This window comes from Diuraphis noxia, unplaced genomic scaffold, assembly GCF_037042655.1.
Source record: "Diuraphis noxia isolate RWA-SAM2 unplaced genomic scaffold, SU_Dnox_SAM2 contig0001, whole genome shotgun sequence".
In the NCBI taxonomy this organism is placed as follows: Eukaryota; Metazoa; Arthropoda; class Insecta; order Hemiptera; family Aphididae; genus Diuraphis; species Diuraphis noxia.
The window spans coordinates 89,529,234-89,656,279 of NW_028301711.1; the positions used below are offsets into that span (position 1 = coordinate 89,529,234).

General features: G+C 28.8%; 3 protein-coding genes across 3 annotated transcripts; 2 read left to right on the plus strand and 1 right to left on the minus strand.

Moving 5' to 3' along the window:
* Window positions 1–21,726: 21,726 nt before the first annotated feature.
* Window positions 21,727–25,922, plus strand: LOC149062377 (uncharacterized). The gene is made up of 3 exons (XM_089216254.1): window positions 21,727–22,205; window positions 24,368–24,515; window positions 24,955–25,922. The coding sequence occupies exons 1-3, from the start codon at window positions 22,031–22,033 to the stop codon at window positions 25,577–25,579; spliced, it is 948 nt and encodes a 315-aa protein (XP_089072380.1). The 5' UTR covers window positions 21,727–22,030; the 3' UTR covers window positions 25,580–25,922.
* Window positions 25,923–29,605: 3,683 nt separating this feature from the next.
* On the plus strand, window positions 29,606–31,876 carry LOC149062378 (uncharacterized). Its single transcript, XM_089215305.1, has 4 exons — window positions 29,606–30,107; window positions 30,186–30,551; window positions 30,765–31,126; window positions 31,565–31,876. The coding sequence occupies exons 1-4, from the start codon at window positions 29,606–29,608 to the stop codon at window positions 31,874–31,876; spliced, it is 1,542 nt and encodes a 513-aa protein (XP_089071431.1).
* Window positions 31,877–47,614: 15,738 nt separating this feature from the next.
* Window positions 47,615–117,499, minus strand: wb (wing blister). Its single transcript, XM_015518971.2, has 50 exons — window positions 116,990–117,499; window positions 92,093–92,385; window positions 66,952–67,200; window positions 66,622–66,867; window positions 66,117–66,341; window positions 65,632–65,781; window positions 65,382–65,540; window positions 65,169–65,312; window positions 64,792–65,058; window positions 64,397–64,632; window positions 64,093–64,318; window positions 63,778–63,992; window positions 63,529–63,716; window positions 62,811–62,920; window positions 62,558–62,735; window positions 62,340–62,446; window positions 62,086–62,266; window positions 61,871–62,010; window positions 61,579–61,806; window positions 61,262–61,513; window positions 60,966–61,142; window positions 60,737–60,909; window positions 59,055–59,189; window positions 58,734–58,992; window positions 58,477–58,673; window positions 58,226–58,419; window positions 57,867–58,120; window positions 57,665–57,776; window positions 57,129–57,273; window positions 56,895–57,042; window positions 56,667–56,831; window positions 56,447–56,601; window positions 56,230–56,368; window positions 55,346–55,577; window positions 55,106–55,279; window positions 54,870–55,036; window positions 54,644–54,811; window positions 54,138–54,586; window positions 53,913–54,081; window positions 53,684–53,849; window positions 53,287–53,528; window positions 53,080–53,223; window positions 52,937–52,996; window positions 52,530–52,873; window positions 52,150–52,450; window positions 51,954–52,085; window positions 51,729–51,878; window positions 51,505–51,661; window positions 49,205–49,567; window positions 47,615–49,047 (listed from the first exon to the last, which is right to left on the minus strand). Exons 1-50 carry the CDS (start codon window positions 117,105–117,107, stop codon window positions 48,899–48,901), a joined length of 9,732 nt encoding a protein of 3,243 aa, XP_015374457.2. The 5' UTR covers window positions 117,108–117,499; the 3' UTR covers window positions 47,615–48,898.
* Between the last annotated feature and the right edge of the window lie 9,547 nt (window positions 117,500–127,046).

A 127,046-nucleotide genomic window follows, 5' to 3' on the forward strand; every position in this document is an offset into this window, starting at 1 on the left:
ACAGTTTTAATTGTAATGAGTCTACAGACTGTTGAATCTTGACCACTAAATGGGTAAGTAAGAAGTCTGAAATTAAAAACATTTATATATAAATTCAGCTTAATGTTTAAGTTTTTAGTACCTATTTATGTAACGGAAAGAAAAGTCTTATTACGAATTTCATGTAATTTTAAACTTATATATTTGTATTTTATTTATTGTTGGCAAGACATCAAAACTACAGCCAAAGCTATATCAATGACCACTAAAGGAGTTCATTTTAATGCTTAATGTGATTTTAATACTTTTATCATTATTTTAAACTCCTAGCTAGAGTTTTCATTTGAATTCTACAATCAATAAGAGAAACAATTCCAAGTAAAAGGATCAACATATTATACATCTTTTGATGGTATTATTATTATTCTTAGACTAGAATTCATCATGATTAATCAATCGTTTAGATATAATTTGTTTTAAACTGTATAATTTGACTTCTGTTTTTCTATGAAAAACATAAAATTTGAATTTATCGAGTTGTGTAAAAAACAATAGTTTATTTACTCAGTTGATGCATACTGAATACTAATTCAAACAATTTTTGTTTTCAGTTATTTATCAATTGTCAATCCAAAACTTTTATGCAAATTGCTAAAGCATCATATTCGAGAATTCAGTTTGATAAAATGTATTATTAAATGGACTATGAACAATCGGAATATTTGGTATGCACTCATATTGTATTTATAATGATTTTCTCCAAACTGTGTAATTTAGTTTTATGCCAATATAAGCATGTAAATTGTTATAATTGACCTGTATTTATAAATTTAGGCTTAGAATTATTCCCATAGTGATCGAGAAGTTGTAATTTTTAAATTTGACAAGACACCATAACAACAATCAATACAACTTAAATGTTCACTGTATGAGATCATAACATTGAATAAAGCGATTATACAATTTTTATTCTTTGTTTGGTCTCATACAGTTTTAATTGTAATGAGTCTACAGACTGTTGAATCTTGACCACTAAATGGGTAAGTAAGAAGTCTGAATTTAAAAACATTTATATATAAATTCAGCTTAATGTTTAAGTTTTTAGTACCTATTTATGTAACGGAAAGAAAAGTCTTATTACGAATTTCATGTAATTTTAAACTTATATATTTGTATTTTATTTATTGTTGGCAAGACATCAAAACTACAGCCAAAGCTATATCAATGACCACTAAAGGAGTTCATTTTAATGCTTAATGTGATTTTAATACTTTTATCATTATTTTAAACTCCTAGCTAGAGTTTTCATTTGAATTCTACAATCAATAAGAGAAACAATTCCAAGTAAAAGGATCAACATATTATACATCTTTTGATGGTATTATTATTATTCTTAGACTAGAATTCATCATGATTAATCAATCGTTTAGATATAATTTGTTTTAAACTGTATAATTTGACTTCTGTTTTTCTATGAAAAACATAAAATTTGAATTTATCGAGTTCTGTATAAAACAATAGTTTATTTACTCAGTTGATGCATACTGAATACTAATTCAAACAATTTTTGTTTTCAGTTATTTATCAATCGTCAATCCAAAACTTTTATGCAAATTGCTAAAGCATCATATTCGAGAATTCAGTTTGATAAAATGTATTATTAAATGGACTATGAACAATCGGAATATTTGGTATGCACTCATATTGTATTTATAATGATTTTCTCCAAACTGTGTAATTTAGTTTTATGCCAATATAAGCATGTAAATTGTTATAATTGACCTGTATTTATAAATTTAGCCTTAGACTTATTCCCATAGTGATCGAGAAGTTGTAATTTTTAAATTTGACAAGACACCATAACAACAATCAATACAACTTAAATGTCCACTGTATGAGATCATAACATTGAATAAAGCGATTATACAATTTTTATTCTTTGTTTGGTCCCATACAGTTTTCATTGTAATGAGTCTACAGGCTGTTGAATCTTGACCACTAAATGGGTATGTAAGAAGTCTGAAATTAAAAACATTTATATATAAATTCAGCTTAATGTTTAAGTTTTTAGTACCTATTTATGTAACGGAAAGAAAAGTCTTATTACGAATTTCATGTAATTTTAAACTTATATATTTGTATTTTATTTATTGTTGGCAAGACATCAAAACTACAGCCAAAGCTATATCAATGACCACTAAAGGAGTTCATTTTAATGCTTAAAGTGATTTTAATACTTTTATCATTATTTTAAACTCCTAGAGTTTTCATTTGAATTCTACAATCAATAAGAGAAACAATTCCAAGTAAAAGGATCAACATATTATACATCTATTGATGGTATTATTATTATTCTTAAACTAGAATTCATCATGATTAATCAATCGTTTAGATATAATTTGTTTTAAACTGTATAATTTGACTTCTGTTTTTCTATGAAAAACATAAAATTTGAATTTATCGAGTTGTGTAAAAAACAATAGTTTATTTACTCAGTTGATGCATACTGAATACTAATTCAAACAATTTTTGTTTTCAGTTATTTATCAATTGTCAATCCAAAACTTTTATGCAAATTGCTAAAGCATCATATTCGAGAATTCAGTTTGATAAAATGTATTATTAAATGGACTATGAACAATCGGAATATTTGGTATGCACTCATATTGTATTTATAATGATTTTCTCCAGACTGTGTAATTTAGTTTTATGCCAATATAGGCATGTAAATTGTTATAATTGACCTGTATTTATAAATTTAGGCTTAGAATTATTCCCATAGTGATCGAGAAGTTGTAATTTTTAAATTTGACAAGACACCATAACAACAATCAATACAACTTAAATGTTCACTGTATGAGATCATAACATTGAATAAAGCGATTATACAATTTTTATTCTTTGTTTGGTCTCATACAGTTTTAATTGTAATGAGTCTACAGACTGTTGAATCTTGACCACTAAATGGGTAAGTAAGAAGTCTGAAATTAAAAACATTTATATATAAATTCAGCTTAATGTTTAAGTTTTTAGTACCTATTTATGTAACGGAAAGAAAAGTCTTATTACGAATTTCATGTAATTTTAAACTTATATATTTGTATTTTATTTATTGTTGGCAAGACATCAAAACTACAGCCAAAGCTATATCAATGACCACTAAAGGAGTTCATTTTAATGCTTAAAGTGATTTTAATACTTTTATCATTATTTTAAACTCCTAGAGTTTTCATTTGAATTCTACAATCAATAAGAGAAACAATTCCAAGTAAAAGGATCAACATATTATACATCTATTGATGGTATTATTATTATTCTTAAACTAGAATTCATCATGATTAATCAATCGTTTAGATATAATTTGTTTTAAACTGTATAATTTGACTTCTGTTTTTCTATGAAAAACATAAAATTTGAATTTATCGAGTTGTGTAAAAAACAATAGTTTATTTACTCAGTTGATGCATACTGAATACTAATTCAAACAATTTTTGTTTTCAGTTATTTATCAATTGTCAAACCAAAACTTTTATGCAAATTGCTAAAGCATCATATTCGAGAATTCAGTTTGATAAAATGTATTATTAAATGGACTATGAACAATCGGAATATTTGGTATGCACTCATATTGTATTTATAATGATTTTCTCCAGACTGTGTAATTTAGTTTTATGCCAATATAGGCATGTAAATTGTTATAATTGACCTGTATTTATAAATTTAGGCTTAGAATTATTCCCATAGTGATCGAGAAGTTGTAATTTTTAAAATTGACAAGACACCATAACAACAATCAATACAACTTAAATGTTCACTGTATGAGATCATAACATTGAATAAAGCGATTATACAATTTTTATTCTTTGTTTGGTCTCATACAGTTTTAATTGTAATGAGTCTACAGACTGTTGAATCTTGACCACTAAATGGGTAAGTAAGAAGTCTGAAATTAAAAACATTTATATATAAATTCAGCTTAATGTTTAAGTTTTTAGTACCTATTTATGTAACGGAAAGAAAAGTCTTATTACGAATTTCATGTAATTTTAAACTTATATATTTGTATTTTATTTATTGTTGGCAAGACATCAAAACTACAGCCAAAGCTATATCAATAACCACTAAAGGAGTTCATTTTAATGCTTAATGTGATTTTAATACTTTTATCATTATTTTAAACTCCTAGCTAGAGTTTTCATTTGAATTCTACAATCAATAAGAGAAACAATTCCAAGTAAAAGGATCAACATATTATACATCTTTTGATGGTATTATTATTATTCTTAGACTAGAATTCATCATGATTAATCAATCGTTTAGATATAATTTGTTTTAAACTGTATAATTTGACTTCTGTTTTTCTATGAAAAACATAAAATTTGAATTTATCGAGTTGTGTAAAAAACAATAGTTTATTTACTCAGTTGATGCATACTGAATACTAATTCAAACAATTTTTGTTTTCAGTTATTTATCAATTGTCAATCCAAAACTTTTATGCAAATTGCTAAAGCATCATATTCGAGAATTCAGTTTGATAAAATGTATTATTAAATGGACTATGAACAATCGGAATATTTGGTATGCACTCATATTGTATTTATAATGATTTTCTCCAAACTGTGTAATTTAGTTTTATGCCAATATAAGCATGTAAATTGTTATAATTGACCTGTATTTATAAATTTAGGCTTAGAATTATTCCCATAGTGATCGAGAAGTTGTAATTTTTAAATTTGACAAGACACCATAACAACAATCAATACAACTTAAATGTTCACTGTATGAGATCATAACATTGAATAAAGCGATTATACAATTTTTATTCTTTGTTTGGTCTCATACAGTTTTAATTGTAATGAGTCTAAAGACTGTTGAATCTTGACCACTAAATGGGTAAGTAAGAAGTCTGAAATTAAAAACATTTATATATAAATTCAGCTTAATGTTTAAGTTTTTAGTACCTATTTATGTAACGGAAAGAAAAGTCTTATTACGAATTTCATGTAATTTTAAACTTATATATTTGTATTTTATTTATTGTTGGCAAGACATCAAAACTACAGCCAAAGCTATATCAATGACCACTAAAGGAGTTCATTTTAATGCTTAATGTGATTTTAATACTTTTATCATTATTTTAAACTCCTAGCTAGAGTTTTCATTTGAATTCTACAATCAATAAGAGAAACAATTCCAAGTAAAAGGATCAACATATTATACATCTTTTGATGGTATTATTATTATTCTTAGACTAGAATTCATCATGATTAATCAATCGTTTAGATATAATTTGTTTTAAACTGTATAATTTGACTTCTGTTTTTCTATGAAAAACATAAAATTTGAATTTATCGAGTTATGTATAAAACAATAGTTTATTTACTCAGTTGATGCATACTGAATACTAATTCAAACAATTTTTGTTTTCAGTTATTTATCAATCGTCAATCCAAAACTTTTATGCAAATTGCTAAAGCATCATATTCGAGAATTCAGTTTGATAAAATGTATTATTAAATGGACTATGAACAATCGGAATATTTGGTATGCACTCATATTGTATTTATAATGATTTTCTCCAAACTGTGTAATTTAGTTTTATGCCAATATAAGCATGTAAATTGTTATAATTGACCTGTATTTATAAATTTAGCCTTAGACTTATTCCCATAGTGATCGAGAAGTTGTAATTTTTAAATTTGACAAGACACCATAACAACAATCAATACAACTTAAATGTTCACTGTATGAGATCATAACATTGAATAAAGCGATTATACAATTTTTATTCTTTGTTTGGTCTCATACAGTTTTAATTGTAATGAGTCTACAGACTGTTGAATCTTGACCACTAAATGGGTAAGTAAGAAGTCTGAAATTAAAAACATTTATATATAAATTCAGCTTAATGTTTAAGTTTTTAGTACCTATTTATGTAACGGAAAGAAAAGTCTTATTACGAATTTCATGTAATTTTAAACTTATATATTTGTATTTTATTTATTGTTGGCAAGACATCAAAACTACAGCCAAAGCTATATCAATGACCACTAAAGGAGTTCATTTTAATGCTTAATGTGATTTTAATACTTTTATCATTATTTTAAACTCCTAGCTAGAGTTTTCATTTGAATTCTACAATCAATAAGAGAAACAATTCCAAGTAAAAGGATCAACATATTATACATCTTTTGATGGTATTATTATTATTCTTAGACTAGAATTCATCATGATTAATCAATCGTTTAGATATAATTTGTTTTAAACTGTATAATTTGACTTCTGTTTTTCTATGAAAAACATAAAATTTGAATTTATCGAGTTGTGTAAAAAACAATAGTTTATTTACTCAGTTGATGCATACTGAATACTAATTCAAACAATTTTTGTTTTCAGTTATTTATCAATCGTCAATCCAAAACTTTTATGCAAATTGCTAAAGCATCATATTCGAGAATTCAGTTTGATAAAATGTATTATTAAATGGACTATGAACAATCGGAATATTTGGTATGCACTCATATTGTATTTATAATGATTTTCTCCAAACTGTGTAATTTAGTTTTATGCCAATATAAGCATGTAAATTGTTATAATTGACCTGTATTTATAAATTTAGCCTTAGACTTATTCCCATAGTGATCGAGAAGTTGTAATTTTTAAATTTGACAAGACACCATAACAACAATCAATACAACTTAAATGTCCACTGTATGAGATCATAACATTGAATAAAGCGATTATACAATTTTTATTCTTTGTTTGGTCCCATACAGTTTTCATTGTAATGAGTCTACAGGCTGTTGAATCTTGACCACTAAATGGGTATGTAAGAAGTCTGAAATTAAAAACATTTATATATAAATTCAGCTTAATGTTTAAGTTTTTAGTACCTATTTATGTAACGGAAAGAAAAGTCTTATTACGAATTTCATGTAATTTTAAACTTATATATTTGTATTTTATTTATTGTTGGCAAGACATCAAAACTACAGCCAAAGCTATATCAATGACCACTAAAGGAGTTCATTTTAATGCTTAAAGTGATTTTAATACTTTTATCATTATTTTAAACTCCTAGAGTTTTCATTTGAATTCTACAATCAATAAGAGAAACAATTCCAAGTAAAAGGATCAACATATTATACATCTTTTGATGGTATTATTATTATTCTTAAACTAGAATTCATCATGATTAATCAATCGTTTAGATATAATTTGTTTTAAACTGTATAATTTGACTTCTGTTTTTCTATGAAAAACATAAAATTTGAATTTATCGAGTTGTGTAAAAAACAATAGTTTATTTACTCAGTTGATGCATACTGAATACTAATTCAAACAATTTTTGTTTTCAGTTATTTATCAATTGTCAATCCAAAACTTTTATGCAAATTGCTAAAGCATCATATTCGAGAATTCAGTTTGATAAAATGTATTATTAAATGGACTATGAACAATCGGAATATTTGGTATGCACTCATATTGTATTTATAATGATTTTCTCCAAACTGTGTAATTTAGTTTTATGCCAATATAGGCATGTAAATTGTTATAATTGACCTGTATTTATAAATTTAGGCTTAGAATTATTCCCATAGTGATCGAGAAGTTGTAATTTTTAAATTTGACAAGACACCATAACAACAATCAATACAACTTAAATGTTCACTGTATGAGATCATAACATTGAATAAAGCGATTATACAATTTTTATTCTTTGTTTGGTCTCATACAGTTTTAATTGTAATGAGTCTACAGACTGTTGAATCTTGACCACTAAATGGGTAAGTAAGAAGTCTGAATTTAAAAACATTTATATATAAATTCAGCTTAATGTTTAAGTTTTTAGTACCTATTTATGTAACGGAAAGAAAAGTCTTATTACGAATTTCATGTAATTTTAAACTTATATATTTGTATTTTATTTATTGTTGGCAAGACATCAAAACTACAGCCAAAGCTATATCAATGACCACTAAAGGAGTTCATTTTAATGCTTAATGTGATTTTAATACTTTTATCATTATTTTAAACTCCTAGCTAGAGTTTTCATTTGAATTCTACAATCAATAAGAGAAACAATTCCAAGTAAAAGGATCAACATATTATACATCTTTTGATGGTATTATTATTATTCTTAGACTAGAATTCATCATGATTAATCAATCGTTTAGATATAATTTGTTTTAAACTGTATAATTTGACTTCTGTTTTTCTATGAAAAACATAAAATTTGAATTTATCGAGTTCTGTATAAAACAATAGTTTATTTACTCAGTTGATGCATACTGAATACTAATTCAAACAATTTTTGTTTTCAGTTATTTATCAATCGTCAATCCAAAACTTTTATGCAAATTGCTAAAGCATCATATTCGAGAATTCAGTTTGATAAAATGTATTATTAAATGGACTATGAACAATCGGAATATTTGGTATGCACTCATATTGTATTTATAATGATTTTCTCCAAACTGTGTAATTTAGTTTTATGCCAATATAAGCATGTAAATTGTTATAATTGACCTGTATTTATAAATTTAGCCTTAGACTTATTCCCATAGTGATCGAGAAGTTGTAATTTTTAAATTTGACAAGACACCATAACAACAATCAATACAACTTAAATGTCCACTGTATGAGATCATAACATTGAATAAAGCGATTATACAATTTTTATTCTTTGTTTGGTCCCATACAGTTTTCATTGTAATGAGTCTACAGGCTGTTGAATCTTGACCACTAAATGGGTATGTAAGAAGTCTGAAATTAAAAACATTTATATATAAATTCAGCTTAATGTTTAAGTTTTTAGTACCTATTTATGTAACGGAAAGAAAAGTCTTATTACGAATTTCATGTAATTTTAAACTTATATATTTGTATTTTATTTATTGTTGGCAAGACATCAAAACTACAGCCAAAGCTATATCAATGACCACTAAAGGAGTTCATTTTAATGCTTAAAGTGATTTTAATACTTTTATCATTATTTTAAACTCCTAGAGTTTTCATTTGAATTCTACAATCAATAAGAGAAACAATTCCAAGTAAAAGGATCAACATATTATACATCTATTGATGGTATTATTATTATTCTTAAACTAGAATTCATCATGATTAATCAATCGTTTAGATATAATTTGTTTTAAACTGTATAATTTGACTTCTGTTTTTCTATGAAAAACATAAAATTTGAATTTATCGAGTTGTGTAAAAAACAATAGTTTATTTACTCAGTTGATGCATACTGAATACTAATTCAAACAATTTTTGTTTTCAGTTATTTATCAATTGTCAATCCAAAACTTTTATGCAAATTGCTAAAGCATCATATTCGAGAATTCAGTTTGATAAAATGTATTATTAAATGGACTATGAACAATCGGAATATTTGGTATGCACTCATATTGTATTTATAATGATTTTCTCCAGACTGTGTAATTTAGTTTTATGCCAATATAGGCATGTAAATTGTTATAATTGACCTGTATTTATAAATTTAGGCTTAGAATTATTCCCATAGTGATCGAGAAGTTGTAATTTTTAAATTTGACAAGACACCATAACAACAATCAATACAACTTAAATGTTCACTGTATGAGATCATAACATTGAATAAAGCGATTATACAATTTTTATTCTTTGTTTGGTCTCATACAGTTTTAATTGTAATGAGTCTACAGACTGTTGAATCTTGACCACTAAATGGGTAAGTAAGAAGTCTGAAATTAAAAACATTTATATATAAATTCAGCTTAATGTTTAAGTTTTTAGTACCTATTTATGTAACGGAAAGAAAAGTCTTATTACGAATTTCATGTAATTTTAAACTTATATATTTGTATTTTATTTATTGTTGGCAAGACATCAAAACTACAGCCAAAGCTATATCAATAACCACTAAAGGAGTTCATTTTAATGCTTAATGTGATTTTAATACTTTTATCATTATTTTAAACTCCTAGCTAGAGTTTTCATTTGAATTCTACAATCAATAAGAGAAACAATTCCAAGTAAAAGGATCAACATATTATACATCTTTTGATGGTATTATTATTATTCTTAGACTAGAATTCATCATGATTAATCAATCGTTTAGATATAATTTGTTTTAAACTGTATAATTTGACTTCTGTTTTTCTATGAAAAACATAAAATTTGAATTTATCGAGTTGTGTAAAAAACAATAGTTTATTTACTCAGTTGATGCATACTGAATACTAATTCAAACAATTTTTGTTTTCAGTTATTTATCAATTGTCAATCCAAAACTTTTATGCAAATTGCTAAAGCATCATATTCGAGAATTCAGTTTGATAAAATGTATTATTAAATGGACTATGAACAATCGGAATATTTGGTATGCACTCATATTGTATTTATAATGATTTTCTCCAAACTGTGTAATTTAGTTTTATGCCAATATAAGCATGTAAATTGTTATAATTGACCTGTATTTATAAATTTAGGCTTAGAATTATTCCCATAGTGATCGAGAAGTTGTAATTTTTAAATTTGACAAGACACCATAACAACAATCAATACAACTTAAATGTTCACTGTATGAGATCATAACATTGAATAAAGCGATTATACAATTTTTATTCTTTGTTTGGTCTCATACAGTTTTAATTGTAATGAGTCTAAAGACTGTTGAATCTTGACCACTAAATGGGTAAGTAAGAAGTCTGAAATTAAAAACATTTATATATAAATTCAGCTTAATGTTTAAGTTTTTAGTACCTATTTATGTAACGGAAAGAAAAGTCTTATTACGAATTTCATGTAATTTTAAACTTATATATTTGTATTTTATTTATTGTTGGCAAGACATCAAAACTACAGCCAAAGCTATATCAATGACCACTAAAGGAGTTCATTTTAATGCTTAATGTGATTTTAATACTTTTATCATTATTTTAAACTCCTAGCTAGAGTTTTCATTTGAATTCTACAATCAATAAGAGAAACAATTCCAAGTAAAAGGATCAACATATTATACATCTTTTGATGGTATTATTATTATTCTTAGACTAGAATTCATCATGATTAATCAATCGTTTAGATATAATTTGTTTTAAACTGTATAATTTGACTTCTGTTTTTCTATGAAAAACATAAAATTTGAATTTATCGAGTTATGTATAAAACAATAGTTTATTTACTCAGTTGATGCATACTGAATACTAATTCAAACAATTTTTGTTTTCAGTTATTTATCAATCGTCAATCCAAAACTTTTATGCAAATTGCTAAAGCATCATATTCGAGAATTCAGTTTGATAAAATGTATTATTAAATGGACTATGAACAATCGGAATATTTGGTATGCACTCATATTGTATTTATAATGATTTTCTCCAAACTGTGTAATTTAGTTTTATGCCAATATAAGCATGTAAATTGTTATAATTGACCTGTATTTATAAATTTAGCCTTAGACTTATTCCCATAGTGATCGAGAAGTTGTAATTTTTAAATTTGACAAGACACCATAACAACAATCAATACAACTTAAATGTTCACTGTATGAGATCATAACATTGAATAAAGCGATTATACAATTTTTATTCTTTGTTTGGTCTCATACAGTTTTCATTGTAATGAGTCTACAAACTTTTGAATCTTGACCACTAAATGGGTAAATAAGAAGTCTGAAATTAAAAACATTTATACATAAATTCAGCTTAATGTTTAACTTTTTAGTACCTATTTATGTAACGGAAAGAAAAGTCTTATTACGAATTTCATGTAATTTTAAACTTATATATTTGTATTTTATTTATTGTTGGCAAGACATCAAATCTACAGCCAAAGCTATATCAATGACCACTAAAGGAGTTCATTTTAATGCTTAAAGTGATTTTAATACTTTTATCATTATTTTAAACTCCTCCAGTTTTCATTTGAATTCTACAATCAATAAGAGAAACAATTCCAAGTAAAAGGATCAACATATTATACATCTTTTGATGGTATTATTATTATTCTTAAACTAGAATTCATCATGATTAATCAATCTTTTAGATATAATTTGTTTTAAACTGTATATTTTGACTTCTGTTTTTATATAAAAAACATAAAATTTGAATTCATCGAGTTATGTAAAAAACAATAGTTTATTTACTCAGTTGATGCATACTGAATAATAATTCAAACAATTTTTGTTTTCAGTTATTTATCAATCGTCAATCCAAAACTTTTATGCAAATTGCTAAAGCATCATATTCGAGAATTCAGTTTGATGAAATGTATTATTAAATGGACTATGAACAATCGGAATATTTGGTATGCACTCATATTGTATTTATAATGATTTTCTCCAACTGTGTAATTTAGTTTTATGTCAATATAAGCATGTAAGTTGTTATAATTGACCTGTATTTATAAATTTAGCTTCAGACTTATTCCCATAGTGATCGAGAAGTTGTAATTTTTAAATTTGACAAGACACCATAACAACAATCAATACAACTTAAATGTTCACTGTATGAGATCATAACATTGAATAAAGCGATTATACAATTTTTATTCTTTGTTTGGTCTCATACAGTTTTAATTGTAATGAGTCTACAGACTGTTGAATCTTGACCACTAAATGGGTAAGTAAGAAGTCTGAAATTAAAAACATTTATATATAAATTCAGCTTAATGTTTAAGTTTTTAGTACCTATTTATGTAACGGAAAGAAAAGTCTTATTACGAATTTCTTGTAATTTTAAACTTATATATTTGTATTTTATTTATTGTTGGCAAGACATCAAAACTACAGCCAAAGCTATATCAATGACCACTAAAGGAGTTCATTTTAATGCTTAAAGTGATTTTAATACTTTTATCATTATTTTAAACTCCTCCAGTTTTCATTTGAATTCTACAATCAATAAGAGAAACAATTTCAAGTAAAAGGATCAACATTTTATACATCTTTTGATGGTATTATTATTATTCTTAAACTAGAATTCATCATGATAAATCAATCGTTTAGATATAATTTGTTTTAAACTGTATATTTTGACTTCTGTTTTTCTATAAAAAACATAAAATTTGAATTTATCGAGAAATGTAAAAAACATTAGTTTATTTACTCAGTTGATGCATACTGAATAATAATTCAAACAATTTTTGTTTTCAGTTATTTATCAATAGTCAATCCAAAACTTTTATGCAAATTGCTAATGCATCATATTCGAGAATTCATTTTGATGAAATGTATTATTTAATGGACTATGAACAATCAGAATATTTGGTATGCACTCATATTGTATTTGTAATGATTTTCTCCAAACTGTGTAATTTATTTTTATGTCAATATAAGCATGTAAGTTGTTATAATTGATCTGTATTTATAAATTTAGCTTCAGACTTATTCCCATAGTGATCGAGAAGTTGTAATTTTTAAATTTGACAAGACTCCATAACAACAATCAATACAACTTAAATGTTCACTGTATGAGATCATAACATTGAATAAAGCGATTGTACAATTTTTATTCTTTGTTTGGTCTCATACAGTTTTCATTGTAATGAGTCTACAGACTGTTGAATCTTGACCACTAAATGGGTAAATAAGGAGTCTGAAATTTAAAACATTTATATATAAGTTTAGCTTAATGTTTAACTTTTTAGTACCTATTTATGTAACGGAAAGAAAAGTCATATTACGAATTTCATGTAATTTTAAACTTATATATTTGTATTTTATTTATTGTTGGCAAGACATCAAAACTACAGCCAAAGCTATATCAATGACCACTAAAGGAGTTCATTTTAATGCTTAAAGTGATTTTAATACTTTTATCATTATTTTAAACTCCTCCAGTTTTCATTTGAATTCTACAATCAATAAGAGAAACAATTCCAAGTAAAAGGATCAACATATTATACATCTTATGATGGTATTATTATTATTCTTAAACTAGAATTCATCATGATTAATCAATCGTTTAGATATAATTTGTTTTAAACTGTATAATTTGACTTCTGTTTTTCTATGAAAAACATAAAATTTGAATTTATCGAGTTATGTAAAAAACAATAGTTTATTTACTCAGTTGATGCATACTGAATACTAATTCAAACAATTTTTGTTTTCAGTTATTTATCAATCGTCAATCCAAAACTTTTATGCAAATTGCTAATGCATCATATTCGAGAATTCAGTTTGATGAAATGTATTATTTAATGGACTATGAACAATCAGAATATTTGGTATGCACTCATATTGTATTTGTAATGATTTTCTCCAAACTGTGTAATTTATTTTTATGTCAATATAAGCATGTAAGTTGTTATAATTGATCTGTATTTATAAATTTAGCTTCAGACTTATTCCCATAGTGATCGAGAAGTTGTAATTTTTAAATTTGACAAGACTCCATAACAACAATCAATACAACTTAAATGTTCACTGTATGAGATCATAACATTGAATAAAGCGATTGTACAATTTTTATTCTTTGTTTGGTCTCATACAGTTTTCATTGTAATGAGTCTACAGACTGTTGAATCTTGACCACTAAATGGGTAAATAAGGAGTCTGAAATTTAAAACATTTATATATAAGTTTAGCTTAATGTTTAACTTTTTAGTACCTATTTATGTAACGGAAAGAAAAGTCATATTACGAATTTCATGTAATTTTAAACTTATATATTTGTATTTTATTTATTGTTGGCAAGACATCAAAACTACAGCCAAAGCTATATCAATGACCACTAAAGGAGTTCATTTTAATGCTTAAAGTGATTTTAATACTTTTATCATTATTTTAAACTCCTCCAGTTTTCATTTGAATTCTACAATCAATAAGAGAAACAATTTCAAGTAAAAGGATCAACATTTTATACATCTTTTGATGGTATTATTATTATTCTTAAACTAGAATTCATCATGATAAATCAATCGTTTAGATATAATTTGTTTTAAACTGTATATTTTGACTTCTGTTTTTCTATAAAAAACATAAAATTTGAATTTATCGAGAAATGTAAAAAACATTAGTTTATTTACTCAGTTGATGCATACTGAATAATAATTCAAACAATTTTTGTTTTCAGTTATTTATCAATAGTCAATCCAAAACTTTTATGCAAATTGCTAATGCATCATATTCGAGAATTCAGTTTGATGAAATGTATTATTAAATGGACTATGAACAATCAGAATATTTGGTATGCACTCATATTGTATTTATATTGATTTTCTCCAAACTGTGTAATTTATTTTTATGTCAATATAAGCATGTAAATTGTTATAATTGACCTGTATTTATAAATTTAGCTTCAGACTTATTCCCATAGTGATCGAAAAGTTGTAATTTTTAAATTTGACAAGACACCAAACAACAATCAATACAACTTCAATGTTCACTGTATGAGATCATAACATTGATTAAAGCGATTATTCAATTTTTATTCTTTGTTTGGGTCTCATACAGTTTTAATTGTAATGAGTCTACAGACTGTTGAATCTTGACCACTAAATGGGTAAATAAGGAGTCTGAAATTAAAAACATTTATATATAAATTCAGCTTAATGTTTAACTTTTTAGTACCTATTTATGTAACGGAAAGAAAAGTCATATTACGAATTTCATGTAATTTTAAACTTATATATTTGTATTTTATTTATTGTTGGCAAGACATCAAAACTACAGCCAAAGCTATATCAATGACCACTAAAGGAGTTCATTTTAATGCTTAAAGTGATTTTAATACTTTTATCATTATTTTAAACTCCTCCAGTTTTCATTTGAATTCTACAATCAATAAGAGAAACAATTCCAAGTAAAAGGATCAACATTTTATACATCTTTTGATGGTATTATTATTATTCTTAAACTAGAATTCATCATGATAAATCAATCGTTTAGATATAATTTGTTTTAAACTGTATATTTTGACTTCTGTTTTTCTATAAAAAACATAAAATTTGAATTTATCGAGAAATGTAAAAAACATTAGTTTATTTACTCAGTTGATGCATACTGAATAATAATTCAAACAATTTTTGTTTTCAGTTATTTATCAATAGTCAATCCAAAACTTTTATGCAAATTTCTAATGCATCATATTCGAGAATTCAGTTTGATGAAATGTATTATTAAATGGACTATGAACAATCAGAATATTTGGTATGCACTCATATTGTATTTATATTGATTTTCTCCAAACTGTGTAATTTATTTTTATGTCAATATAAGCATGTAAATTGTTATAATTGACCTGTATTTATAAATTTAGCTTCAGACTTATTCCCATAGTGATCGAAAAGTTGTAATTTTTAAATTTGACAAGACACCAAACAACAATCAATACAACTTCAATGTTCACTGTATGAGATCATAACATTGATTAAAGCGATTATTCAATTTTTATTCTTTGTTTGGGTCTCATACAGTTTTAATTGTAATGAGTCTACAGACTGTTGAATCTTGACCACTAAATGGGTAAATAAGGAGTCTGAAATTAAAAACATTTATATATAAATTCAGCTTAATGTTTAACTTTTTAGTACCTATTTATATAACGGAAAGAAAAGTCTTATTACGAATTTCATGTCATAATTTACCTATAGATTTGCATTATGTTTATTGTTTTCAAGAGATCAATAAAAAATCGGACAAGTGCCAAGTGATTTTACTTAGTGTATAATGATACCGATCCCAAAGAAAACAATGGCAAAAACATGTGAACAACACTGAACGATAAGTTTAAAAGCGCATGCGTCAAAAATCATCTCACGAATTGCGTTAAAAAGTGTAGGATGGGGATGATTAATAAGAAAAGAAAAAGAATTAAACTGAATGTTCTAACGTATTTTTATATAATTAATAAAAAAACACTGTTCGGTTATAACGTTAAGTAATGCTGTCACTTATTGGTACAGTACGTACCCTATATAGTACACTATGTAGCTCACACGTACTGTATGAACACTACTATTACTCTAGTGTCTAGTTGACAAAAGACAGAAGGCTGAAGCTGACTATAAGTATAAGGCACGAGTAAAACCCAACCATATACCGATAGCATAGCCTACAGTTGTACACCTTATCTTACCTTATTTATGTATATTACAACAACTCGGCTGTCCTAACCAAGAAGTGGTCTCCACTTCTCTCACAAAATGAAAAATAATTATACATTTTATATGAATATAAAAAAAATGGTAATAAATAACATTCAAATTAATAAAATAAAATAACAAGTGGTAATAGTACAGGTAGTACTTATAATAATAATAATATTTATTATTATAATAATACAGAATCAAAAAAAATATAACACATTTGTAATTAAATTTTGATCCAGGGTTTCATACTCCTAGCTTCATATACAGAGTTAAATGGAGTCTGGGTTACCTGAAAATCTGGGATGTCTTGAATAACATACGTTTGATTTCATACGGCCCTTTAAATGTTGGGATATGTTTTTGTTTACTCCAGGTGTTTTATCTACATTTTTAATTATTATATATTCCCCAATTACATACTTCTTAGGAGATTTGTGAGTTTTATCATAATATGTCTTGTTTTTTAATTGTGCAGGAAGAATATTTTCTTGAGCAAAATTCCTAATCTCACTTAAGTCCCTATCCTCATTTTCATGATATTGCTCAGCTTCTAAAATCAATCTGAGATAATCATTAGAGTCACCATGTTGATTTACACCAAAAAGGAGTTTACTGGGAGTGCTTTTAATTGAACGATTATAAGTATTATTGATACGAAATTGTACTTTTTCTAAAAAATCATTCCAATTTCTATCTCTCTCATGTAGTGATTTAGATAGCATGACTTTAATTGTCCTACTATATCTCTCAACCTGTCCATTAGCTTGTGGTGAGCCAGCAGCAATCAAAATATGTTGTATGTCATTGGAATTACAATATTCCTTAAACATTTCAGAGGTATAACATGTACCACGGTCGGATGTAATACGAAGAGGTCTACTATAATAAGAGAAATACTCATTAAGCTTTGAGAACACTTCTTTTGTTTTAACTGATCGTACACCATAAAGACTTATAAATTTGCTAAAGGCATCAACAATCACAAATATGTGCTTAAATCTCCCTTTTGTAGTGCTCAGAGGTCCGTAATGGTCTATATGGATTGTATTAAAGGGTTTATGTCCTTTCTCTATCAATTTGAGGAAGCCTTCTTTTTTTCCTTCACTAGGGGAAAAATAACTATACACTTAAGGCAATTCGAAATATTTTTTGACCCACTCTTTTAATTTTGGAAACCAAAATACTCTTTTAATTAACTCAACGGTACGCTCAACGCCTATATGACCCATATCATGATGACTTGCTCTAATGACATGATCTTGCATTTCCGAGGGGACATAAAATAAAAGTGTATTCTTACTTTTCCTGTTAATAAGGCCATTCCGTAGCTCATACAATGGGTGTTCACAGTTCTCTAAGTACTCATCAATCTTCTTTATTTCCACATCAGTTGTTTGTTTAATTGATAAGGTCTGGCTAAAAGTACACCCTTCTAATACTAATACGTGATTTCGACTTAGGGCATCTACATGTCGCATACAATTACCTATTCTATGTACAATTTCATGGTCGTAGCTCTGCAAGAATAATGCCCATCTCGCAATTCGGGGATTAATATCTTTTTTCTTTAGCGTTAACGTAATACTATTGCAATCATACTTAATGCCCTGCAAATATACACGGAACCTTTTATTAGAATTTATAGTTGAAAGCATTTCCAACTCATAACTATGATACTTTGATTCTACATTTGTAGTACGTTGACTGTAGTAGAAAATTGGGTGAAATTTATTATCTGATTGTTTCTGTAGTAAGATAGACCCAAATCCTAACCTGGAAGCGTCGCAGTGTAATTGAGTTTCAGCTTTAGGACCAAACAAACATAAGACAGAGCTATCTATAAGCTTATTCTTGATTTGTTCAAAGGCATTCAATTTATCTAAACCAAAATCAAATGGTATACCTTTCCGCAGTAAGTCAAATAATGGTTTAGTCAAAACAGAAAAATTATGTATGAAACGACGAAAATATGATGATTGACCAAGAAAACTATGAAAAGCTTTGGGATTAGTTGGAACTGGATAATCACGAATAACAGACACATTTCTTGGATTAAGTTGTATCTCTTCAACACTAACTTGGTATCCCAAATATATTATTTCAAGTTTAAGGAACTGACTTTTATCGAACCGTATTTGAAGTTGATGCACTCTCATAAGTTCCACCCGGCACTTTTGGGAATTTCCTCTTTTTCGACTGGCACTTTTGGGGATTTCCTCTTTTCCGCCCGGCACTTTGGGGATTTCCACTTTACCGCCCGCTGGACGGAAAAAGGATGCTTTCGGACGCTTCAACCGTGGTCGAAAACCAAACTTTCGGTGCAGGCGTGACAAAAAAATATATTTATATCTAGAAATATTGACATAAAAGTGAGTAAAAACTTACTTAGGGCTTATGTTTGGAGCGTAGCACTGTATGGAAGTGAGACATGGACCATAGGTAAAACAGAAGAAAAAAGACTCTTATCGTTCGAGACATGGTGTTACAGAAGACTACTTAGAATAAGCTGGACAGAACACATAACAAATGAAGAAGTTTATCGAAGAGCTGGAGAGCCAAGAAGTTTTCTGAAGACCTTAAAAACAAGAAGAGCAAAGTTAATTGGACACATACTGCGTTAAAACAGTCTACTTAGCAGGATAATAGAAGGTGCCATTGAAGGGAATAACAGCAGAGGACGACCGCCACTAGACTACATTAGTCAAATAGTAAGAGATATGGACTGCAGATCGTATTGCGAATTAAAAAGGAAAGCGGAGAAGCGTCAGGAGTGGAGAATTGCTGCCAACCAGCCCTTGGGCTGTTAACAAAAAAAAAAAAATTTTGACAACTAACTGTATAATAATGTTTAATTTTATTTCACGGTACCGCACGTACCTATGTAATGACAACAAAGTGAATTAATTATCCGTTAAATATTATTCATATAATATACTCTATATGAATAAAAAATTGCAAGTACTTACATACGTTATCATAAATTCATAAGATTATCTACCTTTATTGGCTATATTCAGCATTTGCTGATGTAATATTATTATTATACCTATTGCATATTTAGAAATCAGGCACGTTAAAATCATGCTCAATTTCATTTCTCGTGAAAGGTAATAAAGCCACTGTTTCAAGTAAGTCTACATAGAGTTGTCAGTTAGCACCTAGGTATATAAATATCGTATAATTTTAAAACCTAAACCTAAAAATAATTATATAATAATATAAAAAAAAGGACTATATAAGTCTATAACTACCTATTAGGCCCTATGCCCTATAGCGTAAAAATTACTTAACTATTGAGCTATGATAAAATGTGTAGTTGAGTAAAAATTGGTAATTATACCAGGCAGTTTTTACCCCAATGATAATAATTCATAGGTGGGTAAAATTTGTACGGGGTACAAATCGCTGGCGACACCGGGATTACGCGAAGCACGCGTATAATTCAATAAATTATTAATGCGGTGTCTATGTTGCACTTCCTTGTTACTCCACTACTTATATTATATAATGATACTCGTGATCAATAATTTGCTTTAAATGTGATAAATATAACTATTCACTTACTTTATGTGAATTAGAATGTATAATACGTATACCCTCACTGGACTGAGTACGTCTTTGATTGTATGGGTCGATGCACGTTATTTATACCTTTTGATTAGTTTACATTATCCTATCACAATTAAGTGTACATTTTCTTTATAATACACTGTTGATTCCTACTAATCGAGATTAAGTACCATCTATATTCGTATATCACATGGACAGGAAAAGATTTGATATTTAGCGGATTACTATGAGGTTAAACTGCATATGCATATATCTAGGTTTGCTTATATAATTGCAATAAAACCCCACATGAAGAAGGAGCCAGGTCAAGAAAATATCTTGTCCACTCCTTAGCTCGAGGAATATGATCAAAAATATATTTTGATAATTCAAGGTTTAATAAATAATGAAATATTAAGCTGCGCCTGGTTTATATTCTAATTATGTATCTATTCGATCTCGTTTATGTAGTTGTAGCTAAATTCCACATGATGAAGGATCCGGGACAAGAAAATATCCTGTCCGTTCCTTAGCTCGAAGAACATGACTACAAATATACTTTGATAATTCAAAGTTTAATAAACAATGAAATACCAAGCAGCGCCTAACTTATATTCTAAGCATGTGAAATAAAATACATATTCATTGGCTGGAATGGATCGTTAGATGAGCAATAGATTATAATTATTAGAATCATTATGGGATTGCATGGGTAACACAGTAAATAAAAGAATGACAGTTTTCCTGTGGTTAACAAATACAGATGAATGTACAAAAATAGACTCATACCTGGTGATAGAATGAATGCAATATTGAAAGTTAACTTCGCATAGAATAAAAACAGGTTATGATTTTAAAAAAGATTTCGGTGGCATATGGATCGTTGTCGGCGACGTGGACGTGGTGTAACGTAGACCTCCGTGATGCACTGTGTGTGTTCATTGTCTGTGCATAGCGCTTATATAGTGAATTGATTGTCTTATCTCCGCTCAATTGTTGTTACGTAATCTTAGAATGTATTGTTCATGTCTGCTGCGAGAAGCATGGTTGTGCGCTGTTATGTCGAGTTTTCGCACATTGTCGTTGGTTCTTTCGCAATATTTTTACTAAGGGCCTCGCCACACCATGCGTTTTGGCGGGTCCGGGTAAAACGCATCCGGTCGACCGGAACAACAACTTGCATTGTTTCTAATCATAGGTGCTATATTAGAGCGTTTTGTCGGGACCGGTCGATTCCTGCCGCGAACCGACCGCAACATGTTGCGGTCGGGCGGGAAACGAATCGGCAGGACAAGTCATCAAAACACATTATTTTAAATCGTGTATGCCACACTGTGCGTTTTATCCGCTGCGTTTTTTGAATATTTTACCTGGACATATTTTTTAAATATTTAAATAAATATTTATATTTTGAAAAATGGTTTTTGATACCGATAAATTTATATCATGTATCCAAAATAACCCTTCCATATGGGAAATTGGATCCAAAGATTATATGGATAAGCATATAAAACAAAAAAGTTGGAATACGATTGGTGAGTACATGTTTGAAGATTGGAGTGAGCTTGAAGAACATGCAAAAGAAAGTAAAGGTAAGGATTCTAAGTTATATTTATATTTATTAAATTGCAGTATACAATTATTATATTATGATGTCATGTAAATTACATTATTTAATACATTTATTAAAATATTTTTAAATTTAAAAATAATTTTATTCTAAAACTTATATTTTTATTTAAAAATCAAATCATGTCATATTGAAAATCTACTGCTCCTGGGCCCATAAAGTAGTTGGCAAAGTAATCCCTCACTTCAACACCATGCGAACGAGTCCCTGTTCCACGAGCTTCAATATCTTCTAAGTTGTGCGTTTCAGCATCTTCATAATTTATACCATCTCTTTTACGAACAAAGTTGTGCAGTATGCAACATGCTTTTATAATGTCATCCGTGAAATCTGGCTCCACCTGAATGGCCGTATGTAAAACACGCCATTTATTCGCGAGTATTCCAAATGCACATTCGACTGTGCGCCTTGCTCTGGATAATCGGTAGTTGAACACTCTTCGGGAATCAGTAAGGTTACGTCCAGGGTACGGTCTAAGTAAGTTTGTATGTAAAGCAAACGCTTCATCCCCAATAAACACATATGGTTGTGGGTTGGAACTTGTATTTGGTAAAGTAACTGGTTCTGGTATGTTCAATTTACCTTCATATAATTGTTTACCAAATGCACACTCCTTGAACACATTGGAGTCCCCTTCACGACCATATGAACCAACATCGATTACAACAAAATTCAAATTTGCATCAACTATTGCCATCAAAACGATAGAGAAATACTTCTTATAATTAAAGTAGAACGAACCGGAGTTGTTGGGATTTCTACACCTAATATGTTTGCCGTCTATTGCTCCTAGACAATTTGGAAAATTTGTTTTAGAATAAAATATATTTGATATTTCCACCCAATCTTCTTTGGTCGGTTTAGGCATCTCTTTAGAATTTAAAATTGACCATATCACCTTACAAGTGTCTTTTACGATCACTCCAATCGTACTTCTTCCCACACAAAAATCAAATTTTAATGCAGCGAAGCACGTACCAGTAGATAAATATCTAATAAACAAAAAATACATTATTAACAAATACATTTTGATGGGTCGCTTTTTTTAGTTTTTACATTCTAGCGTAGCAATGAATGCATTAATTTTACAATGTGTATGTTTTTTTTTATTATTTTTTTTTTTTTTGTGTCAGTGTACACGATAAGATTTCGAAATAATGATTCCATATTTTCAACTTAAGTATTTTAGATTATTAATATTTTTTTTTTTTAAATGTATGTCGATAAAAAACTTTAAAATGTGTAATACAATAGGTTCCTTGCAAGGTTTACAAGGTTTCTAAATTTTGTTAGCTAAAATTAAAAAGAAAGTTGAACGTAAATCCACAATAACGTATATGAGCGTCTGAAGTTATGATTTTGACAAAATACGTAAAAATTACGAATATTTAATTTTTTAGATTCTATAAGCCGGAGCGATGAATGTATTGATTTTAAATAATGTGTATTTTTTTATATACCTATATTATATTTTATACTTTTATTCTTTTTTGTGTCTGTCATCACTTTTTAGGATAGTAAAAGTGCTTAGATTTTCTTCAACAGTATTTTTTCTGATAAAAAAGTGAATCTAGTTAATACTTTAGGGGGTCAAAAGTAAACATTTTCCAGTAGTTTTTAAAAGCGCTGTGAAAAACAAAAGAAAAATTAAGGAATAACGGGAATTTTTACTCAAAATCGATTTTGGTTTTTGGTGTAACTCTGACTGAATGTTTATATTAGCATTTTCTATACAGCATAATATTTTTAAAACATTTTGACTTATTTTGAGCTGTTTACGGATATTTGTAGTTTTTTATTCTATAAATATCAATACAATTTTTTTATTTGTTGGGTAAAAATGCGTGAAAATATAATACTAAGCTCTGGATATATTGTTACAATAGCAATTGAAAAATATTAAAAATACATAGGCTCAATTTTTTTTTATAAGCATTTAAACTTAGAATTTTGACAAAATTTATGAAATTTAAAATTTAATAATTATTTTGTAGTTAAAAATTTATAAAATGTTCAACATTTTTATCTAAGGATGAAAAATTTTAAACAAGGCTCCACGTAAATATTCAATTTTATACTGATTTGATTAATTATTTATAATATTATAAATTAATATTATTATAGTGACCGATCTGAAAGCCAAATGGAGACATATTAGAGACCACTATTCAAAATTTATGAATCAGGGTAAAAGTGGCGATAGTGCTAAAAGAAAAAAATATGTATACGCAGAATCACTTACGTTCTTGCAGCACATAATTAAAAAAAGAAGGTAATGAATATATAAATCTAAATTATAATCTTAAGTATATTTAATATAATAAAGATATTTATTACAAACATATTTATAATGCAATCAAACTCAAAAATTTTAGATTTTTAAAAATACTTTGAAACACAAAAATAATTTTTGAGTTTTGAATTTGAATTCAAAAATAATCACAGTTTTTGTTAAAAATTACCAAAAAAATTATTCCCCTAGATCAGACCACTGCGCTGTGACACATTTTGTACCTACATAATTTTTTTTTATAAATATTTCCGGTTACGCCCCTGCAGAGTACCTAGTTAGTTTTATTTGATAAGAAATTATAAAATTTTCATAATTTTCTAATTTTTAAAAATGATCATAACACAAAATATTCATAAAAACGTACATCACTATTCACTAGTAATGACAACTAGATGAATTATTTTTTATTTGCTCATAGGACGACAGGTAATTTCGATGAAAGTGTACAAGAACAAGTGGAAAATACCGGTGGAGAAGATTCATCCTACGAGTTGGTTTTAGATAGTGAAATGATACCACCTCAATCTGACAGATATTCAACTCCAAAAAGTAAAAAACAAAATAGTTCCAAGGTACAAAAGATGACACCATTTCAAAAAGAGTTACTAAGCAATTTAGCTACTTCCGAAGAAGATGTAACTTCTGATCCTGATAAGGCATTTTTATATTCCTTATTACCCGATTATAAAAGACTAAACTATGATCAAAAAACAGATTTTCGTCTCATGGCTCTACAATATTTTAGGAACGTATCATTAGGATCTAATCAAGTACCATCAACTCCACCATATTTTAACATTAGTCAAAACACTAGTCAGAATGTCTCTATTCCAACTCAATATTCAAATATATGTCCTTCATTCAATCCCGGCATGGGGAACAATGAAAATCATAATCTTATGCCACAACCCTTGCCAATATATTCATCTAATTTCAATCCAAATGCTAAACATTCCACACCATATCCTAAAAGCTCATATACTTATATATCTGATCAATCCCAACAACCTACTACTAGTGGAGAATTGTTTGAAAAATTTTAACAGTATATGATTAATAAGTAAAATTTAAATTATACTTATTGCAATAAGGTGCGTCATTTCAGTTTTTAAATTCAAACATGACATTTTTATTTTTTTTTTATAAATATTAAAATAACAAGGTTTTATTATACAGTAAAATATTATATGTCGCTTATTATGTATTAATGACGTTAAAAAAGAATGTAATTTTTAATTTTTTAAGAACAAGAAATTGTTTCATTTTTTATATTTTATAATTAAATAACGAAGATTGTTATATTTTAATGTTATAATTTATACTATACTGTTAAATATTATTTGATCTTTGAATAAAAATAAAGTATTACATTTTTTTTTCTTATAATATATACTGTTTGTCTGTGTATTTTCATAACCTAATACAGAAATTATTTTAAAAAATAAAAATTATTATTTTTAATTTTTGATAACAAATGATTAGTGATAACTTATTAACTATTAATAATCATATACATATATCACGTTGAAAAACTTAACTTTTATACGTAATATAAAAAAAAAACTTACCTTAAAGTAATTGTTAGACGTTCCTCAGCAGATATCGGATTACGAAATTCTGTGGTATTTTTCGTTATATGTGGCCGTAGAGTTTTTAGCAACTCATCAAAACTTGAAATTGACATACGGTAATACTCATAGAATTTATCAGGATATTGTCTAATATTTTCAAAAAATGTCGTAAACTGGCCTATTTTCTCACGATCCATATTTAATGGGTGTACCCAATACCTTCGTTTTGCTTTCGGTGGATCTAATAAGCCTAATGCTTCGGCTACAGCAACAACTTTAATTTTTTGACGATTCATTTTATCTATATTTAAATGTATTTAATATAAACTAATTATATAACTACGATTGAACACATTTATAAAATACAAGTATAGTATACTTATTTATGGAGTGTTCAAAAAATAAATTAAAAATACAAAAATGTAATAATTTTGACACACTTTAATTAGGTAGGTACCTATTTAAATATTATACTCGTACCTATAACGTTATAACTGACAAGTAATATAATAAAATACTTCTGCATAAATTACGTAAGTAATCTAGGTCTACCTCAGAGAGCGTAGAGACGTTGAATGTAATGACAATTTTGGCCGTAGGTGATTGACGAATTTGGGGACTAGTGGTGGCGTTTGGAACTTGGAATGCAGTGGCGGGAACAAAAACGCATAGATGTGACATAGGCAAAATCATCCGGTCAAAACGCATCCGGTTTACCCGGACCCGCTGAAACGCATGGTGTGGCGGGACTCTAAGTGGTTGTTCTATTACGTCATGTGGTTATGCGGGTTATTGTCTTTTCTGTTTTGTATAATAATCTTAGTGCTTATGTCTTATGTGGCGTTATTTTGTCGAATGTGTGTTGTGCGCATGCATGTATAATATGCCGTATTTTGTACGTTGTCATTGGGTTTTTGCAAAAAGAAGTGTTCTGTTGGTGTTGGATCACGTGTTCATACGTGCTAATGTTATTTTTCGTTTGCATAATATTTTGCATTGATATCTGTTTGAGTGAATTTTGTACACTACGTATGCGTGCATTACTTCTCGTAGCTATGCACACTTATTGTTTTTCCGAATTTGCTATTTTAAAGTTATGATTTTGTAGGTTTCTTATAGTTTTTATATCTGGTCAGACCTGTAAAAAATACTTTTAAAAAGTATTTGAGTAAATACTCAAATACATTTTTTTTTAAGTATTTAAAATACTACTCAAATACTTCAGTTGTATAGTATTTCAAATACTACTCAAATACTTTTTTAAAGTATTTGGAATACTTTTCAAATACTTTTTGTTTTTAAATTAGATTTCTAATTAACGTAATATAAACACAAAGTAAGTTAATAATCAATTTAATTTTATTAATCAATTAAATAAATGTTTATTACATTTAAAAAACATTATGTATTCAAAATTTTGGTCCGTCATACTGCTTCTTTTTTTTGTCATGGTGTCAAAATGTATATTATTCCCGTAATCCCGCATAACTATTAAGGCAGGCATTGTATGAGATATTATCATTTATCAACAGTTACTCATCTAGTTAGTAGTTATCTAATAATGCAAAAGGAAATATTATTATTAAATATCTATTTTTAGAAACCTTTGGGTTTCGAGTTTTTCGACAAACACTGAAACACAGAGACAGAATATTAAATAAAACTATTATTCAATTATTGTAGTTGGCAATAATATTTTTTCAGCCAAATATTTCGAATAAAAATAAATTGTTCGGAAAAAAACCAAAGTATTCAATACAAATAAGTACTCAATACAAAAAAAAGTATTTAAAATACCATTCAAAATACTTTATGCTGAAAGTATTTAAAAAGTTATTCAATACTTAAAAAAGTATTTGAATACTTTTACTCAAATACTTTACAGGACTGTATCTGGTACATATATGTAATTGTTGTGTATCATTTTTGATGCTGTATTCTTCCGATTTGCGTCATGATGTTATATTGTTGCTTTTTGTCTTCCTTGCTGTATAATGCTGTCTGTGCAGTCGTACGTTGAGGTTGTGTTCTGATGTTCTACCTTTCTTATCTATAATTTTGTTTTTACCTTAGATACCTAGTACTCATTTTATTTAATACTCTATTAGTAAAATAACTTACTCCCTACATAATAATGTCTGTATCAATTAGTAATAATTGTAGTAAATGCGATACAATGTTTGCTGAACTTGATCCCCAAGTTAAATGCGATGGTTGCAATGCTGTTGTACACAATAAGTGTTCGGGCCTTACGGCAAGTGAGCTCAAATGCTTATCACTCAAAAATAGGAATTTAAAATATTTCTGTGACGCTTGCAGTAATGGTCTACGTGAAATCCCAGAACTGAAGCTGTTGATAAACAGTCTATTAGCCGAGGTTAGTGAACTTAAAAACTCGTCAGCCAAAAATCAATCTCGTACTGAGGAGTTCATAATACATGAAATCAACGAACGAAATATAAAGGCTTCTAATTTAATATTGTATAATGTTCTGGAATCTACATCAAGTGTTATCACTGATAAAATTACGCACGACTTTAATCAAGTTAATGACGTTATCAACTCTATTATGAGCAGCGATAATGTGGTCAAGCCTATTAAATTAATACGTCTTGGTAAATTTGGACAAAACTATTCTCGCCCAATTAAAGCCGTATTTGGTTCTCCTGCTGAGGTTTTTGATATTTTAAAGTCAAAGAAAATATTATCAACTCTACAGCCGCCTTCCACAATTGGTATCAGCTCCGATCGTATTCAACAAAGGAATTACATGAAATCGTTACGTGAAGAACTCGAATTTCGTAGATCAAAAGGCGAACCTGAATTGATTATTAAATATCTTAAAGGTATATCGACTATAATTTCAAAGTTTAATCATTCTAATAACAATTCAGTAGAATTTTTATCTTAAATATTTTTTACCAAAATGTCCGAGGCCTTTTAACGAAATTACCTTTCTTACGCACATCTTTACTTAATGTTAATTGTGATGTTTTTAATGTTTTTAATGTTTTTAACTTGGTTAAATAATGATACATTTGATGCGGAACTTGGTTTTTGTAATTATACTGTTTATAGGAATGATCGTGATTTGTCTTTAAGGAAAAAACGTGGCGGAGGAGTCTTAGTTGCCATTCATAATAGAACTAAGTGTGAACAATTACGTGTTTCAATAATTGTAGGCATAGAGCAAATTTTTTGAAAAGTTAGGATAAATAATATAAATATAATTTTAGGTTGTATTTAAATACCACCTGATGCTAATAATGAGACATATTCTAGTCACTGCGAGGTAGTTGAGACACTCTACAACAATTTTCCTGATTTCTATTTCATTATCCTAGGTGATTTTAATTCGAGCAATTTCGACTGGTCTATTGACCCGACCTACCAAGGTCATAGTTCGGCGAGTATAACATTTAATAGTTATATACACTTTTTAAATTTAAAACAAAAAATCACATAAAAAACCAGAATGGCAGAATTCTTGATTGTATTATGATTAATGACAACGTTGAAATTATTTCTTTAAATCACTCATCAGAGTCCCTTATCCCTAAAATTGATTACCATCATCCACCCTTAGACATTTTTCTCATGTTTGTAAATTCAAATTTCAATCCTACTTCTGAATATCCTATTATATACAACTTTAACAAATGTGACTTTAATGAAATTTCTAATTTCCTCTCAAATATTGATTTTGAATCTTATTTAAATAATACAATTTTTTCTATGGATGAAATTGTGACAAAATTTTACGAAATTATTCATCACACTTTCAGTTTATTTGTCCCCAAAACCAAAATTTTCAAAAACTATTCTCCAGTATGGGCTGATGCTAACCTTAGAAATCTTATTGTTGAAAAAAAATTAGCACACAAAAAATTTAAATTGTGCCCTTCGCTTGGAAACTATTTAGAATTTTCTCGCCTTCGTAAAGAATGCAAAATCTTAACTTCTAAAAATTATTCTGATAATTTACGTCATATTGAAAATAGTATTCAAACAAATATTAAACCTTTTTGGAAATATATTAATACTTTAAAGAAAAATGTTTGTAATATTCCCGAATCAGTAAAATTCAAAAATTCATCGTCTTCAAATATTCAGGAAAATGCTCAGTTTTTTGCTGATTTTTTTTCTAGTGTTTTTGACTCTGACTTGTCAAAATCATTTGTACATAATCAACCTTCCGGAGACTTTTCAAATAATATACTAAATCTCAGTTCATGGTATATTAACAAAAGTGAAATTTATGAGTATTTGAATTCATTAGATACTAACTCCGCTACAGGCCCCGATGGTGTTCCTTCATCTTTTTTTAAAGCTTGTGGTTCAATATTAGTTAATCCTTTATATTTAATGTTAAATAAATCTTTAACTATTGGTTATTTTCCTAACATTTGGAAAATGTCTTTTGTGACCCCGATACATAAATCCGGTGACAAACACGATGTCATGAATTATAGACCTATTTCTAAGTTGTCAATAATTCCAAAGATATTTGAAGCAATTATCACTAAAAAATTATCTTAAATTATTTCTCCGTACATTTGCATAAATCAACACGGCTTTAGACCGAAAATGTCAATTTCCACCAATCTCTTGCTTTACCAATCTAAAATTTTAAATTCTTTCAAAAACCATATTTAAGTTGATTCCATATACACCGACTTCCAAAAAGCTTTTGACAAAGTCAACCACAAATTACTTCTTAAAAAAATATTTAATATTGGTTTTAATGGAATTTTTTTAGATTGGATTGAATCTTATCTTACTTGCCGCACCCAAGCAGTAAAGTTATCTCTTTTCACTTCAAATTATTTTAGTGTGTGTTCGGGAGTCCCTCAAGGTTCTCATTTAGGTCCTCTATTGTTTATATTATTTATAAACGATTTACCCACAATTCTTGATTCTTCAGTAAACATTTTATTATTTGCCGACGATGCAAAATTATTTTCACCAGTAGAATCTCTCTCTGATGCAGTAAATTTACAGTCTAATTTGGATAAGCTTGTAAGTTGGAGCAAATAAAATTGTTTACCATTAAACATCAATAAATGTAGTATAATTACTTTCACACGCCTTCATAAACCTATTTTATTTAATTACTCAATAGACCATAAAACGCTTACAAGAGTCAATCATATTAGGGATTTAGGAATTTTACTTGAAGCCAATACGTCTTATTCTTCACATATAAATATGATAACAAACAAAGCTTTTAAAATGTTAGGCTTCATTTACAGAAACACAAAAATTTTCAAAAATATAATCTCGATGAAAATGTTATACTTCTCACTTGTAAGGTCTCACTTAGAATTTGGCTCTATGGTTTGGTTACCCAATTAAGCTCTCTACATAAATCAGTTGGATAATGTTCAATATAAATTTCTAAAATTAACCTGTAGTAAATTAAATTTAACCAGGGACCGTGACTCATATCACTTTCAGTCAACCCATTTGGGGGTGTCTTTATGTGAAATTAGAAGAAGTGTCGCAGACTTGATGTTCTTATACGATTTACTGAATGGTAACATTGATTCCTCCGAACTTCTTTCCATGGTTGGTTTTAACTTTAGAAATCACGGTACCAGGTCACATAATATATTCGTCGTTCCATCTTACACCACCAACTATAGTTCCGCATCATTCTTTCCCAGAGTACTTACTTTGGCTAATAGTGTCGCTTGTAAAATTGACTTCTTTTTTATGTCACGTCAAGTTTTTAAACATAATGTTTATTTAGCATTACATCCTGTGTAAATTAATTTAAATTTACCAAATTGCAGTGTATTCGCTGTATTATCTAATTATATCTGTATTATATATTTCTGATTTTTTTTTCCATGTTTATATTTTTTGATAAAATGTTACATAGCTTATTAAGTTTACTTCTATTATCTACTGTAAGTTTTACATTGTAATTTTTTTTTACGCTGTATTATTATCAAAATGTTTTAAAGGGTTCTTACCTGTTTATTAATAATAATAATAATAATAATGTTTTAGTAGTGGTATTTTGTCGCTTAGGGAGGTGTTATATTGGTACTTATTTGTGGATTGTGTGTTGCTGAACTTCTGTTATGTGTAACACTTCTGAGTTATGTATTATTGATATTATTATGGCCAATGTGTATGTGTTTGATGTTTTAATTGTGTACGTTACAAATCACAGTTCAGTTTAACTACGTGTTTCCTGTGTGTTGTTTTTGGTATGATAATATTCCGATTTACGTCATGACATATTGGTGCTATGTTTGTTTTATTTTGTGTAAAGTTTTAGTAAGAGTATTTTGGCACTTGTGTCAAAGTTTTAATTGAATATTGAGTTTGTACACTTGAGTTAGTATTACTATATACATTATAGTCTTTTTTTGATGCGATTGTATTTCGGTTGCGTAATATTTTCTTATCTCATTATTTTTCTATAGCCAAATGTGATCTTTGCTTGAGAGGCGATGTCTGGGAATGTTGGTTACGTAATATTATCTTGTATTGCGTAATAAATTAAAATTATGTTTTAATTTAAATTGCGTTTTAATTCTAACTCCTATGTATGATCACATTATGTCTATATTCATTCTGTAATTTTATTTAAAGTATCATATGGTGTATAATTCGTATATTACATATTGCACGGAAGTTATTTTTCACCGTGTCCCCAAGGAGTATTTACAAGTATATAATTAATTAACAGATAAAACATATAATATATATAGGTATTGTATACAGTATGAAAATTAAAAATTAAAAAAAATTTACATTTTATAATTTTTTAGTTTTTTTTTTATGTAGATGTTGAGAGGGTTTGTGTGGAAAAGAAATGTTTATATGGTTAGTTGGTTATGTTGGAAACAAAAAACAATAAGTTGTTTTTGTGATTATCGGTGTTAATTTGTAATGCCTAAGTTTGAGTTGTGTTTTTGCTAAATGTGATTTTGTTTTTGTTAATATAGTTTTGCCGGGGATGAATATATTTATGGGATCAGATTGATGCTGTGATTTTTTTTTGTTAATTATAATGCGATTGAATTGATATCGAAAGCGTCTAATAGAGGATTTTTGTCAGATTGTGTGTAAAATAAAGTACGTCACCTGCGCCTTTTTTTACTTCCACTTTTTGTGTTTTGGTGTTTTGGCATGTGTTTCTGTCATCGGGTGGCAGCTTGTGGCGGTTGATATTGTGGTTGTGATGGGGGGTGGAACTTCATTGATCGGCAGTGATGTGGCTGTGGTTGCAGGCGTAACAGATGCATTCTTGTCCATGGCGGCTGTGGGTTGTTCTGTTGACATCGGTCATTTTGTTGATGGTAAGGATGTTACTTCGATTGTTGTGGGTGGAGCTGAAAAAGTGTTATTTGTTGCCCTAAGGATTTGTTCTGTTAAAATGTCCTTATATTGCGTTCTTCTGGCCTCGGGCATGTCCTTTTCGATGAATTAGATTGGTTAACCCAGGACTACATACCTGGCTATGGACAATATCCATGGCCCACAATCGTGGTTGTTATATTGTGTCGGTGTGGCACCATGGAATGTTGTCTAAGTAGATGGCTGTAAGCCCAGGTCCATTTTCCAATCGTGAAAAATTTTTTTTTGTGTGTCCAATATAGTGTGATATTGCTTGTGTTTTCCATCGTAGATCCCTATGGTCCTGTCTGATATTGATGCCGATGCCACTGCCAATATCCAATGTCTTCCACTTTCTTATACCATTAATTCCTTTTGTGTAGTATTTTTTGAGAAAATCTACACACAGGAAGTATGATGTGTCCTCCTCCTTAGTCAGGATCTTGAGATAATTTTCAATTATTTCGGGATTGTACCAGTGCACATAAAAGTTTTGAGATGTTCCGGTTATGGTGTTCGCGTTTATTCGGTTTGTCAGAGTCGACTGAAGTAGGATCATTTTTGTGGTCCATTATTTTCATATTGATTTGGTTATTGAAATTTGCAGTAGGAATACCTTTTTTGGTAACATGTAACATGGTACAATGTTTTAGCTATTAAGATAGTGTTTGACCATTGATAATTCAGGTAGCTGTTGGTTTAATTTCTGTATTTTGTAATGTTTTACCGAATTTCGTTTTGTTTGTTGGCCCATCTGGTAGTAATATTATTAGTATGTGTGGTCTGGTGGTCAGAAGTCGAGGGTTATGATGGGTTAAGTAGCTATATGTTGTTTTTGTATTTCGGGCTCGTATTTGATATGTTATTATTTATTACGTTTTGATGTTGTTGTATTTCGTTTTTGAAGTTTTTACTTGGGTTAAATAAATGGTTTTTTATTGCTGACTGTGGATGTGTGTTTTTTTATATTATGAGATATTTATGTGTTGGTTGCAATTTATGATGAAATTTGTCGTAATGATAAATGACGTAAACTAGGTTTTTCTACGTGTCATTTATACTGGTGTAATATCTTATGTAAGTGTATCTTAGTGACTTTTTTTTTGTTATAAGTGTGAATCCCCTTTTATTGTATATAATATTTGTGTTCTAATAAAGTTAACTAAGAGTTACTAGAGTCCCTTAAATGTAGCTTAAATTGTACTATTAAGTATTCTATAATTCCCTTTATTTGTTATATATTTTGAATATAATTGATACTTATAATGTTTCTTCTGATATTATCTAATATTTACCTTTTTTTTTTTTTATCATATGTTGTTGTTGCTACCTTAAGCGTAATATATTCTCAACAGATCCTCATGTTTATAGCCAAAATACCGTTATTGACAGATATACCTTTTAACCTCTACCATAACATCTCTTTGCCAATAACTGTTGCACCCGGAAAAATAGTGTTAATAAAGCCGGATACCCAATATTTAGCAGTAAGTTTAAATAGTGAATTCCATTTTAGTTTAACAGAATCTCAGTACATAAATTGTAAAACATTGTTTTCTTAAAAATTATGTGTAGGGCTAGAATTTATGTCTAAACGTGTGAAAACAGATAATTTTGAGGTATCCCTTGTGCAATAATCCAGAAAAACTGTCCGACATGTGTAATCTCAGATACTTGAGTATGAATACCGCCATATGGCATAAGCTCCAAAATCAAAACTCGTGGTTATATTATAGTAACCATCAGGTAGTCACGGTTACTTGTCGTCAAGACTCGTATAAAATAGTATTAACTGGTGTAGGAAAATTTGAGATCCCTGATTATTGCGTAGTCTACACCGACTACTCAATACTCACGCCGATTAGGAATTTAAGAACACAGATTCATAAAGATTTCATACCCAAAAGCTCGAATCTCAATTATTCTATACAAATAAAGAAAATCATTGAATATCACGAACCGCAGAAAATCGGTAATCACGTGTCTCATACAAATTTCAATAAATTAGCTCAGGAGCTAAATCAATTGGATGAATTATACAAGGATACCACTGAAAACATTTTTGTGAAACCAGAGCATCATATTGTATTACAATATGTTATTGTAATTATTTTAGTCATCATAAGTTTGTATTTAATAATTAAATTTCGATGTAATATACCGAAAATATATTTACCCGAAATTGCAGAACCTCACGTAAAAAATGAAATTGTACAGCCTCGCACGGCCTTGGCCTACAGTCTCTCAGAATTAAATACTTGATTAAGCTTAGGAGAAAAATGGTAACTATTTAGCCACAATTTCTCAAACAAGTTGGGGGGGTGTTATAAACCCATTTCATAATAGTTATTTAATTAAATCATAGTATAAGCAGTTTTTACTATATATATGTATATCTGTCTATATTATTATTATACATATGTATCCGCGTACCCGTGGGAACGAGCACGACGACAGCATAAGGCATTCCGCTGTGTGGACAGTTTTGGAGCCACAGCGGGCCGGCCGACCGTGCTCGTCCCCAAGGCACGGGTAGTTGTTGTCAAGCCAGCAGAACATCCAGAGCATCCACAAATCCGTATATTTTTGTATTTAACATTGCGTTCAAATAAAGTATAGTGGTTAACCACCTCACTGCGTGTTGCAATAAATTATTTAGTTGTGTAGACGTACATAACACGAGCTATGTTTCCATATTGTAGCATTGCTTGTAACTTGCTGTATTGAATATTGATTGATGGATGGATAAATGATTGAAATTGAAATTACAAATGTGATGTATTGTTTGATGTAATGTGTAGGCAATTATGGTATGTGTTTTTGTTGGTATAAACCATGTGATTATTGGTCATCGTTGTTGTAATTATTAATTTTGTATTTATGTTGTATGTATCTGTAGGTAATCTTATGTTTTTTTTTGTATTTTTTATGAAGTTTGTATAAGTGTTTAGTTTTTTTTTGTGTTGACAATAAATTGTTTTATTCTAGCTTGAAGCGTTTGTTTTTCAGTTCTTCTATTGATTGTCTGTAACAAGGACATTTGTCATTTCTAATAAGAGTTATGCAGTCTATGTGAAATTTGTGGTTGCAGTCAGTTATTATGAGTTGTCTTTCGGAATCAAGGTATATTGGACATATTATTTCTTTTTGATTAGGGGTAGGTATGAATTTTTTGAATGGTGCTGCTTGGGGTATGACTATTACTTCACGGTCAGTATTTAATAATATTTTTTTATGTGGAAAAAAAGTTATTTAAGATAAGAATTATTATTCTATTGTGTTTGCATGATAATTTCCTTAATGAATTGTTGATGTTTATTGTTTCTTATATATTGTATGCACATTATAATTCAATTAAGTTTTTGTGAAGTTCTAGTTTTGTTTGCATTTCGTTTGCAAAATAATATTAATAATTTTTCGTTTAAGTTAAGGTTTGATAATTGACTGTTACTGAAATTTAATATTGTCAAATTCACAATCCAGTGCTTTCAGGTTTTTGTTGATAATTAATTAATTTATATTATTGTTTGTATTTATCAGTGTTTTTAATGTTGTGCATTTAGACACATCTAGTTTGGTGCTGTCAAAGTGAGTTATTGTTAGTTTTCTGAGTGTGTCTGATTTTAATACTAAGTTTGTATAACTTCTTTCAGGGTATTCGAAATTCAAACTTAGTTCTGTGCATGCAGTGGAGAATTCTTGAATTGAAGGATCAGTTTTCTGTCTGTACAACTTTTTACCGGTGCTATTTCTGTAGGTTTTGTCTCTTCACTTGAATCTGATATGACCCTTTGGAAGTATGGTTTCAAATGTCTTATGAACGACATCTATTGTTAGTTTATTATTTAGTATAAGTTCTATCATATAATTTACGTCGCTAATTTTTGAAATAATTTTGTAAGGGACTCTATATTTTGGCGCTAATTTGAGGGTTTTATTTGGTTTTTGGAAAGGGAATATGACTAATACTAATTGGTTTGGTTCATATGTTGTGAGTTTATGTGATTTGTCATGGTTTAATTTTTGTACTTCTTGAGCTTTTTTATGTACTCTGGTACATACGCTTTCTCTGACCTGTTTTAATTCCTAAAGTGATTTTTTTATATAATAAGCAGATAGGTTTTCGGAATTATCTATGTCTATTCCTATGTTAGCGCTGAAGCCGTGTAATAAATAATATGGACTGTAACCTGTGGATATTTGAGGTGAGTTATTGAGGCTAAATATTTTATAAGGAAAATAGAATGACCACTTTGATTGGTTGTTGTCTTTTATATAGTGTCTTATTGCTTGGCATATAGGTAACTCCGTTGATTCTTTCAGTGAAGCCTTGTGATTGAGGTGCATAGCTAGACGAGAATATCAGTTTTATTCCAAAGTTTGTACATGTATCATTTAGGATTTTATTTCTGAAATGTAGTCCTCTGCCTGAAGTGAGGCATCTGGGGACACCATATTGTGTGATGTATTGTATTAGAAATTTCGCTTCTGTATTAGCATCTGATATTATTGTGGCCTTAAAATACAGCCAATGAGAGCTGATTGTATGAACATACTTATCATTTTTTACCATTCTAGAAAATTCTAGAAATAATTTAGTTAATAAATACAGACCACACAGTGGAATTTTTTGTCATTCGCTGTATGCATATTGCCTATATAGACAGTCAACACCCGTCCAAAATGTTCTACAACAATAATGAATTGATGTAAAATATTCGTGGACAGTGAAAACTAGCAAATAAACAGCTTACCAACACCTACAGCTCGGCATAAAGGATCTCAAGAATTAGTCACAGTACTTTTCGAAATTTTCTGTAAATAAATGTGAAGTGATACTTATACAGAAAACTAGATTGGTGTCAGTGTCTTAATCTTCAACATCTGGATCCAAGAACGGTGAGTGACCAAAAATATTATCTTACTCACATTATTCTATTTTTGTTTAACCATATTTATTCTATATTTATCTATATTTATCTACATTTATCTAATAACAAAATAAGACCTTAAATTATTAATTAACATATTTCACTTATTAAATATAAATAAAAAATGAAACCTAAACTAAAAAATAATAAATCATTAAGTTATAAAAAATTAAATCATTTCTATAACCTAGAGGATTCAATTTTTAAAGAACAAACTAACAACTCAATAAACAATAGACAAGATTTAATAGAAGTAACTAATTTAAGAAATCAATTTTCAACAAGATTCAATATATATGATGCTATATTTACTATTAATTTCAAAGAAGGTTTAACAGAAAAAATTCAATCAGCAAATAAAAATAGTTGTAAAACAGTAGTAAAAGGATTTACTTTAAATTATCAAAATCTACAAAAGTTTAATGGTGAATCAATGATAAAATTAATTGAAGAAAATAACAGAGAAAATAGTGTTGAATTAGAATACAATCAAATGTTACCAGACAAACTTAGTAAAAATATAATTAATAAAAAAACTACAAAAAAATTCACATTCGATTATGACAAAAGAATAATATTATCAAATTATGACACAGTACCGTATGGGTATAAATTAAGTTAATTTAATCAGAATATTACCTGTGGCTGGAGTATGTCTATGTGTATTATAACATGTTTAACTTACTTAATAAATCCTGATTTTAATTTTTTGCATAACTTACATCTTGCAGACAACCTTTTCCTATTATGACTAGATTTTATTATAAGTGGATTAACATTATCTGTTTTTTGTTTACACTTAAAGCAATATAATTTATTCATTTATGAGTAAAATAATTGATTGGATAAAATAAAATAGATAATATTAATACTTGTTGCTGTTATGATAATAGTGAGGTTAGATATTAATTTCAGTGCATACTGTGCATCCAGGGGTCATTATAATAATAATGATAATTGTAATTGTTCTTCATAAACTGTACTTTCTATATCATAAATTTTATAATAAACAACATTTGATTTAATAACATTTTCAACTGTAAATATTTCCTTAGACCAATTTGTTTTTAATTTATTTCTATATAGGTACATCAATTATTGATGATAACCTAACCCTATCATTTATTTCAAATTTAGGCTTAGAATTACTAATATCATAGTGATAAACAGTAGACAGAAGATCATTTTCATTTTTCTTACTTACATCAGCAGGTTTCATTTTTATTGTTCTATGGTATGTATTATTATATGTCTTAATAATCTTTGGTAATAATTCAGTAATCCATACATTGTTTAAATAAAGTACTTTTTTAACTTATCACCTAATGTTCTGTTAAAACGTTCTATTATAGATGCCTTTTTATCAATACCTGTACTATACATGGTTATGTTATATTTAATTAGTATTTGTTTTAAATCTTTATTATAGAATTCCTTATCTACATGTAATTTTTTAGGTACATTATGATTAAATATTTGTGAAAATGCCTCAGATACTTCCAATCCACTTTTTGTTTTCAAAGCTACAGAATAAACTTTTTTAGAAAATGTATCAATAACATTAAGAATATACTTAAAAGTTAAAACCATTATTATCTTTATACAATGTCTTATGATTATGATTAACTTTAATTTCATTATATTTATTCCTTAAATTATAATTGGGATCACTATTTTTAGATTTTGGTCTATAAAAACAGTACAAATCAGCTTGCCAAGTATCATTTATACCTCTTTGTATAAAATGTCTTGTATCAAAATTTTTTCTAGCTGGTTTAAATAATTCATAAGCTTCTATAAGTTCTGGTGACTTTGATATATTATTCTTATTTGTATTACATATTTTACATACTGATAATCTCCTATATTTATTATTTTTTAAAATAAATTCAGGAATACCTATACTTCTAGTTTGTGATTTACATTTTTTGCAATAATCCATTTATTTAAGATATATATATATATTTTATATATTTTCTCTAATTGTGTTATTTGGGAGATCATAGAAAAACTCTGAACCAGATACTAAACAAATATAACAAATGGTATTAGCAGGTACATCTTAATTAAAATCTGCATGTAAGACAATGCTTGTTTTAGATCCAGAAATCTCTGATGGCTGCCTACTCATATTAATTACAAAAAATGGTCTGGTACCTATCTTTAAATTGTTGTGGAGTTATATACATTAAAGACAAATCTCGGTGTAATCTATTATAAACGTGTTTATAATCCATCAACATATCATAAGCAATATTAAATTTTTCTTTTTTAAAATCTAAATCTTCCGGATATCTATAACTATCAATATCAAGCCAAATATTTTTTAAATTACAATTATTAAACTGTATTGGATCTCTTAATTGATTATCTAGCTTATCTGTTTGGAAAGCTATGATAGCAAACAAAGGATTATTAATATTTCTATACATATTTGTTATGTCTTTAGTTAGTGTTTAACCACTAATATTTCTTTCTTCAATACATTGCCATGATTTAAATCTAAACATATATTAGTTTCTTTTAGACAGTAAAGTTAATTCATTTATCAACTTAGTTTTATTCAAATCATCATAAGTCACAATTGGAATCCTAATATTAAATTCATCAATAACAATTTTTCCAACACTAGCTAGATCACCTTTTTCATTTTTATCTCTAAATAAAGCATCATTGTCAGAACGTCTTAAAAAACTTATTTCAAAACCCCCTTTATATACTGGATATTCTATATCTTTAAAAAATCCTAAACATAAATTAGACAATTTACCAACAGCACTAAAATAACCACCTTTATTAAATTTTGACTGAAATCCGCTATTTATTGTGGGACCACTAAGATCTGCAGAATAACTAACTGTACCTTTAATTAAACTACATCTTCCAACATTATCAATTCTATCTATTTCTTTACCATGTTTTTTAACACAAATCCTCTCAAACAAAAATGGAACAAAATTATCAACTAACAATATTGTTGAACCTGCTGGATAATTACTACCATCTTCTTGTAAAACACGGCCAAAAATCTGATATTTTGCTTTTTTAATATTTAAAAAACTATTTACTTCCTTTATATTAAAACTTGTCATATGATTTGTAGAATTCAGATTAGATATAGATATAGGCCAATATATCTTATCTTGTTCACGGATAATAGCATGGTCATAATTAGCAAATATATTTTCCATTTATAAGGAAAAAATTTATTAAAGTATTTATAATTTATAATTTTGAATAAAATCTAAACATAAATGACCACATATAGGTGGATTATTATAATTTTTCAATTGTTCAGTGGTGTAATATAAATTATCTTTACATAAATAATTTACAATTTCTTTAATTGGAATTGAATCTCCATAAGAGTCAAAATATACCTTTTTCTAATCATTTTTTAACCACGCCACCCAATGTGAACCAGGTTGATTAGAATTATTTAAATTTAATATTCCACATTTGTTTTTCCAAGGCACTGCAGGTAGCTCATCTTTCATAAAGCAACCTCTAAAATTTTTTATATTTTTTCCTGCTTCAATAATATCATAATTAGTTAATGGTTTTATTTTTTATTTTTTTTTAGTCTTGAGCCAATCTGTAAAGTCTTAATATTTTCTATTGCTTTATTATGTCTTTTTGCCTCATCTCGTTTTAATTTCTTATCTTTTGCATCGATAACGGTATTTGCAATAACACTAGCACCTCCGGCTAATGCACTAAGGGCTCCTATACCTGCTATAATAAGAGGTAAAAACCCACCTACTTTATCCTTATTTCCAAATTGAGATTTTGTAATTTTTAATCTCGCACCTTTTTTATTATTTTTAGCATTAATTAGTATTTTTTTGTCTATCAGTTAAATTACATATATTTTTACCATTTCCAATCTGTGTATGTTTTAATTGAATAACTACATCAATCTTATTTTCATAAGCTTTTACAAGCTTTTTTACTCGAAAATCATTCAGATTTAAATTCATTTCATAAGAATTAAAATTATAAAATTAAATTAAACCCATACCAAAATATCTCTTTGCTTTCATTGCATTTGTGGTGACAAAAGCAGCTGTTTTTTCACCTATAGATGCATTTGAATCTAAAAATCTATCCCATGCTTTATTTTCCAAAATTTTATCTCCAATATGTCTTGTTTTAATATCTTTATGTTTTTTATAAAAATAATCATGTTCCATTGCTGCCATATCTAGTTTATTTACTGGTTTTTTAATTTTTTTCTAAATCAGTAAAAGGACTGAGATAATTATAACCAGGCCAATGTATTTCTGGCATAAATTTACTGTTTAAAAGATTATTCATATGATCCTTCTACAATTTTTTCTGGCAAACTTGTTACATAAGATATTAAATACTCAATTCCTTGTGGGGTATTAACTATTCTTTCTAATTCAGAAGTAAAAAAATGCACAATACTAATTTTTTCATTATGAAAATTATTATGGCCTGCTTTTTCTTCACTAGCAATAAAATAATAATCCTGTTGTTCCTTCATATGTTTTTCCATTTATAATTAAATTATCATCATTAAATTCTACTACATCTTTTCCAATCATTTATTGTTTATTATGAGTATTATAATATAATCCAAAAACTGAATCATTAATTCGAGGTAAATATTTGGTTGTATTTGGACCTATAGTTATTATATTCTTTGAGGGCATATTTTTTTTAATTGGTGACCTTATTTCTAGAGGTGATTTAATTGGAGTATTTGAGCCATCTGTCAGCCTTAATATTTCTGGTCGTTTATATGGAACCATCATTTTTTTCATATCTTCGTCAGTTTTAATATTTATTTCTTTAACATCATTAACTGCATTTACAATATTTTTTAATTCATTTGTTACTGGTCCAAAAGATTTTTTCTTTTCTTCTTCAGCATATATGTTTCTTAAAGCCGCTTTTTTAAAATCCTTCTTTAGCTTATTTTTAAGTTCAATTATTCTGTCTATTTCCCTAATTGAAATTTTTTTCATTTTTTTCATTACAGAACCTCCTCTTTTTCTATCTTTTTCCTTTCCTTTAAAAAAAATATTTCTCATATCCTTTATATCCATTTAATATGAAAAAATTTTAATAACCGTTAGCGCTTGCGTTAATGTTTGTGTTAATATCTACGTTTGGGTTTGAGTTTGCGTTAAAATCTACGTTGGGTTTACGTTTGTGTTAATGTTTGCGTTGCTGAATTTGTTATAAATGTGTATACCTGTTAAATCAATAGATATAAACCCAAATTTATTTTTCCAGCAAGTTGAACATAAAGATTTAAATTTATCAAAAGCTATATCATTACTTAAAAAATCTTTCCATATTCTCCCAATATAAAAATCTGACTGATTAAATATAATTAAAAAATTACAATTTGTTCTTATTGCTTTTAAATCTAATAAACTATAATTCTGACTCATATAAATACATGAAATATTTTTAGATCTAGATCTTACAAAATAATCTTTTATTCTATCTTGTTTATCTAAAATATAATCATCAAAAACAACTAAACTATTTTATTTACATTCATCAACAGATATTATATCTTCTTTAGTAATATTTACTTCAACACTATCCAAACCAGTAAATACTTCTTTCATTTTTTCATAGACAGGCTGTTCTATGTTTTTCGTAAAAATATAAAGATTATCAAAAGGATGCCAATAATTAATAATAATATTAAACAAGTTAGTTTTCCCTGATCCAGAAGAACCTATAATTAAACATCTCATAGGTGTTGGAAAAATTGATTTTGATGTATTATCTTTATCTTTATCTAAATGAAACACTTTAATTTCATAATTATCCATTTAATATTGAAAAAATTAATTGGTAGCTATTTAAAATTATTTAGATATCAGGATTAAATAAGCGACAAATTCAATATTTTTTATTTCATTGCCATCTTGATCAGAGATAAATAATTTAATATATTTAAAATTTATTACATTTAGAGGAATATATTTAATATCATTAGCTATATATTGTCCATCAACATCACATTTAATTACCATCAATACCATTCCCTTTAGGCCATGTTTTATTTATAGGGATCATCTGTTTTTTAAAGTCGCCAATGTAATCAAAACCTAAACGATTTGATAAATATTCATCAAAACAGGCCGATTGAGGCTGTAATATTTATAAAACCTTCAATTAATTCAAGACTTATTTTAGGAAAATCAGCCACAAATTTAGCTCCGAATGAATTAAATACATTTTCAATTTCACTTAATGAATATACACCTATAAATATTGTATCTAACATGATTTGACCATTTCGACATATTCTAAATTCACATTGTTTCTCTATATTTATATATTTTTCATCTGAAGTAGGATAGTAAATCATTCTTTTGTTACTTATCTTTATAAAATTTAGATCTTTAAAATCCAGATATTGTTTTCATCTAGATTATAGTAACATGGGGATTCAATTTTAACCTTTTTATCAACAAAAGATATAACTAAGGGACTGATTAATTTATTTAGTTGCTCTTTAGTATATTGGCCATTATTGATATTAATTATGTTATTGTTAATTGTAATTTGACAATCTTTTTCAATTTTAATTAAATTATTAGAACTGGCAAACGAGAAAGCATAAAGTCCAATAGACATATTTTGATTTTCATTATATACCTATATAATGTTCTAAATGAATAGAACCATTTATGATTTTAATTAATTTCATTTATTAGCGAAAAAATATTAATAAGTTATTCAAATTCTATCAAATCGGTTGATTTCCCATTGTCAAGAACTTTTTTCCTTTATATATGATATACATTTCACCATCATATCTATCTATATCTTGTTCAGAGATAGTATTAACAAATCTGTAAGGTAATATAAGTATATGTTTATTATTTAATAAAACAGAAACTCTTTCTCCATATTTTGTAGTTTAATATAGTTAGTTAATGTACATATTTAATGTAGTTAAATATTTATATTTTTTTTAAAGGATGTTATTCTATTTTTTTCATTGATATTTAGATCAGATAATTGTATATATTTGTATGTGAAATATTCTGTATTTAATTATTTTAGTAAATTATCTGCAATATTATCTGGAATATCAGCTTCAAACTCTAAATGATGATATGTATCTCCATTATCAAACATTTTTACATATCTGTAATAAATGTAAAACGTATTCCACTGAAAATCATTCATTTCATTTATATTGTTAGAGATAATTCTTAAATATCTGGTAAAAAGAGTTTATATTTATTATCCAGTATTACAGAGATTTTTCATTTTGATTAGTGTTAATAATTTCAAAACCAGTAACTTCATACTTTTTGTTAATTTCCAATTCTGATAATTTAATATATTTATATTTATAACCTTGTTTATTTAAACATACTTTTAAAGGTATTGCGTCAGACATTTTTAATTCAGATATTTTAATTTTTTATATTATACCTATATAGTAAGAGAAAATTTAATAGGAAATTTAATTTTTAAGCTTATATTATTTTTCTATATTAAATGGATAAAAAAATAGTAAATTTATTGCTTATTTAATTCTAAAATCACTTTAAAACTTCTAACTTTCACAAATCTATATATATTTTATTTTTTAAACAGATATTTGCTGATTATTGGACGAATAATTACATTTAGTTTTAGTTATATTTATTAATCATGCTACTAATTATGCTTTTTAGTTTAAGTTTTATAGCTAGATTTTCAACACCTATAAAAATTACCATTTCAATCCAACATCTACCAAAAGTTATCATTACAAATCATCATCTACAAAAATTTGAGTTTCATTTCAACATCTACAAATACTGGGATTTCATTTCAACAGCTCAAAATTTCAATTTAAATACCTATTGCTGCTCAAAATTTTCTGTAAATAAAAGTGAATTTATGCTTATACAGAAAACTAGACTGAAACAGGTGCTTATTTCGCCATTTCAAAATTAAAGACAGATCTTCATACTAAAAATTGCAAACATCTCAAGACTCATTATTCAACATCTCAACATCTAAATAATAAAACATCTTCTACAAAAACCTACTTTATTTTATATTAATTTATTTTATATTTTTGCATTCTTTATATTTGATTTATTATTATGTACATTTTTGATAACCAAGTGGCTTCTTTGCTGTTTATTTGCTAGTTTTCACTGTCCACGAATATTTTACATCAATTCATTATTGTTGTAGAACATTTTGGACGGGTGTTGACTGTCTATATGCATACGGCGAATGACATAAAATTCCACTGCGTGGTCTGTATTTATTAACTAAATTATTTCTAGAATGGTAAAAAATGATAAGTATGTTCATACAATCAGCTCTCATTGGCTGTATTTTGCTTTAAGAACATATTATGTGTGTTCATTATTCTTTATGGAGACGTCATAAAATCTATATTAACAACTATTTACTATGAAAACATATTGGAATAATTGTCATATATATTATATTTCCTATAATGATAAGCAAATATATGGCGGAAGTTGCTTGGCTGCTATTTGGTTGCATTTTATGTCTAAATATTTGTAATGTATAAAGTATAAGTCTTAAAAATTTTTTGTAATGTTTAAATTTATCTAAATTTCTGTACATTTTTTAAAAATATTTTTTTGTTTCTGTATTGTTTCTAAAATATCTGTAATGTTTTTAAATATCTGTAATGTTTCTAAATATCTGTAATGTTTCTAAATATCTGTAATGTTTCTAAATTTCTGTAATATTTCTAAATTTCTGTAATATTTAAAGCTTTTATTTCTAAATCTTTGTAATAGTTAATAAGTTTAAATTTCTGTGATATTTAACAAATATTTTGTTGAAAAATAAATTATGGAAAGTCGGGTAAACGGACCCTCTATCTACTTATAATAATATAGACATAAAAATAGGTAGGTACATCTTTTTATTTATATTTTTCACAGAAGTGAAATATTTCATAAAACTTTAAAATTTTACTCACTTTTAAAATTTGTCCTATAATCCGTTCAGCAAGAAAATGCAAGTTGGCGTTGATTCGTAGGTTATGGATTCGTATGTTGCTAAGCATTCCCTTTCCTTAATAAATGCAAGCGATGCCTGACAAACGTAACAACCACCGGTAGACTGCATAGCATGGCTATTGTATGCATATATACATATATATACCTTGAGACGGAATCTACGTTCTCTCACCGACGGGAATATAGATCAATATGGAAAATAAGAATCTTATAATATGTATGATTTTTCATAATATTTTAATTTGTAACTTTAATTTAAACGTTCATTACATCCATTCCAAACTAAAATTATAACTTGTTCGGAGTTTATATACAGATTAAATATATGATTGAACTGAGAACATTATTATGGGAATTGTGTGTTATTCATTTTTTATTAGACTAACTATTTATTAAAGCGTCTATATATATTTATATAAAAAATAGGTAATGTCATAGTTTCATAAAAAATGTAAAAATGTAATGAAATTTTAATTTAGTTTGTTTTACTGAATTTACAGATCATAATTATTCTTGAAAAAGCAATCATGTCTGTTTATACTATATAATATTATAATATAAATATTTTGATCAATAGGCATACAGAAAGATAAATTGCATTATTAAATCAATAAACTATGATTTTTAAGCTTGTAAGTGTACACATTATTAATAGGTACTTTTTATAGTTTAAATTGTATTCTTATAACAACTAAAAAATCAATGAATATAAGATTGTATTTATAAGAAATTTAAAAAAAAAACTTGAAATGTTGAACATTTAAAAAAAAAAATAACAATAATAAAAATGAAAATTTTTTCAACATTTATGAAGTACATATTTTTATAATTTTCGGTTTGCTTATTTTTCAAAAAAAGAACAATAAAAAAATAATGGAACAATTATTGATCATAAATTGTTTGTAGGAATTATACTTGTTGATAAATTATTGTACATTATATTATATGCGATGAACATATAATCATAAATCATTTTTGCTTTTTCTTATATTTCATAGATGTAAAATTTCATGTACTAAAATATACGCTTAAAACAGATTGATATAAGACTTATGTATCACTTGATGAAACGTGAAAATAGTTAAAAAAAAAAATAACATAAAATTAAAGGATTTAAACGATAATGCAATTGATATGAAAATGAAAAAAATATATAATATAATATATTACCTAAACTTATATAGGTTATACTTATAAAATAAACTAAAAAAAAAAAAAATTATACTTTTGATTTCAAATATGGTAGGTATGAGTATTTACAATAATAATAATAATAATAATAAAAAAATGTAAGTCAAATCCACCGTGCATAAAAAAGTACGGAGGAGCGCAGTCTCGGAAAATTATAGTTATGTACAATGTACAAAATAGGATACATAGTTTTTCCTCGTAATGATTAATATTATATAAATATAGCATCTAGGTACGTTCTACGACCAAATACGTTAATAATGAAAAACTGAATAAAATAGGTTAAAGGGTGACATTAGGTGTATATAGCGTTACTGGATAATCAGTGGACAAGAACCCAAAAGTATATTGTGCAGACCCGCCATGTTTGTCCAGTCGGTGCGTTCGCCACCAATGACGAGGTTTCGTATGCAGCCTTTGAAGTTTTCTCTAGTTCCTAATGTACCACTTGACGCAGCGTCTATAAAAAACGTTAACACATTCGTTACGTAAGCACAAGTAATTTATGGTAAAATATTTATAAATTATAAATCATATTATATTTTTATGTTTGATTGAATTATTTTGACCGATATCACTACTATCAACACTATAAACATCTAAAGAGTTGTATTTACCTGGTAATCCACCAATATAAAGAGGACTGTGCGTACGTGCTCCGGTTATGTGTCCGTTGTCAAGAAGCCAATATTTTTGTTCAAACTGATCGACTTTTAAAGTGAGTTTGTCTTCAACGTAAAATGCTTGGATCTGATGCCATTTGTTGTCACAAATTGCAAATTCTGATTGGAAACTTTGTTCGACGCGGAATGGTCTGCGGTCACCCATATCACCAGATATAATTACTTTACCTTGGTTCAGCTCTAATGACAACGCTGGATAGCCTTCTGGCTCAGACACGGATAGAAGAACCGCAGTGGACTGCGTTGTCTTTAGCTCCAATGACATCTCCAACAATGCTCCCACATAAAATTTGTTTTCTATAATTTTTTTAAAAGAATAATTAAAATTTAACGTTACCTACTAATATTTCATAATGGTATTTACAGTAGGTATTATATGTTCAGAATTTTAAGTAAGTATTAATACCTCATATAATTTGTTTAACACTTTGTAGAGAGATGAATTAAAAATCATAATAAATTTCCACAAAATAAATACGGTATTAATACAATAAAACGTGCCGTGATTCTGTTGGTGCCCTGCGTACAGGTTATTTGTAACCTAACAACCTTATATTCGCCTCAGAATAAGAACGTACATTTTTAAGTAGATGGTGATCGGTTTATCCTACTTGATCACAGCTTATGTTCTTTTCGTTTTTATAAGTCAATTAGCGCCGAACTACGCTTGGTGAATCTGAATGGCTGAACCTAATTTGGTCCACCACTACAATAAAATTAAGGTCTCCGTACGTTCTTATTTAGTAGGTAGCGAGCATTGCGGAGGACTTGTGCGACAAGCCATAATACGCTATTATCTGCCATCATCATTGTATAGGTTAGGTATTCATATCTAATAAATCAATACATAAACACGAATATCCTGCTCGTTTAGAAATACTTATGTGACCGCAATAAGTAACTATGTTAAAAATAAAACCGTAATCGTTTTTACATTAAGTCTTTGTATACATGTAAAACTTCAAATAAAATATTCAAAGCAACATCGTAACATAGAAAGGCTGTAAATATAGAAAATTCAACATTAGATACACCAACCAATCGGTGGAATGTTAAAACATTGACTATAGTAGCCAGTTAGAAGATACTAATTGATAGCATTCTCCGATCAATAAAGAGGACAAAATAAAATTCAATAAAATTCTCAGTATCATACGCAACTATCATGTACTACTTCGTAAATTATAGCATGTCAAAAAGATCTAATATTAGTGATCTAGATACATCAGTAAATTATTAACTGACAAATAAGACTGATTTTACCAACTAAAACAATAATTCATAATCTCTCTCACAAAAAAATACTTTTAAAAATACTAAATTTTTCTAAATATAAATGGACCAACCAACCTAAATATCTCAATTAAAAACCACGTACGTTTCGAGCCAAATATACGTAAACGCTCATTCTAATATCTTAAAAAAAAAAAAAATAAATATTGTATCTATCTAAAAAAAATATTATCGTGAAACTCAGTTGAATTATTTTTTAATAAAAAAGAATATAGTTCATTATTTATTCTTGTCAAATCATTCTAATCAAGAATAATTTATTGATCGTAATAAAAATGTATGCATAACAAAAACATATCATTACAACTTAGATCAGGGTTCATAATACTTTTAATACATACATTTTTTCGAAGGGCCACATTATAAATCTTGAAATTGTTCGCGGGACATTAAAATTGGAGCAATCAGTAAAAAGAAAAACCAAAAAATGATAAATTACAACAACAGAACGTATAATATTAATGGTTTTCACTTTATTCTTTTGTCTGCAGATTGGATAAAATTTGTCTACGTGCTGCCATATGGTTATATTACTGACAATAGGTATGACCCTTGATTTAGATTTTAGATTATATATTTTTAGGATTTTATTGAAGAAATTTCAATTGAATTAATATGTTTTCTGCTACGAATCCAATTATGAAAACATTAAACAATTTTAAAATTTTTATTGGCTATTAGAAATAATTTTAGAATATTAAATCACAGCTATATACCCGACAAAAGACAATTTATAATTAATCCGCAATGTACACTACCATACTAATTACCATTATGTTAATGTGTTATTAATTTTATTATTATTCATATTTTATTTAGTTCTACTTTTTACTTATTTGATATTATTTATTTAGTTTGATGAATATATAACAATAATTAATTTTAAATATATGATACTTGACAAGAAAAAAATAATGTTAAAATTATATTTAATGACTTACTATAAATGGCGTATGCATCACCAGGGAAAAATGAACCTTTTTCAACTTGTGGAAAACATTGTCCGACCTTGTTTCGTATTGCTTTTTCACTTACCAGTTCTTCTTCTTGATGATTTATTGAAAAACCTTGCATGCATCCTCTGAATGGTTGGACATTCTATAAAAATAAATTTATTGTATTTTTGAAATAGTGAGTATAAGAACTTAAAAATTGATTTACATACCAACGATTCTGGTAGCTGAATGTCTTTATCTGGAATACCACCCACGTACATGGTATTTCCAATACTAAGTTTTTTGGTAAAATTTAATTTTTCTTGTGGAATTGAATCAATCACAAAATTCAACGTCTTATTCTCTTTTACCAATTGAATCTATTGTACAAAATGCAAATTAATTATGAAATTAGAATTTACCTATTTTACATGATGCTTTTTTCAATCAAATACCTTATGCCATATTCCATCGTTAAATACAGCTTGGGTGGATATTTCAACTCTTTTCCGCGTTTTCAGAACTAACTGCACACGACCATTATATAAATGCATCAATAAATAATTTGTCTGCTTCCCACGTGTTCCCTAATAATCAACAATAAGTTTACTACGATACATAAACTAAAACATAAAATATTATTTTCTTTACAATCAACATAAATATCAGTCCGTTTGGATAGAAGCTCCTAAATCTAAAGTCCATTTTAAAGTTTTTCTGCATGTTGTGTCGTTTACCAAACGTAACGAGCACATAGCTGTTTGGATTGTCTCCAAATTTAACTGCGCCAGGTTCAAGTGAATAACTTCCTTCTTTCATGCAGCCAACTGATTTTTCAGGCGATGTCATTGAGGCGATTTCACTGAAAACATTATTATCTTTTTGTGGCACTGGCCCTGGTTGTCCAAGAGCAGCGTGTTCAAACTCGATCGGTGAATCAAAAAACAGGAGTCTTTATGACATAAAAACAAGTGATGACAATATTTTGTTATGGAATATGTTAACTTGGTAACAATTGTATTTTTACTTACTGATCATTGAAAATAGCATCTTTGATAGTACCAATCAATGGAACGCTAGACACTGCTTTCCCAGTCGTATTTATTTCTATTGGCAATCCTCCCAAAAATAGCCCTCCAGCTGTACCAGGTGCCTTAACGATATTCACCCCTTCAGGCAATGACGAGGATGAATGCAGAACGTCGTCGATGCGTAGCTCTAACTTTTTTCCATTTTTGGTCACCATAATGGAGTGATATTTACCATCACCAAATTCAAATCCTTCACTTGCAAGTCTAACTTCCCCACGTCCCGCATTTATTCGAATGTCTACTTGACCTCTTCTTAAACTGACTGAGTAGTAGTTTTGCTTGTTCTGAAACAAAATTACAGTCACAAATTATAATCTAATAATACTAGATATAAATTTCAAAATTACTTCTTGGTCGATATTATTATTTATTTCTTCAAGGTTGTCACTTGTATTAGTTACTCCAGGCTGAAATTATATCAAATTTTTAGTAATAAAAAAACATAATTCGTAGAAATTCAGAAATATGTATAGATTCCATAATTACTTACAACTAATGAATCTGTTGTAGATAACATCAATAGCACATCTTGTTGCAATGTGGCAAACATGAACCCAAATGATGCTTTCTTTTTGAGTGTGTGTGATACCAGCTCCAAATAACCATTTCCATAAAATCCCACTACAGTCAACGGCTGTAATTTTAAACATATTTCTATATGTTAAGACACTATATTTTTAATAAAATTAAATCATACTTTATCTGAACAAGTTGGTTGGACGCCCCAAGATATTCCTCTCATTGGATTGTATCCTTGCTGAGCAATTTGTATATCCGACATACATCCCAAAAACGATTTGGGTAAGCCACTTATAGATTTAAAGCCAGGAGAAACGCCACCAACCATATATTCAGATTCTGATAAATCTGGTATGTCATTTTGATTTGGTGGAGGAGATGGTACACCTTCTTTTGATTCTCCACCCACTTTTAAAACACCTTAAATCAAAATAAATTATCATCCATATATTAGTATAAATTTTAAGCCAATTAAAACTGTATTATTTCGAACAAATGTTTGATGCCAAGTAAATTGGCATATGAATCAAACTTTATAAAATAGCCACCTTAATTTTGTTGTTTATTCTATTTACCTTTTTCTAACTTCTTTTTTCGATCAAAGTATCGAGTAGCTTCTAGTTTAGTCCAACTTCCCGTATTGTATCGGCTGGTCGAGGATATTTCAAGAAGGGAATATCCAGAGTAACTAACTCGGAATACAACTTTACCATCATGTATTCGTATTTCTATATATTGATCCTACGACAAAATAAACTTCATTATATAAGCATTTGTCTTAATAGATAAAATTATTATGTTTACCGGCTGTGAACCTTCGACAAGAAATAGTAGAGATCGTTCATCAAATGTTTTGAAACTTAGAGAAACACTAAATAAATATTTATTGTAAGTAGTTGTAGTATCATAGTGTAATACAGCGTATCCATCCCCGAAAAATCTATAGGATCCATCATCGACTAAATCTTCTGCACTGTAATATTAATTTTAGTTAATAAATGCCGTCGATCTCTTTAAAATAAAAAGTACCCTTCAATACAGGCGGAGCAAGTCCCCGATGGTTGTGATTTAAAATTCCAAAGCCCCACGGGCCGACCATCAAGCCAAACTTGATGTAAACATCCTATTAATCCATGTTGTCTAGAGTGTAAGTACGACGGTAGTGGTGCTTTGTCTATCCCCCCTATCCATATCTGATCATCAGAATTTATATCCAAACGTCCCATTCCTGCACTGGACATATTTGTGTGTGGTGAACCCATGGCTAGAGATGACCCATTAGGTACTACTTGTGGTCTGATCAGCAATTTACCTAGGTTGTGTATTCTTTCGGCTTCGATTCTATACCAGTGTTGATCATTATTTAGATCGCTAGCTGTCTGTATGTGCATTGGATGTGTAATTTCACCGATTCCACCACCCACATCCCAAACAAAACGTATTTTACGGTTCACCATTTCGATTGCAACAAAATCACCCTATAACACAAAGATTATTTTACATATAAATAGATGAACAGATTTAAATGGACGTACCGTAGTTTTACTAGCGAGATAAAATAACAAAGCGTCTCTTTCGTTAGAGTTTATAGCATAAGACAATACAATTGTAGTTCTTGTACTAGGCTCCAAAAACTTAGGCTGATAAGTACGAATACACGCATTGTCAGTACCGTTTTCTTGACCAGATATCGATATTCGAATCTAAAAGAATAAATAAATATCTTAAAATTTAATCGAATTCATTTGCATATCAACTTACACCATCAGCGATTTGATGAGCTTTAGTTATTTTATTCCGCAGAGCTTCAAGCTTAGCATTCATAGAATGATTCCAAGCAGCTACTTTCTTACTAAAATCTTCAGAGGTTTTGACGATTCGACTGAGCATGTCAATGGCTTTTTTCCCGTCTTCTTCAGTTTCATCAACTAAGAAAATATATAAAAGTAATTAATAATATTAATAATTAAATTAACCACGGGTTGTTGAAATAATACTTCTATCTTGTGCGATTGTTAGACTTGGTTCTCCTTCTTCATTTAATTGAGCCAAAACGGGTCGTAATTTATTGTCAATGTTTTCTTGAATATTTTTGATTTTAGTCTCAACATTACTCGAAGCAATTACTAATTGATCAACGTCTTCTTTATTGTTGAGTTCCATGTTCATTCCTTTTTTAAAACAAGTTAATCAAAATAAGTTTAGTCAAGAGACTTAAGATAGATTTATTTAAATACCTTCTGATTGTTCAAGTTCTGTTATTTGTTTTGAATTTAAATTATCATTTTTCACGATTTGTTTCATGTCATTTTTAACGGTTTCAATTTCATCAACTTGTAGATCAAAATCTGACTGAATTGAATCAACAATATTCTTGATATCAGTTGTACTTTTATAGGTCAGTTTGGATAACTCTTCAGCTGATTTTGCTTTATCAATTAAAGATTCTTGATAAACTCCTGGATATGCCTAAACATAAAAAATAAAATACAATATGTTTATAAAATTAGTGATTCCCATATATATACCTACAAATTTTAAGCTTTTTAAATATTCATCAGGATTAATTTCTGTGCGTATATAACGGGCTACAATAATATTAGTGGTTATAAAATAAAAATAATAACCCGATCATGAGAATTTATATATATATATATATATAAATGAAATGCGGTAGGTAAAAATATGATTAAAAGCTAAAATTAAAGAATTGTAAAAAAATGAAAATAATATGATGACATTTTTAGGTAACATACGTTCGTATATTTTTAAAAATCCATCCAATAAAATGTATACATACCATGATCAAGAATAACGGCACCCAAGTAATGAAAATTACCTTAACCACTTAATATAAAATTATTTATGAGTAAGTATTTTGAATTTAGTATATCTAATATTATAGGAATCATAAATATGTTTCTATACGAGTATTATTATTAAATTGTACTATTTGTACACAATTTAAAATATAGACTATTGGAGTTGATAATAGATATAATAGATACTAAGTTATTGATTATGAATAATATAACCATTATCATTGATTATAAATATATTATAGTACTATTATACAAGTATTTATAGTCAATACTATTATTCAGAATGATTTAATACTTACTGTTTTGAACGATGTATCAGCTAATATACTAGCATTAATTGCTGCATTACGAGCTAGTTGGAGGACATCGACGATATTTAAATAAGCATTGCTTGCTTCAAGAGCAATATTTGCATCATGTCTAATTGGTTTAAATAGCCTATTAAAATAAAATAATTAATTATTAGGTATTTAATTTTTTATATTTTTAATTTACTTATACGTAAATAAACCTTACTCTGCATATTTTTGAGCAGTCTGGAAAAGAAAATTAGCATGTATTTCAGCCGAATTAACTAAAAGTTCATCGTCGTCAAATCGAGGATTAAAGTCTTTTCCTTTATTAAATTTACTCTGGATGTTTTTCAATTTTGGTTTGATTGATAGTAATTCCTAAAAAATTATATTAAGATACAATATGATAGCGATTTCACACTACTGTTTTTATAGATATCCACCTCAAATTTATCTAAAGATGAAAAATAATTTTCTTTGGCTTCTTTCAGCAATTCTTCGGTATCTCCTTGTATTGTGGTAAAGGTTAAATCGAGATGATTTATATCTTCTATCATTTTATTGAGATCATTTAATGAATCGAAATTCTGTCGTTTCAATTGTACCGTCTATTTATTTTTGAGAAATAATGTTAAAATAGGATAGATATATTTTAAAGAATTTATAATTACTATTTCTGAAGTATCCGAAAGATTCAATAATATATTATCAAAATCCTTCACTTGATTTAATAAGGATTCAAATTTATGTCGAAGATTAATGGTTTGAGCTTGACTTCCTGTATTTAACTGTAAATTCTGCATTGCGTCTGAACATGTTCTATATAAATCATATATTATTGTATGTTAAGTAAAAAATAATTCCCAATTATGTTTTATTTATGCATAAAATAAGTTTTAAAATACCTGAGTATCGCTTTTGGATCAATCGAAGGACCAAAATCAATATTATTTATTTTGCTAAGATAATTTTTTGCTTCTCTCATAGTGCTTATTATATTTACATGAGTCCTATTTTCAAAACTATAGCTTTGCAAACTGTTAACTAATTCTGAAAATAATGAATTAAATCATAATTTAAGTTCAGTAATTAAAAGCTCAAAACAATAAAAAAGGAGCAGAAATAATGTATACAAATAAAACATTTCTATAATTTTGCTAATCTCACAAATTTTATTTTTTCTAATGAACTTTATAGAAATTATTTGTAAAAGTTTATACAACTTTGTACCTATTCATTAAATTTAAATTTGAAAATCCACAGAAAATAAGCGATTACAACCTACTTATACATTATAATGAGTTTTGAATTAGAAAATAAATATATCAAATATAATTCAGAAATACAAATGTTTTTCAATACATTTTACGCAACATAAAATTATATTGAAAATAAGAATATCAATGATTTCCTAATTCGCAATTCTAAGGATATCACATACCATCTACTTCTCTTTCTAGAGCAACGCTGTTGGTTAACTTGTTTTTAGCCAACTCGTGAAGAGGTTGTATTTCATTTTCGTTAGATTGGGATGACTTCAATAATTTCTTAGCCTGGAAAATAAAGTATTTGATGGATATGTAGATATGTACTATCTACTTGAACTTAAAAACAATTTTGAAATTTTATACTTAATAGTGTACCTTAACGAAAGCGTACTTAAATTTCTTTTTAAGATTTTGGTCAACTTCATCGAAAAGACTAATTAATTTTATATTTTCTTGACTTGATGAGTTTATAATTTTATTTAAAAATGATATGTTTTCTTTAGCAGAATATAGTTGTGACCATGGTGGTGATATCATTCCTTCAGCCAGATGAAGAGTTGTTTCATTCAACATTTTAATTTGTTTAAATACGTGATCCAATAATGTATCGATGCATTTATCTTCACATGCTTTATGAATTTCAATATATTAATATAACATATAAGTATACTTATTATTATATATATATATATATGTATGTATAAATAATTATTGAAAACATAGTATAAACTCACGTGTGCATCCTTTACTTGTCAAAACATGTTTATCTTGACAAACCGAACAATCTCTACCAGTTATATTTGGCATGCAGTTACATTGACCGGTCTCTTCGTGACATTCATCACTTACTATGCCAAATTTATTACATTGGCATGGTTCACATTTTCCGTCTTCTTCTCTTGGGTATCCAAACCAACCATATTCACATCTATAGTGAATTTTATTAGAAAGTTTATAATATATTAGAAATACCATTAATTCTTACTGATCACACATGCTTCCTTTATAACCTTGTTTGCAACGACATATTAGTTTCCCGTCAAAATCAACATCACACGATTGAGCATAATTTTTTGTAACTGATGGACAGGGACATGGTTTACAACCATTGGTAAATGGGTCACCATAATACCCTTCCGCACATACATCACAATGGGCACCTCCAGTGTTATGCGTGCAATTCTGTAAAACGTATATTAATTATTTTGAGTTGTGAAACATACATCATTGTAAATAACTTACTTTGCAATTTCCAGTGTCAACATCACAGATGGATGACCTTCCATTGCATTCACATTGCCGAGCTTCACCAACAGTCTGTATTATTATCGTTGCACTTACTGAAGTGTTGAAATAACGAAAGTATCCCAAGCTTGGATCTTGACAAGATGAAGAATTATATTCAGGTGGACAATCGCATACTTCAACAATTTGAGAAGCAGATAATTGGTTAGTTTTCTTTTGAGACATTATAGCAGTGTCTAAAGTAACATCTTTTAAACTATAATAAAAAATCATAATATAGAAAATAGACACTAGTTTTACTAATTATCATTAACTTACGTTGCTGTAGTGAAATCTACGGAATCAGTAGCTCTGATAAATATATATTTTATATTTTGTAGTGCAATCATAAGTATTTCTCTACTGACTTTGGCGCTAGGATTATTTTTGATTTGCCATAAAGACTCGTGTAACCTATAGAATATATATGATATATTATGTACTGTGTAGCTATTTATTTATACTAATATATAAAGAGAAGTCAAGTAATGACGTTGTTGAGGGTAATCCCAGGAACTACTGAACCGATTACAAAAATTTTTACACCAATGGAAAGCCACATTCATTGTGAGTGACAAAATCTAGTTCGATAAAGTTAATTATTAATTAAAAAATTAAAGAAATTAATAATTAAAATGACCGAGTTAAAAATACAATAGTGTTTTTTTATGTTATGTTACAATAGTCTATTGACAGGGCGTGTAATATTGAGGATACAGTGCACTATCTTCAAGAATTTTTAAATTCTTTGAGCACTTCTGACTTACTTCATCACGACCTTATATTAAAAGTTCACATTCAAATCATGCTATTAAGAAACTTGAGCTCTTTAAAAATGTATAATGACATAAGGCTGCTAATAAAAGAGTTGCGGTTGAATATAATCGTGGCTAGTATATTAACAGGGCCAAGGGTTAGAGGTAAGACAATTGGTTTATATTCCACGGATACCCAAGATTCCGACGGATTTACTCATACAATTTAAAAAGCTAATGTATCCCATCAAGATCTCTTTATCTCTCACTATTAATAAGTCCTAGGGTCAAGAATTTCTCAGGTGGTCATTGACCTGAGAGAGCAGTGTTTTTTCCATAGGCAATTATATGTGGGCTTATATCGGATTGAAACTCCTGAAAAACCATAGATATAAAATATTTTATATCATTATATCTATGTGAAAAACAATATATTTTGGTACCAAAATATGATAACATGACATCTAATTAATATTGTATACAGGGAGGTTTTGAACAATTAAAATAAATATAATATCAAGAATGCCAATCAAATTGTTTAAGTGTTGAACATAATTTATATATATCACATAACTGTAACTTAGTAAGTATTTAGTATTTACCTACTGCACGGGCAACGCCGGGTGGGACAGAAAACAGAATCAAAATGAATGCTTATGTAGAAAATGTTGTACTTATAATTTATAAAAATATGTATGCATTTTTAGGGGTCTGCTGTAGTTATATTTTTATATTTTTTATCTGCCTACCTGTAAACATACTGCATGTCTCACACATACAAAACATAGGTAATATAAGCGTGTCTCTCAGGTAATTGTAATTCTATATTTAAGATGATCAATGAAAGTGTTTGAGTTATAAACATCATACACTAAGTATTAAATTAATTAATTGAACAAAGTTTGGATAACATAAAGTTCGTACATATTTTAACGAGCAACGAAGTGAACGGGATTAGCTATAATATATAAAATTAATGCGTTTTTGAAACCTAAATTAAAAGACGAATTAAACATATTTTGAATCATATGGAGTTGGTATTTCTAACGGACAACGAAGTGCATAAAGATCAGCTAGTGTGCAATATATATAGGTAAAACGTAATAGGTAATAAATATTAATATATTTAATATAGAATTTAGATGTTTTTTATTACCCTACAATAGATTATATTTAAACAAATATTTAAAATATTTTTTGCCTTACCTTACATGATGGCTTGTCCCTACATTGATGGTTGCAGGGAAATGTTCTAAAATTATATGGTCATTACCTTGAATCTGAATCAGTGGGTATGAAGTTAGAATGGATTGAGGGAAAAGAGTGTTTCCTCCTTCGGCATCTATAGTGAACCTTATATAACCACCATACGATAGTACCTAATTAAAAGTATTGGTAATTATTTCAAATTTAATCAATATTTGTGAATATCAACCTTATCTCCACAAAAACGTTTAGGAAGTTGCCAATATACAGGCGTATCAAACAAATATTTCACTCCAATCTCAACATTACTTATAGTTCCAGGTATAACCCTAAGGTTATTAGTTACATTTAGTTGATTCCGTTCATCTTTGTTAGGTTTTAATCCTGTACTATCTGGATTTGCTAGCTATAGAAATAAACGACAAGTTTCATGTTTAAATTTATACAGTAACTAATTAAGCATTAACAATGGCAGTATCTTCCATTTATAAAATGCTAAGGTTAAAAAAAAAACATTAGTCTTACATTAATATAACATATTTCTTGAGTATTTACTGGATAATCACCCTCTCTGTATAGAGTATTATTATTTGTATCATAGTTAATGGATAAAGTACGTGTTTGCGATAATCTGATTTGATTCCATGCTAAACCTGCTGCTGTGCATGAGTTGCTTCTCCCGAAACAGAAACAAGGTATACACCCATCCGTATTTATTGGATGAAGCCCAAAGGTTCCATTTTTGCATTGATCACATCGTTTTCCATAAACATTAATCTGGACATAAAACAAATAAAGTTTTTTAAAGTTACATAGTAAATTTTTTACATAAACATTATTACCTTGCATTCACACTGCCCAAATTCATCACATCCACATAAAGTTTCGTTGCATTTGTTTGGTTCACTTCCAGCATAGTTACAGGCACATGGTCGGCATCTTGGATACCCATAATAACCAAAAGAACATTTATCACATTTTGGACCGTCATAACCAGTTCGACAAACACAAGATCCGGTTTCATTATTGCATAACCCGTTAAAAGCTCCGAATGAATCACAATGGCATTCCTGAAATAAAAAGTTTTTTTGACAATTTTAATTTGTATCGTGCAATAAATCATCGAAACCTTACTTGACATCCTTTATTGATTTCCCATCTAAAAGCATTGGCTGTACATAGACTACAGTTTGGTCCTTCTGTTAGTTGAGGACACACACACCTGCCAGTATCCATATCGCAAATATGTCCAGGTTTTTCACATATTTCACATTCTGAAATAATTTTAAATATTATATTTATCGAGTAGCTGTAAAAAGATCATTACATATATACTTTAGTTTTATTACCTGAACAACCTAATATAGAAAATCCATAGTAATTTGGAAGACATTGATCGCAGTTTTTACCTCCTATACCGAGCTTACAAACGCACTGTCCGCTTTCCGAATTACATAAATCGTTAATAGCACCTACTTTGTCACAACTACATTTTTGACATCCTGTTTCGGAAATATTCCAAAAACCATCCTATGATAATAAATCACTGTTAGGCACGATTAAATTTAATAATGATGTTTTTCATAAAATTGTCTATTCTTACGTTGCAAGCATCACAATGATTCCCAATCACATTTGATCGGCAATTACACTGACCGGTAATAGGATTGCATATATCATTGTTGCTTCCTGTTTTGTTACATTGACATTCTGCGTTTGAAAAAAATAATAATCATTAAAAAGTCAATATATTACATACTTCACTATGATTCCTATGTTTATAACTCAAAATATTAAAATGTACTCTAATAATTCACTTACCAATACAACCTTGATTTGAAAAAAAATGAAAACCATCGCTACATGTATCACAATTTACTCCAGTAACACCTTTTTTACATGGGCATAATCCCGATCTAGGATCACACAAATCAGATATGGATCCAATATGATTACAATTACATTCTACGCATCCCGCGGTTATATTACCCAAACCATCCTGTAAACAATTTGGTTTATAAAATATTTAAATAATAATCTTCTACTTAAGAAAATAAAATATTTTATTACGTACCATACAACGATCACATGTTCTACCGGTGAAATTTTCTTTGCACTGACATTGTCCAGTGTCTACATTGCACGAATCAGTTATAACTGATCCGACAGTGTTACAATCACAGGCTGTTAACAAACATAACTTGTTGTAAGTTACAATATTTAAAAATAACATATATGTTTATAGTTATAACTCATATTAATAAATTACGAGAAAAATGGATGAAAAAAATTAATTTATGTATATTATGTAAAATTAAAGCAAATAACGTCAATATTTGATTTGATTTAATTATTATTTTAATTACTAGATGGGTAACATATTTTAGTAATTAAACAAAATTAAAATTAAAAAAAATTAACGTTTTTTCGAAATTTTAATCATCTTTTCCTCAATAGCAGTGTCTAATGAGTGCCACTAACAGTCTGTGTCAACTCAATAAATGAATACAATTATTATGTACTTATTGATAAATCGAAAATGTAATTTATTTATTGATAAGTTACAGTTAATATTTATTATTTATAAACATGATTTAACTTAGTTCATTATCTAATTTTTAAATTCATTAAAAAATCTAACTTATAAGTTATAATATTCATTGTAATAAACTAATAATATATTATAAGTTATAATATATTATTACAATGAATACCTAAACCAGTTAGGTTAAAAAGTTTATTTATTTTTAATAATTGAATGACAACCTATGTGTATTGTGTGTACTACTTACGTCTGCAGTCGGAAATTAAGGGATTTCCAAAATGGCCAGGTTTACATTCTTTACAATTCCAGCCAATTGTGTTTCCGAGACAATTAATGCATTGTCCGGTGAAGTTATCACAAGGGGCTTCATTACAATCACATGGCTTACATGTAGAACCAATTATTAATGGATTTCCAAAGTATGATGGAGCACATCTATAAATTAAAAAAGTTGTAGATAATTTTTTAATCATAGCATGTTGGCTTAAAATTATACTTTTCGCAATGATCACCAGAGTACCCCTCGGGACACTCGGTGCAAATATAACCTCCTACACTATTCGATTTACAAGTAGGGCTAAAATTGTTTGAACTCTCATCCAGGGGACAAGCACATTTTTTGCAATCGTTTGGTGTGCCCTCAATTGCATTTCCATAGAAACCAATAGCACATTCGTTGCATTGTGGTCCAGTTGTGTTGTGTTCACATATCTATAACGTAGTGTATCATATTATTATTATACATTTATTATCATTAGTTTTTAACAGTTGAATGTAAATATGCACGTTAACAAAATAAATTTGTATTTACCGAACAATGACTAGATATTTGGTCACATTCTGGTGAATGATTGTGACAGTTGCATTTTTTACAAATTATATTTGTAGAAAACGGATCAATTTGTTTAACATAACCATAGTCACAATTTTCACATGATAGTCCCGAGTATCCTATTGGACATGTGCAATTTTCTATACCATCAATAATTTTTCCACTTCCATTTATATCTCCAATATCCATATACGCGTTAATCAAACTGAAATAAATTGAAATTTTGAATATCATTTATAAAACAATCAATATTTTACTCATTATTGTGTATGGTGTTATATACTTCGATTCTACTTGATTGGTGTGATATTTTGCTTTAATAAGTATATGCTTAATATCAGACAATATCGATAAAAATTCATCACGTGGCACTTCAGTGTTATCAATAGGTGTTTCGAGATTTTTGAAATCTCTGGTCACATAAAACCAATCATTTTCAGTCAACTTTACGTTACCAGAAATATTGTTGGAATATCTCAAGTTTTTGCCACCATATGCGATCAGAATGTTTTCTTTTGCCTAAAAATACAGGCATATCATTGTAAAACACTAAAGGAAGTTAAGATCATAAACTAAATTCACACAAATTAAACGTCAAAACAAAATATTTATATTATTACGATAGGAATTCAGTAACAATCATAATATAATAACGCATTTGTATTAGTTAGTACTTACAATAATTATGACATCTGGATCAAGCATTTGTCTACCGCTAGAATCACCTCGCATTATCACCCATGAAATACTAAAGAATAAACTAGAGCCATACGCAGATAGCTTATTACCAGTGAATTGGCTAGGAGACAGCCAATAAAAGCTGTCAACGTCAACTGGTATATCAAAGCTGCTTATTAATGCGAGTCCTGTACTCGGGTCTGTTGATGGGAATATGGTTTTGGTTAATTTTAAATCAGTTATTAACCATCCTTCAGTTTCTTTGATCTAAAACATAGGGTTAAACGTTAACTCTACATACAGTTATAATAGTTTATTCAAAATACATAACTTGTATTATATATACGACTTTAAAAATAATCAAAATATTGAATTACCCTAGTTGTTTTTAAATTTGTAGCCGTCTTGCATATCGACGACACACCAGAGCAAAAACACTTTTCACAGCCGTTTGGGTTCTCGGATTTTAAATTAAAATATCCCATCTTACATTTTTCACAATTTTCTCCCGTTACGTGTTCCTAAATAACATTATACATGTATGATATATTGTTCATACTTAAAATTTAAGATGCATCTAACAAAAATACCTTGCAATCGCATTGGCTTTCACATGACAAAGGCACTGTTTTAATTCCACGTTCATCGCAAGCGCACGGTTTACAGTTAGGAAATCCGTTGTAACCAGGTGCACATTCATTACATTTGGCACCACCATAACCTTTCAAACAGTTACATAGTGCAATCCCCTTTAAGTGAAATAAAAGTAGTTAAAAAATATGTTATTTTGTCCAAATTTTAAACGTTAAACTGTAGTGAGTAAAACTAGTAAGTATTTACCGTTTCTTTATCGGGAATACAAATGTTGCCATCGGATCCGTCAGGATGGCATTCACATGGCAGACATGGTTCAGGGTCATCGGGCTCAACATCTATTGGTCGATACCACCCTAGTTCACACACTTCGCAATTTGTACCCGTTGTATGTTTCTATAAACATTTAAAATTGTCACTTATAGTCACATAGAATCAATTAGGGGGGGAGGGGCTAAGGAGGTATTAGCACACCCAATTTTAAGATTAGCACCTTCCATAGTCTTAGTATTTATGTATCAAAACTTCTGTTTATAAAAAAAAAATAATAAACAGCTCGTCATCATAGTACTAGAATATCAGAAAAAAAATTATCTGACTGTGAACGTCCAGAAAATGTAGAGCTTAAACAATCTCTTTTTTTTATTGGAATTGCACCTATGCTTATAGAATTATACAGGCAATAAATAACGGATTCCTGGATTTCATCTCCAAAAACTTATATAACTTACTGAACAATTGATGCAGATTCCACCACCTGAATAAGTTCCGTAGATATCCAGGCTAGATTTCTCTTCATCAACAATTGGGTCATATTGACATTCAGTAGCGTGACCATGACATTGACATTTTTCACATATCACCGGACCTGATCTCCACGGGCGCTGGTTGTACATTGGACAACATCTGTCACAATTTGGGCCACAAGTGTTATGAAGGCAATCGCAACTAGGTTCCTAACAAATAATTGGTGAGGGTTATTGTTAAAAAAAATAAAATATAGATTATTGAATATAGTTAGATTATTAGTTATTAATGATGCTTAATCTACCCATATTATACTGATTAGTTGATAGGTATATTATAATTTAGAAAAGCAAAAAATATTACCTAAAAACAAAAATGTTTGTTCAAATGTTTTAAGAATTTATTTTTTGAAAACAAAATATGTTTATATTGTTAGTTATGTATTGGGGAACAAAATTAATAATAATTAAAAAATGTAATAAAACTTACAGTATTCTCTGACATTTGCTTGCATTTTTTTGCATGCCCATTACAAAGGCACCTCCCCCCAATGAATATATCTTTGATTGAATAGAACAGTTTGCGTTTAAATGAATTATCCAACATTGCCATCTTGTCATTGGGTAAAATTATTTTTTGCATTCTCATTTGTATGTGTTGGGCCGCAGAAAACTCTAATATTTCAGTTGACGTTAAGTTCATGCTGTTCTGTCCTTTTAGCAGATTTATGTGAATCTATTAAATAAGCATTTATTTAAAAAATGTAGTGTAAAATAATAAGTATTAAAATAATATTCATATAAAATGTTGTTATTTTACTTCAGCATTTTCGTGAGGTTTGAACCGAGAAAATGATGTAATGCAAGTGGCGTTTCGGTAGATTTGCACTATTTTATCCTTGTTGAATGCTGGCTGAACGTCATATTTCTGAATGCATTCCTCGCCATTAATGGCAAAATACTGCCACGGTTTGTATTTTACACCACCATCTGTTGACCTCTCTAGAATCCAGTTTCCGGGTCTTGACGAAATACCAAATTTCATTATAATATATGACACTTGATAAATCTGTAATAAAAAGTACACTGCGTATAAAAATAGTGAAATATTTAATCAGCTTAATGGTTGGCTCATTGAGACCATGTTTTGTAGATGATGAAATAAAAAAGCTTTAGATTTTTATTAAAATCTAGGACCAAGGGTAAAACGGTTTAAATGACAATGACGATTGTAAACTATAACACTAATTATGCACTTAATAAACTCTAGCAGTCTAGCATATAGTTTTTTAATTTTAAATATGTTTGTTTTTAAAATAAAACTAAAAAATAACATTTGAATGATTATCCAAAATGTAGATTGTAGAAAAAAGGTAAAAATCAATACATATATAAGGCTCCAAGTTTTAATAAATGAATGAAAGTTGACTAACTATCTTATGTTGCATAATTCAAATTACATTTAACTATCATAACATAGTTGGCTTTTTATACTTCAATATTCCGGTAATATAAGTACAGTAATATTATTATTATACCTACTTAATATATAAAAATTAGTTTTAGCACCTATTATATTAGGTAAAGTATAATAATTTTAACTTATGATAAAATAATTTGTGGATATATCAATGTTGAACAATATTTTATAATATACAAAATTGTTGATATGTATTTTGCAATGCGTTAAATTTTTTTTTTAGGTAGCATAAATAAAAAAAAGGGTAAATTGGTAATGCTATGCTGTATACTTGGTTTCAAGAAACTCGCTACATTGAATTTAATTATCATTGTATACGAAAAACGATTCCAGTTGAAGACGGTTTTGTCAACCTATACCTAATATGACTATGTAAATTTGATGATATTATTGCGAATTTTAGTAATTTATTTTACAATTGCTGTACTATTTACAATATAATAAGATACTCTAAAAATCCTAAGTATCCACGAATAATACTATTAAATTAAAAAAACAAATTAGAAAAATCGTTATTCTAGGTTTTAATACATAAGTTCGTCCAAATTTGAACTTAAAATGTCAGTAAAATAAAACAATGCATATAGATAGAGAGTCGTGGATCGTTTCAAATTTTACCTAAAATACTTCAACAGAAGATAAACTGTATGTAAACATATTAAATAATGTTTTGAGCGAAGGAAATAATTAATAATATTATAATAGTTCAAATTATGACAGTAATACGTCTGATGATAATATTCATTATTGGTATCGTAGCGTATTGTAGTTTCAGTATAGTTTTGATTTATACTTATAAGCTAGAGCCCGGAATTATATGCACTAAAAATGTAAGAAATATGCATGCATATAATATATGTACTGATTTCCATTCAAATATGCAAAAATATGTGAACGAAAATGAATTTTAATTAAATATATTTAGTTTAAAAATGTATATAACTCCTTAAATAATTAATAAGGTATATTAATAACAAAATAATGTACTAATTGCCAATTTGATATAATTTAATTGTATTTTGTATGATATATTCATTAGTATGTTGCAATTTGAACATTCTCTCATCTAAATAAAAATTCATGAATGAAAATCAAATAAAACAAATTTAGTATATTTTTATAATATTTAAAAATTACACGGAGAGTTACATTTAACTACTAAAGACTTAGGTACATTTTCAAATAAAAATGCACTTAGATTTTCAGGCAAATTTTTTCTTTTCACATCCACGGGTTTTACATATGACATAGGATTAAATATTAGTATTAATAACATAATAGGTACTATTTTTTCATAAATATGCATTTTATTTTAGAAAAATGCTAAAGTATGCATAAAAATTAAAAATGTTCCAAATATGCAAAACTATGCAACATTTAATTTTGCATACCAACACATTAGGTAAAGATTCAACATTGTATCTTACCAAGCTACTTTTTAATTTAATAAATAAAAATTTGCTAACGCATACAATTCCGGGCCCAATCTATAATAAAAAACTGTATTCAATAAAAAAATTAACTAATTGGAATATAAAAAATATAATAACCGTATGTAATACTTAACATAATTTATTCGCCAATTATTTTTATCGGCATTTCCTGAAGATCGTACAACTTTACAAATATTTTGACTTATTTTCAGATATTAAATATAGATTTTTAATACAACAAGGCGTTTTTTATTATATATTAATTTAAGATTTTTTATTAAAAATATATTTTTATACATACAATTTTTTTTTTATTTAATTGACATTTTTATTTTCAAATAGGATTTTTCAATCTAATTTTAATTATATTTTTTCATTAATGTAAAATTGTGTTATTCAATTATGTAAAATTTTTTGTAAGTTATTTTTTTATTAAATAATATAAATTTATTGTATATTTCGATATGGATTTATCTTATTAAATATAGTTTTTTATTTGAATTTTTTTTTAAGATTTTATTTCTATTTTGATTTGTTTTTACTTTTAAAATTATTTTATTAAATATAGATTTGTACTATTTAATCAAACATTTTTTATTGAATGTAAATTATTTATCAAATACTTACGAATTTTTTTGTTAAGTAATATGTATTTTTTATTTTTATTTTTTCTAATAAAATATGGGTTGTTTTAATATTTAATATTAATATTTAGATATGTTTTATTCGATTAAGATTTTTTTCAATTGAATATTTTTTATTGAATTTAGATTTTCAAAAACATTTTTTTAAATTGATAAATAATTGGAAAATACTACATCATTTCAAAATAAAACATATTTTTGTTTTATTTAATGCCAATTTTGTTTTTAATTAATTTTTTAATTTGCTATCTTCAAAAATAGATTTACTTGTATCTTTAAAAAAAATGTTTGTAGTGCGCTTGTTTTGAGACGATCGGGATTGTAAGTATACCAAAATGATTTTTCAAAAATTCGCTAATACAAATTATCTAAGTCAAGTTGCTTATTATATATCAATTTTTAAAATTTCAATTTTTTTAGAAGTGTTAATATAAACAGATCAACGATTTTTAGATTCTGAGTGGATGCAGCATAAATGCAATATCATTTAGAGAAAATTAGTTTACATTTGGTAGGGATTAAGAGCAAGATTTCTAAATGTGGTGTTTTATATTTAATGGATTTTATTATATTGTCACTGGATTGAAGTCAAAAAACCAAAATGGGAGTTACTCGTGAAGTTGGCATATTACTTTTATTTATGAATTATAATATTTTAATTAATTGATTTAATTAATTATTTATTTAAAATTTGTTGTAATTTTTTTTATAACTTTTATTTTTAAATTTATATTTATATTCATTGTTATAAATCATTTTTATAGGTAATATACATAATTTTTATTTATTTTTGTAAGAAATCATTTATTTATAATTTTTAAGATGAATAATTGAAACTTTATTTTTAGTATTGTTTAATTAATACTTTTAAAATAAAATAAAATAAATAAAAATGTTAACCAGAATGTCAATTAAATTTTTATTATCTAATAAATATTTTAAATTAAGTTTGATTTATTTTTCTTAAAAAATATAAATAAATGATTTCTTACAAAAATAAATAAAAATTATGTATATTACCTAAGATTATTTATAATAATGATTAAAAATTTAATTTAAAAAACTTATAAAAAAAATTAATTTGACTGTTTAACATTTGTATTAATTGTATTTATTAATCATTAAAACTAAATAATAATAAACGTAGTTCGGAAAGTTATAATTAAAATTATAATTATAATTTAAGTCTCTCAGAGAAATTATTTATTTTTTTTTATAACTCTTATGAATTATATATATTTTATAAATCAGTATAATGAATTTATTTTTGAGTTAGGTATTATTAATAAATAATTTATATTCATTTTTTTAACTTATAGATTGTTTATTAAAAATTGATCATTAATTGATCATAAGATTCGCTTATCGGGGAAATTTCGATAAACGTAAAATACTGCAATATCGCATAAAATACGTAACTGTATAATACTTAGATCATATACTTATTACTATTTATTAGTAAGATACTTATTCATTGGCTATTGTGATTTATCATGGAATATAAGTTATTCAGATTTATTACTCCAGGATTTTCCCAATTCATATTGCTGTCTCCCTAATTTATACTGGAACGATAAAACATGGATAGGGGGTGTAAAATGCGCAGTCCATTTAGTTTTAATGTCGATGGTTTGCACGGTCAAAAGCCGAAATATGACATTTTGTCTAAAGATTGTGGGTAGTTCGCGTTTTTACCGGGCATTTCTGAGGTTTAGCCGATTTCGACTTTTGTCCGTAACAATGATATTGATATGATATTGAATTGATAACGTATGCCATGCCTCCCTGGAAACCAAAGGTTTCAAAATCAGAATTTTAATTTCAAATTATTTTATAATTTCAAAACCAAAATCAAGGCCACAATCGTCTGAATCGATCAACGCACGGAGTTTCGTACCCCTACCTGAACTGAATCGATTGATTCATATAATAATTTTTATCGTTATATTATTTCAGGGTAGTTATTTGGGTGTGTCTTTGTAAGTCCATAAATATCATTTAGGTTTCGCATTGTTTTGATGATTTTGGCGCCATGATTAAATCGTAGTATAAGTGTAATATGTAATATTGAGTATCTAATATATAATTTAAGAAGTTGTGATAACCGTATATATTATTTTGTCACCTTGTATAACCGACAATAATGCAATATTCCATTTGATATTTCACATGCAATGCATCAATACTAATTATGAATCTTTAAATTTTATTTTTAAAACATTGTTTTATATTGAGAAAATATTTATTTATTCAAATCTCATATTTTCCCATAATTCTCGGTTCAATATTTTACTTATATATAATATATAATATAATACTTGGATTGGGTCATTAGATACTCAGCTGGAGCCTTAGATTACGTTATCTTGTGCATATTGAACTATATTTTATGGAACAGTCTTCAATGACGGATACGGGATAAGTGATTTAAATGCAAATAACATTGTTTATCACCGCAATGACTATAAAGAATAAAATCAACAAAATATATACACGGCAGATCGTCCGTTTACTGATGTCAGCGACCACAGTTGTGGCTGAAATCGCTGAATTATGATATAATCATATAATATAATATAACATAACATAACATAACATAATATAATCTAAGATAATAAAAAAATACTAAAAACAAATTATGCTTTGTGAGAAAGTAGTGGGGGTACATCAATGGTCGAGAATTATTGATGATAAATCCTTTTTCTACGCAGTCGACGTTAACAGAATTTTTCAATTTCGACGTTATCGAATTGGCAACATGATTTGTTGTAGGTCATTTATTTGTTTGTTTGTTTTATTTTTATTATTTGGGATGGAAATAGAGACTGATCGAGAAAATAGATACTGAAGAATAATGGCAAGAAAAAGCCTAGCCACTAAAATATATAAATACACTAAACGTAATAATAATAATAACAAATAGCGATAAAGATGTAAAAATTGTAAAAATTGTAATATAGTATTGTCAGTCATGAATTCATAATATTATTATTTCAATAAATTGCTTCTAGTATTACACCTATTCTTGACACGAATGAAATATAGTTTTTATCAGTATGTTTTTTTTACAACACAACAAATAATTATTATTATTTTTTCGGTATTAAAAAATTTAAATTTAATTTAAACTACGCCTCAATGCAAACAGAATACATTTTTTTTTTCACACCCGTAAGAATATAAATGGGATCAGAAGAATCACGTTCAAACGTTAATTTTTCCGGTCAAACGCAGTTGTGTTCTTCACTTTTGTGCCAATAGAAATTGTTTTAAAATTCTATGAATAATAAAATGTAGTTAACATGTTTTTTTTTTTTAACTAAAAGTGAAATATATTATAGGTAATAGACAATAGTAAATAAAGAAAATTCAAAATATTCAAGTGTCAAAGTTATTTTAGCCGTACAAAAATAAATCAATGAAGATAATACTAAATAAATTTACCTCTGTGCTACAGTTATTTTTAAATAATTAATGAATAATGATGTTTGAAGATAAATGAAGCCATATTTTTATCGAATTTCAATTATTTTAAAATAATTAGAAAAACGTATATTTAAAAAATGTATTTTAAATTTCACAACTATATATACAATTTACTTCAATAGTTACTTTTAGGTTATTATTGAATATTGTCATTACAATAAGTGATATGTAATATTATATAATATATAGTATTAATATACGATATGCATTGGCGCAACTAGGGGGGAGTGCTTTCAGTCCTTAGCACACCCTAAGTCAAAATTAGCACCCTAAGAAATTGTTTAAAAAGTTAGGTTATTAAGTCACAAAAAAACCCAGAGCTTAAGCACCCGCTTACTCAATATTACTCGTACTCTAGTACTCGTATAGTTGAGCCGATCACGATATATATGTATCATATTGGCGTTGGAGTCAGAACGTTATTAGTACAAAAACATATTTTGCAGGAAAAACTCTCACGCCTTGTAGAACAATCAGATTTTGTTAATTTTCTTTTTATTTAAAAGGAGAGAATTCGTTACAGGTCGGATAAAAGACCGATTTAAAAAATTTAATTATAGAAGTTACAATATGCATTTGAATATTGCACAATAAATGTGTTACTTTCAAACGTATTTTTCTGGCATGGTTTAAAGTAAAATGAACATTTTGGTTTTAATTTGACTTAGAAAAAGTTGTTATATATTAGATCTATAATAAAATAATTAAAATTTAACATTTCAATGAGGTTTTTTTGTAATTAAGTTAGCAAATAAAATATAAAATATAATTCCAAATTTTATTGAATTTCAGAAAATACTGGTACCGAAATATTTTCAACGTCGTTAAACATGGATATAAATAAAAATCGCACATCTGTATAGCAGGTTATCTAATTTGATTGGTATCTTCTAATCAGTGGTGGATTTGAGGGGTGGCGAGACGGCGATTACCCTTTTATAGGATTTTTTTTTATTTAAACTATAGCGCCGCATGATAAAATTAATATGAAATTCATAAGTCATAACTATAATTACTATTATGTATTATTAATATAAATAATAACATAATCGTATTATATAGACATTTATCATTAACATTATAAATCGTAATGCCGTACATTTTAGTTCTACTCGCTAATAACCGACGGACAGTCCTCACCGATCGTAATATGATACTTATGATTATTGTTAGTATAAACAGTACATATACGTTCAATTATACCTATATCTAGTATAGGTACCTATCATTTAATATAAATGCTGAATATGCAACAACTTGTAACGAGTACAAAACTCACGACGCGCCATCAAGTGGCAAAGTGGAAACAACAGTGTAAATATCGCTCTACGTACCGCTACCACGGCCGACAGAGAGCGTAGACGGTCGATCCGTAACATACAATAAGCCGGTACCTACGACCGTTAGTATATATTCTAGCCCCAACTTCTACCCCGGACCAGATACTGTAGAAGTCGATATACCCAGCGAAGCGCAATAGCAAAAGTGTCATTTTTCATTTACCGACTACTCGGCCTCTTAGATAACTGGCTAGTGTCGGATCGTTTTCTCGGCCACCTGTAATAGGAAGGCTAGAAGGCGATCTGACATTCGGACTATGTCTATAGAGTAAAGTAGTGAGTTTGGAAGAATAGTGCAGTCATAAATAGTTTCGTCGTGTAGTAAATAGTGTCGTTGTGTAGTGATAGTGCCGTCGTTTCTCCTTCGTTTGTGTTGTCTTCGGCCACCTGTAATAGGTAGGCTAAGACCGCACCGCCGCCGCAAGTGTTAGCGAGTTCTCGGCCGCCGATAATTCGGCAGGCTAGAACAGCGCCGCCGCTGCACACGCCGTCGCACATACTTCCGCCGTTTCCCTTTCGTTTGCGTTGTCTTCGCCCACCTGTAATAGGTAGGCTAAGACCGCACCGCCGCCGCGAGTGTTAGCGAGTTCTCGGCCGCCGATAATTCGGCAGGCTAGAACAGCGCCGCCGCTGCACACGCCGTCGTGTATACGGCCACCGTTATTTGTGTTAACTTTGGACGAGATCAGTGCATCATCAATTCCACACAGGTGTGTACCATTGAAGAAAGACTTCGTGGAGATCAACTGATACAATATAACCGTAAGTCATTAATATAATGTTCTTGGTGGGAATGTGAGTAATAATTATAACATAGATGTGTATGTCATAACATTTCGTTTATTCTTGATAAGACACTGTCGTGCAGTACGTAATATCGTTATAGATTGTATTACGCGTCCAACTCATATCTATATTTTACCCGACCGCGTTGTATTCATTGTCACGCGGCCGATTATTGTTTATTTTCATTCTACGCGTACAACTCATATTTATATTATATTCTACGCGAACACTAAGTATATTCATACTACACGTACAACTCATATTTATATTATATTCTACGCGAACACTAAGTATTTTCATCTTACGCGTCTAACTCATATTTGTATTTTACGTGAACGCGTCGTATTTATTGTTACTCGGCCGACTATTATATATTGTATTACGCGCCCACCGCAGATGTGAATTCTATTGTATTTTTTTTTACAGTAATTATATATTTATTAATGATCAAATAATATTAATGTTGTTATTAAATTGTATAATTTAATATTGTTCGAAATAAAAAAATATTACAATTATTAAAGAACAATTTCTGAATTTTTGTAAGAACCGTAGATAACCATCAGCGTATAAAATCTACCTATTACAAATTGGCGCCCAACTAGCGAGTCTCGAATCGCACGACCACGAAAATAAGAACTCGCGCTCTTGAGAAGTGTAAATCTACATCCTTAATGTAGTTTATTTATTTATATATACATATAAATACTACATCAATATGGGTCCAAAGAAGAAAAATGTGGAAGAAGAATGGGAAGAAAGAATGATGGAAATGGAGAACCGATGGAAAAAGCAATTTAGAAAAATTGAAAATAAAATACAAGAAAACGAAGAAACACATAAAGAAGAGGTAGAAAATCTAAAGAAGCAGAATAAAAAAATTGAAGATAAATTACGAGAAGAAGAAGAGAAACATAAAGAAGAAATGCGAAGATTGGAAAAGAAGTGGGAAGAAAAATATAATACAAAAATTGAAGAAATGGAAAGAAGGTATATAACCACGTTTAGAAATCTCGGAGATGACCAACAAAGAAATACAGACAGCCAGAGAGGAGAAATATACCGAGGAACAACAGTGGACATTACAAAACCACTATTTTACGGGAATCGCAGAGATACACATCCTATTGATTTTTTAAACCGACTTGATGAGTATTTTGCAGTAAAACAAATTGTTAATATAGATGAAAAATTAATTATTGCCGGTGATTGCCTAAGGGCAAACGCAAGCAACTGGTTTGCAACTGTAAGGTTCCAAATTAGTAATTATAAAGATTTTCAAAATACGTTTAAAGAAGAATATTGGTCACGAGACATACAAATGCAGCTTTGGAGCCAATGTCTTAGCACAAGGCAAGTGCAACCCGAAACAAATTACAGAGAGCACTTTGCATACTGGGCCACCAAACTTAGGCATCTGGAAGTACCAAGACTAACTGAAACAGAAATTGTTAATAATATAGCCAGCCACTATCCAGGTTATCTGAGGGCAATATTGATATCGTTGCCGGAATGCAATATATTAAATGCTATGAAAATATTGGGGACCGAGGAACATCGACGACCCAAAACAAGAGATAACGACGGCTATGGTAATCGACAGAACCAGAACAGGGAAAGCAACAGTAATCAATTTCGACAGAGGGAAGAACCACAACGAAATTGGAATAATCGAGCAGTACCACGAAATAATCAAATACGTGAAAACCAAGCAGACCGTAATGAGACGAGACAACGCAGAGATCCAGGGCAAGATAATGATCAACAATAGAGGGATCGGCGACCGATCAATCAGGTCAATGCAGAGGAGATAAACAATGAGGGGACAGGTGACGATAGTCACACCAACCATGTAATTAACAATGTGAATATGAGTAACGTGTCTACAAGTCCATATTTAAAATGCAAGATTGAAGGCGAACCGGTACGAGCATTAATAGACACGGGAGCCACAATCAGTGTAATCAATAAAGAATTAGCAGACCGATTATTAAAAGTAAACCAGGAGATACCTATACTACCAATAAATAGTGTACAGATAAGCAATGCAGTTGGCAAGAAAATCTGTAAAGTGTCGAAACAGTTATTCTGCCTTTGTCAAATAGGGGACAAACAGATATTTGTTATCTTTATACAAGTGGAAAACCTGAATGAACGGGCTATAATTGGAGCAGATGTACTAAACGAGTACAATGCACACATAGATTTCAATAATAAAACGATTCAATGGTCAATACAAAAAGGACAACAGACCACACCTTTTTCGGAGGACATGGAGACAACCAAATCAAAAGAAGATCGAATTACTAGTATAGAAGTGACTGAGAAACCAATGACAAGTGTAATAATGAGTCAACAGGAAAATGAAACTTTCAACAGTCTATTAGATGAATACCAAGAATTGTTTTCAGATAATCCGGGTCGGATCTGGAAATATGAATGTCAGATTAAAGTGAAACCCGGTGAACCAATAGCACAGCGACCGTATCCGATCCCCATCACCAAATTAAGCAAGATGGATAAGGAAATTCAACGTATGCTGAACTTGGGAATAATAGAGAAATCTGACTCACCATGGTCATTGCCAATAATTGGTATTGAAAAGAAAAATGGAGATATTCGACTGTGTCTCGATGCTCGACAGATCAATAAACGGATAATCCCGGACAGAGAGTGTCCAATGAACATGGAAGAAATATTACTTAAGTTTCGTGGAGCCAAGTACCTTAGTACTATAGACCTGACTTCAGGTTATTGGCAGTGTCCACTCCGGAAAGAAAGCAGGGAGGTAACCGCCTTTTTACACCGAGGACGCAACTATCATTTCAAAGTACTCCCCTTCGGACTTGTGAACTCAGTTGCCGAATTCCAAAAGATCCTAGACAAAGTTCTAGGACCAGAAATCTTGGAATTTACAGCAACATATGTAGATGACATACACATTACATCCACAAGTTTTGAGGAACACATTACGCACCTGAGAGCAATATTTGACAAATTTATGGAGCACAATGTCAAAATAAACATCCATAAGTCACAATTTTTACAAAAAAAAATAACATTTTTGGGACACATAATATCGGAAGAAGGAATTGGTATGGATCCAGAGAAAGTCAGGGCAATACAAGAATTCCCCGCACCAAGGAATCAAAAGCAAGTACGCGCTTTCTTAGGCTTTATAAATTTTTATCGCAAGTATATTAGGGACCTGTCACAATTAACAGGAAAACTCAGTCAACTTACCAAAAAGGGTTATACATGGCAATGGGAGAAAGAACAGCAAACTGCTTTCGAACAAATAAAGCAATGCTTTCTGGAAGACATCATTATTGAATATCCAAACTTTAGACAACCCTTCTTTATGACTACTGATGCATCAAACACGCACATTGGAGCCGAATTATATCAGATCAAGGAGAATGGACAACATCGGACTATCGGGTTCACCAGTAGAACACTCAATGACGCAGAGCGCAAGTACTACACTACGGAAAGGGAACTCTTAGCTATTGTATTTGGGTGCAAGAAATATAGAAGTTATATTTTAGGGCATGTAACCCACCTATTAACTGACCACCAAGCACTAACCTTTTTGAACACATGTCGTTTCCTAAATGCGCGATTGATGAGATGGTCAATACAGCTGCAGGAATTTAACTTAAATATACAACACATCGCGGGGAGAGACAACATAGGAGCAGATACATTAACACGCTATGCGCAAATGGTCGAAGATGAAATACCAACCCACCAGAAAATATTCATAAATCAATTATTAATCGATCAATACAGTAAAGAACTCACACAGAGGCTTCAACAACTACCACAATTGCAACAAGAAGATCAGAAAATCAAAAAAATTATACAACGTCTCAATACAGAACCAAAACCACCATATTTAGTATACCAACAATTATTATTCTACGTAGATCGGTACGGAAAAAACAGACTGATGATACCAGACAAATTGGCTCACCAACTGGTAAAAGAAGTACACGAGCAATATGGACACAGCGGAGCAACGAAGATATATCAAATACTCAAGCAGGATTGTCAACTAAGCCATATGTATCACACAGTTAAATGCATCACGCAATCCTGTGACATTTGTCAAAAAAGTAAGATATATAATCAGGTGACTAGGGGACCACTAATATCCAACATACCTACCGGACCAAGAGAATTGGTATCTCTGGACCTGATCGGACCACTACCCACGGGTCAACTAGGTGCGAAATATATACTAGTCATGATAGACGTTTTCTCAAAGTATTTACAGGTATACCCACTAAGGAAAGCTACGGCGGAAACTATATTAAAACGGATTGAGAAGCAGTACATACCAAATTGCGGATCATTTAAAAAAATATTAACAGACAACGGGACACAATTCCATAGCAAGAAATGGACATTACATATGCAAAAATTAGGAGTCAAGATTTTAAGGACCACTGCATACCACCCAGAGGGCAACCCCGTCGAACGGGCAAACAGAGAGATCGGACGAATGTTACGCACCTACTGTCATCGGAAACACACTAACTGGGTACAGTATCTAAAGAAGATTGAATTCTGGATGAACAATACCACCCACACTACTACCGGATACACGCCACAAGAACTGATGGGTCAACCACGCCAACCACTGGTCCTTGAAAAACTAATAAACTTTCCACAAGGAACCACGGATGCTAAAACAGAAGTTATAATACAAATCGCGAGGGAACGAATAAAGAAATGAGCGCAACAAAGGAGTAATTATTTGGACAGAGGAAAGAAATTTATAAACTATACTAAGAGTCAGTGCATACTTGTCAAAGAACATCGATTGTCGTCGGCAGAAGACCGGGAGATAAAGAAGCTGTTTTTGTTATACCGTGGACCATACACAATACACGAGGTACGTGATAACAACACCGTAGTAATACAAGAAGGGGACAAACTCATTACATATAATGTAAAAAACAACCCCGTATCATATGATGCATAATAAAATAATATATGTGTATAAATATGTAAAAAAAAAAAAAAAAAAAAAATATTAAATTTTTTTTTGTTGTTTGTAAATATATGTTTGTATCTATATGTGTGGTGGATGGGTCAAATGTGCATATTATCATATACCCTAAAATAAATATCTTTGTCAAAGTGAGAAATGGATAAGTACCGACAGACCATCATCAATTTATTTGGTGAGGAATATTATAGTGAAGATGAACAGGTCATACAGCATCAAAATGAATTAAAAAGACGGATCAAAGAGGCCCTCGGCAGTGACAGTGAGCCTGACGAAACCGCCAGTCAATGGGAAGAGACTAGTGTCAGTGAAAATGAAGAAGAGGAACACCCGCAACATCAGGTGAAACCCGTTACAGAAGATCTCACAGATGCTATACAATTAAGCTATAGTGATATAAGCGAGGACGAAGAACAGATCACCCTACCGATTGGGCAAATCAATATTGAGTCAACCGTGATCAAGAACAAAGAACACGCTAAAGCGATAGCACAATTCCAGAGACAGAGAGCAGCACAAATCCACCAACGAAAACCTTATGAAGAAATGAGCCAATATGAATTAGATATAATACAACAAGCTGACTATACTATTCAAGGTAAAAGTCTAATCGACGCAACAATGGAAGTACTCGAAAGAAAACCGGAATTGAAATCAATGACAGTTGCAACATCCGATTCGAAAATAACTCATATAGATCCAGGGCCTATGATCAGACTGTCCCGAAAAGAAAGAAGGACAGCGGCCAAACGAGCTTGGTACAAACAAAAAAATAAGAAGCAAAACTAAAATCAAGATAGGGTGAGGTGTATATATATATAAATATGTAAATAGATAAATAGATGTGTAAATAATTTACTTTGTCTGTATTTTGTCTCCTTCACAAAAGTACCGACAAAGCAAAAGGGGACTATGTAACGAGTACAAAACTCACGACGCGCCATCAAGTGGCAAAGTGGAAACAACAGTGTAAATATCGCTCTACGTACCGCTACCACGGCCGACAGAGAGCGTAGACGGTCGATCCGTAACATACAATAAGCCGGTACCTACGACCGTTAGTATATATTCTAGCCCCAACTTCTACCCCGGACCAGATACTGTAGAAGTCGATATAACCAGCGAAGCGCAATAGCAAAAGTGTCATTTTTCATTTACCGACTACTCGGCCTCTTAGATAACTGGCTAGTGTCGGATCGTTTTCTCGGCCACCTGTAATAGGAAGGCTAGAAGGCGATCTGACATTCGGACTATGTCTATAGAGTAAAGTAGTGAGTTTGGAAGAATAGTGCAGTCATAAATAGTTTCGTCGTGTAGTAAATAGTGTCGTTGTGTAGTGATAGTGCCGTCGTTTCTCCTTCGTTTGTGTTGTCTTCGGCCACCTGTAATAGGTAGGCTAAGACCGCACCGCCGCCGCAAGTGTTAGCGAGTTCTCGGCCGCCGATAATTCGGCAGGCTAGAACAGCGCCGCCGCTGCACACGCCGTCGCACATACTTCCGCCGTTTCCCTTTCGTTTGCGTTGTCTTCGCCCACCTGTAATAGGTAGGCTAAGACCGCACCGCCGCCGCGAGTGTTAGCGAGTTCTCGGCCGCCGATAATTCGGCAGGCTAGAACAGCGCCGCCGCTGCACACGCCGTCGTGTATACGGCCACCGTTATTTGTGTTAACTTTGGACGAGATCAGTGCATCATCAATTCCACACAGGTGTGTACCATTGAAGAAAGACTTCGTGGAGATCAACTGATACAATATAACCGTAAGTCATTAATATAATGTTCTTGGTGGGAATGTGAGTAATAATTATAACATAGATGTGTATGTCATAACATTTCGTTTATTCTTGATAAGACACTGTCGTGCAGTACGTAATATCGTTATAGATTGTATTACGCGTCCAACTCATATCTATATTTTACCCGACCGCGTTGTATTCATTGTCACGCGGCCGATTATTGTTTATTTTCATTCTACGCGTACAACTCATATTTATATTATATTCTACGCGAACACTAAGTATATTCATACTACACGTACAACTCATATTTATATTATATTCTACGCGAACACTAAGTATTTTCATCTTACGCGTCTAACTCATATTTGTATTTTACGTGAACGCGTCGTATTTATTGTTACTCGGCCGACTATTATATATTGTATTACGCGCCCACCGCAGATGTGAATTCTATTGTATTTTTTTTTACAGTAATTATATATTTATTAATGATCAAATAATATTAATGTTGTTATTAAATTGTATAATTTAATATTGTTCGAAATAAAAAAATATTACAATTATTAAAGAACAATTTCTGAATTTTTGTAAGAACCGTAGATAACCATCAGCGTATAAAATCTACCTATTACAAACTTCAAACTTATAAATAAATTATACAAAAAATGTATTTTTTATTTTAAGTTTAGTTGAGTAGATTTAACATCAATTGAATCACTTATTCAAAATGAGATTTAGTTTGAGATCTCATGGTAATGGTCAAAAAATTAATTTTCATAGTAGTGACATCTTACGACAATGAGATCTAATTTGAGATCTCAGTTTATATTAAGTTAAAACCAAAAGGAACATTTTAACAGAACAATCTTAAACATAGGTACAAATTTTGAATGAAATCAGACAATTTTTTTTTCCTTAAATTTTTTTAAACCTACATAAAGCCCTGTAGCGGCCAGGAGAATGTTTGATGAGATCTCATGGCGGTCAACGTGTTAATATGAAAACCGGAAATGTGTATTCAGTTACGTCTTTGTATGTACTAAGTAACTATCAATCTATGATACCAATTCAGCCCTTTCTCAAATGATCTTCAGATCCCCTACTGCTTCTAATTCAATACAAGTATCTACAACGTAATCACATTAATTTAAACTTTAAAGCTTAAAGTACATAATAAGTAAATATATAATTATTACATAGTTATTATTAAAACAACATCATAATATTTAAAAAATAATTTAAATACACAATTAATAAAATATTTTATTTGTATTTATTTATTTACCTTTAATTCAATGCAATATTCTGAAGAAAAAAAAATGCATGAACCAATTCTGTATTGTTTAAATTACTTATTAAAATTGTCATTGTGATACCAAATTTCACAACGACATAAAATGTACTATATCCTAAATATTTTGATATAGTATACCACTAACAAAATTACAAAAATATTATAAAAATATAATATAATATAATATCAATATAATATATTATTTGTACCTATATGTATATCATATAAATACATAACTATAATATTGTACTACAGTACACCAAACAACAACGAGGAAAAAATAGCAGGTATAGAAAACATGTTAAATGAGCGCTTCAAATAGCCAAAATATTATTTTAGATTCACTTTAATTTATCATACTGTTTGTTTTTTCAACAGAAATAAACTATTACAATTTATGAAACTGTTAAATTTGTTTGATTTATCTACATTAATATATATATATTAATTATATCATATATGTGCTATAACTAGTATAACTTATAACTTTAAGTATTCTTTATTTTAAATAATTGGTTAACCTTTGAAAGACTAGATAAAAACTATATATTGATAATATTTAAAAAATTTGAAATAAATATTATGTTTCAGTTTACTTTTTTATTTTTATTGAACATGTTTAAATGGAGACAATCCACAAATCATATAACATTATTTACGGTTAACGGTGATAACTCGCCATTATTATAAAAAATCTAAAATTTTATAAGATCGCAAGATATTTCGTTATTTATTCTTTTAGAATTTATAACAGTCAACTTCGAGTTATGAAACTTTTCCACAGCTGGTAATATTCTTCAAAATTCAGTATTGAAAATGGCAGTTTAATAATAACGACAAATTTCTAAACCTTATTATTATGTCATTGAGATACATACTGTGATGTTTTGCAAGATTTGTATACCTAAATACTAGTGTCAGGGTGAAATCTTGCTTCAAAATGTAAGTTTTCGTCGGAACTAACAACAGCCATTCGAGACATATTTATTGTCGGTATGGGTTCAAGACCAATCCAAGATCGTCTGTTAGAAGAAGATGCCACAAAAATTGGAGTTACATATTCAAATCTAATTGAAATCACGACAGCCAAAGAAGCTGCAATAAATGACAAGAGTGGCTGGAAAAAAGAAGAATACGCAGACTTGAAGTACCAAAAAAATAAATAAAAATAATGGACATAGTGCCAAGCAGGGGTTCAACACATACAAGGAATCAAAAATCAAATGCGGAGTTTTTGGCCATTCAAATATAAATAATATTTTAATAATTAATAATATAAATTATAATAGATTCAATATTTTTGGCAAAAAATAATTAAATCTAATAATATTATTAATTGTAAAATATAGTAATATTATAATATTTATAATAATAGCAATATACAATGCAGACATACAGTACGTTTTTGTACATCATAATTTTTTGTCAAATGCAATGATTCATTAGTTATTTTGAATTTAACACGTCTGTAGACCGTATCAATATTTATTGAATTATTTGATGATGAGCTACGTAGTTTGCAGTAGATGGATAACCTATTTGCCAACTTTTTTCTCCTTATTATGTCCCGATTATTATGATTACTATACGGAATTTTTTACTTTTGACTCCAAATTCCACCTATTCCCTTTTTTTTTTTAAAAAAAAGAACCGAGAAAGCTAAATAACTAAGAAACGAAATTTTCATTACCTACATATAAAGAAAACTTTGGCCGAGAAATATCGTTTTTATTTTTTCGATATCAGAAGTATAACTGAAAGTTATTAATGTTAGAAAAACACAGTAATAATGTATTTTGAAACAATAAGAACTTTTTTCGTATAAGTGATATTAAAAAAATAAAAACGATTTTTCACGGAAATGTTCTCAACTATATTGCAAATAAAGTTGAAGTCTTTACTATCACTATAGCTCTATAGTTCTATACTTCTAACTCACGCAAAATAGTTATTACTATGTACATTTGTAAGATGGAAACAACCAGACAACACATGCAAGTAAGCGTCCTCTAAACTTTAAATCATTTATCCAAAAGATGATGACAGTTGACAGGATAAAAACTCATAGAATAGTAAAACCAATACATTAATCGCTATGATAATTGATGAGAATTTAAAATTCAACACATTCAAAGTACAGGGCTTATTTTTAGTAACGATACATTTCATAATTTTGTTTGGAATAATGAAAACCCCTCTTGTTAATCTAGCTACTAAAAAACAATTAATCTGGGAAAAATATGTTTTGAGCATTTATACTATTAGGATCACTCCCAATTGTCTGAAAGGTAATATTACGCAGAGCAAAATATTTAAAATTAAATCGTCTGGTATTGAATTTCTCTGTGTAACTCAACACTTTGGATAACTATTACCATTAACTCTTACTATTTGCTGGCTTGCAATCAAGCAATTCATCTTGATTCAAAGAAATTGTAAGTTGGACGATTTTTTCCTGTCTTAAAAAAAGATTAAATGTAACCTTACAAAATAATAATTTATACAGTAGGTAATATGTTAAAAATGGAGGTCAAAATAAAAATAAAAATGACATAATATAATATATTAATCGGATAAATTTATTATTAATTGAAATCATATACATAAATTTTTACAAGCATCGGCGTGCGTACTTATAATCTTTATCCCTCTGCAGTTTACATAGTTTCTCCAAGAATATATGGTTTCATCCACAAGGAATGCATTATTGAAAAAAAAAAACTATGTTATTTTATGATAAGAATATATCTTAAATTCAGTGATAATTAATCTATTCTGTGATATTTGCTACTAGGTATCGAAAAGTACCTAGTATTTAAGTTCATTGTTGGTTGGTCCATACTAAAACGTATTTACGTAAATATAGCAATGTACATTTTTGCTGGTTGATATCATCAAAAAAATTCTTGTATTCACTACCATATTCACAAAGTGTGTACCTAAAATACACCATATAGTGCGGTTAAATCATAAAAATCTCAACACTTTATGTCTATAATGCTTTGGTACGATTTCAAATAATAAAACATAAAATAAATACCTATTCAATTTCAATATACAATATACATATTATTAGGGTAATAGGATAATAGGTAATATTACATAGGTGTAAATATATTTTATCTTCAAGTTATTTATTCTTGCTTGATTTAAAGTTTTATCGATTTCATTTATTATCTATTTTAGATACATATTAGTATATTATTACTTATATCAATTTGTGATAGTTGGCTACATTTCTATAAAATGGATGATACTTATTTGGTTAAAATTATTAGAATATTTCAAATATTTTATGTTTCTATAACCTAATAATTAGATATTTTGATAATGATCACGAAAAAAATAAATAATTTGCACATACAGTAATATTGTATAAATTAACTAAGAAAACCTACACGTTTAATCTTATTAGGTAGTAATGATACCCAAATAAAAATGGTTTGTTATTAATAATTTATTTTAGATTCTGAACGAAGTGATGAATGTATTGATTTTACAATAATGTGTTTTTTTTTGTGTCTGTGTACAGCATAACTAGTCGAAATAATGCTTCAATTTCAAACTTTGGGGGTGGTTTCTGATGTAAAAGTGAATATCCTTGGTGCATTATTGAGGTCTAAAGTAAACATTTTCCAACAGTTTTCAAAAAAATCGAGAAAAACAAAAAAAAAAATGACAGAAAAACGGGAAATTTTACGCAAAACCAATTTTCGACCAAATTGATTTTTTTTATATGGTTGTAATTCAAAAACTAATCGCTGTAAATACTTGAAATTTTCACCAAATGTTTATGTCAGTGTTATCTATATACAGTTTAATTTTCAAAAATTTTTGACTTTTTTTGAGTTATTTATAGACAACTAAAATTTTCGATTTTTATGAGAATTTTTTTTTGAAATTTTGGTAAAAAAATTTTGGATGACCAAAATAACTTGAAAATGTAATACAAGGTTTCTTATGAGTTGTTCTTATTGTAGCTAAAAAAAAATTAAAAATCGTTAGCCACAATTATTTTTTATAAGCGTTTATAGTTCAAATGTTTACGAAATCTGTCAAAAACGCGAACATTTGCAAGTAATTTTGAAGTTGAAAAATCATAAAAATTTTGTGTTTATAACTAAGGATTAAAAATACAACACTAAGTTTTCCGTAAGCTTTCCTTCAAATAGCTATAGAGAAAACTCGAAGCGTCATCATAAGAAAAATTTTAAGTGCGTTTGAATTTTAAATTTTTACGAAATAGCGTAACGATAACGATTTATCTTCAAACGATTTTAAACATTTGTTATTATTCAAAAAGTATAAGTCGTAGATACTTGGAAATTTTACCAGTTATTTAGATTGGCATTTTTTTTACATGATTTAATTTTCAAAATATTTTTTTGAGGTATTTATAGACAACTGAAATTTTAAATTTTTCTGAAATTTTTTTTTGATGTGTCGATAAATTTTTTTTGGCCCCTATCAAAATACTTGAAAATTTAATACAAAGTTTCTCATAAGTTATTCTTATAATGATTAAAAAATTATAAGAATACATAGTCACAATTTTTTTTTATTACCATTTGAAGTTCAAATGTTGACTTAATACGTAAAAAGTACGGCAATGTTCAAATTATCTTAGATATAAATTCATAAAAGTTTTTCTTTTTAAATCTAAGATTTGAAAATTTATTACAAGGCTCATAATATATTTTTATAATAGCAGTTGAAAAATAAAAGAAATGCATAATCACATTTTTTTTAAGTATTTACAGTTCAAATTTTAACTAAATACATAAAAATTAAGGCAATGTTCAAATTATCTTAGATAGAAATTCATAAAAGTTTTTCTTTTTAATTCTAAGATTTGAGAATTTAATACAAGGCTCATAATATATTTTTATAATAGCAGTTGAAAAATAAAAGAAATGCATAATCACATTTTTTTTTACAAGCGTTTAAATTTTAATTTTGACAACATACGTAAAAATCACGAATATTCGCAAATTATTTTAAGCTAGAAATTCATAAAAAATTTTCTTTTTAAATCTAAGATTTGAAAATTTTTTGTGATCTATATTCTATAATATACAGAATGATTCTTTTATCAAACAACACTCATTATTTCAAAAACTATTGACTTTTTTCAAATTTTTTTTTTTCAAAATTGTATAAACATCTTTTTCTAGAACTATATAGTTTTTAAATATTTTCACCCTTATATGTATCAGGTTAACCATTATTAAATTTTGATTTCTAAATGACAACCTATACTTAAAATTTCATAAACTAAAAAGGCAATTTTTTCAATGAATTTTCACGTTAAAGTTTTCATTTTTCGTAAATCCGTTTACAAGATATAGCCTCCCAAAGTTGGGTGGTTTTGGGTGGTGTTTGTGTGTTATAGGTGTATGTTAGGTGGTATTTACACACAAACACCATAAAAGTGTTGTTTGATAAAAGAATCACCCTGTATCCTAGACAGATAAAACGTCTTCGTTCAGAATCGTTTTTCGTATACAATGATACCTATCATTGCATTCAAATTTAACCTACCGTAGTCAGAGGTCCACCCAACTCCCTAATGTACAGCAGGGCGATACCCACTTACCAGCTTTTTTGATGTGTATATTTACCATTACTATTATTTCATAATGTAATATCATAAAATATTTTTTTTTACGATATTACAGTATAATACTATAATGGATTATAACTTATCATTCTTATTTCGGTAAATACATTTTATACTATTTTTATTTATTATAATTGATTATTTATTATTTTTGAAAAACCCATAGCCTACGAGGTTTTATGAATTGATCGAATATTTATGTAGTGAATTATTAACAAGCATTTATTTATAGTGAATTAAATTGTACATACAGATGTGGATTAAGATTCAAGGATGTAAATAGTTTTGGCAAAGTAGTACAGACAGTTGTTTTCTTATACCAAAACTTCAATCATTATTGGCTGTATAAAGATATTAACTATCCATTATCTACGATACAGTCACAACACACCTGCATAATACGAGTAGTACCTATGACTGTAGTTTTGTTTTATAAAATTTGAGCTAAGTATAAAATAGTATAAAAATAGTTTAAATATTGTGAAACTTATACGTATTTATTAAAAACTTAAAATATAATATAATGTATCGGATATTAAGTCAATTTTGAAATTATATTTATAAATATAGGGGTTTATAACTATAAATGAATTATTTGAATTGAAAATAAATGTATGGATCGTCATTAGTACTTATCTACTATTTAGTATATTTATCATACAGTCTCTAGTATTTTTTACTTTTTACACTTTTGAATGATTAAAAAATATAAATATTGTTATTATAATACTAATTATTTATAATATTGTAATTTTGCTTTTTATATAAACACTATCAAAGATATCTATTGCGCGGATTATTTTTAAAATAAGGTAAGGCACAACAATATAAGTTAAAATTAAGAAATGTCATAAAATAATGGAACGTTGAAATATTTTCCTTTGAACATTCTGATTTTTGTTACTATTTTAAACTAAATTATTTTTTAAAAGAAAGCTATTTTATCAAAATAAAGTTATTAATTAAATCATAAAGAGCGACACAGTTTTTTCATTTCAAGATGTGTATCATGTTTTTGAAAGTTTATTTCATTATAAAAATATCCTCTAAATTGTTTTTTCAGTCTAAAACATTCATCCATCCATTCGTGAATGAATTAAACTGGTGCGATTATCACGTTTTATCAATGAAAAAAATATTATGTCAAATTACGATATCGTTTTTTTTTTATTATTATTAACACGAATTTATCAGATTTGACATATTACAATAGGTGCCCAATTTAATCGCTGCAGATATACCCACAGTATTAATAATATTATATTTAGTCTCACATACCCACACGTTTTATTAATTATGGAGAATATTTACGAAGTTGTTTAAAAATTAAAATGTATATTGCTGATCTTTGTTGTTACATCTTTATGAAATTATGCAGAAAATTATTCGAAATTTGTTGATTAATTCGGTTTTAAATATTGATTTTTGTTTCAGCTAAAGAACTTAATACAAATATAATATACAATATTAAAATTTAAAACTTTAATATGGCGTAGTCTCTACAAAATTCAAAATATATAATATAAAAAATGTCGATATTTCTAAAGGTTAACGAAATATTTATGGAAATGTGGAAAATTTTCGTAAATATTGAAAAATTTAAGGAGTTCAAATTTAAATTACAAATCGGCACGGGTTAACATTAACCGATTGGTTTCAAATTTTTTGCAGTTCATTTTTATACATATACGCACGTCACACACATTTAGGGGGTGAGACAAAACATTTTTTTAAATCAAAAATTTAAGGAACACCCTTGTGTAGAGTAAAAAATCTAATACAATAATATTAAACACCTGGGTGGAAACAGCGTACCCGTTTTTGAATATTTAAAGTAGTTTATCGGGTTATCATTTTTTTGTGATGCGTTAATTTTTATAAACAGATATATATATATCTGCCTATTTTGTTACCTCGAATATGTCATTTACTCCTATAATAATTGTGTGGCTGATATTATTTTGTCTAAATAAACAATATAGACCGAGTAGTGGTTATAATCTCCAGGACCATAGGAGTGTTTTATAATACTACTTGCCCTCCGTGCCAGTAATAATACTATTTTAGATATTTTATGAGAACTCGTATTACTATCCTGTATTATTATTATTTCATCGTGGTCGGGACCCGTTATCGTGCGTATTATTATGGATGATGATGAAAGCTTCAGTCGATACCATGACAACATTGGCGAAATACTACATAAACATTTTTGAATTAATATTATTTAGCTGTATACCTGACTGCGGTTTTTTTTTTACATTATTTTAAGTAATAACAAGTAACCATAAACTTTATATATATATACTTTTATATTATATTAGAATGTATTTTGACGCTAAACTAGCAATGTTTGTAATAATTAGGGGGAAGGTGTACAAAGTGGCCATAGCTTAATAAGGTTAATAATATGTTTATTTTATAGCATAGCTTTGTTACTCACCAAAAAAATACTAAGTTTGACTAATGTGTTAATTAATTATAAAAAAATTAGTAAGAAACACAAATCTTGAAATGAAGTTACTAATTTATCAAAGAAAAGTTGTTGTGAGAATACAATATAAGTTATATTATATACATATTACATACATTTATGAAAATATTATAAAATAATTAATAATAATATAAATTTTAAACCGGCAGTCAAAGTGGACGTGGGCTGACCACTTTGAACACCTAGGTGGGCAAAGTAAACAATTTTGTACTTTTAAAAAAAATGACAATAACTATTTATTAATTTGTTTAAAATTGTTTCTGATTGGAAATTATGATTCCTGACAAGTTCAACTAGACAATCTTGAAGGTTTCATAAAAAAAAATTAAATCCTGAAGTGTAATACTGTGTTAAACCTTAGGGTGGCCGCTTTGAACACCTTTCCCCTACTTTAATGATGTAGGCTATACGTTCAATTAAGTTACATAATGTTATGTAGTATTTCTTCTACCTATAATGATATAGATATAATAATATATATTTTGTTTAAATTCGGAATATTTAAACTTTGGTGAACAACAGTGATGGTGACAAGGTCAAGGGTCACATTGGAGGATATTGGTTGAGCCCATTTTGTATCAAATGTATCAGATATATATTTTTGTATAATTTTTAGCAAATTATTTCTCACCTGCTTCAAGTCGATTGTGAACGTCACGTACTGGTACTGGTCACCGTTGTGCAGAGATGGGCTCTGCCACCATGTGCCCGCCGTGGCGTTGTCCACCGCATAAGCTGGGCTGTGTGTCTTTGCTGGGTCACCAGTTCGGGCGTCACAAACGCCGCACTGCTGTCCCGATGAGGCGAACTTGCAATACACTTCCGGTCCTTTTTCCGTCTCGCCACAAGTCGCGTTCGCTGTTACCACTGCCCTGGACGCCAAGTTGAATATTTGTGGATAAACAGGTTTGCTACCACCACCATCTGCGCATAAATAAATAGCAAAAAAAAAAAAACATCACAAATAATATCCAAAGACAATACGATAAAGGTAATACCTAATAATCATATACATGAGGATTTCGGGAAGAACCAACCAAATTTTTAACATATAATAATATACAACAATGTGATCATATTTACGGAAATTATATCATTTGAGAAATCATTGAGCTAAAATGTACTGGAATGCTATAATAATGTAACTATTAAATGGCCTTTTTTCTAGCATAACGAATTCGATGTGTAAACTATGACAATTTTTTTAAAATTAAAGCTACTAATACAATATATATGATGGATACAATTACTTTTTGTCCTTAATACAATATTTACCAGATAACACCAATATCAGTGTACGGCCTCCATTATTTAATATTAATTAACAAAATAGTTTTATTTTTCCAATAAATCAGCTTATTTAATAAATGGATACCTGTACCTATAATACAATGTAAATTTGTTGCACTGTATTTTTGATTCAAAATAGTAGTTGTATAATTCTACAATAATATAAATATATAGTGTAAAAATGCATGCTTATTATACATAAATATTATTTTGGATTAAAATTAATCGAACAAAAGACAAAATGTATTTCTATCAACAACAATCTAGGCCATATGCTAGTCAATTACTAGGAGTTGTTTCAATGAAAAAACAGTTAAATAAATTCGTCAAAAAGAATTAATGGCACCGGCAATCCGAGCTTCATCGAAGGAGTTGATCATGAGTTTAAAACAACATTAGATGGTAAACCATTCGTATTGTATGATAGTTATTCACAAAATTGAGAAATTTCAAGGATTTTAATTTATTCAACTACAGAAAATCTCGATATGATGGTTGATTATGTACATTTGTATGATGATGGTACTTTTTCATCGTCACCTAGTATTTTCTACCAGTTATATACAATTAATGGTGTACAATTTAGTATTGTTTCACCATTCGTTTTTGCCCTTATCCTAAATAAAACAGAAGAAATTTATATTCTTTTACTTAAAAAAATTTTGGAGTTTAGACAAGAATTGAATCCAATTTCTATAATGCTAGATTATGAATAACCTACCATAAATGCAGTGAAAAAGTATTTTCTCAAACAGAAATAAATGGATGTTTTTTCCACTTTTATCAATCTATATTTCTCCATATTCTAAACATGGGATTTGCCGTGAAATATTGTAAAAATTCAGAGTTTGCATTCAATATAAAAATGCTATATATATTAGCATAATTGGCAATTATTCAGAGATTTTTCAAAGTCCGACCTCATGATTTATGATAGCATCCGTCAGGGGAAGAAAAGTGGTGTCCCAGTAATTACTGATTTGAGATGGTTGCAGTACAATTTCTCTGGCGAAATAAAGTATGCTCTAGATTTTTTTACACAACTTCAACCTCTTCCTATTAGGCCCAAGACTAACATTAGAATAGGAAAAATCATGTTCCCATCTCTCAACAGTGGCCCAGTAAAAATACCTAAAGACAAATGGAAAGATTTGCTGATATTTGATATAGTTTGATATAGAAGATTTGATATGACTGTCACGGTTACTATGACCTTCTTCCTCATGCAGATATCTCCTACAGGCAAAATAAGAAGACAGATAAAGAAAAAGCTAACAAAGCTACAAAAATGGGATAATAATCGGAAGATTGAAAAAAAAACTATGATACCAAGTTTTATTTAAATCTTTTCAATTTAAGTTTAAACATAAGATATTTAATTTTAAGAAAACAAATTGTAATATTTCATAATATCTTACAAAGAGAGTGAGAGCCTTAAAAGTTATTTTGTTATTTTACCTATTATTTATACATTTTAAAATTTTAAAATAAAACCATAATAATATTATAATATTCTATGTTTTACGAAATTATTTTTATTTTATTTTATCCTTATCATGGCCTATCTAAAGTATAAATATTACGATATTAAGGCCAATCTCACGAAATTTAAGTAAAAATAAATGTTGGTAAATATAATTATTCAGAAAGATGAAATACACGTTTTAGAGTTAATTTATGTCAAAAGGTATACTAACATTCAAAATTCCTAACAACAAAACAGATTTTTGTTCACCCTGAAAAGTTGAGAAAACTGAGATTGGCCATGATGGTTCTTAGGCGACGATATATTCCCCAGAGTCTGTTATTTTTGCATTCAAAAACCTATTACTAACTGATTTTTATAAAAAACATAAAGTAATATTGACACCTCTTTTAGACTATTTTAAAGACAGGTAGGATAGGTAGGTATGGATAGGTCGCATTTGTCGTAACAAGTAACGGAGGTCCCCAAAGTTTCCCATAAAAATATGGAACTGTTATGGTTTGATTAAACATAACATACCAAGGACCAACAATGCCATTGAAGGATGGTATAATTCAATTAAATTAATTTTGAATAATGCAGTTCATCCATCATTGAAAATTTATCGACGATTTAAATAAAGAGGAAAAGTTGAATCGTGTGAAAATTCACCAGTTTATTGCAGGTTATGATCCAAAACAAAAATGATCCAAAACAAAAATACAAAGATTTAGAATTAATAATCAAAAATATTTGTGAACAACTTCATTCAAGATCAACAGAACACTTTTAAAAGGCATTGCTCAAAATATTTAGTAATTTAACTTAATTTGATATTTTGTCTTATCTTGACACAATGTATTATAAATTTAGGTACTATAACTTAGTTGATTCATAAACATTATTTACAATACAAATATATATTATATAATATATTATGACTCATATTGAGGTTTATATTGCGCTCGATTGTCTTAAAGCATAATTGTCACAGCGCTCAGTTGTCACTCACTCAGTTGTCTGCGCTCAACTGTCGGGAATTCAAATTTCACTAAATTATATTAATAGGTTAACAACTAATATGTACCAGCATATGATGGAATGGTGATAGGTGAGTGAATAAATTCGTAAGTTAACTTAAAATATACCTTACACTTAATCTAAATATTTTGAGAACTTTATTTTTATATTAAATAATATATATGTATAATGCATTAATGCATTAATATATATAAACGAAGGTAGTAAAAAAAAAGATGTGAGTCCCCAAAAATTGTAAATTACAAGTGTTTTACTCCCAAATAAAAGTTGAATGCAATTAAAATACCCAGAGTAGTGTCGGCTGGTTCCGAATTGGTTCCCGTTTGAAAAAGGTTTTTTATTAAGTTGAGCCGAATTGGTTCCCGTTTATAATTACGCAATATTCACTGACACTTTTATGCAGTTCTTCACTAATAAGTTCGTCACATTTTATTTTTATTGAATTTGTCAATTGTTGTCGCACAAGCGTAGGTACCATCAGCTTCTCTTTCGTGGTTATGTGTTAATACTTCTTCACATAAACAATCTTTGTTCAACTTAACATATGCTTTAGGTACATTTTCGTTTTGTACATATCCACCTCTGTATGTTATCTGCTAGGTTCTTTTGGAATCCAAACTTGTAATTGTCAATAATAAACAACTTAGTTCCCTTTTCACTAAACATAAACTCCATAATTACGAAAAATTACAGTTTAAAAAATAAAATATGAAATACAAATTACAAATTTATACGAAGTGTTCGAGACTTATACGATTCGAGACTGTACAGTACTCACTGCTCACTAACATTATTGTCATTCGAACATAGGATATAGAAGATATACCATACAGCGATAAAAGTACATATTATATCTCAATTGTTATCTTAATTGATCGGTTAAAAATTAATATAAGTCATGTATATATATAAATATATATATACACCTAATACTGTGATAACTAATATATCATATTTAAATATAAACACACTGGAAATATATATAGGTACTTATATTTACGTTTTCGGTGACGTATTCACTAATTTAAAACTTTTTAAATTGTAGTTGTCAACTAAATGATTACAACAATTAATATAATGAAGATGATTTAATACATAATATTAAAAATAATAAACAAACTCAGTCGGATATTTAGGTACTTGTAAAAATAATTAACTGACAAGTTGAGTAAAAATTTAAACTTCAACTTTTTAACTACTTCATTATATATGAGTATCCACCCTTTGCTATTTCTATATGTTGGAACACAAAACAGATTTTTCCAGAAAGTTATGCATATTCTTTTGACAATAGTTAATACTATATGCATTTCACAGTTGTTTTTAAAATGCTTAATTTGTCAAACTAATCAAATTGTTACATATGAATCGATAGAAACAGTAATTTTAAAATTTTCGAAAATCAATAGCGTCACAATTTTTCTTTTATTGTTATTCAAAAATAACTTGTATAATAATTTTTCCATCAACTTTATATGCCATTTATAATTTTTTCAGAAAAATATTCAAATTTCTGTAATATAATAAAATAATTGCATGGCCTTATTTATATCATGTCATTGTTATTGAATTTTTGAATTACCAACCGGTAAATGGAAACAATGGGAGTACAATTTTAATGTAAACATTGAAAATGGTCAACACAGCATTTCACAACAAAATTTTATCAATTTCAATAATAAAAAATCGGTTTTTATATGGAGTATTCTAAACAATAAGATGTGATTTTAATTAAATGACGTTATTTTTTATACAATATCATTTTTAAGGTCACATTGATAATAGTTTCTCCGGTGTAGAGATTTTCATCATTAAGTATTTTATGTTTACGAATTATGATAAAACTCTTGAGATGTAAACATATTAAATATGTAACAAATTTTGATCTGCCGAACAGCCGACAGTGAATTTGTTCTAATTAGATATAAACATTAAAATAAATGAATTAAAAAAAAAAAAAAAACATATTGTGAAAGCATAAGTGAGTGCTTATAATTGTCATTACTTTTCTATTACAGCGAGCAGTAAAATAAAACTATAAAATAAAACATTAAAACCGAAAAAAAGCTTTATCAAGTGGAATAATAATTATGAAAAACACCCACTTGAAAGATCGGAGGTATCTATATAATTTTATTGTACCTACGTAATGTTAAGATCGTATTTTTATCGCTTCTTATTTTATAATATACGTAAGTACCACTAATATACATATAATATTTTACTATCATTTATTTAAGACACTACATTAACAGTCACTTAAGTGATAGAATAAAATATAAAGTTTATGTTTAGGAACGGACATTGTCAAAAATGTAATCTCATTTATTCAAAACGTATCGCTTCTATTTGTCCTTACTCCTTATCAAATTGAATTTATTATGATATTGTAGGTATACATAAATTACTATTAGTTTAAATTGTAATAAACAAAGCTGATAATTAAAAACTATGAATTAAGTTCTTATAACTGGAAAGTAGTAACCTATATTAGACCTAGGATACATCGTTTTCTGATGAATGAATAGTGGTTTAGTTTAATATCATGTCTCTGAATATTTAATCCAACCTCATGCAACTTATGTTACGAACCAACCAAATGAGTGGATCTAGTGGGTTAAACGTTATTCTAAATGTTATTATATTTCTGATTATTCCATTTTAAATTGGTATTTTTATGAATTTTTTATAGATTTGAATAATACGAATTTAATATTAATTACAATACTTAAAAGTTAGAACCTAAACATAACATTTTAGTTTGTTTTCAATGGTCAAAAAAAAAAAAAAAATATGTGTATGTTTTACAGTTTACTACCTATTAAATGTTTAAAATATTGGTTAAATCATATTTTTAATCATTAGTTTAAATAAATAGTCATATTATTATAATCTATGATAATTTTACCTTATTTATTAATTTATAATTTGATATATTGGTTATTTATAATAAAAACTTAACTAGTAAAATTGAAGTTTAATTAAAATAAACATAATTAGGTGGAAATATATATGTAGAAAAAAAAATTTACGGCAATTAACATTCAGTATCAATAAACATATGTTTTTAATAAAACATTTCTCTTAACAAGTAGGTGTATGAACTTATTAAAATGATATAACTGTCATCATGTGAATGTTTATTGAAATGCATGAAAGGGAACGAAGATAAATAAATGTCTATGTAATCACTGTAATGCGTACAAGATAAACAAATTTGATATGGTTTTTAAATTATCATAAACTATAACATTATTAATATAATATTTTAAAATGCATCATGTTAAAAATCTCGGTTCTCTGTTGCTGCTCATAGGATAAGAAAATAATGTTATGATGCGGTGTGCGATAACACGATAAAATGTGTTCCCGTGGAATGTGGATATCGAATATTATTTTGATATAAACTTGGTATAGACTATTTCAGTTTATTGATTACTGTCATTATCTATTCATCATATAAATTACTAATTCTTTACTTTATTTATAACAGATTTTCATTCTTAATGAGAATGACTATATATAAATACCTTACATGGTTTATGAAAATTACATGTTTTTATAAACAGTTACTGTGGTTAACTGATCTATCAACACACGGCCCAAACCACTAGACGAATCGGAAAGAGAATTTGCATACAGATAGCTATAATGATAGCTAATATTATGCATGTATAACAGATTATTTTTTGAACATACTCCCCTTATTTTTGTGCTTAAATAAGAAACCATATTTTTGAATAGTTGAGATTTTTATACCATATTTAAGCATCGTCCTGTGAAATACAAGCTTTTATTTTTCAAATGAGCCACCGCATTTTTCGTAAAATAATCTAAGTAGGTATAATGATTAGTGATTACTAAAGATAATGTAACGTAATATAGTTTATAATTTTGAAATCATATATTTAAAGATTAATATCCTTAGTATAATTATTTTAATACCTCAGAAACTACTTATCATAGAATTTTTATTTTTTATTTATTTTGATACGTAAAATGTTCAAGAACATCAACCACTTAATAATTTTCAATAAAAAGGAGAAGGGAGGCTTGCATAACTACAGAACAATCCTTAAGTAGTACAACAAATATCGGGAATTTTAAAATATGGTCACTAAATTTATTTGAAAATTTTAAAAATCATGATTTTAATAAAAACATTATTATGGAAAAAATATTGGTCAGCATGTTTAAAAAGTCATCCTGTATTTTAACAAGAAAACATATGTCGATCAAGTTGGCACCGGCACAATACGCTAGGACTATAATTATAATATCAAACAATTTGCTAGGAATTTGCTAGATTTTGCTAGCTCATTTTCAGAATTCAAAAAATCACCTATCAAAATCTAGCAATTCACTAGCAATATCTTGATACTACTTTCGAGCCGATCTGTCAATGTGCTGGTGCTGAGTCAAATTGACATCGGCTTATTTGAATTTTGATTTACACATGAGATAGGTACTAGAAAATTCTGAAAATGAGCTAGCAAAATCAAGCAACTTCCTAGCAAATATTTTTATATTATAATTAAAGTCCTAGCGTTTTGTGCTGGTGCCAAATTGATCAACATAGAAAACATTATATATTTGTATAGCTAATTGTTCTCAATTATTGAGTATTTAATAATTATAAATTATGTGAATTTTGTTTAAAGTGTATAGATGGATGGGTATTATTTATTTGGTAGATTTTTATTTTACTGTGTATTATGTATATCAGTTTAGATTTTATATTCTGAGTAGAACGTTGAATGATTTTACAATGATGTGTGTCTGTCTTTTAGGTAGATAAAAATTTATCAATCTTCAACACCATCTTTTCTGATTAAAAAATGAATATAGTTGGTACATAAGGGTGGAAAATTAAAAATCCTAGAAGTAAAATAATAAAAATACAAACAAAGTAATCAAGAAAAAAAATGAGATTTTTACTCAAAACCTGTTTTGGACAAGATCTATAATAGTTTTTAGTCCAATTAAAAAAAAAAAATAGCCTTAGATACTTACATGAAATTTTCACTGTATGTTTATATTTGCATTTTATTTACATCATAATATACTCGTATATTTCTATTCATTAATTATAGATTATTTATAGGCATATGAAATTGTCGTTTATTATTAGTTTTTTAAAAATAAATAAAGTGTAATTCAAGTTGTAAGTCAAATAAATGTTTTACAAGTGTTTGAAGGTAGACATGGATTCATTCACCCGTAAATTTACAAATTCTCATACAACGGTTTTCTTATTATGTTGTTATTTACTTGAAATTGTTATCAAATTGTTATTGTATCATTTTCTTTACACAATATAATTTTCAGATTTTTTTGGAGGTTTACATACCTAAATTTAAAATTTAAATCTTTAGTTATTTATTCAATAAATGTCAATAAAATTTATTTCATTAGTTGAAACAGCTAGGAAATTTAACCCAAGGTTCCTCATAAGTATTTATAATTACAGTTGAGAAATCTTAAGTATCTGTTGGTATATACGATTTTTTTATAATTTTAAAAATTTTAAATTATTTTATAGCTTGTAAACAATGAAAACCATAAAATGTTCAAACTTTTGTTTTTTTAACACTTTAAGTCAATTTAAAACAAGGATTCAGAAAATATATATCATACTATAACCAAAAAATTTAAAGAATATCTATATTATACAATTTTTTTTTAGATAGATATTTCAAGTTAAAATTTGGACTAAACTACATATTATTAAAAACAATAAAAACGAGAATTCAGTTATTTTATTGTAATTTAAAAATATCAACCATGGATACTTTAATTGTTAATTTTAGTCTTATACATAAACAATTGTTTAATGCATAAGGTATATATGCAAATCATGCACAGCATATTAAAATATAATATTAATTGAATAACTAAATGTTTAAATCATATTTTTAAGAATAAATTAAAACGAAGATCTCGCCGTTGATAACGAAATTAAAAACTATAAATAGGTATTTTCGAATTTTAATTTTTTTTTTTTTAATTAATTTAATTATGTCAATACACCAAATATTTTTACAATGTCATAAATTTACAGAATTTTAATATTTGAAATTGTTTGAAATAAAATAAATCGAATCATGCTAAATTATTTTTTTAACGAGATTGTATTAAGTAATTTGACAATCAAATGGAAACTAGATCAGAGAAGAGATAATATATTCCCTATATTAAAATGTAACTAGGCATTCTTTGGAAACAGAAGCATTATAAAGAAGTGAGAACCCTATTATATTCTTTTCCTTTAAAAAATTAATTCGAATAAATTAATAGTAAAAAATAATATTGTAAAAATTAAATTAAATAACATTGTATACGTACGCAATAAAAATTATTCTGGAAAGATTAAACAACAAACAAGTGTAAAATTAAATTCAGTCCCTAACACTTATTTTAGTTAGTTTACCGTTGAATTTTTAATTGAAATCATGGAATATTGGCAAGCCAGTAAGTACATTTATAAGCAATACCTAATATCATATTATATTTCTCTGAAAAAATCTGATTATTTTGAAGACAAAATGGTTGGTTAGATTATAGTTGAGCTTCAGTGTAAAATTGTATGCAATAAAATTGTGTTAATTTATTTTACATTACATTTGCTTACTACCTTCACCTAGATCATCATAAACAAAATTTTTTTAGACTAATTTTCAGTCAAAATTTTATCTTTACCTACTATAGATATGTATATAGAATATTTATATTTAATTGGACATAGCGTTGTCGTGTTGATTACATTTCTTAACTTAAGAATGTAAAATTTATTCAATATAAAAGTATATTCTGATTTTCACATAAACACACGATAAAAGTGACCCAGAACAATTAATTAAGTTTTATAATGGAAGTCAATAGTAAATAATTTATAGTCAATCTTTTAATAGAATTTTTTTTCATTTGTAACTATGAATAATTATAAAAATGTGATTATTTAGATTATCAAAACAAATAAATTAAATTAGATTATTAAAATAAATAAGAAAGAAAAAATCATTTTCACGCAATTTATATTATCATTACCTGTTATCATTATTATTCATTATTCTTATTTTTAGTTATTCCTTTGAAATTTGATAAATTTATTATAATATCGTATGTAATGATGAATAATGTTGATATTAATCTAAATAGCCATGTATATGTAATAGTTTAATATGTTTTTACAATTTTTTTGCACATTAATTATTGTTCTCATAAAAAGTTATGTTTCTAACTTATTAGTTTTTAAATACTTCTCTATTAATTTAAATGAACGAATATAAGTATCCATAAAATATATTTTGATTCTTGAACTGGGTTCAGATATACAGGGTGATTTTTTAAGCATGCTCGCCCCATTTTTATGCTTAAATTATGCATATATTCAAATTTTGATTTTTGGAATATTTAAGTGTAGTTAAAGGCGATATTTTTGAGTACTTAGATTTTTCACAACTTTTAAGGAGTATCCTGTAGCGATACCAACTTTGGTTTTTCAAATGACAACCTATATGTTTTAAAGCAAAATGTGATTCAGATAATTTTTCTGAAAATTTTGACATATTGCAATCAAAATTCGAACGAAAACTTCCAGAGTTATTCTACTTGAAATACTAAGGAATAAGGATAACAGTCTAATACTTAAATGCCTACGTTGTAAATGGATACACGTACATATTTCGCATTTGTGCTATTGTACACTATTGTTCGGTATTTTATTATAAGTAGGTATACCTATGCTATACAAATATTAACGTTGCCTATAAGGTATAGGTAACATGGATAAAATAAAAAGGATATTATTTTATTCATATTTTCTTTTCTTTTGAAAATTGTCAGATGCAATATTTGGCCATTTAGTAATAAGTAGTGATTATTAACAAATATTTTATTTTTATATTGTATACCGAATTATAATTATCGTATCCATTTACAACGTAGGCATTTAAGTATTAGACTTTTATCCTTATTCCTTAGTATTTCAAGTAGAATAACTCTGGAAGTTTTCGTTCGAATTTTGATTGCAATATGTCAAAATTTTCAGAAAAATTATCTGAATCACATTTTGCTTTAAAACATATAGGTTGTCATTTGAAAAACCAAAGTTGGTATCGCTACAGGATACTCCTTAAAAGTTGTGAAAAATCTAAGTACTCAAAAATATCGCCTTTAACTACACTTAAATATTCCAAAAATCAAAATTTGAATATATGCATAATTTAAGCATAAAAATGGGGCGAGCATGCTTAAAAAATCACCCTGTATACAAATAGAAGTTAACTACTAATGCCAAATACAATATAAAATATAATATACTCTGAACTTAAACACACCTATTGTTTTAATAATCACTGTATGACCATTATATCGATAGGTACCGCTATTCTATCCAGATATTATCACACTACAGGTTTCAAAACTACAAAGCTATACTACACTACGCAGCATATTATTATATAGCTATGTATGATTAATTTAAAAATAAATAGCCAAGTAAAAAATGTAATATAAAAAATATATTCAATTACTGCAAGTAGGTATTGCATTTGTTTTTCTACGTTTGTTTTCTGTAACTTGACATCACATTTGTGTTTTTGTGCTATTATTGATATATCTAAATTAAGTATACGAGTATTATGTGGAATTAAATTATGCATCCCTGTTTTAATAGTTTGGATGTTGCACAATTTTGCATGTCACGTAACATTTAATACTTAGATTAAATCCACCTTTTACTATTTAAATATTTTATTACTTACTACTGTTAAAGACGTGTGTTACTTTCTACTATATATTTTTAAATCAGTAAAATTCGTATATGATTTTTTATATCAAATGATCGGTTATAAGCACTACTTATTAAAACACAATTTTAGTATCTTTAATTTATAATGAATATTTTATATGAATTACATTAAATTGTATTAAAGTATTAAGTAGGTATCTACCTATATATTGCAACATCAATTATTTAAGTGTTATTAGTATATAATAATATACCGACAATAAACAGATAAAAGTTCATTACAAAAAATATTTAATAACTTTAAATCTGAGAAGGCATAGACAGTGCAGTAGGTGTTAAATGTGTAAGATGTTTTAAGTTGAAATGATAAAACTATAATATTATATTAATATAAACTAAAATGTATAGGTAATAACAAAATAAACGAATCGTACACTGAGTAAAAAATCCTCGGTAATTTTTTAAGTACAAGATGACCCCACCATGTACATTTCCCAATTCCAATGTGGGATTTTGATTGCAGGTTTATCTGTTTTCAAAAGAATTTCGGCATTTACATTGTTGAGGGGTGTACAAAAAAATATTACACCATTTAGATAACGACGTACCTACATGGAGGCGGTAAAGCATATCGTTAACAACTCAGCTGAACATGTCAATAAATTTAATGAACCTTATATGTTTTTTAAGAATTAGATGTGCCTTTTTATATTCAGTTTTATGTTATCGTTCCATTGGTTCATGGGATTCACATACCTACCACATAAAACCATTTACAAATCACCAAAAATCATGTTATTTGATCAGTTAACTTTTGTTCCTATATAGTATATTATAATATAATATACAGGTATTTATATTCAATATACTAGTAGCAGATTTTATCTTCGGTCGTAAATTTTACTTTTATAATAAGTAATACGATAGCTATTTAATTTATTAAACAGACCATTATAATTGACATTTGTGATAAAAACATAAGATTTAAAAAAACGACGTCATAATGAATTCTATACCTTAGCCCCTATATACTCTATAAGTATAATACCATTTGCACTTAAATTTTTTTTTCATAGTTTACATCTGCAGATACACTGAATGGCAATTGGCATGGAGTCTTAAATTAAACATTTTTACTTTGAGACTAGGTTAAGAACGCGTAACAATAAACACGAGAACTTTATACCTATATAATATAATACATTATTTTAATATATTACCAGCCATCATCACAATCATAGCTTAAGACTTTTGTTGATATGTCTCGTATGGAAAGCATAAAAATTAAATTTAACCTCATAACTACGAGTTTTAAAAATACAAACAGGTCGTAAAGTTTTCGCTACGCAGTAATATGCGATGCATATATTATTCACAGAGGGATAACATTTATAGATATTTTTTTTTTTTGCAACGCCTATAGGCAGGTCGTATCTGGACATCTTGTAATTACTAAACATTCCCGTAAATACAAATTATCATAAAAAGACATCTTTACCATTGATCATGTTTTTAAGGTTAGCTATAGATATTAAATTTGCATAAAGGTGCATCAACTAGGCATATTAAATATATAACTTATAATTATAAATCATACTGTTGTTTATTAATATTATTTATTTATAGTTAAAAAAAAAAAAAATATTAACTGCATTTGCATTTTAGAAAGATACAACTTTTACTCATGTTAAGATTGTTAAAAATTAAAAGAAAAATTACATCACTATCATGTATTAAACTTTCGGTCACCTAATTTTAATGTTTGAACATGTATATACAAAATACCTGAATGAAAGTAGGTAAATTATCGTTTGAGTGCCATGTGTAATCAGAATAATAAATTGTTTTATGTTTCAATGTGAGTGGTGTTACAATTTGATGTATTATTTATATAAGGTACAAAAACTTTTAACTATTACTAAACAAAAATATGTCACCTGTGAAATAATATAAAAAAAGGATAATTAAATGAATAAGTATTTTTTTTTTAAACAGAGGAATATATTAAAATAAATAAGCAATATATTTATATAATATTGATGTACAATGAAGTTTAAAATTAATAGTTAGAGCGTAAAAACAAAGTATAGTTATTAATTTTTTTAAATGTTGATAATTTTTTAGCTATCATAGAAGATATAATTAAAAAAAAAAATAGCTATCCTTATTGCTATATCTACAATTATATTTCGTTATAATTTATATTTTTATTACATTTATAAGAACTTCGGATAGTTTTTGAATAGGTATGTCAATATGAATAACCTAGTAAAAATTTGAAATTCATATACCCGCGTAAGTTGTGACACATAGCATTATTTGGAACATAAAGAAAGTCGAAGGGAACAATCGACACTATTGCATTCCTCGGACTCAGACCAGGACATTTGTCGAAGTCAATAATATTATGGTATTAGATGTTAAGGTTTTTATGTCAAAGCCGTATATAATTGAATTGGGATGTGTAACAGCGGTGGCGTGTGCAAATGTCGAAGAATCACCATCTACGTGACTTGAATATTCTTGCTGTTGGTGGGCACTTATACTCCCAAGTTATTTTAGCGGTCCGAACTAGCTCCACCGGATTCCTAGTAGGTATATAGGTACATTATTCGCGTAATATAATATCCACCCGTACACGCACACGCCGATATAGGGTTATCGTAATTAAAGCGTTTCGAAAACGTGTATTCTCGGTATACATGGCAGACGGACTGTTTGACTGTCCAATACACACATGCACACATATATACGAATGTGAATTCGATTGTTTACATCAAAAGGGTTTACGTAGGAAAAAAAAACCCTAAACCAAAGTTTTCCTCTATTGTTGGGGTCCAACGATGACAACATGTGGACTACTACAGACTCCTATACTATTAATACTGCTATATATAGGTACTATTAAATACAACACTGCCTACCATCACAACGGCAGTTGTAGGTATAGATCACTTCTCTGTTTCGTATTAAAAATGAATATTCATTTTTTAAAACGAAAATGTTTCGGGGGTAAAAAAAAAGATAACAAAGCCCTATGCATTTCCGTTTACGGTTTGTTTTGTTGTTTTTGTTGTTTTTGTTGTTTATATATTTGTAAATATATATTCCCATACAGCAGCACAGTAATGGTCTCACGGGGTTCCCGGAATGCGATCCGTTGTTAATGGTCAAAACTTCATTTTTTTACCATAATAATCGGCTGTATGTGTCCAAACCGGTGTTCGTGACGGTGCAGAGCGGTGAGGGAGTGCAAGTGGTGCGACAGCGTTTTAAAAACGTGGAAAGCAAAAACAATTTGTCTTTTGGTAAAACCGGTAGAAACTGAGTTTTGTGAGGGCGTATACAAAATAATAATAATAATAATAATAATAATTTTTTTTTTTATAAAAAACGAGCCGAAGAAACGCGTGCATAGGGATATTATGTAGAGAACCTACGAAGTACCAAGTGAAAAGAAAAAAAACACACGCGGGCGCATAAAAGCGTCTACGCTATATGCGGATAACGAGTGGTAATAATAATTCGTAAGAGCGAGTACAGTACCTATATTAAACACATGTTGACAGTTATCCCTGTTAATAAACGTCTCTGCGACGGATAATAATAATAATAATATTTAACTCGGTGTTGCGCACGCTTTTTATTTTTCTTCGTGTGATGGCGTGCGCGTATTATACTGCACCTACCACCAAACAAACGCACTGCAGCACAAGCACTATAATAATATGTACACGTAACACGTTAATATGTTATATGATATATTATATATTTTATACGTTTTCAAGTATTATACAGGTATTGTGCTACATCACCGGCTCGGTCAGTCAATCCGTTAAGTGGTCCGGATCTGAGCAGCGGTCTACCGTCCAAAAATGGAAACCGTCCACGGTGGAATGTGCTGAAGACACTTGTCGTTCGTGGCCCCGTATATGACGTATACGGGGGGAGGATTTATGTCAACAAGACGCGCGTGACAGAAGTCGTAGCTGTGAATGTGTGTGTGTGTGTGTGTTTTTGTCACTGTGTGTGTCATTTTCTGTGTTTGCGTGTGCATATGTTTGTGTTTATAAGTGTGTGTGTGCGCGCGCGCGCTCGTGTATAATACATTAATACTGCAGCTGCGCAGGTATGCATCGCTGTGGCGTTTAGAGTATTATAATAATATCATCGTATCATTATATATATATCCTATAGTTGGCGGGTGGAGGGAGTAACCGTATTAGGTAAAAGGTATAAACCTACTTGAAATGTCGACAGAGGATGCACGAAATTAATTTTTTTTCCCATCTATTACCACCGAATTTTTCCCATCGTAAATATATTACACTCGTCGTCCCGTCTCCCCGTACCACCACCAACCGGTACACGGCGGCGACCGTGCTGACCGAACCGTATATAGGTATACGGCAATGATAATAATAATATAACTGGCCGCTCTACTAAAAAAAAAAAAAAATAAATAAATACCTATACTGTACCTACAACCACACGACGTTCCTATATTGCTGCAGCGCGTTCGCTTCTAGCCGTGTGAAAAACGTTAACGTCCGATTTTTATTACGCGTTCAAACGTGTACTGTTGTAGCATAGACGGGTATATTATACAGGTATAATATATAACATTATAGGAAACGCGGCCAAACACTATAGGTACATCGACAACGAGGTTTACATGCCGTTCGCTGCAGATGCAGTATTTAATGACTGCAGCGCCGGACGCGGTCTCTTAATGAGGAACCGTTTGAAGTTTTGCGGTAAAAACGGTATAGGAGGTACCCAGATTGTAATAATAAAAACGAATATAAAAACAAAAACGTGTATCGTCGATACGTCGGCGTACACGGTGGCGGCAGTGATCGCCAGTTAGTATAGGCATGGTATGGTCGTATAGTTATGATAATATATTATTATCATTATTATTATATTATACGCACTGAACGGTACTGGTGTATATGTTTAGCAAACGAACACGAGGGATATAAGTTCGTGATTCACGACTTTCAACCGCCGCCTTCGTCCTGCAGCCGGTCGTTAATTTCGTCGCATTTCTCTCCCTAGTCGCCGACATCGAAACACGCTTCTACAGGACATAGGTATTAGGTACATAATAATAATATTATTTCTGTTTGATCTTACGAATTTCCTATCGAATGATTATAAAAATAAAACGTCATCCGTGTTTGTCAGTCGCCCGCAGCGGCAGTCGTTACGATGGACCTCCCCAGAATTGATGATCTTGGAGCCGTATATGAGTTTGTCTGTGTGTGTGTGTATCTAATGAATAATGATATTCAAACCGGGGGACTTGGGTCTTTAAGGAATTCGGAGTATTCCATCGACACGAAAATATACGTGACGACCACCCACTAGGTTAATTTTCGCGCGAATAAATAAATTTTCCACGTTCTGTTATAACGCAGTGGCGTAAGGGAATAATTATACATATATATCGCGAATATCATATTAAAATATTTTAATACCATTTGTAGATCAGGCGAAGGACGCACGCGTCAAGTTGATTTTTCGAATTTTTGATACGAGAATTCCAAGCATTTAAATTTCTCATATTCGCGGCGTTCAAATTTAATATAGGTAATATTATAATATTATGTTCCCACGTCATTGGTATTTAGCTGTCGCACGCTTGTACTTCGTAAAACGGATAATCCATTATAAAAATATCATCATTATACGATGCGTTTCTTAAATATTTTCTCTGTATATAATCGAAACACTCGATTATGCAGTTACGCAGTTCTCCGTCCACGTTGGTTAGGTACGGTGTTGTCGGAGCGATTCAAAGCATGTGAAACACTGCTGCAGGTCTCGCTCAAAATGTCTTTCATTCGACTCGTACAACAGCCGTCGCCGTCGTCGGCCTTTTACCACGGTTAATACCATTCGATTTCGTTTTCGGCCGTGTAATCGGATTTTATGATCGCATATGACTATATATATATATATACTGCGCTGTACACATTAGGTAGGTACCTAACCTATACTATAATAATATGATATATTGCTTACCTGCAGCAGTATACATCGTGGTATTGTTAAAACGAAAATATAATGCAATCGAACGAAATCTAAATCCGAGTGGCACCTATATGCGCCCACTGAGAGTTTTTACAATATATTATTACGAGGACCACCAAAAAGGAATATCACGTACCGCCCCTGCGGTTGAAGCGCGCGTGCGTGAATGTACCAAACATATACGCACGTATTATTATACGTGTAGGTCCGACTGTGTTCAGGGTGGCTCAGTGGTATAAATACATCGTTTTATTGTATATATTATGTTCAGTGTCGCATTGTTAGTCCCTTGTACGACACGGCCGACTATAGTGTTTGGCCACGGTATACAATGTAACAAGGACCAGCGCGTTATGTCGTAGAGTAATATAATGATAATAATATATGATCCTGGGACGGTGGCATACAGAATAATATACAAAAAAGAATAAGGGAAAAAAATAATAACAATAAATACACCCAATATTCACAAGTCAAAACCGAACCTTCTACTGCAGGTCCAATGTAATAAAATATTTTAACATATATACGCGTCTATTGTGCTTGTGCATATACGGTTTGGTGCGGTGTTCTCGAAACGAATGAGCTGTTCTAAATCTTATATTTCTTTCTTTTCTTCCCCGAAGTGATCAAATTGATTTTATTATGTTACGCACTAAAAGTCACGTACTTATATATAATATACTCTAGCACTGCTCTCCATATATAACATAGGATGTTTATGACCTTCGTACAGAATTTCACCGGTATTTATATTATATAATATTTAATACATATAATGTACTTTTTTCTGTGGATACTGTAATAACGACGAAAAGTATCAAGATATTTAATAAAGTAGGTATTTATTTAATAAACACATGCCTGCGCACAAGATCACATTATTTTAAATATCACACACCATATGTCCGGTATGTGAAAGACATAGACACAAAACTCAACGGCCAGTTGCAAGTCAAAAATGAAAAATTTATATATTATTGTTGTCGGATATCATGAGAATTTTTGCTGATAAATCGTTTCTATACTCACACAATCACCAATAAATTATTTCTAAATTAACCATATAAGGGTACCAATGTCTCCTGTGTTGGCTATTGTTCATCAATTGCTTTTCTAAATCTTGATCGTGGGGCGTGGACTCTAAATCGGTTCTATATTAAACGTATTATTATTTGATGACTTTAACATGGAAAATAACTGTAACTTGTAAGGAACCTAATAAAAAGTTTAAAATTCAGATAAATATTAACTATACAAAACCCGATGGCCATATTATGCAGTAAATAGTAATGCATGTTAATTGATGGAATATTAAGTAATTTAGAATTTAGTCTAACTCCTGCAGAAATAAAATACTTTCAAAAAACAAATATGTGAGTTTGAAATCAACAATTAAAACAGATAATTATATTCCTGAGAAAAACAAATACAAGTTAAAAAATCAATGATTGTTTTTAGTCTCTATTAGAGCTATCTACACAAAACAATGTTACTACCTAGTGCCAACCATTAAAACAATGTAAAAAAGCATATTAAAAGTATCATCCATTTTCAATCACCTATAATTAATTGCATCATAAAAATTATGTGTAATATTAGTAAAATCAATATTACGTTGATACCTATAGGTAATAAAAGAGTTAATTTACCGATTATCAAGACTTAAAGGTAAGAATATTATCATAATCACCTAACAAATTTATATGAATATTTTTATTTAAAATTTAATTACAAAATTGTTTAAATTGTAATATTTTACATAGTTATAACTCACTTTAAAATTTAAATATCAATACACGCTTATGAAGTACCTCTACCAATACTATTCTTACTTTTCGATTTGATGATAATATGTCAATTCACTCAGACATTAAAGGGACGTCCACGTACGTAGTACACAAGTATACCTACGTGTGTTGTCTCCATCTCACAAAGTTACAAATGTATAATATAGCAAAAACTGTTTTGTGTGGGACAACTATACACCTTATTTATATTATTTTTTTATTTATTTATTTATAGTATTTATAATAGAATCACCAAAATTGCACAACACTTAGGGAAGAACTTTATATCTGTGTCGTAGCTTCTTTTTTTTATTATTTGGATAACATAAATACATTCAAAGTTATCAGTATCAGAAAATTAAGTTGATTTCTTTAATTAATTACTAACAAATATTGGTTAGTGCTATCAAAAAACACAGATAAAATTCTACCCTTATTGCGTTGTGGAATAAATTTTGGTAATTTTACTATATATACAGAGGGAGTATGGATCATAGATTTCCGCGCAAAATAGTATTTTTTATATTTGTAAGACGGATACAATACATGTGGGTGTAGAATCCTCTTAAAGCTAGCACCCTTGCTAGCACCATAAGATATTGGTTCTACTGAACAAAAATTTGGTGGGTAGCGCGTTGAGCTGAGAGTCAAAGAGAAAAATTAAATGGTGGTGTACTTACGTCTTTTTAATAAATACATATACAGTAAAACCTCTCAATAACGGACCCTCAATCTAACGGAATCCTCTTTATAGCGGAAAATGTCAATGATCCTGGTGCAAATTATATATGCAATTTCTATCTCTCTATGACAGAAAATTCTTTATAACGGAAAAATGTTTTTGGTATCAAGCGATTCCGTTATAGAGAGGTTTAACTGTAATCAATAACATATGAATGCAATCTAGTAACAAAGTTATTTAAAATAACGAATGATAAGAAAACTGCGAAATAATTAAACAAATGTTAAGAACAGAATTTGTCAACGATAGTATTTCACTGAGAAAAATATTTTATTTAATAAGGGGCGTTACTGTAGATATGAAAGTATGTGGGCTCTAAAATTAGCGAGGTTAATAAAATTTCAATATTTAAATGTGTATTGACAATATTTTTAACTGTAGAAGTTATCTTAGGCCCTGAACATCCTAGCACGGTAAAATTTTACGACAAATACTTATTGGAATATTAGAATATTATTAATTAGTGATTAGTCAAATTCAAATGTAAGTGTATTAAATAAGGTAGAATGTAGATGGAGATTATCTAAGTGTTAATTTATTAAGTTAATATAAAAAAGTAAATAATATTCGGTCAACTTGACTACTGTTAAATAAATCATAAACATTGTACCTTTCGAAAAATTATTAACTTGCGAGTGTAATAAACATTACACGTATAGGTAGTTATAGTTACATATTATATACAAAATAATCAAACAAATAATTAATTTAGGTCATAAATATATTTATTACAATAATGTAGGTAATATAGTACCTACTGGCTACTTTCTAGAACAACAACTATTTCGAGATATTGTGAATCGTGATTAATGTTAAAAAATATTTTTGAGTTGAAAATCATTTTGTATAAGATAGTTATGATATTAAGATTATGAAATTAGACTTATTAATGGTACATAATACAATAATTAGGTATAGGTATAGTACATTTTAGTACATGATTGACGTAAATGTAATTTATATTTGTTTAGTGTATTTATGAAATATACCCTGCATTATTATGCATTTATGACTTATATATAGAATACGTAAAAATATTTAAATATAAAATTAAATTACTAATATAGAGCATATTTTCATACTTTTCTATAAATGATTCAAGGATGAAATACATTTTTACTTTGATGGGTAAAACTAAAACAAAAACAAAGTTTTTTGTATACCATATGGTTTCCTCTTCTACCATAATCACCTTTCATCTGACAACTGCATACCGAACAGTCTAATAGGTAATAACTGGTATGAAACTAAACCGTTTACCTCTTACATATACCTACCTGCTTAGTAAGTATTTTTATAGTAATGTTAGTATCATTTTTATCGTTACTAAGTTGTTGGCAACGACGAACCACAATGCAGCCGCTAAGATATATTTTGAGTGGTTAAATGTATGACAGCTTATTAAAATACAAAATAATATATACCATAATATACTATATACATATATATCTTCTATTCTACTCAAAATAATTCTGTATTAAATTGTTTTTAATACAATCCTATTATTGCGAATAATAAAACTTGTTTTGTGAAGATTCATTATGTCTTACCTATTTAGTATTTTCTACATTATGTAAATATTCTATTTCACTACCAAAGACGATCGTGATACAGTGATAACTTATTGAAAGCCATATAATAACAGATTATAAATAATATGTAAAGAATTCAATACAATTTTAAAATTGTTGTTAATTTGAATATACAAGATATTATATTTATCCAAAATTATTTCAAATAGTATTTTAAAAATTTTTTTGCTGGAATTCTAAAATCAAAAATACATTTAAAAAAAAAAATTATTTATACCTACCTGATTGTCAAGTAAAGCATTATATTATTTGGAAATAAATAAATAGAACTATCAACTAAGTAAACTTTTTGATATATTATAATTACATACTAAAAAATGATAGTTTATCGTAAAAATAATAACGTTAAACCTAAAAATTTGATAGAATATTGTGTTAAAAGTATAAAACTAAAACTACACAGAATATAATATGCACATGTTTATTTGACTACAAAAATAAATTAAAATAAGTAAAAATACAATTAATATAACTGACATAAGAAAAACCTGTATACCCGACAAAGAATACGATCTTAGATACCATCAAAGAGATTGATTCAACTGATACTAAAAACAGCTATTTTAACTAGAAAAATAAGTGTTTTTTTAAAAGTAGTATACAATACTGCATACCTACTTAGAATATTATACTTAATTTAGGCATATATAAGATATTCAAGAAGTATCAAATCTCTGGTATTTATGTTAAATAAATAAATTTGTATGAACTAAATGTATACATTTTTTGGTATTGTTTTTTTCTTCATAGTTTTAGGACGATTTTATTGTGTGTTTAATTTTAACAGATTTTAATTGAATAATAATAAAAGTAACTGTGTTTTAATTCTAATTATATATATTAAATGACCCTTGAGGATACTTAAAGACTTATACTAATATTTGAATGAAATACTGTTTTCGCATTGCACGTTTAAACGTCAATTATGAAATTCACCAATGAATAATTGTGGTACATTCATACATGAATATTCAGTATTCACAGTCATTAGTTATATGTAGAAAAACATAATTCTATATATCTAAGTTACTAAATAATCTTTATTATTTGTGGTTAGTCCATATGTAATTTAAAAAATCATAAATTATGACTCATAGATCTTAATCATTTTTAAGAATTATACCTAATCAAAAAAAATGTTTAAATATTATTTAGGCAATTTAATTCGATTAACAATTGCTAAATAAAATAAATAACCAACAAACTCAGTTTAATCTGAACAACAACAATAATTATTGTTCATTGTTCTTATCAACAGTGATGGTGTAAGTAACGCAAAATTAAATAATTAAAAAAAAAATAGAATTAAGCAGTTCAAACTTAAACACAAATATTTTCTTCTTTAGTACAAAGAGAAAAAAAAAATATTTCTAACGACTACCAACTATGAACAAACAACTATAGTTAGTTTTACAGTATTCGGTAATATATGATATTATAATATTATAATTTATATACATTGAACATATTAACAATTGACATAGTTCACAAGTTCAAACGGTTGCCTAGAACCTTCTAGCCAGTAAGAGGGACCTTCACCATGGATCACCAATATATATTTTATACCTATTATGATGGTATGGGATTCTTAATACTATAAGTGTAGTTTAAACGACGACGACGACATTACGACGTACCTATGTGTACTTAAGTGTACACGCTGTCGTTTGCGCCGTAACGCGGTCCATCGCGAAAAAAGTTAAAAATAAAAACAAATTTGATTAACACAGCATTTATTTTTCAGGTATTTAGTAATTTTAAAATGAGTTAATGATATGGGCGGGTTTTCAGTCACTTAACAGTAATAATAATTAAGATTCCTTAATGTTGTTGTGTCGGCATTATGATTAACTCAGAGAAGAGGGTAAATTCGTATGGTGAAGCGGTGATGGATGAAGTCCTCACAGAAATAATAATTCATAATAACTATATAATGTGTAGGTGTAGCTGGTATACTAGATATAATATGTGACACACGTGTTTGCCATTGAAAATCTGCAGCTAGGTTTCGAAAACTTACTTAACCTCTCTCCCAAGAACATCGTTTTTATGAAAATGAACAAGAACCCCATTCTCTAATCCATAGCTGGATGGAGTCTATTTTGAGTCCTAAACCAAACATTTTTAAGGTTCGATATCCAAGGATATGGTTTTTTTTGTAGATACCGGCAAATCATATTTAATATATATATATATATTATATTTTTAAAAATAAGATGTCCAAACCTTTTTTTCGCTATCCTCCACTATTGTAATATAATTATTGATTTTCGTACACTTTGCTCAAAATTAATAATTTTATTAACGTATTTCTAGAATAGTCAGATAGGTACTATAGTTGTACGATATCATCGCACTTGTGAATTGTGGCACATTGCATAATGTCAGTATGTCTTACATGATCGTGGGTCGCGATCAATGATTATATGAAGTGATATTATTTAATAACTTATCATTATGTATCTTTACGACAAATAAATGTATCACTGTCTAAATGAACGGTACGTATTTTAAACGGAAATTCAAAAGTAATATCCCACAGTGATTCACGGTCTGTGTAGTGTTAGATAGGTATATTTGAGCATACGGAGTTGTGAGTACCAATGTGTGCATATAATATTATAATAGTATACCAGATACCTACACGGGCTACACGCATTACTTATGCTAGATTGGTGTGTATACCAATATACCGATGCCGCGGGAACCCGTTTCGGATACGAGTCGCGGTCGTCGGCTCGGAAGGCGACAATAATATCGTAATCGTACGTTAATTCCGCGCGAATGTGCGATATTTATAATAGCAAGACACGTTACCTGTTGCGTAGACGATCTTGGTCGGTAGCACTGACAGCGCCATCAGCAGCACCGCCGCCACCAGCACCGACTTCATCCGGAATCGGGCAGAGGCCCCCGGCGCATCTTCGGCCGACATGATGACAATAGTACGATCGTTACGGATATTGTCGTGTCCGTCGGCGGTGTGTCTTTCGCGTACACTCTCCAGTCCGTCCGGCGTGTGCCGTGTTCATGCGGTCATTGCACCCGGGCAATCCGTCTGATGCGAGGAATGGCGTTCGCGAGCGATATGGTGTACGATGACGATGAGCCAATGGGATACGGTAGGTGAACAAAATCGAACCGATCGTTGACAGTCGGGTTACTTGACTGTTCGGCCCCGTTCTTCGGGCAAGAACACGCCGCTGCAGCACGCTTGGGCACAGCCGAGAAGAACACACCACACCGGCATGCACATATACAAACACATGCACTCACACACTAGCAGACCGCTTACCGTCCGCGCAGACACTAGTCACTAGTCAGACACCGGTACAATGCGCGCGTATACTACTATCGCCGCCGTCGTCGCCGTCACCACTACCACTACCACCATCATCACACCGCCACCACTGCTACCACCGCACCGCCGTAGTCATTTATATTACGACAACTGAGTATAATGCACTACCACCACCACCACCACGACCACTACCGCCACAGCACACCGGACTCGGGACTACCATTATACGCTATTATAACACACGGCGTACACGGTACGGGCTGCGTAATATAATAATATTATACAATATAAATAATATAATAATATTTTTATCATACCATTATAATTGTCGAGTCTCGATGATAAAATATCCGAAAAAAAGTCAATCTCTTTTTATGGTGTAACGAATCGCGTAGGAATATCGGATTACTATTATTTGCTCGACATTCCGAGTTTCGTCCGGCGGCGATACCTATAACACGATAATCTATATACGCACGGCGATGACACGTACCTATAATACTAACATGAATGCGTGTAAATAAAATACTACCGACAACAGGTGTCATCGATATAACGGCAGCAAAACAAAAACTAAATTAAAATTGTACCTATACGTCATTAATTTTTGAATTTTTTGTTTTGTTTTGGTGTCGTGGTAAAAGTTAAAAAAAAAAATAGCAAATAATGATATTATGACGAATGGTAAAATTAGAGTGACGGCCGCGCAGCTGTGCGAGTCTTATGCCTATAGGTAATATATGCAACGAGCGGTTCGTGTCTGCATTATGCATTATTCTTAATAGTTTTGATTAAGTCTCTGCAGAAATACTTTCCCCCGTGACTGCGGTTGTAATAATTATTATAATATCGGAATATCCACGTGTGAAATGGTTTAACATTTCCCGTCCACTGCGAATAGTGCAAAATGGAACGATTTTGTTTCGTTCATTCGTTGTATTACTGCATAATAATAATAATAATAATATGCAAATTGTCCAACGGTCGCCAGTGAAATACCTATGTCGTTGTTGTTGAATAATATGAAATAAAAATATTATTGTTATTGTTGTTGCACGGCGTCGCGCGTATTTGTTGCGGCAGCAGATCGGCGACGACCGATAAAGCGTCTCGACGACGCGGTGCCGGTGAATCAGCTTGGTATCGAGACGAGTGCAGCACCGCCGCACACCAGTGCACCGTGTAGCACTCGCGGTGTGGTGCGGTGTGGCGGAGGCGGAGGCTGTATGCGTGTGTGCGCGTGTGACGGAGAGATGAACCTGAAATAGTTGTACGGACGGACGACGGACGCGACCGTGTTGGCGGCCGTGGCGCGGGGCCTCGGCGAGCGGGACGGCGGGGACAGCAGGGGGATGGTCGCCGCGCGCGCGTTTATCTTTAGTCCGATCGCAGACGCCGCCGACCGTCCGACGACGTTTGCGTGCGTGTGCGTGTTGGTGCGTGCGTGTGCCGCCGTGTGCGTATGCTTTTTTACCGCACGGGCTACGGGCACGGCCCCATGCCAGTCCAGTGAAGGCGATGCACATAATAATAATAGTAATAATATTGCTATTGAATTTTTTTGACGACTAGAATCTAGAAACATATTTCGATCCCAACCGTACCTATACGAGATAACGATTTATAACATAACGATGTGGGTGCGGACAAACGAGGTTCCCTTCGGACGTCGACATTGGATGCCCGCACAGATATCATCTGTGATATTACTTACATGATTAGTTTTGTAAACGTACGCAAGCGTTGTACCTACAAAATAATATTATTTTTGTTGTCGTTCGATATAATAATTTTATTTTCACCGTGGGAACATTTATAATCCGACTGATGCTTTTACGTATACCTGTCATCGTGGGTGCAGCTACCTGGCGATAGCTGATACGCTCTACAGGTTAGGTTATAGGTATACTTATGTGTTATATATTATGTGGATTAATATCAAATGCGTACAATGTACAGAGTAACGAGAGGGAAAAGATCAAGATAATTCCTTTACAAAACCAAAAAGAAATAGGTAACTGGATTCAAAAGTTAATATTAACAGAATGAAAATACTATAAAAATAATTTGTTAATACTGTAATGAGTGTAATGTGAAGAGGAGTAAACTGAGAAATGTTTAGTATTATAATTATTATAAGTCGTCACGTTTTGGAGCATAATCTATTTTGAGCCAGTCGTTAACATTGAGACAATACATAGCAAAATCCCAGTAGAAATCCTTATATATTTATTTTTTTGAATAATTAGGGTAAACTAAAAATTGAAAAACGGAAATATTTGCGACAACATACATAAAAAAATAAAAATAAAGTATTAAAAATTTGTAATTCTAGAAAAACAATCGAACTCATATATTATATAGTGTAAACTATGGCTTTGAAGCTCTCAATAGAACATTAAAAGATATAAGAGGATAATATAAGTTAAGTTAGGTTTGATGGGTAGAGTCACTGTGCTGCTAACAGGAGATTTTCAGCAAACATTACCCGTTATACCTAGGGGTGTGTTGGGACGTGGTAAGCAAGTAGTACTAAATAAAAAAGGGCACGAATTCGTTAAAAAAATGTGGACTGTATTTTAGATTCTGAGCGGAGCGATGAATGTATTGATTTTACCATGATGTGTGGTTTTTTTTTTTTTTTTTTGTGTCTGTCATCACGTTTTGGGGAAGTAAAAATGCTTCGATTTTTGACTTCAGTACCTCGTTCGATCAGAAAGTGAATCTAGTTGGTACTTTGGGGGGTCAAAAGTAAAAAATTCTTAATACTTTTATAAATAATTGAGAAAAACAAACTAAAAATTAAGGGAAAACGGGAAATTTTACGCACACTCATTTTTCGACAAAATCGATTTTGGTTTTTGATGTAACATTAAAACAAATGACCATAGATACATGAAATTTTCACCTAATGTTTATATAAGTATATTCTATCCACCATGCAATTTTCAAAAAATTTCCGCTTAAGTTGAACTATTCATAGGCATTTCAAATTTTCGATCATTATTAGTTTTTTTTAAATTAATATCGATAAAAATTTATTTGTTAGGCAGAAAAGCTTGAAAATTTAATACAAGGCTCTTAACATATTGTTACAATAGCAGTTGAAAAATAAAATAAATTCATAGTCACAATTTTTTTTTATAAGCATTCAAAGTTTGAATTTTGACAAAATACGTAAAAATCACGAAAATTCACAAATTATTTTAAGCTAAAAATTTATAAAAAATTTTCTTTTTAAATCTAAGATTAAAAATTTAATAAAAGATTCCTTACAAGTTTTTCAATCTTTATCACAAATAAAAATTCCACCGGAAATTCAAATTAAATTTTTATGAGCATTTGAAATTTAAATTTTTACAACATTGGATTTTCACTTTTAGCGATTTCCTTATTTTGGTGTAACTCTAAAACAAATTACCGCAGATACTTGAAATTTTGACTGAATGTTTATATAGGCGTTTTATATATTTGATAAAATTTTCAAAATATTTAGATTTATTTTGAGCTGTTTACTGACATTTTAATTTTTCAACTTTTTTAGTTTTTTTTTCTATAAATATCGATAAAAATTTATTTGTTCGGTAGAAAAGCTTGAAAATTTAATACAAGGCTTCTAACACATTTTAACAATAGAAGTTAAAAAATATTAAAAATTCGTAGGCACGATTTTTTTTTATAAGCATTTAAAGTTCAAATTTTGACTAAATACGTAAAAATTACGGCAATGTTCAAATTATCTTAGATAGAAATTCATAAAAGTTTTCCTTTTTAATTCTAAGATTTGAAAATTTAATACAAGGCTCCTAACATATTTTTACAATAGTAGTTGCAAAATAAAAGGAATACATAGTCACAATTTTTTTTTTAAGCATTCAAAGTTTGAGTTTTGACAACATATTATGTAAAAATCACGAAAATACAGAAATTGTTTTAAGCTAGAAATTCATAAAAAATTTTCTTTTTATATCTAAGATTTGAAAATTTAATACAAGGCTCATAATATATTTTTACAATAAAAATTGAAAAATAAAATAAATGCGTAGTCACAATTTTTTTTTTACAAGCATTCAAAGTTTGAATTTTGACAACATATGTAAAAATCACGAAAATTCGCAAATTATTTCAAACTAGAAATTCATAAAAAATTTTCTTTTTAAATCTAAGATTTGAAAATTTTTAATAATCTATAATATATCCTAGACAGATAAACCATCTTCGCTCAGAATCGTTTTTTGTATACAATGATAAATATCATTGGATTCAAATTTAATTCCATCCATTACAGTAACCCACTTGTAACCTACTGTACAGCAGAGCGACATACACGACTTACCCGATTTTTTATTTTTATAAATGCAATAAATTATAATAAAAATTACACTGAAAAACGCGTTGCGTACAATATAATAGTATGCTTTCCGTGGAGCAAAACTAACGACTATCGCCTATAGCTCGCGACTCCCTAATTAGCAGACTATCGCCGCCGCGACATTATCAAAACTATTAAATAGGTACTTATCGCGGGAACCGCACACTAAGCCACGACAGGGTGCAAGGTCTGATCAAGTAAAGTCATGTCTAAAAGCTTCATATTTGTGGCCACACATCCAGAAAGTTGCACTTCATAAAAATATGAGGTTCCATTTGAATGGTGACACATCTGCTGAGATGTTACTTAAAATAGGAGACGGACATTTCCTTTCATTATAAGGTGAGATCATTATTCCCTCAAATTTGACTACAGTTATTAGCTCTTTATCAGAACTAACTTCCAGAATTTACCCAGATCTAATAAATATCAAGATGAAACCCATAGAATGGTTGTGCGAGCGAGCCATCCTAGTTACAAAAAAAAAAAACGATAAGGCAGCCGAAATCAATGAAATTCTAATAAAGGCATTTAATGAAAAAGCTGTTAAATATAAATCTTTTGATTCAGTGATTCATTCGGATGATGCTGTCCATTACCCTTTAGAATTTCTCAATACTCTGAATCCTTCTGGTCTTCGATCACATAAACTTATCCTTAAAATAATTAGGGTTAACTAAAAATTAACAAGAATTTTCGTCTGATTATCAGCATATTTATTACTTTATTTTATTTTTGTTTTTAAATTTTAAATGTCTATGACGTACCTATTAGAATTTACTTAAATAAAAAACGGCCAATCAGAGAAAATTATTAATTTGTTATCACTCATTACATATATTAGTTACTAATAATATGTTTTATTGAATAAACTTATATATTGTTTGATTTTTTTTAAACTATAAAAACTTGAAAGTCGCATAAAAATTATCAATTTACTAAGAAATAAAATGTTGAAATATTTAGTTTTAAATATTCCTTAGAATTATAATCCATTCAGGTATTTATATCATTACTATTTCTATACAAATAGCTAAATTTAATAAAACAAAAGGATCGTATCCTATCTATCTGTACTTTGATCGCATTATATTTTATCTATCTTTCCGCTTTTGGGTGATATCTACTTTGGGGCGTCACGCGTTTGGGCAATTTAGCATAATGCGTTTGGGCGAGTGATTTTAAAACATTATAATGCGTTTGGGCGACCATTTTTTAATTATTTATTTTGAATACCCTGGGATGCTGTATTTTATCAATCCATTTTACCTCTTATTTTGACAGACTTTGGACTATCCATGAATTCCACGGGTATGATTAAAAATGGATTGTTTATATTTCATGTGTGTGCGCGTGAAATTAAAAATTGAAATGATTTAGATTTTTTATAAATGGAGTTAAAATATAATTAAAATTGAAAAAATATATTTGTTTTTTGTTTTATCTTATAATCATTACAATTTTATCTTTAATATTGTGTCGCTGCACCGTCCGCACTGCACGTCAATCACTTGTTTAATAATATTGAATCCTCAGTACTACGTCGAACCAATTATGTGCAATCTACACAAAATTCAGGAATAAAAAAAATATATTGTCTCGCCCAAACACATTATAAGAAACTCGGTTAACTCGCCCAAACACATTACTTTTATTATACAGGTAAAAAGGCAATTCGCCCAAATGCAAACCGCCCCTACTTTGTGCGGAAACTGATATAGCAGGTATAAACGTGTAATATGTATAATATGGTGTATAATTGTGTAAACACAAAATATAAGTGAGTATTTGAAAGAATGAAAAAAATGTGCAAATCCCACATCTTGTATCATACACTGAACTGAAAGTAATGAAATTTAATTAATTGAGATATTAATCTATTGATTTATTTTGTAAAAATCTTAAATAAAAACTCATTTGTATTTAGAAATATTTAGAAATTTCTGCTCCAATATCTAAAAATAGTAATTCTCAAATGAAATGTTAAATTTTATGTTTTAAGCACTGAAAATGTAATTTAATAAAATAAATATTAGAAAAATGAATATTAAATAATAGCAATTGAATTCCTATAAATCCATTAAAATATATATTTAAATCAATGTAACATTTTTAAGATGTTTTAGAATTTCAAAAGAAAAAAAAAGTTATAAGGAAGTGATGCAATTTCATAGGTATTTAAATACTTGTCAATATATCCACCAAACAATAAAGATAAACACTAGTCTTTAATATATATACATTAAAGACACCACCACCACCTCCTTGGAAAAAGTTGATGTAACTACGAAAGATATTGAGCCTTTTGACCCACAATTAGTACCTAACCGGTTTTAAAAAATGTGTGAAATCTTGATTTAGATTGTTAGTTGTTACTTATGACAGGCTCTTAAGCGGATACAATCATTTTAATTAAGATGGCATGTTAATAATAAATACCACAGATTGAGATATCAATATATTTAGAATGATATATTATAGTTCTAAGCAGTATTACAGTATTTAAAGATATTAAAATTCAAAACATATAATAATATTTAATAAATATTATTAGTTGGATAATATATTTTAATATTCATTCTTACTTTTAGTGTTTGATTAAATTATTTTCAAATTTGTTGGTGACATAGGTGACTTAAGTACACTCTACTCTTGATTTTTATTGAATATTCATTTCTTGTATTTCAATTTATCTAAGTTCACCTACTAATTAATTAAATATAACAAAATCACCACAAAATTTAACTTTTCTTGCTTACCTGATAAAAAATACAGTTAATCAGTGGCGTATATATGGAGGGAGGATGTGGTCCACTAGACCCCTCCCGAAATTATAGTCGAGACCTTAATCATATTATAAAATGTGGGACATATTTTATTTACTTAATATTTCATAGACCGTTGACAATTATTTGACATTATTTATCATTTATCACAGTCCACGGAACACATTATGTGAAAATTGTATATTGAATAATATGCTGGCTGCTGGTAAAAGGTAACAATAATAATTGTTTTACAGTTAATATGAATGTTATTTATAGATTGGTTTATACTTTATTGGGTTTTTATTTTTACGTCAATAACATGAGTACATTACGCAATACGCATTTACGCCCTACCTCTCAGTCTCTCACTACATAAGATTAGTGTCTTAGTGATTACATTGACGAGTAACGACCAATATTAACTATGGAAATGAATTTCAAGGACAAATTAAAAAATATGTTTTTGGTGCTGACTCTGAATATCGAGTGATCCAAATAATAATGATGAGAATTTCAGAGCTTTGTTACGCTTTAGAGCTAAAAATGGTGACGATACCCGAAAATTTCATATTTTACAAGCAGGTGGAAAACAAATGTGCACAACACACAAGCCTTTTAATACAAAATGAAATAATCGAATTAATAGGGACTTATATTCAAAATATTATTATTGAAAAAGTAAAAACAAACCAAATATTTATCTGTGCTTACAGATAAAACTTGTGATGTGCAAGGAATTTTCATTATGTGTTCACTATTTTGATAAAGATATTAATGAAATAAGAGAACTTTTTAAAATTTGTACCAGTAAATGATGTTGCAAAGGGTTACCTACTACAATTAAAAATGAACTTCAGTCTCTGGGTTTTGATTTAAATTACATGCGTAGACAAGGGTATGACGGGGCTGTTGCAATGAGTAGAGCTTTCAATGGAGTACAGGTAATATTATTGAATATTATGAATATCCTATTTCAATTTACACTCATTGTGTCTCTCATTCGTTAAATTTGGTTATAAATGATGCATCAAAATTACAACCTGTTAGAAACTGCATTGGAGTGATATGAGAAATAAGTACTTTTATGAGAGCATCAGTGAGAAGATCTAATATCTTAAAAACAAAATTATCTAAACATAAATTAGCGCCTTCACGTTTAATGAATTACTGTGACACTAGATGGATAGAACGGTAAGAGGTAAGTGTAACTTTCAAAAATGATACTTTACCAATTATTGAAACTATGGATCAGATAAGGTCGGATAATAAAGATGATGGAACAGCTGCTCGCTCACTTCATAAAAAACTTTGTGATTTTGAGTTTTTAATCACTTTAGTCCGACCCACTCACCGTTAGCAAAATGTTGTCCATAACTCATCAAATATCTGCAGTTATCCTACAAAAACCTGATATTGATTTAAGTTCTGCCATTGAACACATAGAACATGTACAATCGGTCATACATAACATTAGATCAAATGTTGAATTTGAATTTAAACACTTGTTTTTAACCTAACCTAACCTTACCCGAGATATATAAGAAGGGACATTACTTGAATATGGCTTTGCTTGCAGGAGTGTTTGGTAAGAAGCTATATGGAGGAGTAATTTACAAATTCAATAAATTTATGAACTGCAGTGATTTCGTAACCTTTGGATGTGAGTTATTTGAAAAGTACTAGGTCTGAGGTTAGATAATGGTAGGCAGTCTGCTGACTACGTCTTTAAGAGGAGTAATTCCCTCAGAACTAGAAACATGAAAAATTCAGTTAATGTGTTGTTAAAATATTTTTGAATGATTCTGAACATGTCAGAAAGCCATGTCTACGATCGAATCAATAGGAATTGTGGCTATACGTTTGATTACTGCTCTTCTCTAAATAGACACAAAGGTGATCAGTGGAGAGGTGGTTTGATTTTTTGTTCGGCAGGTTGAAAGAATTGATACGGTTAAAAAGGTATACCTGGTTGAGATATCATAAACACCCTATTATATGACGATGTAAAAACAAAGTAGTAGCCTGTTTCTGTTGTGTATACCGTGTTGTTTCCATCTGATGTACTTTTAACTGATGATCAATCGTGAAGTTAGTGTGGGTGTTTTTCCCGTACCATGGGATGGGGATTGGCTTTATTGTGCTGGTTTTTAAATATTGAAAATGGATCCGCGAAAACATGGTATTTATTAAAGCTTGATCAATACAGATTTGAATGCATGTTGTATGGGCCGGCAACAGACATTAATAGGCCGTGACGTCCGGTCACCAAAATATTTCGTACGCTACACACCGACTGACAAGTGTAAAAGTGTGTATGTGTGAATATAGAGACTCAAAGGAAATGGCCTTTTTTAATGGCCCTTCTTGCCCAACAGAGTATAAGTATATAATATATTCCAGCTATTAGATCTGAGACTCGTAAAAAAAAAATAA

Excerpts from the sequence above, each read along its gene's own strand:
- wb (XM_015518971.2), bottom strand. The coding sequence starts at position 117,107 with ATGTCGGCCGAAGATGCGCCGGGGGCCTCTGCCCGATTCCGGATGAAG. Across the intron at positions 55,578-56,229 it reads CTGATACATCGTTCAAAACA|GCATATCCAGGAGTTTATCA; the intron begins GTAAGTATTAAA and ends TTTTATGTTTAG. Across the intron at positions 49,048-49,204 it reads TTATATTGGTGGATTACCAG|ACGCTGCGTCAAGTGGTACA; the intron begins GTAAATACAACT and ends CGTTTTTTATAG.
- LOC149062378 (XM_089215305.1), top strand. The coding sequence starts at position 29,606 with ATGATTAATGACAACGTTGAAATTATTTCTTTAAATCACTCATCAGAG. Across the intron at positions 30,552-30,764 it reads GACCCCGATACATAAATCCG|TTGATTCCATATACACCGAC; the intron begins GTGACAAACACG and ends ACCATATTTAAG. Across the intron at positions 31,127-31,564 it reads AGTCTAATTTGGATAAGCTT|TCAACCCATTTGGGGGTGTC; the intron begins GTAAGTTGGAGC and ends TATCACTTTCAG.
- LOC149062377 (XM_089216254.1), top strand. The coding sequence starts at position 22,031 with ATGGTTTTTGATACCGATAAATTTATATCATGTATCCAAAATAACCCT. Across the intron at positions 22,206-24,367 it reads ACATGCAAAAGAAAGTAAAG|TGACCGATCTGAAAGCCAAA; the intron begins GTAAGGATTCTA and ends ATATTATTATAG. Across the intron at positions 24,516-24,954 it reads CACATAATTAAAAAAAGAAG|GACGACAGGTAATTTCGATG; the intron begins GTAATGAATATA and ends ATTTGCTCATAG.